This window comes from Andrographis paniculata, unplaced genomic scaffold, assembly GCF_009805555.1.
Source record: "Andrographis paniculata isolate CXL003 unplaced genomic scaffold, ASM980555v1 Contig87END, whole genome shotgun sequence".
NCBI lineage: Eukaryota > Viridiplantae > Streptophyta > Magnoliopsida > Lamiales > Acanthaceae > Andrographis > Andrographis paniculata.
The window spans coordinates 1,383,097-1,501,445 of record NW_026137625.1 but is presented as its reverse complement, the minus strand read 5'-3'; the positions used below and the strand labels follow the sequence as shown (position 1 = coordinate 1,501,445).

Below are 118,349 nucleotides of genomic sequence, written 5' to 3'. Positions count from 1 at the left end.
GTTAAGAATGAAGAATCATATCGATAATATAAAACATAATATTTTTTTTTTTTTTGAATTGTTGAATTTTTATGAGTGTGTAAAATATATATATTGGACGTGTTTGTTTGGGGGTTTGAATTTTTTTGTTTGAATTTAAATAATAAAATATATGAATTAAAATAGCGATATAATTTGATATAAATGAGTTTTGTTTTGAATGTAAATTAAATTTTAGTATAATATAAAAAATAAAAAGTATTAATTTATTATAAAAAAATATGTCATTTGATGGGGTATAACTAATCTAATACTAATAATAATAAACATTGGATGTGGAGCTAACACTTAATTATAACTATTATTATAATTTACTTTTTACGGTTGAAAGTACGATTAAAACTGGCTTTAATTATTACTATAATGTAATTTATTTATTTTAAACTATTGAAAAATATCTCTTTATTTTTTTTAGTAGATTAAATAATAATTATATTTTATTATTTAATGAAAGTGTATATTAAATATTGATAAAAAAAATAATAGAATAAATAGAAAATAGTGAAAATTGATTAAATAATTGATAAAAAAATAATTATATAAATAGAAAAAACAGCGAAAAATACATTATTGTGATATGTAATAGAATTTACACTTATTAAAAGAACATTTGTATTCAAATATTGGAATAATCGTAAAATTATTAATTTTCAAACCAATAAGATAAGTATGTTATTTGAAATGAACAATAAAAATAAATGATTACAAATAAAACAAACAAATATAATTTTGACACTTTGTCATTCACTTATTTATATCATTTAATTGGAAATTTAAAAAAATAAAACCATTATTATCAATTTTTTTTTTTTTTAATTGTACATATAAAATTTTCTTTTTATATATATATATATAATTTAGATAGATTATTTACAATTACATACATTATAAAATATAAAATACAAAGATATATTTATATACTTATCACACACACGTTCATATATATTATACTCATTATTATACTTACCAACTATATTATATTATTATATATTATATAACAAATATCAAATTTCTTTTTATATACAATTATTTATCAATAAAATATTATTATTTTAAATAATAAAATGGTACATATGATTAAGATTGTGGAAATAATATTTAAGCTATTATTTTAAAAATATATATATTAAATCAAAATTTTAAAAAATATCTAATTTTAAATCAAAACTAAACAAATTCAATTACACTTTTATATTACAAAATAAAATAAGTTTTATACTCTCTCCATCCCACGAACCATGTTTACGTTGTCGTTTTTGTCTGTCCCACATACCATGTCATTTTCCTTTTTTGGAAAATGATTATACACTTTAATCTCATTTTAATTTTATTTTTTTTAAATTTTAATTAAATTAATTAGTTATCTTAATTTTAATTTATAATTATTTATATTATAGGATAATTATTTTCACTAATATATTCTTAATTATCTACTAATTACACCCCTCCTAAAATACTGTGTCTACAGTGTAGCAGACACGGTACGTGGGACAGAGAAAGTATTATTTAAAAACAACTATAAATATATAAAAATGTGATTTTATTTATGTGTTCTTTTTTTTTTTTTTTTTTTTTTTAAGAGATATATACTATTAGAAAGATAAATATATTGAAAAATGATTAATCAAATTTTCGATACTAATATTTAAATTAACTGATATAAATATATATTGCTCAATATTGGATAAGAAAGTAGATTATGCATTATTTTTTACTTTATTTGTCGTGATATTTTTATGTCATATTATCCGCACATGAAAATAAAAGAATAAAAGTATTTTAATGAAAAAATAGAGTAGGTAAAAAATAAATTGACGATATTATAGTGCCGTAAGTAGAAAAATTGTGACAAATTTGATCATTATTTATTCAAATAATAATAATAAACTTGTGGGTGGATAATTTTTTTTATTATAAATAAATTATGCATAAGTCTAACAAATAAAAAATCTGGCATAATTATTTCGAACGGAGAAAATATTTTATAATTTAATTATATGAAAATGGAAATGACAACTTAATGAAATTTAATTTTGATTTTGTTCAGACATCTTAAATTTTTTATCGATACAATTTTCAACTAAATTATAATTTTAAAAATTGCTTATAAAAATATAAATAGATACCATTTAAAGATATCATTCTTGCAATATCTATATTTAATCAACCAAAATATATAATCTCCAATATTTAGAATATTAAATATTGATCGCGTGAAATATTTTAATTTTTTCAAATGATTTTCATGTTAAAACATTATATATTTAATAAAAATAATTAATTTTAACTATTCAATAGGATTTATAATTATCCGTGCATAACACGGCTCCCCTCTAGTGTAGACGAAAATGTGGTGCCACGTGTTGGCTTTATATATATATATATGTTAATTATTTTGTATTTTTTGTTCACTTATCCTCCTAATTTTTTTGAACGTGGGCCCGGCTCATTTAAGTTGTTTTATACTTCCTCCGTCTAATTTTTATTATCCTAAAGTATATTTACACCGTTTTTTAGGTGATTATTTTTTTGTTATGAATTGACAAATTTGTCCTTAATTATATAGTAGAGATGAAAGGTAATAAATGAATGAAGGGTAAAAATGTAAAATTTGTGTTTAAAAAAAGAAGAAATAGGACAATAGTTATTGAACGTCCCAAATAGAAAAATAGGACATTAGTTTATGGACGGAGATAGTATTTTGAATGTGGGATTCTCTTTCATTTCAATTGTCTTATGACGACATGTGGGAGGGTTTGTATATTTATGTACTGATTATATATTTCCGTTGTTGTCTAATGGTGTGTTTGTTTGTGAGATTGAATTTTAAATATATTATTCCTCCTTTTTTTTAAAAAAAAAATATCAAATTAAAAATCTATTTTTTATTTTTTATAAATATTATACTAAAAATCAATTTTACATTCAGAACATCACATCAATACTTATTTATATCACATCATACAACTATTCAAATTCAAAATTTTTACAATTTAAATCTCAACTCAAAATTGAAACCCCAAACAAACTCTTACACGTTTATTAAGATAAAGTGTATTATAAAATTAATAAAAATTTAAATTTAAATTATTTGTAATAAATTATTATATAATATCAAACTTTTTGTTATTTTATATTAATATCATACCAAAAAATCAGTATATTAAAATCTCGATAACAAATATATATCGTCCCATTATGATAATTGGGTATATCGAAAGTATAACTATATACTCCATCTGTCTCAAACACCTTGCAACAATTTTTCTTTTTATGTGTTCAAAACTCACCGCAATATTTTCAAATTTAAAAATAATTAATTACATTTATATATATAAATATATATTTCACTTTATTCAATTACATCACTCAAATAAAAATAAATAAATATACATTTATCTCTCCAATCACATTATCTAATCTCCAAATTATCTCAAATTATCATACTTAATACTACTCACTTAAATTCTCGTGTCAAACTCAAATATTGCGGTGTTTGGAACGGAGGGAGCACTATTTTGAAGTATCAAAATTAAAAATAATTTTATAATATAGGAAAAATAAAAAATAATTATTTTTGTATTAATATATTGAATTATCGATATATACCAATATATCGAATACCAATATATGAACACAATATATGATATTTTTGTTATATACCGAAATACTTTTGGTATTTTGTTATTTATTGATAATGTCAAACACTGAAATTATCAATATATATACCGATATATCGAATACTAAAATATGAACATAATATATGATATCTTTGTTGTATGCCAAACCAATTTTGGTATTTCACTATTGGTTGATAATGTCAAACTATATTCGGATACCATATTGAAAACATTCGGTACAAGATCATACCATACTGAAACTTTTAATACGCGGAAGTTTAGAATTTTTGATAATTTTGGGTATGATATGCATCATATTTACAAAATTCGAATTTCTTTACTTCCTCCGTCCACAAATTAATGTCCTACTTTTCTATTTGGGACGTCCAACAACTATTGTCCTATTTCCTTTTTTAAACATAAATTTTACGTTTTTACTCTTCATTCATTTATTACTTTTAATCTCTACCATAGGGCAAATTTGTTAATTCATAACAAAAAGACAATCACCTAAAAAACCGTGCAAATATACTTTAGTACAATAGAAATTGGATGGAAGGAGTATTTTTTTTTTCATCTATAATTAAAGTTATATTGTTGAAAAAATATAGGTAAAAAAATATGATGTGTTTACCCTAACTTTCAATACGTTTCACAATTAATATTATAATACACATTCACATAATATATAATGTATTTTTTACAAACCCATGAAAAGTCAATAATTCAATACAAAATATCACATATTTTATCAACACTTTCACATATTTAACATAAAAACACTTCAAACTAAAAATAAAACATAAAAATGCACCCAAATAGATTAATTTCATTTAGTTGAAATTTAATTTTTATTAGATTTGTTAACTTATTCATTTTATAGAAAATGATATAATTGGATGAGACTATAAAAAAAAAAAATTAAATAAAAAAAAATGTTTTAGCATAATTTAGTGGAACGAATGAAATATACTTATGTTGATAATGAAATTTTAACAAGAAAAAGTAAAATTCAAAAATATATTTCAAGCTTAATAGAAAATTGCAAGTCTTTAAGCAGTTCAAACAAACAAAGCTGAAAATGGAAATAAAATAACTGCAAATGTAAAAGAATGACTTAATGACATTTTTAGGATTCCTGTCTTATTGAAGATCCATAAATTCTTCCCCATCGAGTCGTTTATGTATGAACCAATCCGAACTATCTGAAACTGCCTTTAGTCGGTTATCAAGATCGTGTATCGAACTGTTCCTAGTTACCTTTTTCAAATCTTTTGCTGACATGTGGTCAATAACAACCGTAAATGACAAATTCGATAGTCCCATTTAGTTCCTTTAGAACCAACCGACCCCGCACTCATTTTCGGATGAGCCTCTCATCTGATGAACCAACCAATTAATTCTCATGATCTATTGGGCCCCGCCAGTCAACCCAACTGAAATTTACTCTGAGAAGCCACCTGGCCCACCGCTGAGCCTACACCATTTTTCTTTTTGGGCCTAAACCCTATTTTTCAATTTTTTTGAACTCAACAACTTGCCCCCTTCCCTTCTGACTTTCAAACGTCATACTTTGATCGCCGTGAGATATGACGGTTGTAAGTATGCGATTCGAAACAACAGTGTAATCATTACACCCTTTCGAGTCAAATCACAGGATTTTGCCAAAGCCTTTCTTTTCAAACAAATCATTTCTCCTTCAACATTCGCGAAAATCCCTTTGCATTTCGACTCTCGCGTCTTCTTCATTGCACATCCTTCCTTCAAACCTTCAGTCACATGGTTAAAAAATAGGGAATTGATTATGAGTTTATTGAGTGAAGTATGCATTATTGGCTATGATCAAATATATATAAAGAAGTGAAGTTGTAGACTCTTAATCGCATTATCACAATTTTTTTATACTAATTTTACTAGTGAGTTTCCAGGTCGAACACAAAGAGTTTAAGTTGTGAAATTTAAATCAAGAATTTCCTACAAGTTAAGCTCAACAGAAAAACAGTAAGTTGGCTCGCTTGTAAGCGAGTTAGAAAGTTAAATTAAGACAAAATTGAAACAAAGCGATTAATGTGAGCGATTGATGAGAGTTGGAATGAGAATGTTGCGTGTGAGGTGGATGCAGCGAAAGGGAGCGGGTGTACAGTGAGCCGATTATAGATATATGAGTGATACTACGTGAGCTGGAAGGGGGATCAAATAAGGTTGTGTGCGACTTGTGCGTTCTTTAATGGCTAGAAGTTCATAGATGAAATGAGCGAGTGATATTAGTGAGTAAACGAAACACATACATATATCACATAATGACATAAGAAATGAATGTAATTGCGCAGAATGATTAAAACAAAAACTGAGATCATTGGTACTTGACCTTAAGAAATTTACAACAAGACTTCAATGACGTCCAGAATCAAAACAGTATAAGCAATAAATGCTACTGTCACTAGACATTTCTGTGACCCAATAGACAAATGCCTATGCCCGATTAATTATTCTAATTTTTGTCTCATTATTGGCTCTACCCTTCTATTACCCCTCTTTAATCAGAATCGAATTTAGAACAATAGCTAATCAGGTCAATAAGGTTCCCGCGTACTTAACTACATTGAACTACCTAAATTATGTTAATGGATACGACGCGAATTTAGGGTTAGATGATCGATTCTTCTTTGTTCTTTCTCAGCGAATCATAATTTTTAGTTCATCATTTGAGACACAAATATGAAGCGGTGATGAAGATAAGTATGAAGAAATTATGAAATATCATTAAACTAAAGAAAACTATAAAGATCTACATTACAAAAGCAATAACAAAGCTGTAAATCAAAGTAGTAAACCATTCTAGAAAGCAGTAAGTTGAGCGGCCAGAGGGAAGAAGATCTCAACTCCTCTGACAATTTTTATCTAGAGAACTCCTTTCAGAGTTAGAGTTCTTGGAAAACACTAAAATCTGGAGAAAGTAAGAACTGTGTAGTGTATCAGTTGTTTTTTCACAAATAGAATATGTCCCTATTTATAAATCTATGGGATTGGCAGTTGCAGAGCAGTTGAGCGGCGGTTGAAACCGCTGGACAGTTAGGCGGTTGACGATGGTTAATCTGTTGAAACAGTTGTACCGGCCATATCTCTCCGATCGCCACTTCGCTTGCTTAGGAATGTAAGGGCACAAATCTTCCTCGTTTGCCTGGATGGCTGAAGAGCATCAAATCTTACTTCTGCAGCGACGGATGTCTGATCGCTGGCGCAAGCGGTAAGAACGTCGCTTGCCAAGCCAGAGCACCGTCACTTTACTTTCAACACTTAGCTTTTCTGAGTCAAAAACATCGTTTTAAAAGGCCAAAAATATTAATAATCTCAATCAAACGAACTCTGGATCATGTCAAACGAAACAAATCAATAAAATATGTCATAAATTAGATATTGTGATGATTTTCACATAAAATTCAAGTAATACACTGCTTTGTCAAGCGAAAGAGTTTCACATAAAAATTCAAGTAATACACTGCTTTGTCAAGCGAAAAAATATGTTGTTATTTGGAGTTATCAGTTAAACAGTATGTTTCCGCCCTTCCATTCAATGGTTATGATCCAGAAACTTCTTTTGTTTCTTCCAGGGTTTTAACCCCCATCATCCGTCCATATTGTACCTAGAGCCGTCAAAATGGATTTAGCCCGTCAGGTTGGCCCGCCCCGCCTCAGTTTTAAGGAGGGTTGGCTTGTAATTTTTTAAGTTCGTTAAAACGCAGACCTAAATGAGCCAACCCACGTGGGCCGTGGATTGAGAGTGGGTTAGCCCGTAGTAGGACGGGTTAGTCCGCGGACCAAATAAATATAATAATTAGTACTCATCCGTCTCAACTAAATGTATTTTTCACTATTCTTTACTGTCACATTAAAGAATTATAATAAAAGTAATCAAATATTAATATCATAATATATTTTAATTTTATATAAATTACAAATATACCATTATAAATACAATTAATTTATAAATAACGTACAAAGAGTAAAAAATATCAAAATTGAGTGGGTTTTAATGTTATCTAAAAGGCGAGTTGGATTGAATGCAGGACTCTTGATGGCTAACGGTGTTCCTTGTGTGATAATTTCAATGATACAATGGTACGTTGATGATGAATTCTTTGATTGCACCTCATTTTTTTTTACGTTTGATTAACAATTTGGTATCCGCTCCTCATGTTATAAACTTTGATTTTCTATGCTGTCACGTGATCATAAGTATGCAAATAACTATAATTAATTATTTAATTAGTATGTTTTGTATTGTATAATTTGTATACATAGGACGTAGGTCAAAGAATGACGGGCAATCAGACAAACAAATGAGCTCAGTCATACAGTGGAGAATGAGATGCAAGAATAATAAAAAAATTCTACAATAATAAAAGCAAGAAAAAGTACAAAGAATTTGCAGCAGATTGATAAATCAATGAATAAATAAATAAATAAAAAATTCCAGATATTTAAACTTGAATAGTACATACTTTGAATTATAAGAAGAATAGGGCTAAAAATTGAATCTTCTGTTACCTCTGGCCCATATAAAGAAGATCACTCGTCTTTTCCTCGTTATATTTAACATTAAAAATATTTTTATATTTGTATAATATAATATTTGTATTATAAGAGACTAATAAAAATACTTTTGTATTTTTTCTTAAATTTGCATTATATATTGAGATAATAATTAATATTAAAAAATCAACGCGCAAAAAATCTACGATACTTTTCTGATGGGATCAAAGTAGTATAAAAAATTATTTATAAAAATTTGAGTAGACTCCTTATTTTATATAGAGATCCAAAGAATATGTAAATAAATTATAATTTTAAAAAATAAATTAAAATGGTAGTGACAAGTTAGAATTTTAACTTTGACTTTGTTAGACATCTTAATAATTATACTTGAAATTTTAAAAATTATTTATAACAATATGAGTAGATATCATTAGTATTATACAAAGACATCATTTTTGTAATATATATATATATTTAATCGATAAAATCTAACGATTTTCAATATGTAAAATACTAAAAATTCATCGTATAAAATAGTTTAATTTACTTAAATAGTTTTCATATTTAAAAATTATATATTTAATAAAAATAACTAATTTTAACAATCTAATAAAATTTATACTAGTTTCCAAATATAAGCGGTTCACAAATATATCATTCAATGTGTCATATGATTTTAAAATTATACTTCCTCCGTCCCGTGAAATTAGTCTACTTTTTTTGGGCACGTAGTTAAAAAAATATTGAGTTATCTAATTAATTAGTTTGATTAGTTGATATAATAAAGTTTATTTTAAATATTTTTTATTTGATAAAAATTTTTTTAATAGTTTAAATATTTTTTATTTTAATTTTAAAATATTGAATTTTTTATTTACTGAAATTATTTTAAAATAATAATAATAATTGTATATATTGTAAATCAATACATGCAATTAGATAAAAAAAAATATAATTTAAATAATTTAAATGTAATTAATACAATAAAAATGTAATAATAGAAATTTTATATAAAAAATATATAAAATTTTTCGAAATTAATTTATTAGAAACAGTTCGGTATGACACATCAAATTTAATGGCACATTATATACGATATCAAAATTTTTGATATGATATTTTACTGTACTAATGTTGTATAAATATTTTGGTACAGCGAATTTACGAATAAAAAAATATTGAATTATGGAAATAACATACATATTCATACAAAAAAAATATTGAAAAAAATTTAAATTTTCGGTACGGTATATTTTATTTTGTATAATAATGATATACATTATATATTTAGTATATATAGATAATAAAAAAAAAATCGATATTTATGTATATACCGAATATTTGATACAATATCGATATCTTTTTAATAAATTAAAAAATTTGGTACGGTGTACAATATAGTTCGATATTTTCGATATACTTTTTCAAACCATGTCTAATTGAATTGTATATACAATATTAGAATATAATATTTTACATTGAAATAAAATTAAAAAAATAATTTTATAATTTTGTATAATAAATAAGTTTTCTTATTATTTTTTTGCATAAAGAAAAAAAATTGAAATCAAATTTCATTTTTAAATAATTTTTCGACAATAAATTTTAAAATTAAATATTAATTTTTTATATTATATTAAAAATTAATTTAAAAAAAATTTAAAATTAAATAAATACTTATTTATATTATATTAAATATTTATTTTATTTTTATTATTCAAAATTTTAATTCAAACAAAGAGTAAAATTAAATATATTAATAAGTTAATAGAATATAATTAAATTTTTTAATTATAAGTATTAATTATTAATTATTAGTATAATAAAAAAGTAAATTGATGGGACGGCTTAAAAAAAGAAAAGTGGAGTATTTTAATAAATATATATATTTTTAAAAAATGATGAATAATGTAAAATCTCACCAAATCTTCTTCAAACAAACACAGCCGAAGTAACGTGACAAACAATTTGAGAAATTGAACCCTGAAGCAGGCAGCAACAATGGCGTCCCAACAGTGCGATAAGCAAAGGGAAGAAATCTTTCGACTCTTTGATGAAAAACCTGGTTCTGGATTGGGCTTTCTTGGCTTCCCTGAACCATCCCTCCCGCCTCCACCGCCATGCCTTGAAGTTCTTCCATCCGAGGTAACTCTGCCTGCTCCGCTCTTTCAGTAATGAACGCCGTTAAATAAAAAAAACTTATTTTCGGTTCTTATTTGCTTAAAATCTAGACAGAAGTAAATTGTTTGCTTTTAATGTGAGTATAGGTTTCCCCAAATATAAGGAATAATAATACTGTCGAAACTGTCGATGTTGGCGGACTTACACTTCTCAAGGTACGTAGAAGCACTGATCGATGTATTTATTTATTTTTTCCCAAATTTGTGTATTTCTCAGTTTTTATGTTTACAATTGTATCTGTAAAGTCTCAGAATTAGAATTATTGATTTGTCACGCCCACACTTCTTCCACCAGAGGATTTAGGGTTTAGGGTTTAGGATAATTGTGTAAATGTTGTATTTGTAGAATTGTTGTGAATGTGGTAAGAGTCGTGGAGAAAGTTACATATGCATACATGTTCTTGGATGTCGGGGAATCTTAGGGCAAGTTTGGATTGAATCATTCGTGTAAATTGAATTTGGATTTAAAGTGAATTGAATTTGAAATGGGAAATTCTAGATACATTGTTTGAATCATGTTAGATTTGTTTTAAGCATTTGAAATTGGTATAGCTCAAATCTTTCGACGCAAAATGGCTGTTAGAGATTTCTAAAGTTACTATTGACAAAATTGGTGGTCGATTTGCACAAGTGAGGATGTGATGAGGCTCTTATATGCATGCACAAAAACATTATTCAATCATTGGAATGATAAGAGTATTACTCCAAGGATTCAAGCGTTCCTATATTGCTCGACTGATTTCCTTAATAATCCTTGTACACAGTTTGAGTTTCGAGGCTTTTTAGCTAAAGCTGTAGGGGACAGTTAAAGGCGTTGAGTATCTCATGGGAGGACTTGGGAGGGAAATGCCTGAGTATTCTGGGCGACTGTTATTTGCTTGGTTGTTTCTTTGTATTCTTTTGCGGATTTTATGTGGGTATTGCTTTCAAGGCGGACCTAGATTGACCTTATGTGTGTGTGTGCGTATTTTCATTCCTTATCTGCTCTTTATGTTTATTTTGTTCACGGTTTGACTAGTTGGTAGCAGGGAATAATTTAACGGTAATACTGAATGGATATTGTGATTATAATCTATTATTGAACCAAATGATTGTTATGTAGGGGAGGGCGAGCACTCAGGAGGTATTTTCTTTGGCCAATTCAGATTTGGTACCGGGAAAATATGAAGGTTTGTATACATTCAGTTTTTATCGATCGCTGTTCAGTCACCAACATGGTTTAAGCAATATGTAACGATTTGTGTTCGTGCATGAATGTGTGTTTAGTACTGTTCTTGTTTGCTTTTAAGCATATGCATATACTTGTTTTTAATTGTAATCAAGTCTATTCTATCAACACATGTGGTTTTGGGTGTTTTCGTATTTAGAACAGGAGGATTGAAACTGTGGGAAGGGTCGCTAGATTTAATCACATCACTTAAATCTGAGTTGCAACATGGGAAGCTATCATTTGATGGAAAGCGAGTTCTAGAGGTAAGAACTTATGCGATAATCAATTTGGGATTGACATCTCAATATAAAAAAAAAAAAGGACTTTGAATGCCACTGTCTCGGTTTTTTGCTTGTGGTAATTAATTTATTTTTATGCTCTATACTAACAATGTAACATTTGTAGAAGTTCAATTTCTTATCGATCTGCAATTTTTTGTACTCATATCTGAATTTTTTAATTATTAGAGAGATGTAACTCAAACAAATAAAACAAAACAAAATGATCTATGCTCGAAAGCTTGAAGATATTGACCACGATGTTCAGAATTTTGTAAGTTACCATTGAAAAATACATTGAAAATAAATAGAGTAGAGATTAGGAAAATGGTCTATGGGACGTACTAAATGCCTTTTTTCTTGACAAAGTGAATCCAATAGGAAGCTATTCACCACCTTTTATAGATATATCTATTAAGTCGGGGCTTATGGTATTTAGGAATCCAGAAAATGGAGTAAAGAGTCATTATCTAGGATTATAACTACTATAATTGTTTATTGGTTTGAATTTTGGATTTAGGTTTTTGAATAGTAAAATTTTGAATTGAAATCGTTGTTTAATGTGATATAAATAGGTGTTATGTGATATTTTTTCTTTTGGTGCCTTTGAAGTGAAAATACCAATTTGATGTGATATTTTTTTAGGAGAAAATTATTGAATAGTAAAAAGATAAGGAAAGAAATCACAAAAGAACACACCCATAGACTTTTATTTTCTTTATTATTTTGCTGGATATCTTCATCGGACATGCTGCTTTGGGTACTACTATTACGAAGATATTCATCTCTTTTGTCATTTTTGCTCGTGTCCTTTCGTATTTCAGCTTGGATGTGGTCATGGACTTCCTGGTATATTTGCTTGCCTAAAGGTAAATTAAAGCACCGTCATAATCTTATTATTGATTTTGCAATAATCTCACTTGGCATGATGCCATGATTATACAATTTTACTATTGTACTTATGGGTGCTGTAGGGTGCAGTGGCTGTGCATTTCCAAGATTTCAACGTAGAAGTTCTTCGGTGCCTAACAATTCCCAATGTTCTTGCCAATGTTCAAAGGAAACCTGTGGAGGGTGGTCAGATCAACACCAACACCCGTTTTTTTGCTGGTGACTGGAATGAAGTGCATAGTGTTATCACAAGTGGATCAAAAACCGAAAATGACGATAGAAATCCTGAGTCCAATCAGATCGATGGATATGACATCATTCTTATGGCAGAGACCGTTTACTCCATGTCTGCTTTGCCTAACTTATATAATCTTATAATGAAGGTTTGGTTTAGTTTTTTTATTTAATTTTTCCGTTGTGCCTGGCAATTTCTTTCACTTGGAAATTCTTTCGCTTCTTTGTAATCAGTGCCTGAGAAATCCTAAAGGAGCTGTGTATATGGCGGCAAAGAAGTATTATTTTGGGGTGGGAGGCGGATCGAGGCGATTTCTGTCACTGGTTGAAAAGGATGGTATGTTCTATATTGACTGCACTCTCATTATCTTATAAAATGTCTGTCCTTGGTTAATAAGGGAAAAAAAAAACAGGTTCACATTCTTTGCTCCTATGTTTTTGTGCATATTTTCTGTGCTGTTAATTTTTGTCGCCTGAAACAATTTGCGAGAGTAACTCTAATCCCCAAGAAGGAAGTCACTTACGCCTTGCTTGTAATGTTAATTGTATGAAATAATAAGCCTCTGTTTACTTATGTTTTCACACTTTTTTATCATCAGTTTTCTTTTAAAAAAATATTACAACAAATATCTATTTATATGACGGAAAACACCTATTTTCTATTCAATTTCTTACTGTTCTCAAACCAACTCAAAATTCTAAAACACTTTCAAAACACGTGGTAGGTTTGGATTTATATATATGTCTGTGTATAATGTTATATAATGATCGATCAATGTTATTGAATATGTGGATTCTCATTACTTATATGCGTATTCGACTGTGTGGTTATATTTGTGTGGTTTATATGCATATGTATTTGTATGTTCTTTGTGAAGGTGCTTTATATAGATATAAAAGGAGTTAAAATGTCATTTAAACATACTAATATTCGGATACAATTGGATCAATTCTGGGTTGACAATGAAATCATATATCAATAGAACTTAGGGTAAATTATATAACACTTTCTTGTGTTTTAGTAAAAATGCATAAAACACCCCGTGTTTTATTTATTGCGTGAAACCCCCTTGTGTTAATATAAAGTTTGCATGAAACACCCTCTTGTCCATATTTGGTTCTAATTAAACCTAAATGATGCAAATCTTTTTAATAAGTTTTGAATAAAATAAATAATAAATAATTGATTAAATCATTTATTTTTATAGTTTTTATAAAAATCAGATAACAATTTGTCTCCCAAAAATTATAAAATGAAGGATTAGTCAATTATTTATTTGTTTATTTATTTTATTCAAAAAAATTATTTAAAATATTTTATATTTTTTATTTGTATAAAATTTGTATAATTTAGATTTTTATTTAGAACCAAACACCAGCTTTGGATAAGGAGGATGTTTCATGCAAACTTTATATTAACACGAGAGGGTTTCACGCAATAAATAAAACACGAGGTGTTTTATGCATTTTTACTAAAACACAAGGGGTGCTATATAATTTACCCTAGAACTTATAACAATGTCAGAATGTCTTCACAATTTTGAGGTTTGCCTACAGGTTCGTGGCCTATTTATTATGTCGTATTTGCATTGCACAAGTCCTTATAGTCTCCTTTGTATAGTTCTAAGGCATCGAACTTTCCTTTTTATGTTGTGTAAAATATATATATATATATATATCTTTGATACTAACATGGAGCTTCTCTAGGCATTCTTGCCTATTCCCTCGTTGCAGAAGTTGCCGATGGTTCATCCAATGTTCGAGAGGTTTGGAAGCTTCATTTCAAATGATACTCTTGAATCAAGTCTTGAAGGGCTTTGAGTCTATTATGTGTCCCGAGGTAATACATCGTGGCCTTGTTATTTATGGTTCGCCCTCGATCGGATTGATCTCAACAAAAAGATTATTTATGTTTTGAGTTTGGAGCTCATGTTTTGTTTGATTTATTTTCGACAAATCTTTATTGCCGATTTTATTTTATTCAATTTGGTTATATCATTCTTACCAGAAAAGATTGTAGCAGGAGCTTAGATTCAACTGCAGATGACAAAGATTCAAATGTACGAAGTTAATTGACAGCAAAGACATTTAAATTTACTACTAAGAAGAGAACAAAGGGGGTTCTGTTTTTTTCTTATATTTGTTTGTGTGTAGATCCTAATGTTCTTGTGGTTGAGGTGAAATGCTTATGGAATATGATATTTTATATCAGAAATGAGCATCTTTGGAAAAAAAAACTGCAATATTTTATGGTAAATTTGGAAAAAAAAAAAAAAAAAAAAAAAAAAAAAAAAAAAAACCAAAAAAACCAAAAAAACCGATTCCAAAGAAGTAGGCTAATAAAAAATTATATGGAATGTGTGTTTGTTTGGGAGTTTAGATTTTGGGTTGAGATTTGAATAGTAAAATTTTTTAATTGGAATAGTTTGTATAATGAAATATAAATAAGTATTAATGTGATGTTTTGATATTAAAATTAATTTTAGTATAATATAAAAAATGAAAAAATAACTATTTGATTGGCTGATTTTGGGGCAAAAAATTTACAGGAATAGTATAAATTCACCAAAAAAATTATCCAAATCCGTGTGTTTATATCATTTGTTTTTCTGTTTTTTTTTTTATTACACCTTAATTCTAATTTATTAGTAATTTTTTAATTTTAATAAGATTAATTAATTATCTTATTTTTCATGAATAATTATTTATATTATAATACTCCATTCGTCCAATTGAAATGTTATCATTTTTCATTTGTTTCCGTCAAGGTTATCATTTTCTAATTCATTTTTAATTTAGTAATTGTACTATCCTAATAAATACCTTTTCAATGGTACATGTATTTGTTGTCATTACTTTTATATTATATAATACTCGTTATAATACTAATATTAAAAAATTTATGTGCAAAAAGTAAACAACATCCTTGCACGTGGACGAGTGAGTATAATTATTTTTAATATATTTTTAATTATTTACTAATTATTATTTTTTTCAATTTCTGTGTTTGATGGGGGGATTATTAATTTTAAAAAATAAAATAAAATTACATCAAATCATTTTCCTCTGCATGGAGCCTAAATTGTTTTTCCAAGAATTCCTGCTTGATTATTATCTACATTTTACCACAAATAGATTTTACATTATTTTTAAATATATTCTACTATCAAATCAAGATTAAAGCCGTGAGTTCAACCAATCAATGTTTTCTTGATCGAATATGTCACGTAAAACTCTGCCCCAAAAAAATTAAGAAAGATTTAAGGTTTTTATTTTCATAACACATTTTTATTCATCTGACACTATTTATTTTTTAAAACTTATCACATCAAACACATTTTTTGTCTCACAAATCATCAAATATTAAATACTAACTTTTTATGTTTTCCAAATTTTCAAAAACCTCCAAAAACCTCTATCTAACAAACAAAATCTAAAGTATCAAAAATAAATACACTATATATATATATATTGACAAATTTATAAAGCTATATTACATATGATATGGATATAAAACCAAACCATTACATCAAAACAAGACATTCATAATTCCCATCCAAATCAAGAAACACACGCACAAACAAACAAACACTTGTGTGTGTGCATATATATATATATATATGTTATGAATTTATGATGATAGAATTATAATTGAGATGATGAATGAATGATCTATGCATCAGACCTGCAACGATAGTATTTCTGGCAACCTCTGTTGTAGGGGCGCGAGGGCTGCGGCAGGCATCCGCTGCCTCTCGAGTAGGGTTCGCCTGCGCCTCCGCCGTTGCAGACGGGCTGGTCCCTTTTCAGGGCCCCCGGCGATATGTATCTCCTCTTCTCCTCCTCCATAAATCTGCGGCTCGTCTCCGATTCCATGCTCATCTCTTCCGACTCCAAGTCCAAGTCCAAGTCTTGGCTGCATTCTGCGATCGAGGATCCACCACGGCGGCACGGCGACATCGAATACAGATCTACAGATGCTGATGATGGCTGGTGAGCTTGTCGATTTGATGATGTATCATTAATGGCAGCTGCTGTAGTGATCAAATGACTTAAGATTAGGGATAGGGAAATTGTAATGGATGATGACTTGAGATCCATTCTTGATTTTTCTTCTATCTGTCTATCTATGTGGTGTCTATGATCTTTTTTTTTTTGTGGTAACATTCTTTAGGAATTTGTTATAATAATAATAATAATCCCTCCGTCCCGAAACTAAGTATTTATTTGTTTTTTGCACATAGTTTTAAAAATATTAGTATTATATTGGGATATAGTAGGAATAAAATAAAAATGACTAAAATAACCTTATTAGTATGTGTGATATAACGTAATGACATTTGTGTAATATATTGTAAGTTGTAAGAGTATTTGTAATGTTAGGTAGATAGTACAGTTACTTAAAAAAAAGAAATGGATACTTTGTTATGGGACGGACTAAAATGGAAAAATAGATATTTTGTTATGGGATAGAGGAACGAGTAATAATAATTTGTTGTTGCATGCTTTGCTTTTTTGGAGATGGTGGAGAAGCCACTCACTAAGCCATTAGAGGCACTTCACCTAACCTACTATCTTTTGTGTATTTTTATTTTTATTTTTTCATTTAAACAATTCCTTGAATTTGATCTTGTGTGGAAGAATAATATATGTTCAAATATTTACACACAAGTTATAACAAAATTAGATAATAATTATTACTCCCGTCCCGGCTGTCATCTTTATTGTAGGTACGCGAATTTAGGATTACAGAGTATAATTATTAAATAATTAAAAATTGTATTATGGAAAATAACTATTGTAATAATAAAAATAATTTTATATTAAGATTAAAATAACTAATTAGTATAATTAAAATTAAAAATAAAAATTTTAAAATGAGATCAAAGTGTATAATTATTTTTCAAATGACATAATAAATGAAACATACGAAAATAAAAAAGTGTACCGGAAAGTATTATTTTTTTGTATTTTATAGTAAAGAAAATGATAATTTTTTGCTTAAAAAAAGAAAATATTTTTTTCAAAAAAAATAAACGTAGATTTAAACAACTGATGAAATATATTTTATAGTCAAAAGTGGGACTTACATAATATATTTTTTTTTTTTGTTAAAAAATATATATTAAAAAAAAAAGAACAAAAAAGACTATAGGAACCACATACCATCCATCATGGGTGCTTGTTATGTGGGCGGCGAATGCTGAACTTGATTTAGAATTGTGTTGTTAACAGATCAGCATGTTTGAATACAAAATTAATTTTTAATATAATATAAAATAAAAAATAAGTGTTTGATTTAATATTTTTTAAGAAACAAAATTGATTTTTAATATAATATAAAACATAAAAAATAGGTGTTTGATTTGATATTTTTTAAGAAACAAAATTGATTTTTAATATAATATAAAACATAAAAAATAGATGTTTGATTTGATATTTTTTAAAAAATAAAATTAATTTTTAATATAATATAAAACATAAAAAATAGGTGTTTGATTTGATTTTTTTAAGAAAGAAAAAAAAGATAAATAGTGTATTTAAAATCCAATCCCCCAGACAAACATATACTCATAATTAAGTATAAATTGAGATATAAATCTTCTCAATCACAACATAACATCATTAAATTATGGTATAAATTTATTGAACCATACAAGAAAAGAAAAATATTGAAATGTAGTATAGATTTCTAAAGTTTATATGACAGGCAACAAAAAATCTAAAAACCAGCAACATTTGGAAGTTTTTAGAGTTTTGAAAATTTAAAAATAATATTTAATGTGATTCTATAAAATATATACATATTTGATGTAATATTCTTCCAAAAATACAACAGCCCATATTATCCTTCACGTATAATAAAGATAGACAATATATATATATATATATATTTATAACAAATATATACTGACAGGATCAAATATCAGTCCGTCCCTAGTTGATTTTGGGGATAAAATTTAAATAAAAAATGCAAGACCAGATGCAAACTTAAAAACAAACATGGCCTAAATGCTAATAAGGTCATCGACATTCAAAACATATTTTAAATTGCACAAAATCTATATGTGGTTTCACGAAATTAGGTTTCAAACTCCCTCGTGAGTTCATAAACTCTGCGTCTAACCCCCTCGACGGTCTTTATTTAACAGTATTTGACTTAAATGCGCTCAAAATGCGAATAAATTTTAGTACTCAATTGCTAAATCTCTAAAATTACAAATATATTTATTTTTCTTATATTTAGCTTAAAAAAAACAGTAAAAATAAACTCTTAAAACCTGAGAAAAATAACTATTTTTAAATATATTTACTATTTTTTTAGACTAGATATAAAATTTTTTTTATATATTTGTAATTTTAGAGATTTAAAAATTGAAATTTTAAAATTTATTCGCAGGTCAAATACCTGCGAATAAGAACCATCGAGGGGGTTAACGCTGAGTTTATGAAACTACGAGAAAGTTTATCGCAGTTTTAGAAGTATAAAGAATTTGGCCGCAATTTCATAAAATTACAAGCAGGTTTTCTGCGATTTAGCTTTCAAATTTAAAACATAAAGTTCCCGCCTATTTTAAAAACTTGGAATCCAACACATAACAGACTGAAATGATTTGAGAGTGGAGAAGTAATTCCCAGCTTCATTTAGAAGGAAATGTAATGTGATAGAGCTGTCAGAATGGAAATTTACGGAGAATAGTGGCAGAAGAAAACAGAATAAATTGCATGTTCCTATGTAATGAAGGTCGAGGAAGATCGTTCATACCTTTGTAAACACAGAAGATGGTTTGGTTCTCGAAAACATTAGGGATCAGAGGACTCCGAAGAAGGGATTATTGATGGCGTTGTTTAATTCAGTTCCTGCGGAGTGAAGGACAGCAATGTCGACTTTCTCTCTTGGTAGATACAGGAACTCTCCGCCTTCGATTTTCTCAAATCCGCAGAGCTCCAGAAATTCGATGCCTCCCTGCAGTTTTCCAACTCGATCCTGTGGATCGGAAGGGAAGCACGATCACATAGAATGAACTTTTTGAGTATATTATGTGCGTATCAGAACTCGATGCATAAATGTAATTCATGTGTTGGTTAGATAAATGAGGGCCGTGTCAGAAATATATCATTTCTTATCTTCAATTGATTGCGTGGAACCGTCACATTAAAATATCGGATACAAGTAATATGCTATAAACAGAGTTGGGAGTTCGACTAAAGCTATGCTTGAAAATCTAATCTAATCTAATCTAATCTAATCTAAACAAATAGAATGGCGGATCACATTCCGAAAATAGTTTAGACATAAATTCTAGCACCATCTCAAAAGCACAATGCATTTTTCTTGATGACATATTTTCCTATGATGCCCACATTGAGTGCTTACGGACTTTTCTTATTACAATACAATTCAAAAAGATTTGTATTATTTCGTAAAAGAATTATATATGACATCTTATAAAATGGTTTTATTCAGCAATAAATCACGATGAGTAGTAGCATGCCCAATTAGTAGCGCGTTACAATTTCAATACGAGAAGTCTAGAACTAGATAGCACGATTAGAAATAATCCTAAGCTCTATTTATTTAAACTTAACAGAAGCTAAACTGCCTTAAATTTCAGAATCGAAGTGCCACAATAGAAGGGAATGAAGTTTGCAAAGTCGTAACATGAAACATTGCCTGAAGGTCTTAAAATGAGTTATCTTTTAATCGAGAATTTTGAAAGTAGTTATACAAATACGAGAGCAGTGGGGGTGACAGCATCATAAGCATAAGAACGGAGGAAGTCATGGCTAACCAAATTAATAAAGAACTTAAGAAAAGTACCTGAAAATTTGCATTTGTGAGCCTAATTTTCCGGAATTTCTCTTCACTTGGATTTGTTGCAACATTCTTTGCAAAAGTTAAAAGAGTGTTGAAAGCAGTTTTCACTTTGCCATCATCATCCTAGTCAATCATAAAAATAAACTGCTTTACAAGAAGAAAACAGGATTAACACACATCATAATCGGCACAGTTATTCAGCAAGTTATCCACAAAATGAAAAAAAGAAGGGCTGCAGCTTGATCATATTTCAACTTTCAAAACCAGCACTTCATCAGCCCTGTGCTTTCTTTACCCACACCAAAAAAATACTTATCTTGCCTTCGACTACTTAGCTAAATCTGTTATTCCTTTCCCTCCATACACATATCACTCTCTTTCAATCTCCCATGTTTGTTTCAAATCATAGTCTCACCTTGTGATTCTGTTTAATAGATCTTAGGCACTCTCTCATTTGCTCTGCTTTGGTGGCTGGCCTGACGGGCAGGGAGCTCTGCAGATGGAATTTGATGAGAGTAGCTGAGAGCAGAAAACTAGAGGAAATAGAAAAAGTAGAGCAACTAAATAACTTAAGCATCACGTCTAAATACCTTTTTCTCCTCCACCGGTGGAGCAGAAGGTTTTGCAGCAGCTGGCTCTTCTGGAGGCAATCCAAGCTTTCTCCGTCTTTCTGCCTGTCATACCGAGAAAAACTGTTCTTTAATTTTTATTTTAATAAAGAAACGAAGTAGAGCTCATTAATTCCAATTAAAGTCAGCCAGCCAGGAGAATAGTTGGATGATCGAAGAAATGAGGACCTTATCTTCCTCCAACTTTTGACGAATTTTCTCCCTAGCTCTTTTCTCTTCCTCTTTCTCTGCTTTTCTCAAGGCCAGTAAACTACATGAGCATAAAGAATACATTCAGAATATCCACCAGCAATGCCTTATTTGATTTAGAAAGATATGCATGAAGCCAAACCGTTTTCTTTCATTTTCCTCTTCAATGCGCTTGGCTTCAAGTAGTTCCCTCCCCACACGAATTCTTTCCTGCCACATTATTTAGAATCATGCTACTGAATACTTGGCAACTGAAATCCAAAAACTATAGATGTAGAAAAAACTTTAAGGGTGTGTTTGTTTGGGGGATTGGATTAGATTTCCACTATTCATTTCATTTTTTCCCCAAAAAAATCAAATCAAACACCTATTTTTCATTTTTTATATTATACTAAAAATCAATTTTACATTCAAAACTTCACATCAACACCTATTTATATCACATCATACAACTATTCAAATTCAAAATTTTTACTATTCAAATCCCAACTCAAAATCCAAACCCCCAAACAAACACACCCTAAGTTGATCAAACAATTTCCAACAAAAAGGTTAAAAGTTGGTTGATCATAACACTCTTTAGGGAAAATAGATGTTAGGAGGTTCCATTGCTAAACATGGATCCCAATACCAGCAATTAATTTTTACCAAGTTTAAGTTAAAAGTAAATCGCATAAGCAGAGAGAATAGCATGACAATCTACCTTCTCTCTTTCTCTTTCCATTCGTTTTTCTTCCTCTTCTTTCTTTTTGCGAGCCCGTTCCCTACAAAGTTTGTAGTCAATGGAAATAAACACAGCTCACAAATATATATCCACACACACATATACGTATATATGATCTGCACAAAAAGGCGACATGAACAGGTACTTAGCATCATGACAATTAATGTTGACAAGCCATCCAAATAATGTTATTTGAGATAATATTTGGCTGCAAACAGTCAAGAACTGAATGGCCCAACTGTGAGTTAAATGTTGAAATATTGTCTTCATAAGTATAACTAGTTGTTACTTCATAGTTCATTTTCATGAATAATAAACATAATAAAACTTTACCAGTAATAAAAATATGCAAAAGAGGGGAAAAAAAAAAACAAAGCATCAAAAGATACCTTAGTTCTTGTTGTCTTTGCTTAATCTCTTCTGGTGTTAGGGGTTTCTTTGCAGTCTCATCTTTCTTGGAACTGACAGGCACCTAAAAAAATGAAAATGGAGACTTGTAATGATTTTTGAGCTAGAGCCAATTATAACCAAATACAATTATTTTATTTTTAAATAAAAGTACAAGAACTGTATACAAAATATAAAAACAAAAAATAAATGTATTACGTTTAATCTATGACCTACTAATAAATTAGATAAGAAAATGCCTACCCAAGTGTAAGGTCTTATGCCTTAATAACTCATGGTATCTTCAGTAACAATTGTTTTGATCCTTAAACATAAAATAATTAACTTACTTTATTAACACAAAGCCAATTAGTATTTCTGGCATAGTGGTCAAATAGTTTCTGTTAATTTTCAGCTTAAAAGAATTACATTTAAAACATTAATGATAATTGAAGAATTGCTCAACTATTTCGAAATGGCATATGAATAGGACAGGACCAATTATAAAACTCCAGGATGTAGATTCAATTTATATTATAATCCTAGCAAGCCATGATCTTCTTATCTACAGTGACCTCAAATAAAAAATACTTAATACATCAATTTATCAGGCTCAACTGTCAATTTCAAGTGTCTTGTTCGATAAAAAAATATGGGGAGTTATGCAAGCAAAACTGCATATATGTAAAACAGAGACTAAAATCGCTTCAAGCTATAAGCTGCACATCATGTCGATGGAAAATAAGTGTGAAAAACCCTATTTGGCACATACATAATCATTAGTCACATACAGGTATGTTCATGTGTGTGTGCTTCCAGGATAGGGGAGGCATGTAATCCAAATCAGGATGGAGGGAGGTCCCATGATATAACTATAAACCTTGAATAAAATGAACAGTTGATAAGGTATATTCTTTAAAATACAAACCAGTGGCATTTGGTCTATGTCTGGGTCATTCTCATGTTCAACAATCCAATTTGCAGCAGCCTCAAGGTTGACATTGCCTAAAAAAATTTCGAGCAGAATTCAGCCACCAGTTTTACTATTATAGAAAGAGATCAGACATTAAAATGAAGCAGCAATGCATGTGAAAGTGACACTGTCTGTGAATGTGTGTGTGAGAGAAAGGGGGGGGGGGGGGGTAAGACCATCAAAAACCTTGTTCTAGACCAGCAAGCATAATAATTGATGTATACTGAAAGTAAATGAAAGTGAAGTATCAAGATATTAGCAAGTGCATCAATTTGTACTGAAGTCCTGCATACCAGAAAAATGCAGTGCTCGAGTTGCCCTCTCTTTAGGAAATCCCATTTCCTCAAGTTCTCCCAACAACTGCTGATTGACTTCAGGAACCACCATTTCTAAACAGATGAAAGGCACCAGCCAGTTGTGTTAGGGGAGTGAGATGAGCAAACATTGCAGTTGAACATTCAGTAATTGTACAATTTTGGAGAATAAATTATTTAACATCAATATTCAGACTTCGTACTTCAAAGTTCAAATGTTAACCCTAAATGTTGAATGTTCTAAGTTAGTGAATGAAGTAATAGTAAAATGATATTAAAAAAAAAGAGAGAGAGAGAGAGAGAGAGAAAAGAAAAGAAAAAAGAAAGGTAAACGGATATGAACTTGACGAAATGGATTAGGAGGGGATTCTCTTCCCTGTGTGGAAATAAAACAACAATGCTTGTCCAATACATTCTTCTAATATCAAACAAGTACATAATTGACAGCTGAACTCCATACGTTATGATATAAGATATAATCAACTTATGATCAATGATAAATGTAACAGAAGACTTTAAGGATTGCTCCACACCATGCTTAGAGGAAATTACTTAGCATTCATAACTCACAAGAACAAAACAAGGACGATGAATAAAATAATCGAAAGAAAAACAACGATTACCTTCTTGTTGACTACTGCTACCATCACCAGCTTCCACCATCTCCACATCATCCTTGGCCTTTGGAGCCTCCAAACTTATTGGCTTTGCTGCTTCTGATGTCTTGTCAGCAAAGTCAGCATGTCCAGTCCTCTTAGTGTGCAAGTCACTTTCCTGAAAACAGCAAAAATTACAGATGAATCGGTTAACTACTTTGAAATCCCAAATCAGAAACATTTTCTACTTCAATCCAAGAATAACATAGAACAAACAAAACAAGATACGAACTGAAAACAAATACATCACAAAACTACAAACTGATGAGTAATATTGAATTATAATAGTTCAGGAAAGGTACAGTTTTTGAGCGGCAAGGTTTTCCGCAGGTGGAGCAGACTAAATTAAGGACAGCTTCGGTGGATTCGACGAAATTAGCGTGTTTGGTGAGCTCGGCGTGCTCCTGCGCCTCCTCCACCGACTTCAGAAGCGTGCCGCAGTCGCCGCACTTCAATGACACCCCGGCCATAATCGGAGAAACACACAGACACAAACCGATTTGGAAATGGTTCGATTGGTGGATTGATCGCCTGGGCTCGGAAGATCCGCGAGGATTTGTTCGTGGGGAAAATCAAATGGGTTGAAATTGGGTTCAATTGAGGTTTGGTGAAGAATCTGGAAACTGATGAGACGAGCGAGCAATCGGAGAGGCAAGCAAAGTACAAAGCAGGTAAGAGGGTATATTAGGGATTTTACAAATGAATCCACCTATTAATATTACATTTATTCTCATTTCAAGTCGAAATAAAAATATATTCCCTTCGTCCCAAAAGAATTGTCTTGTTTTTCTATTTCATTTCAAAATAATTGTCTTGTTTACTTGTTTAGTAACTGTAGTCCCACCATACAACAAAACTATCCCATACTTTTACATAATATTTACAAAAATGCCACTGCAATTACAAATTTTAAAATAACACACAAATTAATTAAATTTCATCCACCCAAATTAATATTCTACCCGCCCCACCTAATTATTACCCATCCACTCCCTAAATCCACCCACCTTCGTAACCCTAATCATTTAATACTCTTCTTTCTCACCGCGGCTCTCATTTTCCTTCGTCCTTGAAGTTCTTCTTCTAGGGTTTCTTTTCTATAAAAATCTCGCCGTTGCCGCTATTTTCGCTTGTGAATCGGCCGGAAAACTTCGGAAATGGCTTCTCCTCTTCAAGGCGAACAAGATGAGCTGACGGATTCAACATTTTCGTGTCCTCCGCCGTTGATCGAGATTTCCGATTTCGGCTTTGGTGACACCGTCGACGATGAAGTCGCCGCTGATTCGAAGTCCGACGGTGAAGAGCGATTGGGTGTGGGGGTGAAGGAACGAAAATATCTTTTTCGTAAACTCCAAAAGCCCTCCGTCGCTCGCGAGGTACTGTTGATGTTTATTCCAATCTTTTGTCCACTCGCTATGAAGTTGGAGAAGTACAAAAAAGGTAAGATTTGTAGTTAGTTGTTGTTTTAGAAAATGGTTTATCATTGTTTTCTTAAATCTACATTATTTGTGTATTATTCCTATTAATATGTGTAGTTATTGATTAAATTTTCTTTTGGTTGGAGGAATCATTTGAAGAAAGCTAAAAAATGGGAGTTCTGGACTTGTTCAAAGCACTGTTTGTTCTGTCGGTTACGATTCGGAGGTGAAATGGCTTGAACTTAAGCTTATATGTGCTCTACCGTGCTTATATGTGCTCCACCATGCTTATATGTGATGCTACGTGAAAATTATATGTTCGGTTGTTGGGAGTTTGAGTATATGGGACATTATGATGAGAAATATGCTACTAATTGGGTAAATAAAGCTGTCTTATAATCTACGAGGTTTTGGAGACAATTCCATAATGTTTTGTCACCCCTCGTGGATGCGTGTATGTTCCGTCTGTCCAACTAATCTGAGAGTGATTTGATCACACTCTGTGATGATTAATAATAGGTTAGCTCCTTTTTTTTTATCATGATGAATTTATTATATGAGAGTGATTCCCACACCCTAAACCAGCCTAACAATTGTTTCATAAGATGAAATTCTACTTGATGATGACTTTAAAGTTTGAAAGTGGACATGTAGCTCAATGATAATAAATGTGAGAGCTATATGAATAATGGTCCATATATTACACTATGTCCAAAAAGGATTACTAGTATTTAAAATCAACTTTTAGTGCGAAAACACCAATCCTAAGTCATACTCTCTAAGAGGGTGATGAGTTGCTCAATGTATGCGGCTTCATTACTCTCGAAAAGTTGTTCTAACGTGAACTTGACCAGTTCTTGGTCTACTTCCAAGTTGGTCGGGAGTAAATCTTTTCTTGCAAGTGCTGCTTTGCCCAATGGTATCTTGTAGTCGTCGCCACCTTGACAATTAAGAATCTCGGTTAGACACATTTGTAATGTGATGAAAATATTGTTAAGAGTTGAATTTGATAGCTCTTTGAAAGAATTGGCAACGGCTTTTAGTAGTTCTTCCACATTGTAGCTTACTTTTGATACTTGTAAGGACTTGCAATGATCTAAACCAAGGTTGTTACGGCGAGGATCTAGGAACGATGCCATCGGACTGCCATATCGCCTAGGCGACATGGCGCCCGAAATGGCGACAATATGGCGATACGGCGACCTGCTTAGTGCTTATTATAAGTTTATAATATTTAATTATATAACATAAAATTATAACATCAAATCATTAGATTTCAAATAAAATATCAAAATACCAAAATATCAAAATATCAAAATACTAAGCATAACCATCAAAACACTAAAGTATCAATATGTCAAAATATGAAAGTTTCAAAACATCAAGAGAAAAGTCCCTCAATTTCTCAAATTTCCATTAATCTTCAGTATTCATATCATCTTCATCGTTTTCTTCATCCTCATTTGTCAAACGTCTATTAGAAGGGCCATGGCGACGGTCATACACGATGGGGGGACCTGAGGATTCGCCAACACCTCTACTACGAAGATTGGAATTATTGAGATTACTTGAAGCACCTACGGCTTCATCAACATGATGCCACTCAAGATCTCCATCTTCATGAACCAAATCTCGAGAATCATCAACCCATTCATTGTCCCATTGAAATTCTTCAAGAATTAAGGGATTAAAATTGTTTCCTTCTTCCCGCCGCTTTTGAAAGCGATGTGCAATCTTCCGATTATATTGAACATACACCAAATCATTTAGTCTTTGGTGCTCTAGTCTATTTCTTTTCTTGGTATGAATCTAGAAATAAAACTTTATATCAAAATTTGAAAATTATTACTAAAATATTAATATAAGTAAATTTCGAACAAATTTACTTACAAATTCAAATGTGCTCCAATTGCGCTCACAACCGGCAGAAGAGCAACATATACTAATAGTTCGTATGGAAAGTGATCGAAGTTCTTCGTTGTCACCACTATATGCATCCCACCAATCAACTAAAATATATTTATAAAAAAAAAATTATAGTCAATATGTGAAATTAAGTTTCATATAAAATAAAAATATATATATGTTAAAAAAACTTACGATGACTCTTTTGCATTTGGTGCTTGATTGCCAATTGACGGTCAAAGCTTCCTCTCATTTTATCATAATCATCTGCTTGACCACTAATCTTATCCATCAACTATTCATCTTTAACCATCTTTTCTAGAACATCATTAAACAACTGACGTTGCTTACGAGCAAATACGGGATCACTCCTCTTCAATTCAAAATATTTTGAAGGATTTAGGAATAGTGCAGCCCCATATAACTTCACCTCCATTTGATCGCTCCATCGATCCTCAATAATTTCCATCAACTTGGCCAACAATCTTGTTTTGTTATTGCTCGTAAAAGATTCAGTTATTTTCTTCTTCGCATGATTCATACCCGAAGAAAGCTTAGGCATGGCTGGCTTTTCATCACCATCGACTATCCTCAAAACAATCAAAAGATGAAGGGTTGCTCGTAAACAATCTTCTACCTGATCCCAAAATTTCGATGAAAGAATGGTTTCCATCACCTTTTTTCCTTTTGACGTTTTTGACAACTTGTTATCGCTCCAATCATCACTCACAAATAACCGCCTCAATTCATTCCTATGTTTGTTTAAACTCTGCAAAGTGAGAAATGCGGTAGCAAATCGGGTAGTCGCCGGCCTCACCGGATCTCTGCCATTGGTCTTTTCCCTCATTGCACTGAGAATTCTCCCATGTCTATAAATAAAAGTGGTGACGTCCCTAGCCTTTTGAATGTAGGGTTTAAATTCATTCATTTTCCCAATGTCTTCTAGCATAAGATCGATACAATGAGCTGCACATGGTGTCCAAAAAAGACCGGGAATGCGCTGTTCTAATAATCTTCCCGCCGCTTTATAATTTGCTCCATTATCCGTCACAATTTGCACAACATACTCCTTGCCAATTTCTTCAACCTTTTTTTCAAGCAGGTCAGCCAATATTCTTGCATCATGTGACTCAGCTGATGCATCAATAGACTCCAAGAAAAAAGTCCCCTCTGGACTATTGACAAGAAAATTTATCAAGTGCCGCCCTCTTTTGTCTGTCCACCCATCTGACATAAGGGAACACCCATATTGTTTCCAAGCTTACATGTGCCTTTCTTTCAACTTATGTGTTACATTCACGGCATCTTCAAGAAATGGTTCTCGCAACTGATGATAACTAGTAGGTTTCAAACCGGAACCATATTGTCCGATAGCCTCAACCATAATCTCGTAACTTCTTGATTTGGAAGCATTGAATGGAATGACATTTTCATAGAAAAAATCGGCAATACGCCTTTGCACTTCTTTTGTTTCCTCTTTTCCTTTTGTAGAAGCTTCGATGGTTTTCTGAACATAACCGCTCATTTGTCTTTCTTCAACAATCTCTTCAATAGTCTTTCGAATCATTGCAGCAATTGACTTACTTTGTTTTCCAACTCTCGGAGGTTCAGAAAACTTTAAAGTTGATTGAGCGAACTTTCTTTTGCTACTTGTTCCTGAACTTGGATGCACTGGAGGCTTGGAAGATGAATTTGTAGCACCCGTAGATTGATTTTCTTCTAAATCCTTATTGTCTTCGGTATCCTCAAAATAATCAAATTCGGCAATACCCCGCGATGTTTTATTCATCACTTTTTTGCTCATAAATTGATGTATTTCCTTAGGAATTTCTTCTGTGGTATTAGGGCATTTAACAACATCGTCGTAGCTCCCAACTAAATGTTGTTTTAACCTCTTGACTCCAGAATGCATTTGTCTATGACAAAGAGAGCATTCAATCAAATCTTTGTTATTCAAATCCGGCCAAAATCCATACTTCCATCATTGATCTGATGATTTGGCCTTTCTTGCCGGATCATTTGATAAATCTTGGATATTTTCATTATCTGTCATTAAAGTAACTAGTACAAAAAAAATATATAAATAAAAAATGTATAAGTAATAGATCAATCATTAAAACATAAATAAATTAATATAAAAATCAAACATAATAAAAATAAAATAAATTAAAATTTATAAAATATATAAACAAACTATTCAGCATACACTAATATTATATAATATAACTTATACGATAGTACATACTTACATAAATTAACTATATAAATTATAATATTAAATAATTATGAAAAAAGTGGAAAACTGCAAAACCATTAATAACTGTCCCACTCTGCCCACCTTACTAGACAGAATAGTACATGAAAATATATATAATAGTATAAAGTAATTCTGCAAAACTCTGCACTCTGCACACTCAGTACTGCACTAATAATTATATTATATATATAATTATATATACACTCCACTCATACAAGTTACAACGTAGAAACATATTATTCTTCTTACCTACGCGGAAGATGGAAGACGACGATGGAAGACGAAATTGAAGAGGCGGATAGCGGCAGCAACGAAGGTATTAGGGCTGTGATTCAAGTTTTAAGGCTGGGTTTAAGAATGAGTTTAGGGGTGGGTTAATTTTAGAAAGAATTTAATCTAATTTAAACCTAAGATTTAGGCCCAAACTTCTTTTGGCGTCGTCTTGGCGGAATGGCATTTCCAAAGTAACGCCTGGACGCCATCCTCGCCAAACGGCGAGGCGACCAACTCCGGTGGTGTAGCATCATCGCCAGGACGCCTAGGCGACGCCGTGACAACCTTGATCTAAACCACCATAGATCATCTATATTTGTATCCGGGCTATTAGGCGGTTGAAATATCAAATGGATATCAAATCCATCACTGCTTGCCACTTCCCGGAATTCCGGATCATTGTCGTCGATGTAAGGCTTCGCATTTTCTTATTATATGTAAATTGTGTTAAAAGCATCAGTAGGCCATTTTTTCTTAATTGTCGGAATCACCTACAAGTACAATTCAATGATGATTAATAAATAATGGGTTATTGCTGAGAGTTGTACATCATTTAGCCAAAAAAGAATAAATAAGGTGCTTACATCATCTATCAATACTTCCTTGGTGACTTCTTTTGTAATTGAATCCAATGGTTTAATCTTCATTGTCTCGGCAGCCCTGTTCTTAGAATTATGCTTCGCAAGTTCTTTTTTTGTGAATGGAAAATGTTCAATTTTTCCATCAAATACATACTCTCCATTGGAACCATATAGGGGTCTTGATACGGCACGAAGGAACATTATCTTGGTAATGAACCTTTTGCTTTGACAAGTTCTATACGGTTCAATCTCATCGAATGCTAAATAGTACGTATCATTCTCTTTAGATAAGTTAAACCATTTATCGTCAATATGCACGATATTGAACATGTTTTTGTACCTTATGATGCTAGATTCCAATACAACCTCCAATGCTTGGAGGAAAGATCGTAGCCGACTTGTCTTGTTCTTCTCGGTTAAGCTTGGTTTGATTGCATTTGTGTGTTCTCTAAATATTCCATCTTTGTACCATCTCCCAACACTACTTTTGCTTACTTTTAACTCTTTGGAAATACTCCTATACGTACCTCGTTTGCTGCAATGGATTTCTTCCAAATTGTTGGCATCAAATAAGGCTGATTTTGGCCTTCCTTTGCCAATTTTTCTCTTTGTCAAAAGCTTTGTGTTACTTGCCTTATGTTGCGCGGTTTCCCTTTTCCAAATGTGGCTGATTGTTCTAGTTGAACATCCAAACTTTGTGGCAGCCTTGTTGATTTTGCCACGATGGGGCTGCCCGTTGGAAGAATTTTGCCACAAAAAAATTGCAATTTGATTGAGCTCTTCTACACTAAATTCTTTTTTTCTCATCTTTAAAATCGGAGAATTGATGGAATTTGTGTGTTACTTGATTACTTATAGAAAGTAATTGGGGGGGGGGGGGAATGATTTTACATTGGAGGGAAATGATTTATGGCTTTTTTTTTGGTTTGGAGGAAAATAATGATGATTATGTCACTTATCTAATTGAATTTTTTCTTATGAGTTTATCTTTCAAAAAATGATGCAAAAATAATTTTTTTGATGAATTTTCATGGAAGTTTGATGTTCATATAAAATCGGAACATATTTCGGATTTTTGTTATGACTAGCTTGGTACATTTTTTATGTTGCCTGCTGTGTTGTGCATATTTACACGAAATGCTATTGCTGCTACCTCCGGTGATATATTCTGCATTGCTGCCTTCCGTGACTACTTCTGCTGCTTTTGTAATGTAATTTTATTTTGATTTTTTCGTTAATAAAAAAATAAAAAATATGTAGCTGATTTTGCAGGATTAATTTTAATTTTTGTTAGTATTACATTTTCTTTATTTTGTTTGTACAAATTAAGTTGTAGTTATCACTTTAATCTCTTTCTTCAACCCTTCATAAAGTAAGGGCATTTTAGTCATTTCTATTCTACTTTATACCAACTCTCAATTAAATACTATTATTACTTAATTACCGTGCCAACTACCAATAAGACGCCTCTTCTAGGACGGAGGGAGTATTATTTTTTTTATAAAATATCACACTAAAATGCTACTGATTTTAATAAATATTTAACAACCAACAATCCTTTCGGTACATCTGAAATTATTTTTTCTATTTTTTTACCATTTTATATTATTGTAAGAAAAATTATTTATTAATATTTGTTATGTTTAAACGAGAAAGAAAACAAATAAAGAACACAGAGATTTTGCGTGGTTCGATGACAGTGTGTCAACCTACGTCCACGGGCAAGAACCGGAGAGATTTTATTATACTGATTCAGAGAGTTACAATTATGTCATACAACTAGGAATCATAGCTATCTATTTATAAGCACCCCAAAATACCCTAAACCCTAAGTCTATTTGTTATTAATTATGATAAGCCCAATGGGAACCCTGTCAATTGAAACAATCCTTTCGCTTTGGTTTTGGGTCAGGTAGACCGCTAAATCCAAGTCACTTTTCAACAATTCTCCACCTTGACTTGAAATTTCTCCAACGGCCAAAGGTTCGTCAGTATCTATCAATCGTCTCCTTCCTGCCAGATGCCCCGAGAGGACTTTACCTCCTGCGAATATTCACCAAATTCAAGCAGTGCTCGAACTTCTCCATTGGTAGCGTCTTTGTCAACATATCAATTGGATTATGTTCTGTAGCCATTTTCTGAATAGAAAACCTGTCTTCCTCCAGAACCTCACGGATAAAATTCAACCTTACATCAATATGTTTGGTTCTCTTATGATACAATCGATTTTTATCCAATCTCAAAGCACTCTGACTATCACAGAATAACACAAGTTTCTCCACCTTCAAACCCAAACTCTGCACCAGACTATGTAACCAGATACCCTCCTTAATACCTTCAGTCATTGACATGTATTCCGCCTCAGTCGTCGACAGTGCAACCGTAGGTTGTAAAGTAGACTTCCAACTGACTGCATATCCAAACAGAGTGAAGATAAAGCAAGTCAGTGATCTTCGTTTCACCAAGTCACCCCCGTAATCAGAGTCTGCATAGCCAACCAGACCATCAACATGTCCTTTATCATCATATACCAGACAAATATCAGACGTTCATTTCAAATATCGCAAGATCCACTTTACAACTCCCCAGTGAGCTTTACCAGGATTAACCATAAACATGCTCGCCAAACTAACCTCATAAGCAAGATCTAGTCTCGTACATACCATCGCATACATAAGACTTCCAACTATACTTGAATATGAAACCGTCTTCATGTAGCTAACCTCTTCATCTATAGCCGGTATAGTGCTTCGATCAAGTTTAAAGTGTTCCGCCAAAGGAAAAAGAATGCCAGCAAAAATTTTTCAATATACTTTTCTTGAGAAACCCATAGCCGTTCTACTTCTCTATCATGCAAGATCTCCATGCCCAGTATTTTCTTTGTTGCACCCAAATCCTTCATCTCAAACTCACCCTTTAGTAGAGCCTTCAAGTCATTAATTACAGCCATGTTTTTAGCTGCAATTAACATATCATCTATATACAACAGCAGATACACAAAGGAATCATTAGAAACTTTCTTCGAGTAAACACAATTATCAAACTGATCACGAGTATAACCATTAGACACCATGAAATAATCAAATCTTTTATACCACTGCCTCGGAGACTGCTTCAAGCCATACAGAGATTTCTTTAACAAGCATACCTACTCCCCTTTAGAACTGTTGAACCCCTCCGGTTGAGACATGTAAATATGTTCTTCTATATTACCACGAATGAATGTTATTTTTACATCAAGCTGCTCCAGCTCCAGATCAAAAGCACTCACCATTGCAAAAAGAACCCGGATGGTTTTGTGTTTCACCATAGGAGAAAAGACTTCATGGTAATCGACTCATTCCTTTTGTGAGAACCCTTTTGCCAACAGTCTCGCCTTAAACCTAGCAGGTTCAACACCAGGAATTCCCTCATTTCTTTAAAAGACTCACTTGCATCCCATTGGTTTCTCCCTTTTTGGTAGTGCAACAAGATCCCAAGTCTTGTTCTTTTCAAGAGACTGCATCTCTTCATTCATTGTTATAATCCAAGTTTCTGCATCTTTACTTGCCACAACTTCTTTATATGTTTTTGGCTTATCAGAACCAAGATCATCACCAACTGCCAATGGTAAGCCACATAATTCATGTCACATGTTTTGACACATCCTGCAAACCTAGCTGGTTTCTGAATATCTCCTTTTCCATTTCTTACTGTTATGGAATCTTCAACCCCAATACCAGCGTCATCAGCTTCCTCCTCAACCAATTTGCCTTAAGGTTTTTACTGATCTGGTTGATCGAATTGATCAATAGTATTATCCTGCTGCTCTTTCTCTAACACAACTCTGTCGGGAGTCTCAAACTGCACCCTCTGGTCACCACCACAATCTTTTGTACCTGCAATATTTTCACAATCTCTACTCTGATTAAGCATAGCAGATTCATCAAAGGTTACATCTCTTCTAATAAGAAATTTATTAGGATTTTTACCTTCTGTACACCACAGTCGATAACCTTTTACTCTTGTTGTATACCCTAGAAATATGCATTTTACCGCCCACGGCTCCAGCTTACCATCATTCACATGAGCGTATGTTGGGCATCCAAATATTCTTAGATTAGAGTAATAAGAGGATTTACCTGACCATACCTCTTGAGGAGTCTTTAAGTCAATTGCAGTTGATGGAGATCTATTAACCAGATAGCTAACAGTGTTAAGTGCTTCAGTCCAGAATTGCTTAGATAAGCCAGCAAATATGCACATACACCTAGGACTCGCCATGAGGGTTTGGTTCATTCGCTCTGCAACCCCATTTTGTTGTGGTGTGTGTCGTATAGTACGATGTCTCACTATACCTTCTTTCTTGCAAAAGTCATCAAATGGAGCATTGTAGAACTCCAACCTATTATCAGTTCCTAGAGTCTTGACGTATTTACCCATCCGTTTTTCAACCATAGTCTTCCACTCATTGAACTTCCCAATCACCTCATCTTTAGTGTTCAGAAAGTACAACCAGACTTTTCTTGAATAATCATCTATGAAAGTGACAAAGTAAGAACAACCGCCCTGTGATTTTACCGGAGAGGGACACCATAAATCTGAATGAACATACTCCATAATTTCTTTTGAAGTGTGATGAACGGTACTAAACATCACCCTGCGTTGCTTCCATTTTACACAAGTTTCACATAATTGAATTTTACCTATCACATCCCCACCAAATAAACCCTGCTTGCTAAACACAGACAACCCTTGCTCACTCATATGACCTAATCGACGGTGCCACAAATTTGTCATGTCATCATGTTATCCAAAGACTGGGATCCCGCCGCCGTTCCCATCACTGAACTACCCTATAGAAAATAAATTCCATGTTGCAGTTTTCCCTTCATCACCAGAGCACCTTTCAGGACTTTCACCCACTCACATTCACCATGATATTTTAAACCATTCTTGGCTAAGGTGCCAAGAGAAATCAAATTCTTTCTGAGTTCAGGAACATACCAACAGTCAAATTTCCTGACAGTACCGTCATGCAATTTTATCTGCACTATCCCATTCCCCTTTATGGCTAGAACTCCATCATCACCTAACTTCACCGTTCCATTCCACTCCTTAAAAGAAGTGAGTAGATCACGAGAGAACGTCATATGATGAGAAGCACCGGTATCCATAACCTAGGAATCAACAGTACTAGCACTACACGCTGTCAGAACTTCACCAAAGTCCCCATCATCATAATTGTCTCGTACCACAGCAGCGCTGCTGCCACTGTTACTAGAATCAACTATTGTATTTCTCTTCTTCTGTGGACAATCCTTTTTAATGTGTCCCTTCTTCTTGCAAAGATAATACTTAACTTTGTTAGAGGATTTTGATTTTGAACGCGGCCTCCCATTCCCGTTACCCCTCTCATGTGGTCTTCCCCTACCTACAAACAGACCTGAACCAGAACCCTCTTCCAGATAAACATTTCTTTTCAATTCTTTGGACATAAGGGCATCTTTCACATCATTAACATAAATTGTAGTTCTACCATATAACATAGTATCTAAAAAATTCTCATATGAACCAGGTAGTGAACACAGTAAAATTATGGCTTGATTTTCATCATCTAATTTAACCTCAACCTATTGAAGATCAAGAATGATAGGGTTAAAGGTATCAAGATGATCATTTACCTAAGTACTTTCGGACATCCGGAGGGTGTAATGACGTTGCTTCTTATATAGCCTATTCGTGAGAGAGTTATTCCGGTACTTCTCACACAGTTTATTCCATAGCCCAAAAGCCGCCGTCTGATCTACAACCTCCCGTAACACCTAATCAGTAACTGACAGCAAGATAGCGGAATGAGCCATTGCCAAAATCTCCTTATTTATCTCATCCTTCGTGTCGTTAGGAAATTTGTCTTCTCTCTCCAACGCAGCCGCACATCCTTGTTGAACTAGAAATGCCCTCAACTTGACCTTCCAGAGCGTGAAGTCATTCGACCCATTAAACTTCTCCAGATCAAACTTATACGAGGACATCTTCAATCAATCAGATATGGCTCTGATACCATTTTTTATGAGAAAACGAGAAAGAAAGCAAATAAAGAACACAAAGGTCTTACGTGGTTTGGTGACGATGTGTCAACCTACGTCCACGGGCAAGAACCGGAGAAATTTTATTATACTGATTCAGAGAGTTAAAATTATGTCATACGACTATGAACCATAGCTATTTATTTATAAGCACCCCAAAACACCCTAAACCCTAAGACTATTTGTTATTAATAATGATAAGCCCAAAAAGAACCCTGTTAATTGAAACAACCCTTTCGCTTTGGTTTCGGGTCGGGTAGACCGCTAAATCCAAGTCACTTTTCAACAATATTAAATATAAAAAAATATTCTTAATCTTTTCATAAATCAATACTATATTATTACTCCTATAATTATTTTATATATAAAATAAGAAAGTTAAAATTATTAATATTTACAGATAATTGGATAAAATCTCTGCCTCTTATTTTTTGTAATTAAGTCCCTTTTTTAAATTTCTTTTTTGCACTCTCTCTTTTACAAATAACTTTATATCTAATTTTCTTTCAAACGTTTAACCTACAATTTTGCTTTTGGTCATTTTTTTAGCACGATTTTTTGATTTCTCTTGCGGTTGGTTTCATCGCCCTCTTCTTCATTCAGGTGGACAAATGTGTTGTAGGTATCATCTCAAAAGATTTTTTTTATGTTTCCATTAGATCCCAATGAGTATTTTGATATCTCTGCATCTCATCTCCCTCACGCTCTAGCCTTCAAGTGGGTATACAATATTTTTTATTTTCGGAACAAAACATTATGCCTATAAGTGAAAGAAGTTATCTATTCTTTTGGATTCAGTAGTTTCTCTCAATTTAGATTCACAATTCATTTTTTTTTTTTCTTCTTATATGTTTTTTGGGGAATACACTATCAAATTTGATCTCTTTCCATATCTCACAAGCGGCAGCTAGTTCAGGACTCCCTGGACTATGGAATGTACTTTATCCACTGGGTGATGGGCGGGCATTTTACCAGAGGTTGAATATATTCTAATTCGATTCGCGAGTCCAGAAAGATCCTTCTTTATAGGCTCCAAGATAAAGAATTTTTTTTTCTTAGGAATTTGAATTTCAAGTAGATTTATTAGTTAATCAAAAAGACAATTTTCAAATTATGAATATTAGTAAGGTGAAAGTTGAAATGATGCACGTATATGTTTGTTAAAATATCCCAAAATTTTTTTGTCCTAATGTCAAAAAAATTGATTAGTTATTGTCAAAATATTAGTTGTTATTCTCTACTTCAAAGTTGTGTGTATCACACGAATGATAGGTATGCCAAAGAATTGTAATCGATCACAACAATCTTGCATGACTACATTGACAGCACGTCAAGCGTATATATTTTAAATGGGGGTATATACATGAGTATTAAGTCGGTATACATTTTTTTACTGGAAGTATATTACAAATATATATATTTGAATTAATAAAAAAAATTAAAGAAATAAATTTATATTTTTAATTTGGTTTTGGAGTATAATTAGTTACTTTGTGGGAAATTAAAATATTCTACTCGAGAATGTTTAGTCACAATAACAAACTATTTTTCATATGTTAACTAAGATCATGAGAGTTATCTTCAAGCAATATCTTATGTTGAATATGCCCGCTTGATTCAAGGTTCTTATCAATTTGTTTCTATATTGTTCCAATCCATGTACTAATTTTATTATTTAGCATATTAGTTTATTGTCTGTGGTAAATCAAGGGACATGACCCATAGCTAGCATCTCTGATTTGGTCGGCTATTATTGAGAATTTGAATGATAATGATCAAACATTTGTCTTGCTCAAACAGTTTGCATTTAAAGCAGAAGTAAGCAAATTTTCAGATATAGATATCTTTATCAATGCATTTCATTTTAATTGTCAAATTTTAAAACAAACTACTATTCAATTATCGAAACTTTTGAACTGAAATTGGCTTCATTTGCGGACCGCTCACCTTTCCTGCTTGTTTTCGCCGCTTGGCTGATGAAGGAATTTGGAGAATCGCGCAAGCGGCGACCCTATGGTTTCAACAGTGGTTTCCTACAGCTAGGAGAAGACATCAGCCTTCACATCTCTGGTAGCAGCAGTGTAGAGAAGGCTTCGAGTCACTACTTGCGTGCGGAGTTCACAAGAACAGACGTCCGCTTCAATTTTTATCATACAAGAGGGACGAGCGGATCATCGACTAAAATCCTGAATGAACAGAAAATTATTATTAATATTATTTATTATTACAGTTATTATTATTTTTACTAAAATTATTTATTTATTTATTATTATATATATAAGAGACATAACACAGAGCAGCGGCAAAGGCCGAGGCACAGCTGCAGATTTTTTTTTTTTTTCCGATAGATACATTGTCGTGCAGGTTTGATGCTTGAAGGATATCGCACTCTCGAAACCTACAAAGCATACCGCCGATGGATTAGAGGTTCAAAATAAAATAAAATAAAATTCAATATTAAAATTAAATTAGTATTAAACTCAATATTTTCCTATTAAAACAAAGATACTAGGCTTATTCCCCGCAACGGCGCCAAAATTTGATCGAAGATTTTTGGAGATTTAAAAATGTATTTTAAGATACAAAAAAAAGATATATGTATAAAATAAAAATAGTGTCGTGCGTGTTCGTGTAGTAACTACAAAAACTTCGTCAAAAATAAAAAATCTCTTTAACCGGTGAGTGTCCAGGTCGAACTCAGGGAATATGCGAATATCCTACATTTAATTAGAAAAAAAGTGCAATGAGTTAATGCAATCGAAGAAACCGAAAAGATAAATTGCAGAAATTAAATCTAACTAAAAAACGATAAAATATACGTATCTCGAAAAGGATGAAGCGAGGTGTTTGTGTATGACTTTTGCATTCCATAATGGCTCGATTTCCATGGATGAAATGAGCGGGATAACGATGGCTTGATAGCGAAAAATATATATATATATATAATTGTGGGGCGGCTCGAAGGAATGAACTTGATCGCATTTGCTCGCTTAAGCTGATTCTCGACTCGATTGGTACTCGACCTTAGGGGATTTACAAAGAGGCTTCAGCGACACCCGACGAAGAACATTATAAGCAAGAAACTCTACTGTCACTAGAAATTTCTGTGACCCAATAGACCACCGCCTATGCCCCATGAATTATTCTTCCAACCGTTCCGCTAGTGGCTCTACCCCTTTGATACCTCTATTTAATCGGAATCGAATTCAGAACATCAACTAAGCAGGTCGACAAGGCTCCCGCGTACTTAACTACGTTGAACTACCCGGAATCTGTTTGTGACACAAAACAGGGCTGAAATAATCGATTCTTCTATCGCCCTTCCCCAACCTTGTCGAAATCCAACTTGAACAATTCAAATCGAACATGGAATTTTTGGATGAAGGTGAGGTGGAGAAATATGATAGGAATTTTACTAGCAAAAATAATATGCAAGAATTAAAAGAAAAAAGGGAAAGAAAATCAGTTTGCTCGCGACACAAAACCGAAAATCTCGTATTATGAAACTCGATAAAAATATATGAGAAAAAAAAATGGAGAAAATAGAGTGTATAGAATATATATTATTGTGTATATATGGTTTATTTGGAGGGGATATTTATAGGGGGAAAAGCTTCTACAAGCTTCGTGGTTACAACCGCCCATAAATAACTACTTCTAAAAATAACTACTAACTACCTCTAAAAATAGCTATTAACTACCTCTAAAAATAGCTATTAACTACCTCTAAAAATAATCATAAATAACTATCTCTAAAAATAGCTACTAACTACCTCTAAAAATAACCATAGATAACTATCTCTAAAAATAACCATAAAAAACTATCTCTAAAAATAGTTACTAATATAACTACTAATAACTTACTAAAAACTTACTAATATAGCCAAAAATTAGCTAAGTCATGATGCAGGAATTAAATATGGGAGTTGGGAGAGTGCAGGAATAAATACAGGGTGACTGGAATAAATGCAGGAGCTGAGGGAGGTTAGACGGATTTAATGCAGCCGCCGCTTGTTTTCTGCATAGCCGCCATCACTCACTTTCATGCAGAGATTTCCGCTCCGCTCACATTTTCGTGCAGCCGCCGCTCACGGAGTCCGCGCCAGCCGCCATTTTCGCTTTTTAAAGCCAGTTTTGAACTCCAAAACAAGTTTTCAAACATTATCTCACATGTATAAATAATAAACACCTTATAAATATTTATTTAAATTAATAATAAATAAAATAATTTAGCCAAAATTAAATACTTAAATAGCACATAAATAATGCTTAAAAATATCATTCAAGAAACACATCACTTAATTTAAATTATACACCAAAATAATTATAAATTACACCTAAAAACTAATAAATTAATATTATACACACAAGATGAAATAAATACAATTATTAGAGTAAATTAGCATAAATAATACCAAAATTCGACATAAATAAATATAAGCTATAAAATATGACAAAATTAAGAGTTATCAGTTGCCTACATTGTCAATCACTCTCCAAATTCTGCTCTCAACTTCAAAACTTCTGAAGAAGTTTGGTCAGGTACTCCTGCTGATTATTCTAATTTAAAGATTTTTTGGTGTTCAACGTATATGCATGTAAATGAAGAAAAATTGGAGCCTAGGGCTAAGAAATGCATTTTCCTTGGTTATGCTTCCAGAGTAAAGGATATAGATTATGGTGTCCAGATCTCAAATCTCTAAAATTTGCAATTAGTAGAGATGTTACCTTTGATTAAATGGCTATATTGTCTAATAAGAAGTCTTTGAGTTCAGAAGAGAGTACACAGAAGCATGTGGAGTTTGAAATTGGTAGTTCTAGCAACTCCCAGTTAGATTCTTCTATTTAGCAGACATCAATTGATATTGAAATTTCAGAAGAAGGGCCATATTACATAGCCACTAGAAGAAAACGTAGAGACACTCGACCTCCATAGTGGTATACAGACTTTGTCGCATATGCACTGTCTGTTCCAAAAGAAATAACTGGAGACAGTGAGCCATCCACATATTCAAACACAATTTCGTGTGATGATTCTGTTAATTGGATAGCAGCGATGAATGAAGAAATTGAGTCTCTCCAAAAGAATAATACTTGGGTTCTTGTGAAACCACCACCCAATAAGAGAATTATTGGAAGCAAATGGGTCTTCAAGAAAAAAAGAAGACATTCCAGGGGATGATAAAGTAAGATATAAAACACAGTTGGTTGCAAAGGGTTATAGTCAGGTGCAATGTATTGATGTTTTCTCACCTGTTGTCAAACATAGCTCTATTTGTGTTTTGCTTGCTTTGGTTGCTATTGAAGATTTGAAGTTAAAACATATGGATGTTAAGACAACCTTTATGCATGGGGAACTTGAAGTGAATATATACATAAAGCAACCCCAGAGTTTTGAAATTAGAAAAAAGAAGACCATGTCTATTTGTTAAAGAAATCCTTATATGGATTAAAGCAGTCTCCGAGGCAGTGGTATAAAAGGTTTTGACTCTTTTATATTCAGTAGTGGATATTTGAGGAGTACTTATGATAGTTGTGTTTATTTTCGAAAGTTAGCTGACGGTACTCGCATCTATCTATTGTTGTATGTTGATAATATGCTTATTGTTGCCAATAATATGTTTGAAATTCACTCTCTAAAGTTTCAGGTTAGTAGTGAATTTGAAATTAAGGATTTGGGAACAGGGAAAAAAATTCTTTGCATGGATATCCAACAAAATCGTGGACAGAGAAGACTAGTCTTCACTCAAGAAAGCTATGTTAAGAAGGTCTTGGAGCGTTTTGGCATGAAGAATGCCAAACCAGTGAGTGTCCTTTTTGCTAATCACTTTTGATTATCAGCTGCTAAAGTCACCACAATCAGTTGAAGAGGAAGAAAAAATAACACGAGTTCCTTATTCAAATGCAGTCGGCAGTCTTATGTACGCAATAGTATGCACCCATCCAGATATTTCGCAGGCAGTCAGTTTTGTTAGCAGGTATATTTCTCGTCCTGGAAAAGCACATTGGCATGATGTGAAGTGGATTATAAGATACTCACAAGGTACTTCGAATGATTGTTTGGAGTTTGGAAGAAACACTAGCTCTCCGGTTGGATATATAGATTCTGATTATGCTGGCGATCTCAATAGTAGAAGATCTCTCTCAGGTTATATATCTTGCATTGAAGGTTATGCAATTAGCTGGAAACAACCAGTTGTGGCATTGTCCACTACAGAGACAAAACATATGGGAATGACAAAGGCAATTAAAGAAGCTTTATGGTTGAAAGGTCTTTTGGGCGAGCTCAATCGACATCAGAGTACTACTGTTATTCATCCGATATATCATTGCTCAAGAGAATGTCTACGTTCAGAAAATGGATACAAATGAGAATCATGTTGAATGCTGATATGTTCACAAAGTCTCTTCCAATCCTTACGTTCAAATAGTGGTTTAATTGGATTGGAGTTTAGTGTTGGTGATTTAGTCCGACGGGGCTTTTGTGAAGAAGGTGGAGATTTGTTATGTGGCTTTGTCCCACATTGGAGTATTTTAAATCGAATAAAAATATTGTCCTACATTGTTTGTGGTGACAAATTTTCCATAAATCCTTCCCTATAAATTGGTAGTCTTGGATTGGATTTTAGACACACCAAAAATTAGACAAGTAGTATTTCCATATATATTTGTGGGTACTTGTTTTGCCTTGAGGGTGTTTTAGGAAATTGAAAGTTGTGGGCTTTAGAATTATTATTCGAGTCTATTTTTTATTCTTTCTTGATAGTGAAAGTTTGCTCCGCCTTTGCCCGTGGATGTAGGTCATCTTGACCGAACCACGTATATTCTTGTGTCTTTAAGTTTCTCGTTCTTATTTTTGTCATTGTTAAGGTTCTGCAAATATTTTTTTTGGGTCATATTTTTAACAACATGGTATAGTATTATTGTTCTATCAAGGTTAATAAAGTCTCGAAAAGTAATAATCAAAATTTTATAAATTAATCAGAGCACATTGTGCTGCATCCGTTAAACCCATACACAATTGATTGTAATTAGTACACTAAGACAAACGGAAGAATGTACTAACATATATAGACAAAAACAACAGGTATGTGATAGTGCTCATTTTTCTATGATACTTTGAAGTCATAGGTTTCTGAAAATGTATCATAGCCACACAAATCATTTTATGGAGTATACTATTGATGTATCGAAGCACATTGGCGTGGTAACGTAAGTACCAACCTATCAAGGTCACTTTTGGTTATGTGCTCCTTACAAGTATTAATAGAAGTTATGAAGATACACAATTAGAAAACCCTGTTATGAGATTACGTTGTTCAGTTACATGAAAGATTGCAGTAAGTACACAACTAGTAGAATTTTGTACACGAAACCATGTTGAGGGTACAACACAGCTGCTCTAAAGTACTCACCTATTCGGCCGAGTCAGACCCTATGCTTAGATGTCCCTGACCGAAAGTTGTTCTGTGCGCTATGATATGAATTGTAATAGGTCTAAAAACTTTCAATTTGTGGCAGCAATCATATACTCTAACAACCAACATAATTCAACTTAGTTACTTATGACCTTGTTAGCATCCACAAGTGGAGGTTGGACTATAATAGTATATACATCATACACTTGTTTAATCATTCATAATAAATACATATTATTTTACCTTTTTTGATAATTCGGGATCTCGCAGGAAGACTACCATGATGAATGCAGCCTGGTTACTGTTATAAAGTGAATATTTCAAACTAAAAACGGCCGTTGTCCAACCACAAGTTATCGGGACATATATACTTTTTACGGAAGCATATGATAACATTATTATAGGTAGTTAAGATCCACCCTAGGGTATGTGGATACCTTTTGTAGGTACATAAGAATGTGATCTAGGTAAAAACACTGACATATGAGGTATAAATAATGATTTCTTAGGTATTATTTGTGTATTAACAAGTACCTTTGAATGTAGTTAATTGCAGTCATTCCCACACAGATGAACCAATTCGCGTACTCGGTAAGAGCACTTCATCTCTCAGCCTTGGTGGATTGAATATTGTGTGCGCTACAGTGTAAATTACTACGTAATAAGTCTAAAAAACAATCAATTTATGAGAATAGTGATGTATGAATAACAACCAACAAATTTAACCATGTCATTTCTGACTTGTCTAGTCCGTCATAGTAAACATGTGTTATTTTTCTTTACTTATGGTTCAGGGAGTCATGGGAACGCAATAATGATGATTTCATCCATGGTTACCAAAAGTAATTGAATATTTTGAATCAAACACAACCTATTTTCCAACCATAGATAACTAGGGCATAAATACGCGATAGCGGAGCATATGGCTTCATATTGCAAGTACATAAAAATTGTACTTAGGTATGTCTTTAGTGCAAATATGCAACAATATACTTGGTATGAACACTGATAATCAATGTATTATTGGTGGTTACTTAAGTGTTATATGTATAGCTACAAGTATCCTTAAATGTGATTTATCAGTCAATTTCTCGACGAATGAGACAATTAAGGCACTATGTGATAGCACTATTTCTATCAGTTGAGATATATGCATGAGTGTTAAACCGATATATATACGAGTATTTAGGATTTATGTTTGAATAATTTTATTTTTTATTTCTTTACTTTGTATGTGTGTTGTTGTATTTAAAATTGTTGAATAGGAAAAAAAAATGACTATTTATTTTTATTGATTCTTTAAAAAATTAAATCTAATTTTTTTAATAAAATTATATTTATATTTATATTTATATTTATTTTCATGTTTAAAAAAAATAGAAATAATAGTAAATACGGAAGAAAAAAAATATTATACAAAATTGTGTAAGTATCTATTTGTATATTTAATATAAATTTTTTTGTAGGAAAAATTATTACAATATAACAGCAAATATAAATGAACCTAACTAAATCATTATTTAAAATTTATTTAATTTTATTTTTTTTAAATTTTATTTTCTATAAAATAAAGGCTCGTTTGCTTTGTAAAAAATTTTCAACACATTTTTCTAAAAAAAATAATATATTACACAGTTATTATTTTTATATTATATACAAAAAGATTTATATTTTACGTAAACAAATTTCTTTTCAAACTAATATACAAAAAAAACAAAGTCTAGGATTTTTATATAATAAAACAAAGTCTAGGATTTTTATATAATAAGTATTTAAAATATATAGAATACTGTAAATAAATTTATTACTAGTATTAATAATAAAAAATTGTATATTATATATATGATTTTTAATATTTGATAGAATAATTTATATATAGAAAATTTTGTTAATATTATTATTGAATCCTATAATAAAGTTTATATTGTTTATAATATTTGTATAATGTTTACGTACTATTTTATATTACGCTAAATATAATTATAATAATAATTTTTTGAATAATAATATAAATTATTAATATCAAACTTTCTCATTTATTGGTAGAATTAGAATAGTAAATAAACAAAGATTGATATAATGATATATATAATTATGGTTGTATTTAAAATTCTATATATCTAATTTTCTATTGTAATTTTTTTTTTAATTTTCACTAATATTGATTGAATGAATATATATATATACATATATAGATACATACCATGATTTATTTAAATTCTATATACCTATTTTGGATTGTATTTCAATAAATTTGTCACATTGTAATTCTTATATTATATATATTGTTTTACAATTACACTCTCATAACACAATAATGTTAGTGCAAATTTAGAAATTTCAATTAATATGAATAAATTTGAGGGGAAATGAGAGTGATCGGTTGCACGGAGGAGGATAAATTTCAATGTATTGTGGTACATAAACGAGAATGACAGCTATAAGATTTTTTTTAGAGTTATGAGAAGCGTATAGGATTTGTTTGTTTAGCGTTTTGATTTGAATTTTTTATTTTGATGTGAGGTATAAGAAATCGTGTCGATAATATAAAAAATAATACTATTTTATATTAAATGTTGAATTTTGTAAAATTATAATATATATGTTGAAAATCGTGTCTGAGAAAAACTTTGGGTAAACAAACCCATAGTAGTTTTCTTCCTCACTGCCGCAATAAAACGTGACTATAATTATTATTTTTATTTTATTTTAATATTTAAATACACAAACAAAAGTACGTAGAAAATACGTAGAAGTATATTAGTGGAAGAATTTAAGTAGAACGAAACGTAGTATAAATAGAGCAAGATGTATTACAAATATATATAAAAAACATTAGAAGTATTTAAATATATTTTAGGGGTACATCATATTTATATTTCACTGCTTAATGAAAAAAAAAAAATAGGGATTGAATTTAAATAAACATTAAAAGTGAGGAGTGCGGATCAAACTTTTTAATAAGATGGATTGAATTTAAACCCAGATACCAACTTTCCTAAAATTTATCCCATTTGAAAAAATCTTTTTTATTATTTCACATTATTGTAAAAGTAATAATTTATTAATATTAAAATATTTTTTATTTTATAATTAATATATTATTATTCCTATTATTATTTTATACAGAGAATACATAAATTAAAAATAGCAAAATTAGTTTATACATTTTTATTAATTAATAAAATAATATTATTTAAATATCAAAATTATTTAAATATTTCTATTAACTAATAAAATAATATTATTTCGGTGGTCTCAAATGATCCGTTATTCTTTTTATATGTCCCAAAATATATAATTTGTTTCTATTTTTAGTAAATTTATTCGTCAAATATATTTAACAAATATAGATTAATTTAATTAATTTTGTAACATATTATAAGTAATCCATTTAGGACTATTTTATTTCAATCTCTTTATTCAATAAATAAATAATTTATCTACATTTAATACTCTATATTTTTCATAATTCTTTTTAATCATATATATTAATTCATATTTTTAAATATCAATAACATGTAAAAAATAATAAAAAAATATCATGCATTAACTAATTAATGTGCATTACTTAAATAATTGTACCCGAATCCGATAATTATTTGTTCCCGAGATGGCGATGGTATTATTAATAATATACTACAGAAAAAAAACAAAAAATAATTAAATTAGATTGAGGTGGATGGAATAGAGTATTTGAAATTGATAATATATAATTTTCTCCGTCCCCGTAATTAAGTATTCGTTTACTTTTTGCGTGTTGATATTTAAATATTAATTATTTTATTAAAATATTTATAAATCAAGAAAAATGACAAAAATACTTCTCTTATACTACTAATATAATGATATTAGTACAAAAATTATACAGATATAAATATATTTTTAATGTTAATACAATAACGTAAATAGTTATGAATGAATACCTTTATGGACGGACCAAATATAATTAATATAAATAGTGGAAAATATTTTTATTATAGTGAAAAATATTTTTATTATTATTTCATCGTACTCTTTTTTTTCAAAATCCAAAATAAATGAAATGGTGTAAAGTCTCCATAGTATTCTTTTTGTTCCGTAATTAAATATCTATTTGCTTTTTGCACGTAGTTTTAAAAATATTAGTATTATATTTGGATGTAGTAGGAATAAAGTAGAAATGACTAAAATAATCTTATTAGTTATTAGTACGTGTGATGATATAAAGGTAATGATATTTGTGTAATATATTGTAAGTTGTAAGGGTATTTGTAATGTTAGGTAGATAGTACGGTTACTAAAAAAGAAAATGGATACTTTGTTATGGGACGGACTAAAATGGAAAAATGGATACTTTGTTATGGGACGGACTAAAATGGAAAAATTGATACTTTGTTATGGGACGGGCTAAAATGAAAAAATAGATACTTTGTTATGAAACGGAGGGAGTATTATTATTCTTTACTGTACAACCTCAAAAAAAAAAAATTACTAAACAATTTGGAAAAAAAAAAAAGAGAATGAAATGATAGTGTTTTCGTACAATTTAGAAGTATATATTTATTTTTGTCGTAAAATTTAAAAAGATAACAGTATTCTAATTATAGTAGGCAGTGAGAGGTAGTGTAGAAATTTATACTTGCTTTTTAGTGTAAACCGATAGAAAAGTAGAGATATTTATAAAAAAAAATATGAGATATTTTTTGTGAGTGAACGAAAAATATATTATGTTACAAAAGCTAATTTGTTTTTAGCAAAATTCTCTCCATCCGTCAAAATTATTTCGCTATTTATTTTTAAATCGTCTATTAAATTTATGTGCAATTCATTTATAGTATTTATCAACTATTTTTTTACTTATTCCAAGAGAGTATAATTCAATTAGCTGATTTTAATATTTTAAATATATATAATAAAAGTATAAAAAAATACATTAGTAATATAAAAAATAATATTTTATATTAAATACTAATTTTTTATAAAAAAATAAAATATACTATCTCCATCCATCCTTATAAGAGTTTTTGATATTTTATTTAAATAAAAGTTAAAGAATATTTTGATATTAGTGTCCAATTAGAAGTGAAACAAATAAAAATAGTAAAAAAAATATTTTAAATTAAGACTAAATGAATATTATATATTGTAATCTCATCGGTAATAATTATTTAGGTGAACAAAATCTGCCTTTTCCCTACATACTTTAAAATAAATTCTAAGATAAATACCCGATGCAAAAACGGACCCTCTGTGCTCCGTTTACACACAAAATTTTAGGGTGTGTTTGTGTGTGGGTTTAGGTTTTTGGGTTTGAATTTTTGAATAGTAAAAAATTGAATTTGAATAGTTGTTTAATGTGATATAAATAGATGATAATGTAATATTTTGAATGTAAAATAAATTTGAAGTATAATATAAGAAAAGAAAAATAATTACTCGTTTACTATTTTTTTCTGTTCCAAAACAATAGTCTCATTTTCGTGAATAATCATATCATCGTAAAACTACCTTTACTTTTTCATTATTATTACACCATTGTCACTATTTTTTACACTAATACATTCACAAAGACAAAAAAGTCTTCTACCCGTGCTTTTTATCCACTACCAATATAATATCAATATTCTTTAAATCTCGTGTTAAACCCAACTCACACTATAGTTATAACTATAAGACGGATGGAATATTTGATTTGATATTTTTAAAGAAAAAAAAATAAAAATTGAATAGTAAAAACTTGATGTAATCCACAAAATAACAAAACCTTAAAGTTTTGAAAAATACTAATTTTTTAAAAAATAATCTGATGTAAATGAAACTTTTTATTTCTAACCCCCACATACACCCATCTCCATGATCGAGTCGAATCTTGCCCAATGTTGGGGATGCCACCTTTGGAAAATGCTATGTTAAAATTAAAATTTAAAAAGAAAATAAAAAATCATTCACATAAAAAATATCTTGCCCATGCAATGTAATGTAGCAACACTATCACGCCTCTATGCACAACAAATATAGGCTGTCCTCAGGTTCCTATGTGCACTTTCGGATAGCGACTGCGAATTCTCACATCATATAAAAATATATATATATATATATAGGGTGTCGTCTTTCAATTTTGTTTTCGCGCTATATAATTTCTACCAACATAAGTGTTACACTCTCTCACCCAAGATCTAATTTAATTCAAAAACTTTTTTTCCAAAAACAAAAAAAAAAAAACAAAAAAATCCAAATTCAAATTACCCAAAACATTGGAACCAGTTCAAAACACAAGACACATTCATGACATAGTGAAGCAAACGAAGCCACTTTTGAAGAACCAAATCAGAATCCCAATCTGAATCTGCCAAAACATGTCTCAAAAATTGAGTTGAAAGCCATGTAAATAAATAAAAATATTGCCACATAACCAAAAAAAATGCTAAATTTTACAGCTTTAACCACTTCCAACCAAAGTTACTCCCCAGCTATAACATCATTTTATATTACAATCTTCAATTAAAGAGCAACCAAAACAAAAAACAAAAAAACAGACAAAACTGAAGAATCATGACCAAGTCTGAAGTTTTTTTACCTTTGCCAACCTGCAAAAACATGTCTTCCTTCCTAGCATCTACTGTTTTTTGGGCTTTTGAATCTTCACATAAGGTAATAAACCAATCAAGTGCTTCACTTTCGGGTCCCACCCACGCTGTTGGGCGCGGCAGTACATGAGGAATGTGTTTGCAAAGTACGAGTTGAAACCCATGAGAACGTGCCACAAAGCGTGGCCCTGGGGATTGAAGTACCAGTTTGAGACCACATTGCAGAACAGGCGGTCGACTAGCCAACACAAACTAGCAAGCAAAAGAGTTGCCGCGTAGTACTTTGCGAGGCGTTTGGCAGATTTGTCTTCGGTGTGGATATAGTACTTGTACATTCTTGGAATGCAAAGGAGACAGAGCATAGCATAGTGCGCCTTGAACCCAATGTCGAAGCGAATTTGGGAGTGTGCAATGGCAAATAATGCTCCATAAAGGAACAGAAAAGTCGGCATTGTACTCTGATAATGCCAATCGGGGGAGTAGAGGATGTAGATATAAAGGAGCATCTCCCACACCATCGGCGTTTCATCCCATTGCTGTTGCCTGCGAAATATAACAACAAAAGCGACTCTATCAGGATACGGCTTGGAGCAGAATTCAGAATAAATGGTAACAGCTAGATTGCAAGATGAAAAAGTTTCATGTTGTAAGGGCAATAAATGCGAATCTACATACTAATTATATGCAGATAAGATATTTTTAGTCGTCGGCCAATCCATCTATAGTGGCACGTGGCATGTTAGACGCCAAAAAGTAAACCTCGAAATTAACAAACAGCAGATGCCCAAAGTTATAAATGACACATGGTAAGCCATCGCGCATGGAACACTATGAGGCTTGGCGTAGAATTATATATATACATATATATATAATGAATTTCATATGGCAAATAACAAGATCAATCATCAGCTTTATAATTATAAGAGAAAAGGTAATCGGAGCTCAACACGTGTATCATAACGATGTTTAATTAGAGTTGAGGTAAAGTATAAGAGTTGCATTGAATTAGAACCACAGTAAACGCAAATTGCAAATGAACCTTTCGTTGAGTCAATTTGCATCAAACCAGCCGACAGTTACAGTATTAAATCAACTTAACTGAGTGTGAAGGACAGATGAGACATGTAATGTATAAAAAGTAGTAATATAAAAAAATGGAACATATAGTTACAATACACTTCAGAGCACGTTAACCAGACTTCAATAATTCCAAAAAATTGTACTTTTTAACGTTCCATCTTAAATCTAAAACTGCTACACTCATGCACCTCCTAAAATTCACATACCATCATAAATTACACAATCGTAGCAGCTCTTATGTAAAGAAAACAAAATTTTCTGACATAAAGCGAACGAAGCTACTTTCACAAAATAGCCCACTTGAGACCAAAAATAGATGTTTTATTCACAGATAAAGTGTTCAAAATAGCCCACTTGAACCAAAAAAGAGGCAGAGTTAGTATGAACACAATTGAATTTGCTCAGGAACATTAAAATTGTGAATAGTGTTGTAATGATGCAAAAGAATTTAGGAATGGCATATGTTCTTAGGCAAACTAAGCTGTAAACAACATATCATCTTCTCTAAAGCAACTTAAAAAATTCCTTTAAAATAAACTGACTTTTCCATGAAATAATACATGCAGATAAGCCCTAGCAATGCACTTTGTTGGTATTAACGAGCTCTTCTATTAAATAATTCTAGCTAAATAAGCCAAGTACTACAATTTCTCAGTCCATTATTAGGCGTTTGTTGTGAAGAGTTACTGAAGGACATTTTGCATTTAATTGGCAGTTGCTTTTAGTTCCCATTTTTGGAATCTTGTGAGCTCCAAATCTGCAAATTATCTTAGGGTGTGTTTGTCTGGGGGATTTTACCCCAAATCCAATATTCATCCAATTTTTTTCCCCAAATCAAACACCTATTTTTCATTTTTTATATTATACTACAAATCAATTTTTCATTCAAAACATCACATCAACACCTATTTATATCACATCATACAACTATTCCAATTCAAATTTTTTACTATTCAAATCCTAACTCAAAATCCAAATTCCCAAACAAACACACCCTTAGTAAACTATGAAAACGTTCCAGATATATTAGTTACAACTCTTCCAAGAGGAAAGGTCAGCCAAAACAAGAGAAAAATGTGATTAAGAAGAATAAAAATGAGGATCCTTCAAATCCATAGGGACATTGCATGAACATATAAATAAGTAAACCTGCAATACTGGAAAGTGAAATAAATTTTAGTAACTTACATCCGCTGCAGTGTAGAGTGATACAGCACACTGCCAATGGCAAGTATCACATTTGACAGGTGAAGGACACTAAATCTTTTCTCAAACCGCTGCCTCAGTGCATTCACTAGACCAATTAGTGCTAGCACAATGCAGGGAACATTGGAGACAGTATTAAAAAATTCAGCAATATAGGGATAGAAGACATAATTTGCTTCACACCAATCATGTGTCGAGGTGACAGGGCCCCAGAAAGTTGGTACTCTATCTTCCATTTCTAAATACTTCGAGTTTAAGTGCTATCGACTTTTTCAGTTGTGTCAGAATGCAAATAACTTCACCAAACCTGCTACACAAAATGCATGTTAAAAATCTGCATTATATCATTCCACAACTATCAAATATGATTGTACTCATTTTAATTTAAAAGCACATAAATTAGAGTAAGATATTGATCTGTACGTTCTAGGAAATATTCAAGTAAAATTGTATTCCATGGCATGCACTGCAATTCTACAGGAAAAGTGCAACTCTTTATATCATAGAAAAGGCTGCCATATGGTCATTAGAATGAATGATTTATTAAGATTTTCTAATATATACTATATAATGGAAGAATTGTAAGTAATGCATCCGGCAAAGTTTCCTGATTCACAAATACAGGCTGTGTGGAGAAAAAACCTATTGGTAATCTACAATATTCAAGTTCTGAAACCACAACCTTTTAATCTTATCTATTTTCTTTAATTCGTATGACAGCCAAATTTATGGAGTACTGGTTTAGATGTCAGAAAAGTACATAAAAAGAACTTATATGTACTTATGAACATCTCAACCTTGCTCATCACCAGACACCAATAAAGATGGGGAGCATTTACCTAAAAACACCAATAGTAGAATAATTAACACTAAAATATAAGTAAATACACAGTCTTATATGTAAAAGCAAACATAGAGCTTCTAGGGATCTGCACCAACGGCGCTACAGCCGCTATTGTGTAAATACGGAATCACAGAGCGGAAGTAGCAAAAAACTGTCGCAACGCTGCTATTAGCGCACTATTGCGTGCTATTGAACTTTGGTTTTGTTTCAAATTGTTTTCACACAATTAAAACATTTCCCCCCCCTAAATATATAATTATATAACGAACAATTATTTTATATTTAAGACATCACATTTCAAAACTACTTTTACATTCAAAACATCAAAATCCAATACCTATTTCCATTAAGAATTTTACAAATCCAAAATAACCCAAAACACACCCCATATCACTAGAAAAACCAAGTGAAAAATGAGCAGATTTTTATCAGCAAGGCTCTCACCCCTCACCCATTTGAGCTAAAAAGGCAGAATCAGGAATCAATAAAGTCAAGATGTATATATCTTCTAAAACGGGTTGACATTAGCTGTAATTGAAAACCCCGCACCCCACCCCCCACCCACCCAAGCAGACACAGGTGCGAATGAGCGAAGACACACGTGGCATAGGTGCACAAATAACAAAGAACTTATGGCCAAAATTAGATTAAGCTCCTGCGATGTAGATGACTTACCATCGAATATTTGGCAAAAACCTCAATATCTTTGACTTCTAATAGTAGATACCTAATCTCCACAATTTATAAACTATTACCTACCACAGCTTCATTGAAGAGTTACACACAAGCATGTCTAAGGTGATTAAACAAATAAAATACAACTACATCAGCTGTCGTTATCTTTCTCCAAATTCTTCCTCAGAAATGAATTATCCACTTGTCAGAAATGCAGAAACTACACTTCAAAGTCAACAAGAACCTCATTATTCTATTACATTCGGGACGCCAAAAATATACTAAATTACTTCCATAATTTCCCTCAAAATGTTCCTTCAGTTTCCAAACGCATCAAAAAAATCTAACCCCAAAATCGTTCACAAAACCAAAAATACAGTGATTTTGCTTGCAATCGAACACCAACATTCCCCACGAAAACGAAATCCGATCCCTCAATAATTCAAAAAACAATACACAACCCTAATTATCAACTAAAACTACAAAATTGCCCATCAAACCCCACTATCATCCAGTGAATAATAAGCCCCCATTCCACAAAACATCCTAATTCCATTCACCCAACAAATCCCTTCAAGAATTCAACCAGATTAATAATTTCGCAAAACCGCGGACTGACCTGAGGAACCCAGATCTGAAACGGCGCCCGCAGCCGAGAATGAATCTCCTCCGCAGATGCTAGCGGCGTATGGGAGTCTCTGTACAGGGTCGCGACCGCAAGCGCAAGAACATGGGCCTGGTTTCTCCTCCCCTTTATTGCCTCGATGAATTTATTTGTTTAATCGCTCGCTCGCTCTTCCACACGGCACACAGACACAGAGGAATTCCGCTCTTTCGCTTTCCGAGTTTCAAAAAGACTGCTTGATTGAACCCACCCCCACACGTCACGTGCTTCGATTCTTCGACGCACGTGATCGCCCTTCCAGTGTCTAAAACGTGTTGCGTCTTTTACACGCCCGCACGACTTCTGATTGGAGCCTTCGTGTCGTTTTCTAATTGGTTCATTTATTTTAAAATAAATTTCGATAAATTTTTAAAATGAGGAGTTTGATATATTTTACAATATATTACTCGTTACTTTGTTAATTTAATTTTTTTTACTTTTATTTCTAATTTATTCAAATATAATATTAATATTTCTAAAATTCAAACTCAGATATGAAATAGGAATATAAATTAATTTACCCCTATTTTTTTTGTATTATATTAAAAATTAATTTTAAATTTGAAATATCTTGTCATATATATATAATATTTATGTCTCATTATAAAAATTTTTATATTCAAATTTTTTATTATTAAAATTCATAATCAAAGTTCAAATTTTTAACTGAACGTAGGTGTTAGTTTACTATGTGTTTGTAAATTTATATATGTATTTTCTATTCTTTTAGTAATATTTACGATAAATTACGTCATAAAAAAATTATTGGATAAAAATACACTTTAATTGAAAATCAAATTAAATATGTTACAGTCCATTCCTCATTTAAGATAGATGTCTTTTGTTTAGGCATGCAAATTTAGATAATATAGATTAATTATATAAATGTTGAAAATTAGTTATTTAATGATTGTAATAGAAGTATATTGTATATTGATTAAAAGAAATTTAAAATATGTATTTAAATATTTTTAATATTATATTTCAATAAAATATATATAATATAAATATCATTTTATAAAAAAATAAAATTTTATATAATACAAATAAACAAAACTATATATAGGTATATTTATAATTATTATAAATTAATTTTATAAAAAAAAAATTAAAAACTTTTAAAGATAGATATAAATATTTGTTAATTGAAAAGAGACACAAAGGTTTTGAATGAATCCTGCTCGAATTTATAAATTTAATTAAATTTATTTATATTTAGTATTTGTATTTAAGATTGATAAATTTAAAAAAATAAAAAAAAAAATTCATCTTTTATATGACTAAACAAAAAAACCTGTCATTTGCAATGAGATGGAGTATATAAACGAGTGTGTTTGTTTGGAGGCTTAAATTTTGAATAAATAGTAAAAATTTTAAATTAGAACAGATGTAATATAAATAAGTGTTGAAGTGAAATTTTGAAAGTAAAATTAATTTTTAATATAATATAAAAAATAAAAAATAAATACTTGCTTTAATATTTTTTGGAATTTTTTTTTTTTTATGAATAGCTTAAATCCTCAGAAATCCCGCAAACAAACACACCAAACATATAGTATGAAACAATCTTTGAAGAAAAGACAAGATGATAATAAACTAGAATTAAATGTAGCAAAGGCCTGCATGTCAATAATACACATAAGACTTAAAATTGACCAAATTGCCCTCACCTCACCCGGAAAGACTAATATCAATGATGTTCAAGATAGCAACATCTTATCTTCAACACCTCTTCTGAAGCTTCCCTTTCATTTCATTTTCATGTCTCTCTCCAGAACCTGATGGACCTGTCAGTCCCGCAGGTGGCGAAAGCCGCCTCCACGGGCGAATGCTCGATCCACCGTGGACTGCCCATGTGGTTCGAAGGCATTTTAGCCACTTTATCGGCCGTGAGGGCATCCCACACCACTACCTGCACCACAACCACAAACATGTCATCGAAACCAATTATCGCCACATAATGAGCTGAGATAGATTTGAGAAGCTAAGCGCACCTCGTTGCTTGATTCGTCAATGCTGAGTATGAATTCCTCGGTTTCATTGAAAACCGCCTGCAAAAAACACAACACAATAACAACAACATGCAAACTAAGAGTCCTATTCATTCACAACATCAAAAACTTTTGAAGTCTTAGCATATTAAGCACTAATGGATGCTTAGATGGAATTATGAAATTTAAGCTCTATTTACATAAAACCCAAACTCACTTTCACCAACATTAATCTACAATACTAAATTTTTTTTCTTTTTGTTTGTGTGCGTTTGTTTGGGGGATTTTTCCCAAATTTTACTATTTCTTCAAATTTTTTCTCCCAAAAACATCAAATCAAACACCTATTTTTTATTTTTTATATTATACTAAAAATCAATTTTACATTCAAAACATCACATCAACACCTATTTATATCACATCATACAACTATTCACATTCAAAATTTTTACTATTCAAATCCCAATCCAAAATCCAAGCCCCCAATCCAAAACCTCAACCAAATCAGATACTCCCTCTGTCCCAAAACAATAGGGATATTTAGATTGACACGATAATTAAGGAATAATAATATTATATTGATAATGGGTGTAAAAGTGTTTTTAAAAGACCAAAATGTTCTTATTTTATATAATTATTGTGAAAAAGCGGGAATAGTTTTGTGAAAAGGTGGGGAGCTTGTTACCAAAAATGAATATGGGACTATTATTTTGGGATGGGCGAAAATGGCAAAATGAGACTATTGTTTTGGGACGGAGGGAGTACATATTTCATCCCACAAACTATCATTTTAAATACTCAATTATATTATTCTTTCAAACTTAACAACTTTGAAACCATATCTAAATGGAGCCTAATTAAAAATACAAGTCCGTAACAATAACAATAATAATAATAATAGAAAAAAAAACAACGCCACAATTTTCTGTGCAAGAAACATGACATACCTGACTCCGTAGTTGTGCATGTGTGGCTCCAAGATATCGGTTGACGACTTTACCCGTCCCAATGTCCCATAGATTCACAGTAGAATCTTTTCCGGAAGAGAGAATGTATCTAAGAAAGGTTCAAGAGGCGAGAGGTTGGATGAAAAAAAATTAAGCATCATATATAAGATATGCGAAACTTCTACCTTTGATCTTTTGTGAAATATGCACTAGTAGCTTCAGCTGTTCCGTGGGCATTAGGAATTGAACGGATGCACTGTGAAGTTACTCCATCCCACAACCGAATAGCACCATCTTTTGAGGCTGTAACATACATGCCACCAGTCGACGAATATCTAACCTGCATTGGAAAGTGCCGTAGGATGCTCAGGAAACATAAAATGTGGTTTCTTTTCATACATTTTATTCGGAGGATGAGGTTATCATTGATAGTACCTGATTTATGGCTCCATTGCTGACCTCTTGCGCGTTTGCCGACAGATAACACTGAAAAGTGTTAACATCGTACAAGTGTACAACTGGGTGGTCGGTTCCTGTAATTATGTAAATATTTTTTTATCAAGTTTCAGGAATGATATTTGCATCATCATGATAGGAGCTATGTTCAACTATATATTTGCAACTAAAATCCACACAATAAAGATTCAAAAATTGAAATCATGTAAACAAACAAATCATCATACATGCTGAAACACAAATATGCACACACAAACAAACATATATATATATATGTACATATAGTTCAATATTGTTGTGCTAAGAAGCAAGTACGAGAACAGACATGAGAATTAAGTTCATAAATAAGTTACTGAGATGATTCGGTAATTTAAATTCGATGTTCTGCATCAGTTAATTAATACTTTTTTTTGCTTCGAATCTAGTTTATGGGAACAGAAATGTACTGACCTGCCAGAAGAAATTCTCCTGAGGGGTGAAACGATACAGACCTCACATTGTGAGTATCCTGTAACAAATTCAATGAGGAAACCGCACAAAACTCTCTTCATACAATTGGTAATTGAGTTCAAATCCAAGGGGATGAATTATAACCTGAATTATTCTGAAAGCTTTTCTAGCAACTATTTTAGAGAAATCGAAGAACCTGCCACACAAAAAGGCACATTTGAGTGTCGAATGACATGCCACCCATTTAAAGGATGCAATAAAGTTGCATAATATAATTTCCAATTTTTTTCTTCTACGGGGTGTGTTTGTTTGGGGGATTGGATTTTAAATCCACTATTCATCCAATTTTTTTCCCCCAAAAACATGAAATCAAACACCTATTTTTCATTTTTTATATTATACTAAAAATCAATTTTACATTCAAAACATCACATCAACTCCTATTTATATCACATCATACAACTATTCAAATTCAAAATTTTTACTATTCAAATTCCAACTCAAAATCCAAACTCCCAAACAAACACACCCAATATATATTAGGAAGTGTATTGAAGTCTAGCTGCATATATTTAATTTAAAAGCTACTTGGAAGGAACTCCAAACAAACACACCCAATATATATTAGGAAGTGTATTGAAGTCTAGCTGCATATATTTAATTTAAAAGCTACTTGGAAGGAACGTAGTATGTTTGAAGGACAGGAAGTAAAAATTCTAGAAGTATGACCATACTTTATTGTGCGATCTTTAGCCCCGGAAATCAAAATTGGGTTTTGAGGATGGAAATCCAAGTCATTTATAGGCTGCAGCAGCAAAATAAGGATTTTGATATAAGGTACATTTATGAAACACACTGGACAAATATGCAATCACACGTGCAAACATGTGTTCTTCAGTATGCCAAATATAGAGGGAAAATAAACACTGTGCACAAATTATTTCTTCTTGGGTAACTTACTTGTATATGGTCATAAAATGTCCGTATTACAGGCCGCACTGGGCCATCCCTCGCATCTGATAGAATCATCTGTTTGACTTTTGATATCTGTATATCAAAGAAAAAAACAATGAGATGGGAAATGCAGTTTCAATTGCTTATATTCAAGTAGGATCAAACCTCTAAGAGCTTTATTGATGTGTCGGCGCTTCCAGTTGCTAGAAACCTTCCATCCGGACTGAATTTCGCACATCTAGCAACATTCTACACAAATAAAATATGCAACAAAATTAACATGTTTCAGCGGCATATATATACTCATTCAAACAGCAGGTTTGTTAGCAAGATTTTCTTTTTCGCAGTTAGTACAAACCTTGTGTTCTGATGTATGCCGAGATTCATGCTTTGGAAAACTCTTTGATGATCCTTTAGCACCTTGCACAGCGCTGTTCAAAAAAAGGAGAATGGAACTTAAAACATTCATAATAATAATGTCAAGCATTCATCAAAGATTGAAAAGAACACACACCAAAAAAAAAAAAATCAAAAATCAAATGTTAGGTGCTAACTTGAATTTATAGAATGGGATGAAATATTCTGAGCAAATAAACATATCAAAACTGTCTTAGTCGATAGAAATCAATACAATCTGAAGACAGGGGATTGTTATCTCTGGTTTCTTGTCTACTTCATTCAATCCAGTAGCAAAGATCTATTATTGTCATTGTCATTGCATTAGACATTTAATTTTTTTTCTTTTCAGAGTGATATTCTGAAGATCCATGTTAACAGGCCAGTGAATTGTGAATCAAACTCAAAGTCAAACCCATAAAAAATATAAGATATTTGAAATGGAACTGCAGAGTAGATTTTGCTCACTTCACAGCCCATGTAACTATAAGAAATAGAAACATGCTCCACTAGGACTAAATCTATATCTATCCCTTTTCATTTGATTTCCGAATAATAGTCAAATATTAAAAGAAAAATGGGGGAGAGGACATCAAAGCTTTTGATAACTAAAACTGATTGTCATTTTATTTGTATATTCTAACCAACAATCTCAATCCCATCAAATATTTCAAAGAAATAGGTCCATATATCAGCATGGTTAAACTTGTGACAATGTATTAACTCCAGAGTATACGCACAATTGAATGATACCTGAAATCAACAGCAGAAGCTTGTGGAGGAGGTACCGAACCATATTTGGCCGGTGTGCTTGAATCAAATAATGCAGTTGATGATACCCCTTTGACTGCTTCATCTTTCTCCACTGCAAGACCCTGTTCACCACTTAGAAACCACCGGTATTGTTTTGTTTGTTTATTTAATAAATTTATTTTGATCCTTATTTTCAGTTGATGAAAAGTCTTCCCCCTATTTTGATCTCATTACTCGAGCACAATAAATGTTTGATAAAAAGCTAAAAATTAAAAGATGTAAACCTTGGCAACCAACTCAAGAAGCTTTTTTGGAGGCGCTTCAACATCTAAAGGCGTCTTCGTAGCCAAGGCAACAGCACTCGCTGCCTGCTCAAGAGGAAAACAATATTAACGACCTGATCTTTTCACATGATTTGCACAAAAGAAGGGTTCAAAATAAAAATGGCCTCGACCATAATGCTGCTAAATATGCCGTTGACGGCCACAGTTCACTTTTAAATGCCAGAAGTGTTGCACAAAAAATCAAAATTGATTTCTAATTCATCTAATATATGTAACCCCACTAAACAGTTTCTTTGGCAACTCTCCAGAATTACGAAATACTATTAAACGCGAGAGCATATAACAACTATTGTGATGATCCTTGTCCTCAACACCAAACACCATTAACACCATACATAAAAATGTAAGCTAATTCAGCACTGTTAGCATAAGGAGACTATACCTCTTTCAAAAGCCTAACATTATAAGTAAAACTAACTATGCCTGGCGACATAAATGCCTCTGGAAATATATCCCTCGACTGATTTTGTAGATGGTAACTTCAGAAATTCACTATGATAGTATCATTAACTCGAATAATTCTACATTTGAGAAATTGAAAACAATCCAACAAATCTTATGCTAAAATCATCACAGCTTAGAATCAGCATATAATTAATTGTGAAATTAGTTCGAATCTCAATTCAGCTCCACTCTATCACATCCATCAAGCAAGAGCATCACTACTTCAAGAAATTAATTCCAACATAAAATAACTTTACCTGACTCAGATTGTTGTCGCGGAGATGTGCAACAATTAGAGCATTGACATGGCGGTAAAGCTTGCCGTCCTTCAGCTTCTGTTCCAATCCAGTGGTGTTTGGGCCGCCGCTATCATCCATTAATTTTAGTCTTTTCTCTTTTTTCGTTAACTTCTACCTTAAACCCTAATTCTAAGATTTGGTGAAATAATCGAAACCAACTCTTTCGATTCGGACTTGCTGCAAAATTCCGAATCTTGCCAGCGCCAGCATGACCACGCTGTGCTTACTTCATTTCTCCGATTTGCATAATTAATTACTAGGGAAAAAATATAATTAATGATAATCTCTTTTATAACATATTGTTGTATAGATATAAATAGTGTGCAGTAAAGAACGTAACGATAACTTTTAGCTTATCGAACGAACGGCTTGACCTCATTTTTGAAATGTTGTATAATAGAATTTTAGAATACCTTTGTTTTTTTTGTAAAAAAACTTTTTACCCTTAAATATAATATTTATTATAGTACTATAATATAAATAATTATAAATTAAAATTAAGATAACTAATTAGTTTAATTAAAATTAAAAAAAAATTTAAAAATTTAAAATGAGATTAAAATGTATAATCATTTTTCAAAAGAACAGAAAAGTGAGTGAAACGGACATAAACGGCAACGTGGGCATGGTACGTGGGATGGAGGAAGTATTTATTTAATATTTATAATAATAATAGTTTAACAAAATATATACAATATAATATATATATATGTAATTTTGTAGAAAATAAATATTTTTATAATACAAATAAATTTAAATTTAAAAATATATATTGAATTCAATATAAATTCATAAATCAAATTATACTATTATTAACTTTTATCACACACAAATATCTCTTTACATTATTATGGTTGTTTTAGTATCGCTCGTTTACTCATTTTCATTATCATTCACCGCTCGCCTCACTTCGCTCATATATATATATATATATATCGCTCACTTGTTACACCTACCGTCAGGTTCATTAATTCAGTCACAGCACTCGCAGCTCATAAAACGTCACTCTGCTCATCCCTACTATCCGCTCATCTTCACTTTTTTATTTACAATTCTGCATTTCTTTACTACTTTCGGCTCGTTCGCCAGTAAGCCACCCTTTCCTATTTTTTCGATTTAGCCAGACTCAATAAATATTTTTTTATTTAATTTTATGACTGCGGTCTATAACAACTTCACTTTCACAAATTCTATATTTGATAATTTGTCATATGCCAAGATTCAATATTGTTTTAGTCCTAAGTGTTCATACGGAAAAAATGTATTCTTTTCGATTATCGACTATCAACGTAAAGAACATACTCAACCTCTAGCAAACCTATTATCAATTTTTATTATTTTTTACAAACAAGGTTGCATAATAATAAGTTTTAACATTATTTAATTTACAAACACATAAAATAAATACCAAAGTTCACATATGAGTAGTCATAATATATATATACCAACAAAACTAAGGTATTTTCAAACAAATACAAAATATTATATCAGACAACAAAGATATTAAAGTAATAAATATAGATATACTACATTGAAAAAAAAGTATCCCGTAAAAATGCTCACCCATAATACCAAAAAATCGCAACAACGCCTTCAAAAAACTTTTTTTATATACATACCGTCACCAACAAAAGGTAATACTAAAAATTCAATTAACAACTATTGCAATAATAATTTTTTTTAAAAAAAATATTAAATCAAATATTTATTTTTTATTTTTTATATTATACTTATAATTAATTTTACATTCAAAACATCACGTCAATACCTATTTATATCTTATCCAATAGTATAATTTTTACTATTCAAATCCCAATTCAAAATCAAAAATCCCAAACAAACACAAATATTTATTTCAAATTGGAAACAAAACAAAATTCCAAATCATCCCTGCCTTACAAATTAATTTTAAATACTATTGAACTCGAAATTGAAATTCCATTTGAAGTAAGGCCCGCCTCGAAGCTCTCACCTCACTTCCATGGCAGACGAAGAATCGCGGAGAGTGATCCCGTTCCAGCTTCAATTTGATAAGCCCACTGCTTCTCAGGTTCGCCTCCATTGTCGCTAAGACGTTGTCGTCTTTGTTTAACCATTTGTTTATTGTGCGCGAGTAATTTCGGCTTGCTTCCTCAGATTAAGATTGCTGAATGGAATCCAGAGAAGGATTTGCTGGCCATGGTCACCGAGGATTCAAAGCTGCTTCTTCATCGCTTCAATTGGCAAAGGCTTTGGACTACCACCCCTGGTAAGCATTTTTTTGGAAATAGAAAGTTCTGCTTTGGAGCACAAAATTTTACAGGCTGAGTAATTGGCGAAGCTGCGTTTTGTATCTCTTTTGTATTAGATGTAGGAATGATGTGACTGTGCGTTGAATTTGCTTTCTTTGATGTGTGGTTTCGAATTAAGTTAATGGTGTGTTCAGTTGATTTTAACTAGCTTCATTGTAATCCTGGGATAGATATTGCTCGCTGGTGGAGGTCGATTTTGCAGTTTAGTTAGTTAGGGTTTTGATATCCCAATGCAAAGGAAGAAAGAAAAAACAAAAAGGAAAAGGAAAAAGAAAAAGAAACGAGGCTTTTGTTTGGATGGATTTGGATTCAAGATTGGATTCTAAATGAAGGAAGTTGAATTACTTCAAATTTAATATACAATTACCCTCGAATCCATCATTTGGTGCTTTAGGAAATATTTGAAATGATATGGTATTAAAGAGAATGGGAACAACCACCATTGACCTTGTACATTTGAAATCCATCGCACACCCAAATGGAAGTAATTCGAATGTGTTTAGTGTTTTTAGTTTGAGGTGTTTTTTTCTGTTAGGTATTGAATTGTTGATTTTTGGTGAGTAGATAGAGTATATATACATTATATATATTGTGTGACTGTGTATATATATTGTACTTTTTAGTAATATTAATCAAGAAGTGTGTATATTTTTTGGTTGGGTGAACACTAGGAAAATGCATAACGTCCATATGTTGGCGCCCGGATGGTAAGGCGATTGCAGTGGGGCATGAGGACGGAACCATTGCATTGCATGATGTGGAAGTAAGTTATTTGTTGTACAGGGCTGATAAGAGTCTGGCTGTAAATGATGAAACTTACTTGAAGCCGATCTAACTTTTTTTGGTGCATTTTGGGAATGCAGAATGGAAAGCTGCTGAGAAGTATGAAGCTTCATAGTGCTTCTGTCGTATGTTTGACCTGGGAGGAAGATAGAAGAAAGATAATGGTATCATTTCTTGAATATAATTCTTACATCTGATTTTGTGTGAATGTCGTGTGAAAAACCTGAATTTGCTTGACTCATTTGCATTTTTGGTCCATCTTAGGTTTATTTGCCTATCTACACAATAATAGACTCATTTCATTGAATACATATATGGAGGTTGTGATTATTATCAACTATTAGACAAACATCTTGACGTCGTAGTGTTAATAGGGTTGCTCCCCAATATTTTGCATTTAATTGTAGAGGAATTTGTACACATTCAGATCTCTATGTAATTTTTTTGGTATTTAATTTAATAAAAGATGAATAATAATACAGTTTTGTTATGGAAAAAAAAAAAAAAAGAGAAACTAAGAAAGTGTTTATTTGTAGGGTTTTGGTTTTGAGTAGTAAAATTTGAATTGAAATAGTTGTTTGATGTGATGTTTTGAACGTAAAATTAAATTTTATTGTAATATAATAAATGAAAAATAGATGTTTGATTTGATATTTTTCATAAATTTTTTTTGAAATAGTAAAACCAAAACAAAAATCTCATAAGTAAACACATCCTAATGTTTGCAGTCTTCTTACTTGAGATCATGCACATTCACACATTTCATTTAGTATATCATCACATTTTATTGTAACTGGCTATATGATTTCTGTCCATGAGTATCCAGGATGAAAACAGTAACAATTTAAGATACGAAGATCGAACTGCTCGCTTTTTTCCGCCCGCTCCAAGAGTTCCTCGCGCACCTGGACTTGTCCCAGGAGATAATAGTGGTTTCACTGACGAAAGTGATAATTCGTTCCGGGAATTGTTCGATTCTTCGTATAAACAGTTGGACATTTTATGCAGTGGGGATAAAGAAGGAAATATTTGCTTTAATATTTTTGGTATTTTCCCCATAGGAAGAGTTGTAAGTTATTTCTTAATATATCAAATGAATTTTTACTTTTTTTTTTCATGCTTTTAATATCTATCTGACATATAATTTTGTTGCTGTTGCCTCTTTCTTTGCAAATGACTTTGTGTTCCAGAACATACACAATCTTGCAATTCACAGTTCACAATTGAAGAGCCATGTTTCCTACCAAGTCAGAGATGCTTCTATTTGCAAGGTACTCACTTCGTTTGCGTATAGTTGGCTCCTTTTGTTACCTACTTTGGGAATTTGGTACTTTCTAATTTAAATCTGTTATATGTCAACTATATATGCAATAAAAATAGATAGAGTAGTATTTGAGAGCGGCTGTGGGTTCCCACGTCATAAAAGAAAAATAAAAATAGATAGAGTAGCAATATTAAACCATGTTTAATAGCGGAATAGTGGTATCTGCATCATCTTTTATGTGATGCCTATATGTTAATTCCATTGCTATGTTATTATATAGCCAAGTATCCGATAATCACTTCTCAATTCCTGGGATAAAATGTCAGGATTATACCAATTAAGTAATGATAACCTATTTGTGTTAATCATTCTGATGCTTTTTTGTTTTTCTATGGTTCACTATCTACAAAACCATGTCTACATATGGACGATGAAGTACATGGGATTAATATGGATAGATAATTAGTTATTTTATCCACTCTAGTTCCGCATTTAGTTTGATTGACAAGTGACAACAGCCTTGTATATATTGACGTATTGTTATCATTGATCCTTTCAGATAAAATTGATGATCTAGTCCCAATCCAATCTACATGACATTTTCAAAGGAGGGTATTTTGCAAAAAAAAAAAAAAAAAAAAAAAAAAAAAAAACAAAGGATTGAATTATAAAATATATTAAGCATTATCCTAAATTGTTTTATTTTAAATGAGCAAACTAGTAGTTTTTGCATTATAATTTTATTCATGGTATTGAACATGTCCACGTGGAATGTTGGAACTGTATGTAATGACAACTTAACGTAGGTGAAGTGATTGCTGTATTAATTAATTTAGCATTTCGCTGTTTTTTTTTTTTCTCCATTTGGAAATATTTCTTAAAAAGCATGACATTTTACTGTCCATTATGACAATCTATCTAGATTTTACAAATGAACTTTCAATGAATTTGATTCTCATTCTATTTTGTATCAGGTGGCATTATCAAGTGATCTTTGTAATATTATTGTTCTGTCCTATGGTGGACTAGTTGAAATGGGATCAGAGGAAAGTGATGAAAAACTGCTTGGAAGTGATTTACATGGTTTCCATTGTTTCGTCCTCGAGAGTGAAATTTTTTCAAAAAGGTAACATAACAATGCTCATCCAAGGCTTTCACGAACGACTCCACAATCATTTTCTTAGGAGCTTTGTCGATATGCATCTTAAATGATACTTTAATATCTCAAATTGCACATTTGGAGATGGAAGGGATGGCGGGTGGGTGGTAGTCCTACAGTTAGGTCATTGTTTGAGTAGAAATTAATTTGAAATGCATGTACTTCTAGAGTTTCATAATTATTGCCAGATAAATTGGTGAGGCTTTAAAATAATTATCTGTGGTCATTACTATTATTTTCGCATGAAGCCGTTTGGCCCATTTGCTTCCTAATACATTGGTCAAACGGTGTAGTAACATCCTTGAAAATAATTTTGTTGCAATTGTTTGTATTTAGGGATGCTGTTATGAGCTGATTGTGATAACTGATTTTATTCCTCATCTTCTTTAGGAAAAATGAGCTACATCAGGTTGCTCAGCAAGCTTCGAATGTCGAGCATCTGATTGAAGTCATCCGTAGGTCATTTCAAGTCATGTCTAAGCAATGGGCAGATGCGATGCATGTATACCTTGAAAAATTCAATGCTCTAGTCTCCCTGCTTATTGACCACGGTGATTGTTTGGACAGAAAATGAATAAACCATCTACATTCTTTTCATTTAAAATTTTATGTTGTAAGTTCGAATTTTCGTTGGAATAAGTGCAGGTGTGGACTCCACTCCTCAAGAAGAATTTTTAAGCTTGTTGGGTGGCGCAAGAACAAGTCCACCAATTCATCAATTTTTAGTTAATACTCTCGGTGAAGCAGTACGTGTTATCTCATGCTGGGTGTGATTGTTTGGGGGTTTGAATTTTTGTTTGAGATTTGAAATGAAAAAATTTTGAATTTGAATAGTCGTATGATATTATATAAACATGTATTGATATAATGTTTTGAATGTAAAATTGATTTTTTAGTATAATATAAAAAATGAAAAATAAGTATTTGATTTGATATTTTTAAGAGAAAAAAATTGGTGAATAGTACAAATTTGATAAAAGAACACCCTGGCTGTGTTTGACCATATAATGTAGGATTTATTATTAATTTGAGTAAATTGAAACTTAGGGTATCAAACGGATGGCCAAGGCTGTTTGCGGGGCTGGGAAAGAACTTCAGGCAATCGTTATTGATCATCTACAGGTTCGTATGACTTCGCCAAACATGTTGACTTGTTAAGAAGACTTATATGAAACTGTGTTGGCTGCAAAATTTGTAACTCAGAGTGGATATGTAGATCCACTGATTGCCCTGCTCTTACAATATACTGAATGTCGCTAAATGTGGATGGATTATAATACAATGTGATGGAATATGGTTCAATTTGATAGTTTCTTTCATGACATTGTATGGCCCTCACCGATCTTCCCACCCATTTTTTATATTGTTCCTAATTATCTACTATTAATGGTTTCCAAAGACATCGTAAGCTAAACCAATTCTTTGCAGTTCAACTAATGCACCCACCCTTGATTTGGAGTATTGTTTCAGAGTAACAGTTTATTGTTGATAAATAAAGTTTTTGAACTTTTGATTCTCAGCCTGCTGCAGAAATGATTGGGTTTCGAATGGGAGAACTGAGAGGGCTTTCAAAATGGCGTGCACGTTACCAAGGTGTTGGTTTGGATGAGAAACTAATTGATAATGCAATGGAGAAGGCTGGAATGTTACTTGTACAGATTGAGCGCTTTAGTAGGATTCTGTCTTCAGCGATGCAACAGGTAAATGTTATTCTTAAGGAAGTTTTAAACTTTCCGTACTTGATCTGCCACTTTATCCAAATGTTCAAAGCACCAGGCCTCCCTCAATATATACGTATAGTAATACATTTATAAATTCCATACACATTAAATTGAATAAAACTTATGCACGGAAACACAAAATTCAAATAAAAAATATTTCCATTAGAACTTTCCCCCCTATCTTGATGTAATATTTTTCATTTGAAAATGGAATTTAAATTTTATGTGGTAATGAGAAAAACTAAAACTATCTTTTCATTAGATTTTTTCCCCTTGCTTGATATAATGTTTTATTTCAAAATGGAATTTAAATTTTATGTGGTAATGTAAAAAACTAAAATCATCTTTTCATTAGAATTTCTTTCCTAGCTATATCACAACACAATTTAGTAAATCATTTGTAAGTAAACACAGTTATATAAGGAGCTACTCCGACTATATTCAGAATCATGAGATCATATTTGTGTGCAGTTTCGGCAATGCTTTATACACATTTTGTTGCTTCCATGTATCTGCTTAAATTTCGATGCTAATGCGTATCTTCTTTTCAGTACTCCAATTTTTTCAACTGGCTTCTGAAATGTGTGAAAGTTCTAATGTCTGAACCAAGTGATCAGCTCCTTCCCTTCAGTAGGTTTGAACTATTAGCCGATCTATGTCCTTAAAAATTCGTTAATTATCTGAATTCAGCTGATTCTTCCTTGTTGGCAGTGAACTTGTCATCTTATTCCTGAAGTTTTTATACGCTCAGGATCCAGTTGGGACATTGCTGCACCGCACTGAGACTAATGACTTTATTGAAGTAGATTTGTGAGTTTTTTCAGAAAATTAAATGCTAACTTGTTATTAAATCTTGCTATAATTGCAAAAGGTTTGGTTGTTTTGGTGGAAAAAGATTACTTGATTGATCTGATTATTATTGATTTATATATTCCCAAGTCACCCCCAATCCCTCCATGTACTGAACTTCGAAAGTCTCTTCTTGGTAGTACTTTGGATTTCTTTTTCCAGCGGTACTATATGTGCATCTTCAGAAATTTGCAGTCTTTTAGATTTCAGAGTTTTTGAGTTTACTGAATGGTTCCACATTGGGCTGCAGTAAATGGTTATTCATGCGATGTACATGCATTTTTGCTTAGACATTGGAAAAATTGTTTTAGTTTTTCAAGGATTTAAATTCAGAACATTCAATTTAATGGGTAGGTTGGCGGGACAAATTTGAAAGGAAAAGGAGGGGTATAAATTCATATATTATTATTTCCTTGTTTAATGGAGGGAGTTAAAAGGAAAATAAAGAAAACAGGAGTTTTTTCTCCCTTCTTGTGTTACCATTTCTCTTACTCTACTTTACAACTCCTGAAATAGTGATTGTAGAATCAAGCAATCAATATGGCAGGATTCTTGTAATTTTTATAAGCAACATTGTGTGATTTATTTTTTTAACATTTTCTCACTTATTACATCAAGGGAAACAAAGCAACGTGTCAAGGAACTGGTTCATTTTGGAGGTTTTGCTGATTACAAGCACTTGGAAAGAACCTTATCTAAAGAATTTCGACAACTGGAATTTTGGTGTGCTTTTCTTTCTTTTCTTATTCTCATTTACATGACTTGCAATGTTATGTGTTAAATACTCAGGATAGTAGATTTTATGCTCGGTGAACTTGAGGATGTAGAAAGTATTGAATATGCACATTCTAATATCAACACCAGTGGTCAATCGTAGTTTATTCTGCTAATGTCATATATTGCATTGAAAGCTTTCTTTTTATTCATGCAAAATATAAAGTTTGTCTCTCGGTTCATAAAATGTACGTAGATAATGATACATGTACACAAGCAAGACCTGCGATCCATTGAGAAATCATACTATAGTTCATAATATATTTCACTGTGCCTGAATATAATCACTCCTGATTCCAGTTTCAAGAAGGCTTTGGGGATGCCACTAACCACAGTTTCTCAAAGGATACTATGTAAAGATGTGTTGCCGCTTTTCCCTGTTTCGCCATCACAGAAATCTAAGTTTTCTTATTTTCCAACTTCAGTGTCGTACTATCAGGTATATTAGATTTTGCAATAGTCTAATGATGCTTTCATGCTTGTGGTTATGAAATTTAAGTTGCTGCGCTTTATATCCATAGGTCGGGATATTTGTTCAGCACTGTCATTTAGCTACAATCGATTGACTACATTTATGATTCTAATTTATTATTGAAACGCCAAAAGTTCCCATGTACTAGTCAAATGTTATTTTTTTTTTATCTTTGTTAATACTTTTAATTGACACGTTGCTGATGAAAATTTTTCAGAAACGAATATTCAGGTTACTCTAGTTCATCATTAGCTGCTATTTCACGAAACATAATGAAAATTGCTCACTGGAATTGCTATGCTAGCTAATTCCTTGTTATTGTGAAAGAAAATTGACTTCAGTATCTAACATCAAATGCAGGGAGTTGACCTAATTATTTATTTAATCTTCTTATCGAATTCTGGTAGGATACTTCTCATGACGCTGCATATCACGGAACTGCCCGCCAGAAAATTGCTGGTTACACTTGTTTCCTGATACCCGATGAGACTTTACCGAACATCACAAATTGCTTTGGCATAGCTAGGGGCCTTATTAATGAGGTGGAAAACTCAGTCGAGGCTGCATTGATACGTATCCCTGATGGTTATCACTTAGTAGATCTGTCTCTGTATAAAGTACGCGCAAAATCAGTGACTATTCTAATCTCTTTCCGAACACAGCATGGTTTTTTTATTTTTGTTTGTCAGTTGCTCAGATTCTATCCATTATCTATTACAGGAAAAACAAATGGTGTTGCTTTTAAATGAAGCTACTGCAGCTTCCGAGGGCTCAGGGAATGCTTGTATGATGATTGTACAAGCAGACGACCTTCCATATGCGTCTATCTCGAGGTGCTCTGATTCCAACTCTTGGAATCTTGCCGAACTTCAGGTATGAACTTTCATTCGTAGCAAACCTCGACACATATGGCTGTCTTTTGCAAATCTGTTATTTAATCTAAATAGTTGAATTCTTGATGCATGTCTCTTTGATTTTCGAGATTCATTTTTAGAATGTAGTTAAACATGATGTTACCGCACTTCAGGACTCAATTATAAACCTCCATTTGGAGAATGAAAAGATTCGGGAGATTTCTCACTCTGTGGTTGCTCCTTTGGCAGTCAGCGGTAAGTTTTCTCCTCTACTATATCCCCCCATCGATATCTCCAGCTTACAAAATTGCTCCTAATTCACTATTACATTAAATCTTTTGGACATTCTGATTTCTGCAATACTGAATCTAAGTAGTTTAGAGTTTCCGTTCGTATAATCGCCTTACCTTATTTGAAATTCCTATTTCAGCGTCGAGAGGTGTGGCTTGTGTTTTTGCTGTTAGAAAACGCGCGTTGGTGTATATCCTAGAGGAGGATGAAGATGAGATGACGGATTCAGAATAGATTACACGACTCGTTTCTGCTCGAAATGGATCACCTACCGTCAAGGTTCATATATATCTTTTTGTTTAACAAGGCATCACTGCCGTCGAATATTTGATACATTCTGAGGTTTAGTGTCAGAATTTGACAACATATTTATGAACACTTGCAATAACATCTGCCCTTTTTTTCCCCTCAGATTCTTCCTTTTACCTGATCGTCATCTCGCATCCTAAATGTGTTGCTCGGGACTTTCACTATCCTGCTCGGTACCAACCCAGCTGATGAAGGAGTAGATGAATTCCTTGAAGCTAACTCGCCCGTTCCTGTCCCAATCCATTTCTTCTGCAAAAACAACGATTCCATTGTTAGCAGCCGAAAGCCTTCGTGTCGATTGAAACGGTAAGAAACTAAATACAGTTTTATAGCCCTCGAGTTTAGTTACTTTGAACTCGTCCAACGAGTTTAGCATCAAATTAAGATTTGGCTTGATAAGTTTAAACGACTAGGATTAGATTATGCTGTTGATCATTTAACATTTTCTTTGGGTAATATATAGCATTTGTGAATGTCAATAGAACTGAATTGATGGAAGAAGATGATAGTAGATTTATACTAACTGAATCGAGTTCGGGTGATGTGTGCGGGAGACTTCTCCTTAGGAGAAGCCTCGTTTAATGCCCTAACGACGTCTTTCCTCTTTAGCTTCCCATCGCCTCTTTTGTCGAGGAATAAGAACACTTGAACTATTGCATCGAATGTTCTTTTGATTAGCGGCCAGTTTGTTTTTGATGTCTCCTGGTAGACAACAATGGTATAACAAACACGGGCGTACTATGAGAACGAACGTTCGATCGAGTATATATAATATCGAAGTAGTTGTTGTAGTAATGTGTAGTGTATACTGCAGGAGTCGAGTCCATTAGGAGATACACGAGACATAGAAGAACTATGAACTCGTTGAATTGCATCCCTTTGTTCCCGTCCACGTTGCAATAGTCGAAAAGATTGTCGATCTCTGCCTCGTCGATGTCGTTGAGCTCTATCGAATGCAAGCATTTCTTGAGCTCCTCTATGTCGAGGATGCCGTCGGAGTCTTCATCTACAAGAAGATAAAGAAAATTTTAAATCTGTCTTTACACAAATTTTTATTATTTGGACTCTACGCTTTTCTTTTGTTTTTGTTGATTTGTTCTTTTTATTATGAAACAAAATATTATTACATCAAATACTATTTTCGTCCGGCTCTTTAAAGTTTCATTTATTTTTTGCATTTTGATATTTGAATATTAATTATTATATAAAAAATGTAATACAAATTTAAAAAAACTTACAAAAATACTCCAATAATACCAATAGAAGAATATTTTTAATGTTAAGTACAATGACGCAAAAGGTAAATGAGACCTTTAGAGACGGACGACGGAGGGAGTATTATTCAAATTAAAATTTTAAACTATCAAACTCAATTCTAAGTTGAAAAGAAATGTACCACAAGAGTTGAGTGCTTGACATACCGTATTGTTGAAATACATTTCGAATCTCTTGGAAACCCTCACGGAATTGTGGGAATTTTATTAACACGGAGTCGATGGTTTTGAAGTTGAGATGCTCCGGCACACGGACACTGGCTCGCTTCATCTCCATCATTTTCCTCTCGAGCATGGCATCGAGGGTCTTGTATTTGGTTGGATGTAGACAACACAGTATGCCTTGTAGCTTGTTGTGCAATAATTCGAGCACAGAGAGTCGTTGAACAGATGCACCTTAAAAAATATACAATGGATAGGATAAATCACTTCTAATGTACGTAGAGTTGTTTTTTTTTTTTTTTTTTTTTTATTTTATTTTATGATATGAGAATTCGCAATCGTTATTCGAAAGTGCGCACTGAGTAAACTTCTGCTGAACTTAATACCCTGCAAGCTAGGCCCGACAGACAGGTCACACTATGTATGTATGTATGTTCAACTATATTGATCAAAATATAAAATCACTAAATGATCCAACTTATCTTATTTATAGATTGAATAGAATCCAACAAGAAATTATTAGAGCTACTAAAATTTTGTTCTTTTCGACTTTCTCGGCATTTTTTATAATTAACAAATACATACTTTTTATTTAAAATATATTATATAACACAACAATTATTTCCAAAAACAAAATCACATAAAAACACAAAAAGAATTGTATTGAAGAATAAAAGCTATAATTGAATCACCATTTGCATCTTTCATGGCTTTGAGAGCAATTGATGAAGGAACCAAGGAAATAAATTATATGAAGAAGAAGAAGATGATGGCCATCCCATAAATACAAACATTTCATTACAAGTGTAGAGAATATAGGGTGCAAGAAAAGTAAAGTATTTAGATTCTTAATTTTAATTTAAATAGAATATTAATGTAACTACATAAAATAATATTCTTTTTGTCCCACCTCAATATATATTTTATTATTTTTTATAATAAATTAAAAAATAATATTATTTATTAGTTCACGAAAATATATAAAATAATTTTGTTATTATTTTTTGGTACAAACAAAATGAGTCCTTTTGTAAAAAAAATTTAAGCATTTTATATTTATATATGAATTAATTTTATTTATAATAAAAATTAATATTTTGAATGATAAAAAAAACTGATACAGTATTTTTAAATAAGACAAATAAAAATAATAAAATATACTCTATTCGTCCGGCTCTAAGGTACTTAACATTAAAAATATTTTTATATATGTATAATTATTTGCACAAATATCATTACAATGGTATTATAAGACATCAAAAGAAGTATTTTTGTCATTTTCCCTTAATTTGTACTACGTTTTTATATAATAATTAATACTCAACTATCAACACGTAAAAAGTAAATGAGACCTCTAGAGTCGGACAAATGTAGTATTAAATTGAAATATATAGAGTACATTTTTTATTTGCATATTTAATACTCCATCCGTCTCATGTAATATGAGTCAATTACTGTAAATATGAAAATTTAGCTTAAAATATAATTAGTAAATAATTAAAAAGTTTATTACTAAAAAATAATTATTGTATAATAAAATAATTATATATTAAGATTAAAATAACTAAGTAGTTTAATTAAAATTATAAAATATAAAATTTAAAATATGATTAAAGTGTATAATAATTTTTTTTAAAAAAAAAATGACAAATTATATGGGACAAGCGAAAATAGAAAATAGGAACAAATTACATGGGTACGTCAGAGTAACAAAATAAGAGTGATTTGAAATCAAATCAAATCAAAACAAAACAAAGGGTATGTTTGTTTTTTGAATTGTTTGAAGGAATATTTTCTTTTATGTGAAGGATAATAAATTAAGTAGGTAATATAAAAATAATAAATATGTATAATATATTAATTTTTTTAGAAAAATATGTATTTAATTTTTTACATAAATACCATATCCAAATTCATTCACATTAGTTATATTTTACTTTTTAGCTCATACTTCTAAGTTTAGTTTCAATATCTTTATTTTGCCAACAATCATACATTTGCATGTGGAATTATTCAGCACAGAATCAATTCATACATTTTCTTAGTTTGTAATCATAAATTTGACTAAAATTTTTTCTTGTCTCCACTTACTTGTAAACAACATAGTCCATAATTATTTGAAATTTAAAATTTATTGTAATATTTAATTATACTACATTTTGTTATACGTAATATATAACAATAAATACCAATTAAATATATTAATAAATATATGATAGTATAAGTATATTATAATAAAATTAAAACAAATCAAATATAATTCAATTGGTCTTGTGTTCTCTTTGCATACAAAGAAGTCTAAAGTTTGTTTTCGGGATTGGATTGTCAGTTCAATATTTTCTCGTTTTACACTGACCAAAAAATAGAAGTTACGGGTGTCAATTCGTATTTTTGGGTCGTGTTCGTGTCGTGTTGAGCTATGGGGTAACAAAAAAATTATCAACTCGAACCCGATCCGAACCCAAAATTTGACCTGAAACCCTAGACTCGAGCACAACACGAATTCTTTCAAGTCGGATTCAGGTTGACCTAATTTGATTTTAAGTCACCCGAAATTCGAACAAACCGATACACACCTGACACAAAACAGACCCGAAAACTTCAACAAATTAAATTAAATTCATTTTTATTTAATTTTTTATTATTTTCTATTTTAAATAATATAAATGTTATAAATTAAATTAATAATAATAAATAATTTCAAGTCAACCCGAAATACGAAACCTAACATGATTTTTATATTTCGCGTTATCAAGTCAACCCGAAATCCGATCCAAACACGACACGAAATTTGTTTGTTTTGGGTTTGGGCCGACCCGATTTTTCGCAAACCCGAAATACCCAAATCTGAACTTAAAAAATTTCAGGTCGAACGAGTTCGATTTTTTTGGATCAGGTTTAATTTTGACACTCATAATGAAAGTCTGATATGTGTATGTGTTGTTTACAATATTTTTCTTTTTCTTTTTAAATCATAAACTACAATCAATCATCGGTCCAATATTTTCTCAGCCCATTGTATCTAACAAATGGGAGTCTGGCACGTGGATGTATTGTTTACTATGATTTTCTTTTTTTGTTTAAAATCACAAATTACACCTATTTGCAAATCAGTTATCCTTTGATTTTCGTTCTCTCCCCTTGCCTGAACTCATACCCAAATCCTCCCCCAAATTTTCCTATTCGCCCTAGTTGCTCACCATCGACACCACTGCTGTTGATGCGCTCAGCAACAAGTTCAGTAAAATTTCCTCCCCTTTCGTAAATTTTCCCGCGGTGAAATCTTCCCTCAAAATTTTGCCTGACCGTGCACTCCAACCACCCCCGCCACCGCTGCTGCAGCTCTCACCCAGCAAGTTTAGTTTCTATCCAAGATGTTTTTTGTTCTTTTATTAGTTGAAATCTAATTATATCTTCAACTTCTTACTCATTGGTTCTTTTAGGTTAAGAACTTGTATTAGGTTCAGTTGTTGTTCTTAATATTTTTTAGTAGGTTAAGTTGCCTACTTTTTGTTCTTATCTTTGTTAGAAGAAGCTAATTATTTACTTTTTTGACCCGATTCTTGAAAAAGCTCCCACTAAAGGGTGAAAATGATCAAACTAAGCTTCCACCGAATTTCATTTACTTTTCATTGTCAATAGTGAGTTTATCTATGGAGAAACAATCTATTGCACCATCATTACTTATTTTTAGTATACTACAGTTGATTTAACTATAAATAAACATGAAGACACTACTACTTTTCAACATCACAACAAAATGTATTATAAACAACCGTATTGTCATTTTTTCCTATCGATTATAAAAGGCTAGATGTTTTTCTATCATTTAGGTATAACTTAGTCTTATTGGTAGAAGAATTTAATATTCAAGAAGAACCATGAATATCATCTTTGATCATTATTTAGTATAAGCATACTTACCATTCTGCGATCAATCAATATTTTTGTAATTCTTTCTTCTTAATTTTCTTTCGTTTTCACAGTATGACGCACTCATATACCTCATTCGTAAATCCGAAAGAGCTTTGTTCATGTCACTTCATGGTTAAAATTTGGATTTCACGTACCAAACGCAATCTTGGGAGAAAAATTTTCGGATGTCCGAATTGAGGTACACAAGATGATTGTAATTATTTCAAGTAGGAAAACGATCATGTAGAGATATTAAACTTAGTAAACAAAGTGAAAGAATTGGAGAAGAAATTGAATAAATCGAAGAAAGAAGTGAATGAATTGAAGAAATAAATGAAGAAGAAAGTGAACGAATCTAGTGGTGTCGAGAAGGAAGTGAAGCTCCAAGGAAAATTGTTAATATTGTGGGTGGTTATTTTTATTGTTGTTCGAATGTGGTTTTAATGTTATGTAGCTTATGTGTATATGTAGCTTCTTTAAGCTTGTCTTTGGCTTAGTTTATAAATTGAGAGATCGCAGTTCTCTATGTATGTAGTTAGATTTAATGTGTTATGCTATGTAGCGAAGGGAGTTCCTAATTTCGATTCAACTTAGGTGGAACTTGTTTGTTATGTTATGGTATGCTTATAAATTAGTATTTGCGAAGGTGTTATGTTGTGTCTTGTTATTGGGAGTGTATGTAGATGATTGTTTCTTTGCATAATTGAATATATTTTAAAATTGTTATGCTTGATTGGATGGTATGAAGAAATAAATTGGTTTGGTCAATATTATCCATCCAGACTTTTCATTATCCTAGAATTTTTACTTAGACTTGTATAGTAGAGCTATTTGATGCATCCAATTATTTTATTTCACAATTAGAGGGGTAGATTGAATGTGAAATTTTTTTACTACTCCTTCCATGGTTTAACTTAAGTTGGAATTTCAGACAATAGTGCTAAAAAATGATGCTTGAGCGTGAAATTTTCATTAAATAAAATTGAATACACATTAATTTGTTTGCTTGCATACATTAAAAAAATGTAGCAATGCATTAATATATTACTGGTAGCCGGTCTGCTTGCATACATTTAATTTGTTGTCAATACTTCAAATCTACCTAAATTAATACCTACCTATGATTTCTTATGTTTCAAAAAAAAATAAAAAAAATAAAAAAGTAATATATATTAACAATACCATCTACTATTATCAATAGTGTAAATCTAGCTAATTAAATTCATGATCAACTCTATAACATACAGACAAAACCATTATAATAATAAATCCCCCCAAAGAATCCATAATAATAATAATAATAATAATAACAACAACATTTGAAAATAAAGCAATCCATACTATAAAGTACTAATGAAACGGATACAACCAATTTCACACAATTTACTAAAAAAATATGTCCATAATGTAACAATACTAATGAAAAATATGCAACCATAAATAAGTCCCCGTCATCAAATGAATAGTTACTTATTCGTAAAATGCAATGCCGAAACATTTCAGAAGATACTGAACTGCGCATTTCTGTTGTTTTCACCACTTATACGCGATGATTAAACCTAAATTTATGTACAATACAAAAATTTAAAGTAAAAAGTAATAAAATAATTCATTTTAATGTAAACTCACATCACTGTGCAGAAAATACCTTAAGTAATTCTGTGAACTTCATAGAATAAGTCGGCTCGTTATGGTAATGAGATTGTATGCTTGGTAATGGATTCACTACTGCAATCTAGAATGCAGAAAAATAAAAATAATTCACGAAATTAATGAATATAAAAAAATTAAATCATAATTATTATAATTAAATTATGAGATTTTTTTTTTTTCAAATAATATGCTCTCGAGGAATGTGATAATATTGTGATGCAATGCTATGAGGTGTTAGATAAGTTTCATTAATGAATGACTGCATAGTAAATAAATTTATCGTAAATATTTTGAATAAATAAAGTAGTTTACAATGCCGTATCAGCTTCGCACCTGGATCTCAGCTAAATATTTATTTCCTCGAACTTGTTTTTTTCCCTTGAGTTTCTTTCTAATCCATTTTTTGGTCTTTTACCCGAACATACTTTGCCTATTCTTTATACATTTTACATGAACGTTGTCTTTTATGTTATACCAGCATTACCAACCCTCTTCATAAATGTTCCCTTATAATTCTCTTTTCGGAATTGTAATTGTTTGTTCACTCTTTCAACCGACCTCAACAATATATCTATAGAAAACTCATAAGATTGTTTACTTTATGAAACTCTCGTTACCAGTTTGTTGTATAAAACACTAAAATCTTACAGTACAAACTTAAATCATTTTTTGGACCATCTATACTTTGGTCTCCGCCATGCATATTACTGTGCAAATCACCCATCCTTGCATCTTTTGTCCACATCTTTAGTATATATTGATAAAAAAATCTTCAAAACATTATACTCTATGAGAATTTTCAGTCCATGAAAGCATAATATTTTAGAAAAATCAAATTTCTTGCAGCTACAATCAGTTATCTCATCTGATGAATCATATTTCACAATATGGTCTCTCGATTTCTTAAGATAGCTAATTTTGATATTCTAAAATGATTTCATATGTTCTAATAACATCTTCAACGCAATCATACATTTTTCTCAAGAGCTGAATTGGTAATGGGAGCATAGGCACACTAGTACTTGCTTTGAAATCGGTTTGCAATTGTTCATATTGGCGAGATTCAACCAAATTTCAAACTTTAAAAAAAACATCCACAAGTTGTTCTTCGAACTGGAATAGTTTTTACTTACACTATTAACACTCTCACTGCATTATGTCGTCGTAATATCAGTACAAAAGAATTGAGGAACATACACCAATGCCTATTTTACTTTCAAATTGAATAATCTTCTCAACCATTCATTTTCTACCAAATTATACTTTACCAGCATTTAATTCCATTCGTGAAAAAACTTGCTTTTTTTTTTTTTTATCTAAATCATAAACACATATCTCCCACAATCATGCACAAAGTTTTTATGTTCAACAAAAATACCACCAAAGGTATGACAATATTTTGATAAATATGTTAAATACGTAGCCTACACAATTTAATGATTTTATGGGTATAAATATCTACAAAAGTTATTCTATATTATAAAAAATTACAAATTTAGGGTGTGTTTGTTGGGGGGTTTGGCTTTTGAGTTGGGATAATTGTATAATGTGATATAAATAGGTGTTGATGTAATATTTTGAATGTAAAATTAATTTTTAGTATAATATAAAATATAGTTGTTTGATTTGATATTTTTTGAAAACAAAAAAATTGATGAATAGTAAATTTTTGAAAGAATCCCCCAAAGAAACACACCCTAATGTATTGAGCTATTTATGCCTAACATAAAGCTTGTGATAAGTCTCAAGCCATCTTAAAGCCAATTCATTTTCCATAGTTAGATCTTGATATGTCAATCGTAGTAAGCTTTCTTTCGTACATGGTGCTGACGAAAGTGTCAAGCAACCACTCAAACGAGAGAATAGTCTTGTTGTATAAAAGTACTGCACCAAAAACCATTGTTTGGTTGTGGTGATTAACATCAACAAACAAGGCCAAGAAATTATTTTCCTTATACGTAGTATTGAAAGAAACTACGTCTCCAAAATCAATATAGTCTGCTCTTATTTATCCATCAACCCAAAGCATGTTCGTAATTATATCATCTTCATCCACTTGAATGGAATACGAAGAATTTAAGTCTCTACTTTGCATTCCTTGTAAATATTCTAGCACACCTCAAATGTTCTCAACCTCCATGTATTTATTCCTCTTAAATCGCAAATAATTTTCAATGTCTTGCCTGATAAATTATAAACCTTTTTGGCCACCGACTTCCTTAATCATTAAATCATGTGAGATTTTTAGAGCAAGTTCCACATGTTTGGCCATATCAATCTGGGCAGCATGAACTTCATATATTCTTCTATGCGACGGGATAAAAATGAGTTTTTTTAGGACTGGTGAGCTGACGAGTGTGTTCAAACATAAACTAAAATACTTTGTATTTGTCATTCTCTTTCAACCGAATGTTCATATTTACCTTGCACCGGAATCTTTTTATTGCACGTAGAGCTCCCATATTGATATTTTTTATATCTTCTCCCCTGTACCTTCATCACTACTGTAATACATTCTTCATTTTATCTTTCCTGCTCAATTTTTATGTATTTTGTGTCTTTTCATGCCAAAACCTATTTTCTTAGCATAAGATAAGTACAATTGATACACTTCTTCTTCATTGTCAAACTTCATTCCAATTTGAGGTATTTTTTCAGGGGAAATGTGATGACCATTATTTTTCATATTCGTAAAGTCTAATCTACGTGAACATGAAAACTTATTTTTTTCCTCATCAATCTCCGTTACCTCTAATGTAGATACATTTCTAATAAAAGGAACAATAAAACAACAGAATAAAAAATGCAAAATTATGAAACAACAAATGAACTAAACCTACGATTACTGACTCTAGAAAATGTTCAACAATTGAACTTGGACCCAATACAAGAGTATTGGCTACAAAAGAGTAGAACGAACGGAATTGAACCCAATACAGGAGCTAGCCTAATATGCGATGAGTTGTAAAATTAGGATTTGAACAGTAAAAGAACATAAAATATTTTTTTGGTAGAACTCGGACTTGCTGGGTGAGCGTATCAGTGGTGGCGGAATTTGGGGGGGGCTGAAGTCGTAATATTGGCTGAAAAATTAAAGATAATATTTCAACCAATAAAAAAATGAGAAACATCTTGAATAGAAACTGAATATGCTGGGTGAGCGCATTGGCGGTAACAATGGTGGTTGGGGCGCTCGATCAAGCGAAATTTTGAGGGAAAATTTGATCGCGGAAAATTTTACAAAGGGATAGGAAACTGTACCGAACTTGCTCTTGAGCGCGTTGGCGGTAACATTAGCAGCAAACGGACAAATTTAGAGAAGGATTTGAGCATGAGTTCACACGAGGGGAGGGAACGAGAATCATAAGAGGACTTATTTGCAAATGAGTATGATTTATGATTTAAAATGAAGAGAAAAAAATTTAGTAAACAATACATATAACTCCTATTTGTTAAAAGAGTAGAATGAGAAAAGATTAGATTGAAGATCCGATCCCGTAAGACCATCTCGAACTAGAAATGCATTCCTCCAAATTAAAAGAAAAATGAGGCAAAATTGATCTCCAACTGACCTTGCAATTTAAGAGATTTCACCATCTCTGATGGGAAGGTGCATTTTATTTTATTTATAAAATTTGTATTCACATTTTAGTTTAAATTTATTATAAATTATATTTTTTTAGTTGAGATGGACAAAGTAAAAAATAGTATGTAAAATAGGATATAAAAAATATATGACCTTATAAAAAGAATAGAAATTACGGTTAAAAGTGAGTTAGCGTAACAATCATGCAATAATAGAGAAATATCACATATGATTCATGTAAAAATAGAATTATAGATTGAAAATTGTATGAAGACAAATATATATATATAAAAAAAAGGGCATAAATGTAGACTTGTCCAAACTGTTCAAACCGTCGGTTTCGATTTGTCAAAATATCAAACCGAAATCAAACCTTTCGAACAAGGGTTTCAATTCCGATTTGACGATTTCAATTATAGGTTTCAAATCGACAGTTCCGGTCGCTGATTTCGGTTTGAATTTCCGGTTTATACATATATATATATTCATTTTTAATAATTTTTTTTTTATTTTCTAGTTTTTCTAAATTTAAATTTTACTGAAAAATAATTTATTTTGATTTTGATTTTATTATGTATATTTATTATGTAAATAATAATTAATTAGATTGTTAGCATATATAAATAATTAGAATAATAAATTATTAAGTAATTAAATAAAATTTTAAATTAAAATAAATTATGAAAATATCTATATATTATGATATTAGATGATACTCCTCCGTCTGCCTCTAAGGATGACATTTAGTTTTTGTGTCATTATAATTAACATTAAAGATATTCTTATATTTATATATATATATATATTTTTTATAAATATCCTTCTATTAGTATTATAAGACACTAATTGAAGTATGTTTGTAATTTTTTCTTAATTTGTATTATATTTTGATATAATAATTAATATTCAAAGATCAACACACAAAAAGTAAATAATATTATTTTTTATCATTAATAATTATTTTTCTTTATTGATATTAATATTAATTTTGTTTTTATACCATAATTTAAGTTATAAATATATTATTTATATATTGTTGTTGTTGAAATTCGTCGATAATGGCCTAATAAAATTAAGCATGTCGAAATCGATAAAGAATTAGATTCCTGGCTTATTCAAGAAAGTATTCGGGCTAAGTCTCGCGATCAAAATAAATCGATGGAAAAAAAAAATATAGACGTTGCGTTGCTGAAGTATGAAGAAGACGAAGAAAATTCGTAAAAGGACAAAAAAATAATTAAGAAAGAACTTAAATTAAATTGAATTAAATCGGACAATTAAGGTTTAAAAAAAAAGAAAAAGAAAAATAATGCAAAAATAAAGAGCGTAGAGAAGAGAATTGAATTTGTTGTTGATGTGTTAGATAGGATGTATTGGGCTGCTGCCGCTGCTCATCTTTTGAGCTGACTTTTTGGATTTAGATTGTGATAATATAAATATTTTTTTATGAGAATATATTTATTTATGGTATGTTTGATTAATCCAATTAAATCAAATTTTACTATTTTAACGATGTGTTTTTCCAAAAAAAATACTCTATTCCTCTAAAAGATATAGTCTTATTGTGTTGGACATATTTAAAAAATATTGATATTATATTGGTAGTCGGTAAAAAGTAAGGATAAATTATTTTTTGCCCTGTACATTAGTGTAAAAAGTAGTGGTAGTTATGTAACAATAATGAAAAAATAGAGATAGTTTTACGATGATATGATTATTTATGAAAATGAAACTATTATTTTTGAACTGACAAAAATGATAAACAAGACTATTGTATTGGGATGGAGAAAATATATTTTTTTCTCTCGTAAAATATCATATCAAACGTTATTTTAATATCAAACTCAAACCAATTTTTGTGTGAGTGAGTCAAAAACACATCCTTATTTTCTTCCTCCTCCTCCTTCCACCCTGCATTCTCAGCTGCGCCTTGGTGACTATTAGACCGGTGAAGTGAGAACAAGAACAAGTTGGAACCGGCGGTTCGCGGTTTGGGAAAGACAAAAACGTTTCGGTTCGGTTTAAGTCCGGTTTGTCTTTGAACCGTAACCGATGCTCGATACTGGCGAACCGGCGGTTTGGAACCTTACGGACAAGTCTTCATATATGTATTCGCCGATGGGACAGTCGTACCGCCGATTCGGTTTCAGCTAAGCCCTAATCGCGAATTTCATCGCCGCCGTCGTTGATTCGCTGATCCGTACCTCTGTGTGGTTCTCTCGGCTGATCGGAAAGGTCAGCGCTCTTCTCCAGTGCTTTGGAATTTTCAATTTGCATTTTGTACTCTTATGTTTTTGTAGGTGAATTGGATTTCGATTGTTGTCAATTGTACCCGACGTAATGGATGCGTTTGGAAGATGTAGAGTCGGTATTTCCGATTTGATTTTTAGGAAATTGGTCTATGATTTCCTCATAAACCCTAATTTCACCCCTAAATCGAATAGTTACGCCGGAATTTAATTCGTCATCTTGAAGTATGCTGATTGTGGTAGAGATTGAGGAAAGCAACACATTGGTTTCTGGATTTCGTTTTTTTGGTATCTTCTTGCACGTCTGATTGATCTTAGATCGAAAGTTGAGCTATTTCTATAAATTGATGCATTGTAGTACTCTTTTCTGTTCATGTTCCCTATGTTGACAGTGCTAATGTTGTCTTCCTTGTATTTGGGGCCATATTCTTTTATTATGATCACCATATTCGTAAACGGTGCTGCACACCACGAAATCGAGTATTTGTATGAGTATAATGATATTTGTTGTTCAAATTGCTTGAACATGCTTTTGGTTTTGGAATAATGGCAGCAAATATTCAGGCTTTCTAAATAGTTGTTTTAGATTCTGATAGAGCCTTTGGTTTCTATTCACATCTTTGATCAATCGAGCATTTGTCAGCCTGTGTTACTCTATTCACAATTTGACCCCTGCAATGTTGTGTTAAGATTAGCCAAATTTGCTCCTGATTTTTTGTCCACCATTGGAGGCGATAGATTGAAAATGCATTAAGGAATAGGATTGTGCACTTGAATTCGAATGCTTTTCTTTTCTTTTCTTTTTTTCTCTTGTTTGAAAGTTTTTTGACATTACACTTATTCTCGACAGAAAAAAAAATGTCTGCATATGAAAATGTTGTCGGGGGGAAGTTGAAGCTGAAGGGAAAGGCTCTAGATGTCAAGGCTGGAGGGATGAAGAAAAAAAAGAAGCAAAAGAAGCAATATGAACAAATTTCTCAGGCTGTTGAAAGTGAGTTTTCTTCAATTTAGATTTTTTTTAGTTTTGGTTTGAAATTGAGTTTTTGAAGATTTGGTTTAAATAGTAATTTGATGTAATGTTTAGTGAGAGAAAACAGTATATTTTATTGGGTTTTTGGGTTACTAATTGGTTGAATACTGGTCAATCCGAATATTTTTTGAATGATATTCAATAAAAAAAGTATTTTAGGAAAGTTCATAGAATTAGAGGAAATTCTTATATTGGACGAAATGATCAAGGAATACTCGGAGACACATCCCCAAAAGCTTTCTATAGGTATCCACAAAGAAACGATCCAATTAGTCAAGTATCTACTCTCTGCAAATACAATATGTTATTCGCCTATGCTATTCTTTATTCTATGCATTTCTTTTATACTAATCAAATTTTGTAACTTTTATAGGACGAATGCTTCACTATTAAATTGCCATGCTGTGCTAATTTCACATTGTGTTCTGGACAGGCTTTCTGGGATTTTATTATAATGCCCTAATGTTTTACGATAGTTTGATGATTTGCCAACAAATGTTCGTCTCCTTTCCATTTCAATCTTCCTCCCCTCCCCTTTTTAATCGCTTAATTGTATACAGATGAGAATACGGAGCTGGTGACTGATTCCAACGAGACAGGGATAGCCGATGCAGAAAAACCATCTACTGAAGATGGGAGTTCGACCAATTGGGACGACCACCTGACTCCAGCCGAGAGACGTTACATCGAACAAAGAGAGAGAATAGATTCGCACAAGCTTGCTAAGACATCAAACAAATCGCACCGTGACCGTATTCAAGACTTCAACCAGTATCTCGCCAACATGAGCGAGCACTACGACATCCCCAAAGTCGGCCCGGGTTAACCAACAGATCGACGATCGAGAATTGCCTCTGGTATGATGCTATTCAAGGTTATGTATGTGTTCTTTTACTTTTCCATGACTTTGAGACAGCTCTATTGACAGATGGAAATCAAGATTTTATCTCATGATATGTAAAAATTGTAGTAATGTTTTTTTACCTGTGTTTTTTTTACTTTGTTTACCCAAAAGGGTCGTTCGAGTTTTTACTTGTACTCCCACCCTCCAGTAAAAATATTAGGTCGGCGCATCATTTAAGAAAAATAAATATTTTATTATTAGAAAAATGATAAGAATGTAATAAAATTAATGATATTTGTTGTAAATAAGTGTTGAATGAAGGATAATAATAAAATATTATTTGTTAATTTTGCCAAAATTAAGCAGATAGAACTAAAAAATAAAATGAGAATAATATAGCGGACAAAAAGAATTTATTGTAGAATTGTTGATATGTGCTTGTCTTTTTGTTTTTGTTTTTGTTTTTTTCTTTTTAATGAATAAAATTGAATTATAATTGGATTAAATGGCTATCATTTTTTAAGAAATTAAGGTTGCGTCGCTTTTGAGTGAGTTTGTAAAAATTTGTTAGATTTCGTATTAAAATAATGTTTGATAGGATATTTTTTTTTAAAAAATAGAATTCAAACACCAAAATTCGAAAAATATTACATAAGATTTGTACTATTTTCAATATATATAATACTTCCTCTATACAAAGAGTATGTACATTTCTGTTTTTAGCTTCAAAATAATTTATTTTTATTTTCTTATAATTTTTTTTTTTATTTTATTATCAAATTATTATTTTTATATAAAAAAAAGTGTTCTTACATTATTATTAATTATTTATTACTATTAATATATTATTTTTTAAAATAGGGTGTATATATATTCATTTTTTTTTTTTTTTATAAAAAGTCAATATGCAATTTAAAATACTCCCTCCGTCCCGCAAGAAGGTTGCCATTGGTTTTTGCGTCATTGTATTTAATATTAAAAAGATCCTTATATTTGAATAATTTACTCGAAAAATATCATTATATTTGTATTATAAGAAACTAATAAACATATTTTTACTTTTTTTTCTTGATTTCTACGGCGTATTGATATAATAATTAATATTCAAATATCAACATGCAAAAAGGTCATGACAACCTTCCTGTGGGATGAAGGGAGTATTAATTTTATATTATCGATTTTTTTATATTTGAAAAATCTTAGTATTATTATTATTATTATTATTATTATTATTGTTGTTGTTGTTGTTGTTGTTGTCGTCGTCGTCGTCGTCGTCCTCGTTATTGTTGTATTAGAGTAATGTTTTATTGAGTGTTAGAAAATTTTTGGGTACGTTTGACAATTAGCTGATAACTTTTAGATGTTAATTGATTCAATTAGATGTTAGCAGTTAGCTGATTTAATTCATTTGACTAGATGATTCAATTAGCGGTTTGTATTCAAATGTTTTGTTTGAAATTAGCTTTTTATACCTAAAATGATATATTATATTTTAAAATATTTAATTTTGTTCATTTTAGTTTGAAATTTATGAGAATTTTTATTATTAATTATTGAAAATTATTTTTATTAAAAAACAATAATAATTTTTTATTAAAATTATGTAAAATATAAAATAATAAATCTTTCGTATATATATTTTATTATATTAATTATTGTTTTAATATATATAAATAAATTAATAACCTTTGTGTTTTTTATTTGATTTAGTTTTAAAGATTTATATATAATAATTAATAATAATTATTATTTTAAATTAAAAAAATAAAAATATAATTTAATAAATTAAATATATTAAATATGATTAATAAATACTGCTATAAAAATATATTTATATATATAAAATAAATAATTAAGTTTTAAGGGTAATTAACTTTTCAAAAATTAGCTCTTTCAAAATTAAAATGAAAAATCTCTTCCAAAACGGTGGGTAGATTAGCTCTTTTGGATTAAAAAAACTCTTTCAAAATTAACTTTTTAACTTGTCAAACAGCTAAAAGCCTCTTTCACAAACACCTTCTTTATCATTTGGGTATGGATGTTGGATGGGATTGAGGAAGCCTGTATTAAATTAATTTTTTAACTTGTCAAACAGCTAAAAACCTCTTTCACAAACCTTTTTCACAAACACCCTCTTTATCATTTGGGTATGGATGTTGGATGGGATTGAGGAAGCCTTGTGATACAGGCTTTGTTTGGTTAGAGCTTTGTTTTAAATTTTATTTTTGATGGAGGGATAAAGAAATATGTTAATATAAAAAATAATATTTTATGTTAAACGTTGATTTTTTGTAAGAAGATAAAATATATATATTGGAAATCATGTTGGAAATAAAAGATTGAAAGTCATAATTTTTAAGTTTATATTTAATACTCCTTTGTCCCAGCTAAATTGTTGTCATATTTAGCTTAGGCGCGGAATTCTAGGTATGATATAATTAATAAGTAATTATTTTAGGTATTATGTAATTAATAAATAATTAAGAATTATACTAGTGAAAATAATTATGATTTAATAAAAATAATTATAAATTAAAATTAAGATGACTAAATAGTTTAATTAAAATAAAAAAAATTATGAATTTTAAAATATGATTAAAGTGTATAATTATATTTCTAAAAAAGAAAATGACAAATTAAGTGAATTCACGTACCTTTGTATTTTAAAATAATTAGTTTGAAATGATACATACCCCGACATAATAGTCTCAATGATATACAAGGGAATATAATATAATTTTCAAATCATTCAACAATGGTTTTGTACACATATTTACGTTCAATGTACAATATTCCAGAAATAAAAGAATTTTGGCCACAAGACGACAAACCAGAAATACCTATGAAAGAACATTTTTGTAACTTTGTCGGTTATGTCTTAGACGATCACAACGATCATATTTTTAAAACTAGTTCACCTTATGTGATTCAACCCGTTTTTTTTTTTTTTTTTTTGTTGGTCTGGTTGGACAAAAGACAATGACCTTACTGAGCGCATCTAATTATTCCACGACTTGACTATATTATTTTTTATTATCCTTCAACGAATTCCTTCGAATAGAGAATTCGGCCAACACTGGGCTGCGATTGTGCAATGAAGTTTTGGGCAAAATGGCATGGCCTTCGCAACATACATTATATGTTGCTCAAAATTCTTCCGTAAGGGAGAATAACCGACTTTGTTGAAAAGGGAAGTCTATCATTTCTTGTTGTACATCGGATATCTTTGCATTACCTATACGAAATATAATTACCTTTTTTTACATATTATAATTAATGACATATATTCTACACATACCTGAGTGCGAAAGTTGTCCACTAGGTATCAAAGATAATATGCACGGTGGATTTTGGGAGATATTGTAGGGATGAACTTTAAAAATCCCAAGTGTCTATAAAAAAATGTATTATTTCCAATTATATTGACCATCAACGTAAAGAACATACCTTAACCTCTAATAAAATTATTCTCAAAATTTTATCATTTTCGACGGACACTGCTGGAAAGCAATAAGATTTTAATATTATCTAATATATAAGCAAATGAAATTAATATCAAGGTTCATAGATCAGTAGTCATAGTAATATCAACAAAACAAAAGTATTTTCAAACAAATACACCATACAATATTAGATAACATGAGTATATAGTTAATAAATATAAGTATACTACACCAGAAAAAAGTTTCCCGTGAAAATACACACGCAAACTAGCCTGAAATCGCAACAACCTCCATAAAGTTTTTTCATATGCATACCATTCTATCATAATATTTTATTTCTGAAAAATCTCACTATTTTGTCTACACTTAAAAACAAACAAACAAAAAAACTCGAACAATCAAACAAGAACATTGATCGATCACAAAAATTATTTTCAAGAATACATATACTTATAATATCAAATAATTGTAAAGATGATCAATCATACCTCATTTCCAGTCTTCATCTTCAACAGAACGAGAACGGAATCGGATTTGGCAAAGAATAATCCTCTTCTGCGAACCTCCTGATAACACCATTGTAATCAATGCGCAAAATTATCACACCAAGAAAACATCGCAATCTAGAATCGAACATTCGTCGCTTTACCCGTTTCTCTCTCGCACTTGGGATTTGGATTCAGATCGTCTTCTCATTAATCTCAAGCAAAAAGACCGAACACACAAGAAATTGCATAACAAAATTGATTTTATTTTTAGACAAGGGTAATATTGAAAAGAATAAAAAGATATAGAGTTAATCGCAAAATTTTTAATAAAATGGAGAGTGCAGCGTTCATGGATAGAGACTAAACTTAAACTTAAAAATAGAGGCAGATATTTAAACCCAATTGTCTGTAAAAATAACACTCTCTCCGTCGATCCCTCTTATAAGAAGGATATCATTTTCTATTTTTGTCATTCTCAAAACAAAAGTATCATTTCATAATTTAGTAATTGTACTATCTACCTAAAATAAATAATATCATTACAACTTCCGACATATTACATAAATGTCATTACTTTTATATAATACAATCAAATAAGAAAATTTTTGTTGTCCCATAAGGGACGGCCTGGGGTCATGGGTTCAAACCTCCGACGCCTCATGTCACCTGCCACATATAGTTCACCTAGTGTGACTTGCCTGTCGGGCCTAGTTTGCAGGGTATTAGGTTTGGCCGAAGGTTTACCCAGTATGCACTAACATAGTATTATATTACTCGTTAAGTAGTCTAGATTATTAAATTATTAATAATAAATTATAATATTATTTTATTATTTTTATATGAATAGTATTATTTATATTTTAAATATTTTTAGATATTTATTTATTTTAAATTTTTAACACCTTACATGTACCCTTTATTTCTATAAAAACAAATATTTGATATCTTTTATTTGATATAATACTAAAAATAATTAAAATATCAATAATATTATTCATATAAAAAATAATAAAATAATATCGTAACTTATTAATCTACGTTACTTACAATATCATGTTCCTAAAAGGAGTAATATATAATTTAAATTATAAATATATTATTTTTATTGCATATAGATATTTTCTGAAGAAGGTGATCGGCATGCCTACGGCTGTTTCGGTGCGGATCGACAGAATCTGAAGCTGTTCGTTGAGAGGAGTCGCCGCTGGTTGCGTGCTGCCGGAGAAGATGACTGGAGGGACCCGCTGCTCGTCGCCGCCGCTGTCCAGCCACGCCTTGCCCCCTTCCGCCGTTGATCCGTCTGAGAATCTGTCGGAGCCGTCCATCGATGGCCGGAGCAGGCTGCCAGGAGGAACGCTGGAGGGACGCCGCAGGTGTTTGCTAGTTGTTGATGTTGGCTTGAGATAATTGACGGAAATCCGACGGATTTCAGCCATTTTCTTCTTTGCCTTTTTCTTTTCTCTTTCTTCTTGTACCCTACTCATCATGTGTGACATGATGACTGCTAGACCAGCAACGTGAGTAGAATTTTAAATTATTTTAAATTAAAAAAATACACATATAAAATGGCTAAATCGTCAGCTGTTTGAATCAGTGGTTCGTAGTTTGGCAAAAACACAAATCCGAAATCGAATCGTCAGAACGACGGTTTCGGTTCAATTCGAATCAGTTTCGGTTGAAACCGTAATGGTAGACTAAAAAGCGGTTCTAATCAAATGGGCAAGTCATTTCTAAGTATTATTTGTAGTATTATTTTATACCTTCAGTCCCACTTACTTACTTATTGTGTTTACTATAATTCCATTTTATAATAGTATATTTTAATTATATTAATCAATTGTCTTAATTTTAATTTAATTTTTTATTAAATAATAATTATTTTTAACTAGTACATTATTAGTTATTTATTAATTATATTTCTTTTAAATATGTGTCTGTTGTATTTATCCTCAATTTGCCGGTCTAAGGTAGTTCTACAGTAGTAAATCGTACACCCTATCCAGATGATGAAAGTATTGACAAAATTGTCCAATCACTCCCTTTACTGAATCATTTCTTTACTTTAAAATTGCATAGAACTCTTTATACTTTAAAAAATATAGTATGAAATCGTATGTAGTTTCGAAACTTGAGATAAATCTTCAATTTACTTAAATAACGCCCCGTTATACTTTAAAAAAAATATTGCATGAAACTCCTCGTCATATAAAATATATTTATATAGATAAAAAATTATCTTCCCATCACACAACAGTTTCATGGGGTGGAACATATTTGAAATATAAGAGAATTTTAAAACCATATACTCCCTCTATCCCAAAAGTATAATCTTATTATATTGGATACGAGATTCAAGAAATATTGATATTATATTGGTAGTTGGTAAAAAGTAAGGATACATGACTTTTTTGCCGTTGTGAGTATATTAGTGTAAAAAATAGTGGTAATTGTGTAATAATAATAAAAAAGTAGGAATGATTTTATGGTGATATGATTATTTATGAAAATGAGACTGTTGTTTTGAAACGGACAAAATAATAAATAAGACTATCATGGGAAGGAGTGAGTATAAGTTATGAACAATTTTACGGAAGATAATTAATTTGGTGCGCTGACATCTAGCAACTCTATGAAATCGTGTTCTGGTTTACAAAGATAGCGTGAAGTCGGGTTTATGTCAAGTCAATTAATTTTCAATCAGCTAATAAACCCTGCTGAGATTTAACGACGAAATAGGGAGCGGAGCAGGCAGAAATCAGGCTCCAGCTCTGCAACAATGGCCGCTCGAGCTGCCTCCCCCAAGCGCCTTTCTGCTTTCCTCTCATCTCCCAAAGGTGGTTTGGCTATCTACGTTTCTTCTTTGCGCGGCTTGAATTCGATTGTATTTGTTTTTTTTTTCAATTATAATCTAACTCCAATGAATTAAATTTTCCAGTGATCCCATTTTCTCCAGCTAATTATTGTACAAACATTCTCGGGGAATCACCAGTGCTAGTAATCTCTCTTTCTCTCTCTAGCTGTATATGTCACTGTATTGTACGCATGAGGCTGTGATATTGTACTGAAGATGGGATTTTTCTGTTGGAATTGACGGAAGTTTTATTATTATTATTTTTAAATTTTAACTTGTTGATTTTGTTTGTTTAAGGTAAGAGATTTTATTCATGCGGCTCTGTATCATCCAGAGCATGGTTATTTTTCTCAAAGATCGGGCTCAGTTGGAGTTCTTGATAGAAGCATTAAGTTCCATCAGCTTGAAGGTTGTTTGGTTCTTTGATGAATCAAAGCTGTGCTGTCATTTTGTTATTGTTTCTTAATTTTTAATATTTCATGCACTATTAGATTCAGGTATAATTCTTTGACCGATATGGGGCTATATACGGGTGTGTTTTGTTGGGTGTCCTGGAGTCACTCCATTCGATGACCTAACTTAAATCTTAGGATGCTTTTGGTCCAAAGGATATAAAGAATGGAATTGAAGAGAAACGGGAGAAGAGAATTGTAGGAAAAAAATTCTAACATAGAATGTGAGTTGATTTTTTTAGTGAAACAGAGAATTTAATTCAGAAATGTAAAAACATTCAGGAGGAGATAGGGTAAAAGAATATTTCTGTGAAATGGGAATCCATGAAGAAATATTGGTGTGTTTGATTTGTGATTTTGTTTTGATTTTTATTTGAATAATAATTTGAATGCAATGTTTTATGAAATTGAAATAGGATATATATGAAGGAAATTGTGAGAGTTAAATAGTACAAAACATGAAAAAGTAAATTGACAAAAAAACACCCACTTAATTTTTATTTATCTTTAATTTTTTCTGGATGTAGGAGAAATGAAAAATTATCCAGTCTTCAAATTTGAATTCCTTGACTCAAACAAACACTCCAATTCTCTACTCCCATTTCCCTATACCATACACACACCCTTATAGAAGTAACTGCTTTGAAACTTTTGCTTACCTATCTTTCCTGATTATGAAAGTGTTCTTTCGAGTTGTATTGGCTGCTTTGACGTACGTTCACTTTAGTTTAGTGTCAAACTGGTCACTGGTGAATGTTTGATCATTCGAAACGTATTTTTCTTGCATGGGGATTTAGATGGGAGGAGAAGAATGATGTAGAAGTTAAAGACTTGTGTTTTAATTTCACTTTGATATGCAGGATCTCAGAAACAGTACAAAGCCTCATGATTCACCTTGCCACAAAGTTTGTTTGAATATGTGTAATTAAACTTATTACTTTATTCAATCGATCAGGTAGGAAAGCTTACATGAAGCACTTGGATGCTATCTATAAGCAGAGTGATAGTTCATGGTTTACTCCAGTTGAGCTTTTTAAGGTATATCTTTAAAAGCTTGATATATAATAGTTACTAAGCATCTACATGCAATATTTTGATGAATAGTTATGCAGTGGAACCAAATTTGCTGCATGTTTGGTATGGAAATTAGGATTTGAAATGATTATTGCTTAACAACTGCCTTTGCTAAAACATTAAAATAGATGCCATTTTACATTTACTATTTAGTTCCTGCAAGATAATTGCTTGCATTCTGGGAGTGTGATTCATAAGAAGGCCTTGCAAAAACATGAGACATCCCACACTGTGTTGAATGAGCATCACAGACCACAATTTAAAAAAATTGATATTATATATGTATTTATATTCAATTCCTCCGTTAATTTCCTCATTTCATAAATGGTATGGCTTTGGAAATAAAGGCTGTGTTTGTTTGGGGTTTTGATTTGAATAGTAAAATTTTGAGTTTCAATAGTTGTTTGATGTAATATAAATAAGAACGGATGGATGGGTGGTTTGAATGCAGAATTGATTTTTAGTGTAATACAAAAAGTAACAAGTAGGTATTTGATTTGATGGTTGTGGGAGGGGAAAAATTTGTAAGTAGTAGAAATAAAGTAAAATAAGCCAAAAGAACACACCCATAATTTTTGGATCTATTAAGTAAATTGGAATAACAAAAGAAGAGGGTTTTGGATGTGGGATCATTCTAATTTTCTGATTTCCATTGCACAACACACTTTTCTTTAGTTTGTGGATTCTAGCACTAGAGCTATCCAGGGGAACAATATATTCTATGTATATATATATATGTGTGTGTGAGTGTGAGTGTTTGCGTGTATATATATTTATATATATGTTTTACTATAATTTGGTTTCACTTCCATAGAGCTGAAGTTTATGTTGCATATGATTTTTCCTTACTTAAATTTCCTTCTATCTGCAATGCATCATATACCACTTGCAGTGAGTCTATGGTTCACTTTGTCATAGCCTTATTTGTATATATTTACTGTTTCATCACACCTATTCTCCACCTACAGAATACCCGGACAAAAGATAATAAGTTTCTTCTCTTGTTTACTTGTCTCTCTTTTGTTAGTCTTTATTTTGTTTTATCACTCAATTTATCTATTCATTACTATTGTAGCCTTGGTACGCCCATGGAATAGCTGAGGCTATTTTACGCACGGCTAACCTCTCCATTCCACTTAAAGTAAGTTTTTGAGTTTTTGGTTTTGAACTATTATTATTTATTGTATGCGTGTTTCAATTCTTACTATTACTGATTGATCAAGTTTAGGTATATCTGTATCCATAAATCACGACGAGCAAACAGCCTTCTTTGGATAGAATATTTCACATGTGTATAGATCTGGATGTATTCAACATGAGGAAAAATAATCTTATAAATTTTCTTTGGTTTTGCAGTATTTGTTTTCGTTTAGAGTTTTGTATCACTTTGTTACCACATTTAATCATGACTAGAAGAGCTTGCCACCTCATGTTTTCACATTTGTTGATAGACTTATGTTGCTATTTAGTTGCTTATTTCAGTGCTAATCCAAAATTGTGGGTAAGTGTGTTAAATGAGTTTAATAAATTGGATTAAAATCTGCTCTTTCAATGTCTGATATTGATAGTCAGGCCTAGTTATTGCAATCTGATCACTTAGAGTGCTCATAGCCTTTAATGTTCTCTGATGGATCATTCATCATAGTTTGCCCAGTTGTAAGGTCCTCATGTACTCAGAAGTGGAAACAGTGATTTTACAGAAGTTATGATTTTGGAAAAGCATCATTCTTTTTCCCTGGATACCTATCCAGTAATACTAGTCAACTTGATATTTTATGCATTAAGTGTTAGCTTTTGTTTACAGAAAGTTATTATTCTTTATTTTCCCATTCACTATACTCTCTTTTTAAAATGCTTTACAACACCTAATTTCTCGTGCATATTATGTTATGACTTAGGGTTATCGAATAGAGAATTTATTCGAATCAATGGATATAGAGTACTATAGAGGAAAACCAATTCGCTTTGTAACCAAAACCAAAATAATGACTGCCCCACCTAACATGACCTAAATGCGCTCTATATATAGGCGGACTTATGGGCCAAACCCAAAACTCATAATCAACAAGTAAACAGTAAATAAAATAATAAGAGAAATAATAAAGAATAAAATAATAATTATCCTAAGTGAGTACGGTGCTTCTTCCTCTTATAATATAGACCTTGACTTTATCCGACTCATAACAACTCCATCCCTCTTGAAAACTGCCTTGTCCTCAAGGTGGAAGACAGGAAACTGGAAGTGCAATTCCTCTTAGTCAACCCAAGTCGAATCCTTGTACATTAGTCCGCGCCAATGTATCAAAACCTAAGGAAGAGCTTGTCGCCTTTACCTCCATCTGCTCGAGCTTCGTGGATCTGACCTCACTTTCTGTCCACCCTTCGACCTTGTCCTATCTTTTTAAGCTCGGCCACCCAATTTGTTTCTGGATTCACCACACAAGTTCGAAGGGACTTGTTTGCACACTTATGCAATGGTGTATAAGGCTCTTTACAGCGGTAACAAAGTCGCTTAGATTGAAATTTGCGAGACTTAATTTTCGAAAGGGAGCTCGCACGGAGGACTGGTCTGAAGCCACCGGGCGTCTGCCAGTGGAGCTGCTGTCCGTGCCGAGTCTACTGCTCTCGATGCCATTCCCAAGACTATAGGGACCTACCGGAGGTCCAATCTGCGCTCCACTGCTAAGGCGCGAACTCGCAAATTGATCAGGCGGTGTCCAGGCTGTTGATATGTCGTGGTAGAACCAACATTGAATTCCCACTCAATGCTATGGCTGATTTGGATAGCTGAGTCCAAATCTTTGGGGTCTAGTGTCCTCAGATGATTGCGGATGTTTTGTTGCAATCCTCCTATGAAGTATCCGAGGTAATGCTCATCCGTTAAGCCTGGCACCTATGTCGCCACTTGGATGAACTCGTTGATATGCTGATCAACTCCCTTTTTTTGCCGAAGTGTGGCAAGGCGCTCGTAAGAGCTCCTTACGTAACGATCATCAAAACGATGTATTAGGGCTCGGAAAAACTCCGCCCAAGTGGTGATTGGGTGGCGAAAATGTTGCCTTCGAGACCTGTGCAGTGCTGTACCCTCCATGGCGATGTACGCTAATGCTGACTTGAGTTTTGTTCGCATCTGGTGGAGTTCAAACTGTTGCTCGGTGCGAGCAACCCAATCAATAGGCTCTGTCCTGTTAAACGGTGGTAGTCTGACTTCTGAGAGGAGCGGGGTGGCGAAGCTACCTTGGTGGGGTTTCCCCCCTTAACGGTTGAGAATCCAGCGCTAGCGGATGCTGCGCCATGGGCGGCAAAGCTGAGGGCACAGTGAATTGAGTCGGTGGCTGACCCATTGATGCAGTGGCGTCAGCGGCAGTGCTGACGCTGCCGAGCGCTGCCTTGATTCATGCGAGCAACTCCTGCCACAGCGAAACTATTTGATTCATGTTTTGTTCTCCCAAAGTCTCAAGCTTGGCGAAAAGATCCTGGCGGATCTGGTTTACCTCCTCCTGTATTACTTCAACGGTTGCTTCTAATAGCTCGAATTGTTGTTGATTGGAGATGGGCATTAGATGGGCATGAATCTATCAGCAGAGGATCCGGCAGGTCGGACCAATTGTTATGACTTAGGGTTATCGAAGAGAGAATTTATTCGAATCAATAGAAATAGAGTGCTACAGAGGAAACCAATTCGCTTTGTAATCAAAACCAAAATAATGACTGCCCCCATCTAACATGACCTATGGGCAAAGTCCCAAGACTCATAATCAACAATTAAACAGTAAATATAATAATAAGAGAAATAATAAAGAATAAAATAATAATTATCCTAAGTGAGTACTGTACTTCTCCATTTTCTAATATAGACCTTTGATTTTACCCGACTCCATAACATATTAATACACGACCCACACTTGGATATGATGGTTGAGTGGGTAAATGAATTTTGAAACTGCATTTACTAACTTGAACATAGAGTTTTTGGTTTTCTGATAATTGTGGTAAGATTCCAGTACTACTCTCATTTACAGTTTGCTTTTTGTCTGGAATATTCTAAATAATAGTCTTTCTTGTAAAATCAATCTTGTATGTCCTTGATGAATATTTTTTCACTTTCTTTTCCAGATATATGAGATTGGAGGTGGATCAGGGACTTGTGCAAAGGGTGTGATGGATTATATAAAACTGAATGCACCCACAAGAGTTTATGATAATATGACTTACACGTATGTTGTCTCAATGCATTTCGTTTTTCACTGCACCACTCTTAGCTGTCTTTTTGATGTTGTAAATATCTTGTCTTCTTAATAAATCAAGACACCTGCAGAAGATGATAAATTGTGTTCTAATACATTTCAGTTCAGTGGAAATTAGTTCTTCACTTTCTAAAATACAACTGGAAACTGTTGGAGAAGTACACAGCCACTCAGCAAAGTTTAGGGTAGAATGCCGTGATGCTTCTGATCCAAATGGATGGGGTATGATGATGGTCTTTCTCTTGGTCTTTACTAATGTCTGTTGCATCTGTATTTTTTACTTCATTTACAACAAGTGTTTGTTCTTGTCAAATTCGTGAACTTACACTAGACAGTTTTGAGTATAAGTGTTTTTCTTGATCGATATTAAATCAGAAATTATGTTTTTGGTGCAGGTGTTGAGCAGCAACCTTGTTGGGTCATCATGTTAGAGGTATTGGGACGGTTGTTGGTTCCTTGATTTTCAATTTTTATTTCTCTCAAAATGTCTTATCTAACTTTGTCGGGCAATAAAAAATTGTATGGTGAATCAATGTGGAAGTTATATGGTGAATCAATGTGGAAGTTATGTCTATGTCCAAAATATTCACATGGAAAATGCTTTTCCTTTGGTGTAGCACTCAGTTTTTAATTTTAAATTCTAAATCAATGGCTTAACTTGTAGGTGCTTGATAATCTGCCTCATGATCTTATCTACTCAGAAAATCAAGTGTCACCTTGGATGGAAGTTTGGGTTCAGCAGAGACATGACACGTAAGCGATTCTGCAATGTCTTATGTACGTTTGCTTCTTAAGTTTCATGAATTTAACACTTCTAAGCGTACTGGCCTTACAAACCATGATAGACTGCTGCTTGTTCAATTTCTTGACTACCTCAGTTCAAGTGGTTGGAACCATCAAGTTTAAATTGGAACAACAGTGAAGAGTAAGCTACCATCAACTACAAGCTTAAGCAACTATGAACTCTAATAACTGAATCCAGTATAACCCAAATTTAAGATAGTCATATCACAAGTTGAGCCATTCTACTCTATTCAGGAAAAAGGTTCGATTTAAAAAAGGCATGTGTCTTCCTTAATGTCTGCTACAACTTCAATTTTGAAGTTTATAAAATGAACTAGGGTTCAACTAGTTGTAAATTTCAGAGATTAGCTTGGGAAATTGAAAAAACTTTTCCTGGACAAACGTGGCATGTACTTTGGTTTCCTGCCTACAATTATGCTGTCTTCATTTAAAACTTTCCTGTCTACAGTTATCCTAAATAAAAATTTTGTTTCCCTTTTACTTAGTTTAGTTATGCCAATAAAATGGCATGTACTTCACACAATCATGCATGATTGGGGATTATTAAAATTTCTGCAGTTATGTTTTTCCAAAAAGAAAAAAAAAGGAAAAACAAAAGAAGATTTCAAAAATTTTATGGTGTTAGCCATGATTTATTATAAGACTGCTTTATTATTAAATGCATATTCCAGTGCATAGCGTCAGGGTTCTTTCTGTGTTGCTCCTAATTCAAATTTGTATTGTTCAGTTTGCTAGCATCTCCATTATCAATAGATGGGAAGTGGTTTCTAGTACCTATCTCTACAAATATATTGGTACTTTTGGCTTGTCTGAGGCAAGTGATTCAATCCCAATGAATCCTGATAAAACAATCCACAAAATCTCACTTAATCTAGCACCTCAATCTAGTTATACAATGTTACAATATTCATACATAACCATCTTCATTGAAATCTTCCATATTTGGTTACTAACTGGTTTTTCTTGGAACTGATTATAGATATGAAACACAAACCTGAAACTTAATCTGCTTTCTCTACCTTAGTTGACGAAAATCTAGGTTTTATTTGGAATATGTATCTGTTATTGAGTTTATTTCTTTTATAATATTATATTTCCTCTCATTTATATTATCTATATGTTTTTGTTTGGTTTGTAATTTTGACAGATCAGACTTCTCTGAGCTATATAAGCCGCTGCACGATCCATTGATTGGAAGCTGTATGGAGATCTTGGATTTGGCAAAAGATGGTACTACACGTGGAACCATGGCAGGTTCAGTGGCCAAAAGTATTTGGTCCAAAATTTTTCCAAGGCCACGAAGATGCTGGCTACCAACCGGTTGTTTAGTAAGACAACATTGAGTAAAATGTACCAATATTTTCTGATGTTTTGAATGCATTTATTTATGAAGTAATACCTTGTGAAAATGTGCAGAAACTTCTACGAGTTCTACATGGTGCTTTACCAAAGATGTCTTTAATTGCCTCTGATTTTAGCTACCTTCCTGATGTAAGAATACCTGGTGAGCGAGCTCCGCTGGTTGCAAGTAAGGTAGCATAGACAAGCTGGATACCTTCATTTTTTCATTCATTCTTTTGCCCTCTTGTATGAAGGAGAATATTTCTGTGTGCAATGTGTTTAGTTTACTTTGAATATGTAGAATGAGAAAAGCCTATTTATTGCATTTCCTTGTTGATTTGTGCTTTTATTTAAGTAAAATGTCATTACCCCCCTGACACCTAATAATGCTAGCATGGATTATCTGGCACAAAGTTAAATTCCGAGAGATTGTTTAATCGTCATGTTCTATCAAGGAATTCTCCTTTCTATACTTCAAAGTTGTAACTAAGGATATCAGCCTTTATAAGCTCTTTGATTCAGTTATTAGGGCAGTCCTCTTGTGTCTTGATATTGGTTTAGATAACCTGCTTGTTGCTAGATCTAGGTGCCCGTTCGACTATAAACTTGTTGTTTCTACAGGTGTCTATGTTAAAATTATATGGATTTTCTTTCAATCAAGAAAATCGTACAATGAATTGATTCTATTTAATCCTTTTTATAAGTCTTGCGTTTTTTTTTCTTCTTTTCCTAAGGGTGTGTTTGTTTGGGGGTTTGGATTTTGAGTTGGGATTTGAATAGTAAAAATTTTGAATTGGAATAGTTGTATGATGTGATATAAATAACTATTGATGTGATTTTTAGTATAATATAAAAATGAAAAATAGATGTTTGATTTGATGTTTTTGGGGGAAAAAATTGGATGAATAGTAAAATTGAGGGAGAATCCTCCAAACAAACACACCAACTTATTTTTGGTGATAAATCATTTACTAGTTCTTCTATATGTTGATCCTTCTGTAATATAAAAGCACATTTAGATGCTTGTTTCTTTTGTATCTGAATCTTATTAAGTTTAACTACTAGGATGTTGAAAACAGTTTGTACAGTTCATTTGCAATTTGGCCTTTTCAGGAACATGGGAAGAGCTCAGATCTCAACAGTTATCTGGATGCTAAGGTATGGTTTCATTACACTCTCTTCTCTCACTCATTCTCTCTTCCTGGTTTTCTGCTCCGATCATAAAACCTCTCGTGTTCCTGCTGCATATTTCTTCTGCAACTGAAACCATGCATTGGAGCTATTGTATTATCTTCAAACTAAAAGATAATTTTTTGGAAAACAACAAGACAAAGTGTTAACTTGTTGGACTTACCCAGCATTTCTTTGGGAGAACTTCCGTCGCTTCATTTATTTCTTTTTTGAAGCAGAAGTAATTTTAATTGATAGAAGAATAGATGCATATAGGCGGACAGAAGACTATCCATATGAGAGAGAAATCGAAAAAACTACAACCAGCTAGATAACTAAGGATATGCTGAAAGATAATGTGGGAGAGCTTTTCAATAGAAAGATGATACTTATTTATCTCAAAAGTTTCGATTCCAGGTGGGTGTAAAATCAAGGATCCAACCAAGATAATGTGGGTGAACTTCTGTTGCTTTTTATTTTTTTCAGGAAATCAGGAAACTAATCGTAGATATATAATACCATCCAAAAATGATTACCTCCATGAGACATCTATAATTTGAATAAAGAGCTTACCATTGGATATCCTTTATTTTCAACAACGCTTGTATGCAAACTCCAGAAAAATAAACACAGTCAATTAGATCTTGTGTACCCTTTAGGCAAACAGGAAGTGGAGGAATATCACTTTTATGTGACTTAAGCCATATCAAATGCACTCTAGAATTCATTTCATGTGCTTTGAAAGTTAATTCCTGTACCGGAGAATCACTTTTGTGATCCTTATCATTTATTATGGCGTTTATACTTTTTAACAGGGTGATGCTGATATATTTTTCCCAACGGATTTTCGGCTTCTTGAACGTATTGACCATTACTGCTCTGGATGGTGGAAGCCACAAGAAGATAATTCTTCCAAGAAGGGAAGGAAGAGACGGACACTTGCGGTAATTTCTAACCATGCATTTTAGTACCTGAGATAGTTGTGTTAATTACCATGCACTTTAGTACCTGAGATAGTCGTTTATCTTATAACAGAGGATTACATGAACATTACACTGCAGGATAGTCGGCAGATGATTGAACATGGGAAATGACAAATATACTATGTCCTTCCAAAAATGGTTCTATTGAAATTATGTGCGTCAATACACCTAGTTTCCTATAAGCGGTGTGATCTTGAATCGATTTAGTCCCTTAGTTCAAAATGCCTCACAATGTTGGTAACAAATGCCTATTTTTTATTTTTTATATTATAGTAAAAATCAATTTTACTTTCAAAAAATCACATCAACACCTATTTATATCACATCATCCAACTATTTCAATTCAAAATTTTTACTACTCAAATTCTAACTCAAAATCCAAACCACCAAACAAACACACCTCTAGTAAATCTTTCTATGAAATTTAGTGTACAATGATCACCTGTAGCGAAGTTTTTAACTAATTGTATGCTTAGTTCAGTAGTATTCTGCGAAGGCTGTGAAGTGTAGTTGAAAGCAAACCCCAAAGTATTACTTAGAGAAAGAAAACACCACTGGGAAGAACATTTATATTCTCCTGCATCACGATTTTATTCATTTTGCATTTTAGCCTTGACTTACTTTCACATTTACACTTATTGTCATCTTGCATGATATAACTCAGACTTTTCTGTTCAGTTACGCATATGCTGATGTTCTTTCTTAAAACTATGTTTTTACATACTTCCTTGGATGACCAATATTTTTAGTCGACTACCTGATACTAACTGTGGTATTTCCGTTTCAGCTCGACACAGCATCCTTTATGGAAGAATTTGGACTTCCCTCCAAGACGAGAACCCGAGATGGTTACAATCCGATGCTGGATGACTTCAAGAACACTAAATTTTACCTCAGTGTTCCCACACACAATATCAAGTAGGCATTTGGATTCAAAAACCATATTTATTTCGTGGAACAGCTGATGTTGGGATGAGGCATTTCTTCAATGGATGCTGAATCCATGAGGATCATTCAAGCCTACGAGTCCTGAAGTTCTGCTTCTTTTCCACTAAATTGCAGACTCAGGTAACGCATTTTTTTAACATGGATGCTCGCTTATATTTATTTCTTTGTTGTTTTGACTGTAAAATTAGGTATATCTATGATGGCTTACAGTTTATTTATGCATATTGAAAAGCTATATTTATTTATTTAGCATAATTGATTTTTCAAATTAGTTATAAATAGAAAACTATAGTAGTAATAGCTACATATTGTATATAGTTAATTTTGTATTTTTTGAAATCAACAAATAATCCTTATAGGGGCTATTTCATTTGACTTCGAAGTATTTGGTTGCATAATATTATTTTATCTGATCTCCTTTAATCTATATGAGTCCGAGATAATTACAGGTTTGATACACTGATACCAATTTATAGAATTATTAATCTAATTCAACATCTGAATATTATTTAATATAATTTAATAAAATTACTAAATTATCTTTATTTTTAATCATATAACATATTTAAGTGTATGAAAATATCATTGACTTTCACTTTAGTAATATGAGTTTCTTGAAGTCAAATGACAAAAATGTTAAAAATTTTTTTTTACATATTTTCATTAATTAATAAAATACTATTTATTTCTTAATTTACTGGAAAATTTCAAAAAGTCCTTCTGAATCGGGACAGAGGGAGTAATTGATAAAAATTATAGTAAAAAAATATTAGAATTATTTTATATGAATATAATAATGCTTTTGTTTAATATTTATTTATATTTTATTTTGATTTCATTTGAAAAAAATAGTAATATATATATTTTTATTTTGATCAACGAAATATAATAAAGTGATAAAATAATGAGATATACTCCCTCAATCCCTTAACAATCTAATTATTTTTTTATTTTCGTATGTCTTATAAGAAATATTAATTTTTTTTTAGTAACTGTGCTATTTACCTAACATTATAAATACCCTTCAAATTTACAATATATTACACAAATACCATTATTTTTATATCATACAATACTTAAGGGCAATTTAGTCTTTTCACCTTTATTTCTATTCCAATATATAACTAATATTTCTAAAACTTTTTGCAAAAAGTAAATGAATATATAAATATGGGACGGAGGAAGTATTATATTACTAAAATCTAAGGTGTGTTTCTTTAGAGGTTTTGGAGAAATTTGAATTTGCATTTTATTTTTATTTGAATTTTGAAGTGAGTTTGAATTTATGTGTTTTTTTTTTTTTATAATTTGTATAATTTGATATAAATTTATTTTATACCTACATATATATTTATAATTTATTTATTTATTTATATTATAAAAAAATTTATTTTATATAAAATTACATATATATATTGTATATATTTTATTCAATTATAATTATTATAATATATTTTTATTTATAATTTTTTTTTTTAAAAAAAAAAGAAGAGAGAAACACAGCCTTTTCAGACTGTCCCTCCAACCTAAACAGCCCAAGTTTGCACAATGAATTTGCCCAAACTGGGCTAAAGACACCATTAATTTATAATTTTGAAAATAAAATAAAATATATTTAATTTATAATAAAAAATTATTATATCAAATTATATACATAATGATATCACAATTAAATTTTAATGGATTATTATATATTATATTACTATACTTTGAAAGGAAAAAATGTATAAAACAAATTATATAATTTATAAAACTTCCTCCGTCCCATAACAAAGTATTTATTTTTTCATTTTAGTCTGTCCCATAACAAAATATCAATTTTTTTTTTTTAGTAACTGTACTTTCTACCTAACATTACAAATACCCTTACAACTTACAATATATTGCATAAATGTCATTACCTTTATATCACACATACTAATAAAGTTATTTTAATCATTTATACTTTATTCCTACTATATCCCAATATAATACTAATATTTCAAAAACTACGTGCAAAAAGCGAATGAATACTTAGTTTCGGGACGAAAGGAGTATGATTATTAAGGGTATTTTGGATAAAAAACATAATCATTTTATATAATCTAATAAAGTAAACATAATATTATTTTATTTATTGTTTAATCAAAGTAAATAATACTTCCTCCTTCCCACAACTATAGTCTGGGTATTTCGCACGGGATGATATTATATTGATAGTAGGTAAAAAGTACGGGTAAATAATTTTTTTGTCCTTGTAAGTGTATTAGTGTAAAAATTAGTGGTAATAATAATAAAAAAGTAAGAGTAATTTTATAATGATATGATTATTTATGTAAATGAGACTATTGTTTTGAGACAGACAAAAATGATAAACATGACTATTGTATTGGGACGGAGAAAGTATATTAATGAATCCTTTAATTATATAATCTATTGAAAACGCCCCCATAGTTAATTTGGATGGTCTGAAATCAACAAATAATACTGTGTTTTTTAATGGATTTTATCGTAAATTTTTGCTATTTATAATTTTTTTTCATTAAAAATATCATATCAAATAATTATTTTTATCTTTTTATATTATACTATAAATTTATTTTATATTTAAAACATAGGGTCAACATCAAATTCAAACTAAAAAAAATTCAAATTCAGTATTTTACTATTAGAAAATTCAAACCCAAAAATTCAAACACAAACACACCCGCTTGTTCTTTGGTAAAAATAAATAAAATTCACTTAAAAAAATTACTTTTGTTGCAATACTAAAAACAAAATAAATAAAAAATTGTGTTTTACCGACAGAATTACGAGCATAATTTAATTACGTTAGTATTATCGACGAAATTAATGATGAATTTAATTCTTCTAATTCCAAAATCAATTAGAATCAAAATCCCTAGCTCTCTCCCATTTTCACTCACTTCAATTCTATCCGGTGGTTAAGGTCATTGGACGAGCAGACTTTGCGTATAAAAGTGATGAGTTTTGGGAATATATAAAATATATTTTTTCCAGATATATATACAAACACAATAACACAAATTTCTACATTTTTTGTAATAAATTTATTCAATATATTTTTTACTACTATTTTTTATTTATAAGTATCTATAATTATGAAAAAATATGATGATATATTTTTAATATTTATATAAATTTTAAAAATATTACGATAATGAAATTAAATTTTATGATACTAAATTTGGAAAATATTATATTCAGTTAAATAATGTATGTTTATTTGTAAGATTTTGATTTTGGGTGATGGTTTTAAATAGTAAAATTTTGAATTGAAATAGTTATTTGATGTGATATAAATATGTATTGATGTAATGTTTTGAATGTAACATAAAATTTTTGTGTAATATAATAAATAAATAATAAGTGTTTGATTTGGTTTTTTTAGGAGGGAAAAAAATTGGAATAGTAAAATTAGGATAAAAACTTTACAAGTAAACAAATATTTAATTAGTTAATAATAATTAGTTATAATGGAGTATTATTTTATTATTTTTATATAATTAATAATATTTTTAGTTTTAAAATAAATTTAATATATATGAATAAAAAATTAGAATATGTATTTTAAATATTTTAAAATTTATATCGCAATAAAAAAATATGCAATATATATTTATTTATAATACAAGTAAATAAAAAAATATATTTTTTTTATTTATAATTAACATAAACTAATTTTATAAAAGATCTGAAGTTTCAAATATAGATAAAAATATTTGTTTTTTTTTAAAGAGTGATAAAAATAAAAGGGTTTTGATTTATTAAGTTTTACCCAAAATAAAAATATATTAATTGTTATAGGTGTTGAAGGAGTTTTGGTGCAACATCTATTCCCCAACCTACTCACATAATTTATTTTGCCGCAAACAATAATATCAAACATTGAGTTGACCTTTTGTGAAGGGAAATTTCGTGAGTAATTTTGCAACGAAATAACTAGAGCTGACAAAAATAGGCAAGGTCCAAAAACTTGATCCGAATCTAGCACGAAAAACTGTGCTTGGGCTTTCAAAAATAGGCCCGATTTTTTTGGGCTGTTCCTGGCCCGACACACAATTTAACCGGCCCATGCCCGACCTGATTTATTAAAATTAATGTTTAATTTTAATATCTTTTTATATACAATAACTAAAGAACTAATGACAAAATTTAAGGTGTAGTTTGATGGTAAAGTTTTTTTTTTTTTTTTTTTTTTTTTTTTTTTTTTTTTTAACGTGGGAACCTGCAATCGCTACTCTTTGGGTGCACTCTGGGTAAACCCTGAACCGAACCTAATAGTATGCAAACTAGGTCTGACAAGGCAAGTCACACTAGACAAACTATGTATGACAGAAAAGACCTGAAGGCATCATGGTTTAAACCTATGACCTCACGGTCCTGAGTCCATCCCACACCACCAGGTCATCCCTTGCTGTACTTAGATGGTAAAGTTCTTGATTCTTTTAATTTGATTTTGGGTTCAATTTCCACTTATAACACTTACTAAAAATTTTATTAAATTACTTTAAAAACAAAAAACAAATAGTTTTAAATAAAAATTAGGCCGGCCCGATTTCATAGAATTTTTTTCGTCACAAACAAGTACTTTTTTTTTTCGATGAGTAATTTTTTCATAGAAAATTATGTGAGTAATTCCGTCACAAAATTACTCAGGGAATTTTCATCGCTTAATTTTAGCGTAGATATTTTTACAGATGGAATATCCTTTTGTGAGTAATTCTATCATAAATCGATTTACTCACGGAAAAATTCCGTGAGTAATTCTTACTTTTATTTTGTAGTGCAACTAAGAATGTGTTTGTTTAGTATTATTAGGGATTCTCTGGATTGATTTAAAAAAAACAAGCATAAATACAGAAGTAGAATAGCTTAAAAACTAAGCAAATGCTAATAAGGAATAAATACAATTAAGGTGAAAAAACTTTCTAAAATGCTGGCTATATTAACTTTTCAGAAATTAGTTTTTTTGGGTTCAAGCTAATAACGTTTTAACTAATCAAACAACTAAAAACTGTTTAATAAGTTAAAAACTCTTAAAAAAATTCTTTCCGTTACCCTTAATGTTTTTCCATTTATGATAATAATGCTAATACCATTATTAATTTCTAAGATTTTTTTTCTTTAATATTATTCTTTGAAAATAATGCTTACACCATTTAATATGTTTATATTAATACCATAATGATTTCTAACTGTCAATCTTTTTTCTTTTTTTTAATCTATAAATAATTCACCAAAAAAATTAATTTTCATTATTTTCTAGAAAGTGGATTGTATATGTTTTTGGATTTTGATTGATGTTGTTTGTAAATGGTCCGATCAACGGACGAATAGTGATGGACAGATACGTCCTAATTTGTCTTTAGCCTAATCAAACAAGAAAATAACTCAAAATTTATCAATCTAATGAAGACCCATACGAATTGATCGAGAAAGTTCGTTGGTCTCCCCAATCCATGTGTGGGATAACAAAAAGTTGGTTGTAACAAACTTTGTGGAGGTAGGGAAAGATAGTGGGGGAAAAGATTTCATTCTTGTTGAATTTGTTAAAGTGAATATACTATGTTTGGAGATTGTGCTTTATATAGAATATAAAGTGAAGCAAAATAATTTTGGGGGAGTACAGAAAAATTTGAATGTAATTCCTTTTAAGGAAGAATGTGATAGTTTGTAGGGCTCTTGTGTAGAAAGGGAGAGATACACTAGTTCATCGAGTTGGTGGTGGTGAGGAGGATAGATTTGGGTGGGGTATCTTCAAGAAAGAGTGAGATAAATTTATTGAGAGGTGTGACTCTAATTGTATCCATGAAACATCATGCTTCGACTGTTTTGATAGTGAAACTCGCTTAGGTTGGAACCCCCCATATGTAGGTCGTTGATGACCGAACTGGGTTATCAATTATTTTGTATTTTCTGTTCTCGTTGTCACCAGTATGTTCATTCGCAGTTCAATCGTCCAACAAACAATCAGTCCAAATTTACAGTCTGATCGTGGAAGCTGTCTTTGTTGCTCTTGTGCGTGTTCTTGTTGTTGAGATATTGCTGCTTTAAAGTTTGAAGCGAATTTGAAGCCATCTTAAAAAAGTAATAATATATATATATATTGTAGGCATTAAAAATTAAATGCCTAAATTAAATTAAATATCATATATTTTGGAAGAAAATAAAATTTCAATAATATAAATATATGGTATTTAATTATGCACATGTGTTAAATTTTGTATAATAAATATCAACCATCAATGTAAAAATTTGCTTAAAATAGAAGATATTATACAAATATTACGTGCATAAATAGAGCCATAATAAATTTGGCAGCAAAATAAATTAATCTTGTCAACAAAGGAAGTATGTAAATTAATATCTTTCGAAAAAGGCAATGATATAAAGATTTTGGCGAGAAAGGAAGGTGCACAATCAAATCCGTCAAGAATGGAAAAGCGCTTCTGATGGAAAAGGAAAGATTATAAAATCTTCTTATTGGCCAATTAAAACGCGCCACGTGGCACCATTAAAAAAGGAAGCCGAAGCCACCCATCCCCTATAAATAGGAGCCATTGTCAGTTCATTTGACACACCGAAGTTGCATTGAGGATTCAAGCAAATGGGTAAGTCTCTCGACTCTCTCTGTATTGTTCTTCGTGTCCTTCGAAGCGTTCTTCATCGAAAGTCACTGATTTGGACAAATAATCCAATATTGGTTGACGAATCGATGGAGTTAACGTTCTTTGTCGTATGCCCACGCCGGAGGAAGGATCAAAGCTCTCAAAGCCGTTGAGGAATTCGTCAAAGCCAAGGGAATGTCTCCAAAGTTCCTCTCAAAGCTTCAAGATGTTCTTTGCGTTCTTCAACAAAGCATCAACTCGGCCTCTTTGATCCAAATGTTAAAGGGACACGCCGCCAATCGAATCGCCCATGTGGAGACCAAAGTCCTCCAAAGGCAGCAAAGTCAAATCAAAGATCAAAGCCTCGGATCGTCCAAAGAAGACACCAAATCCAAAGCCGATGATCAAATCACCTATACGGAGACCAAAGCTCTCCAAAAGGCAGCAAAGCCAAATCAAAGATCAAAGCCTCGGATCGTCCAAAGAGGACATCAAATCCAAAGCCGACGATCAAATCGCCTGCACGGAGACCAAAGCTCTCCAAAGTTCGGCAAAATCAAACTGAAGACCAAATCTCTTTGGATCAAAAAGAAGCCATAGAAAACTAAGTTGGAAAATAAATCGACCCGGAAGGGAAATCAAAGGACCCATTTAGAGAATAGGACCCACTTTAAATTCAAATAAGATATAATTTGTACAAATTTTGTGTTTATTAAAAATAACACAATTTTTTGTCTACAGATTTTTGGCACGCCCAGTGGGACCTCTCTACCTTTCATCTCTCTTTCCGACGAACTTTCAACAACCAATGGCTTCCTACAAGATCAAGACTTCCAATGTTGCATCGCAAGCTGCTGCTCAAAACACCGCCGCCAAAGAAGTCGTTGGATCCATCGCATAAAAAAACTTAAGCGCTTCAACAAATGTTGGAATGACAACACAAAGCATGACCAAAAGAGCATTGCCATTCTCTGAAGACACTCATCCAATTATCACAGAGCAAAGTCCACTCTACGAAGAAGACGACAACTTCAAGAGTACTGTCGCATTATTCACTCCTAAAAAAACTGCAAGTCATTCAACCGCATCAAACTCTGCTCCGTTGATGACTACCAATGTTTCAAATATTGAGGACCCAAAGATTGTGGATCAAAGTCTTCTCTGCGAGGAAGATCAAAGCTTCAAAGACACTCTCATGCCACCTACTCATCGGCCAATTTCAAGTTATTCAACCGCATCAAGCTTTGCTCCGGTAATAACTATCAATGCTTCAAATATACAATAGCTTACCGCACTGGTCAAAATCGTCGAAGGAATGTCTCAACATATGCAACAACAAGATGCCCTACTCGAAAAACTTCTCACAAAGCTGGCCAAGCCTGAAGAAGCCGACCATGCAACCAAAAAACAACCATCTTCCCCAGTGGCCCAAAATAAAGCGGTAACAATTGTGGAGCAACGTCATGAAAAAGAAAAGGTGGCGGAATCAAATCCATTTCAAGGATCATCCCAACTCCTTTATCCATATATCCCAACTTGACAAATACATCAAGGGGACAATCAAAAGAGAATTCGAAGGGAGTTCAAGGCCGACGCACACTTATGCCAAGCCTTACACTGCAAGGATTGACACCCTCAAAATGCCAACGGGCTATCAACCACCAAAGTTTCAACAATTTTACGGCAAAGGCAACCGAAAGTAACATATAGCGCACTTTGTCGAGACATGCAACGATGTTTCGACTTAGAGGTTGGTTCCATCGACAATGCTTCGACTTAGAGGTTGGTTCCATCGACAATTGGGAACGACTAAAGTACGAGTTCTTGAATCGGTTCTACAGTACAAAGAGAACCGTCAGCATGACCGAACTCGCCAACAGCCGCCAATGGAAAGATGAATCAGTAATTGACTACATCAACCGCTGGAGAAGTCTAAGCCTCAACTGCAAAGACTGTCTGTCCGAGGCTTCCGGCATAGAAATGTGCATTCAAGGGATGCAATGGGGCTTGAAATACATCCTACAACCCCATACTTTTGAAGAACTCGCCACTCACGCTCATGATATGAAATTGAGCATAATGTGCAATCTCCTGAAAACGAGGATAAACTTTCTTCAATTTCCTGGAAAATTTTATATATTAAGTGTGAGAATTGAACTCATGACCTCATATTTACTTATACACAAATTAAACTATACTTCCATTTTTAACATAATTTCATTTGCTAATATATTTATATAATTGTTTTTTAAAATGATATTTAGTATGAAGTTTGGGTCGGCCTGGCCTGACCCGACAATGATGAGCCCGGACATGTCCCGATTCGTACTCGTGCTGGGCTAGGCACTGCTCGAAATTTCGGGCCTATATTTTTAGGCCCAAACACAATATTTTCGTACTCAATTCAGGTCGAATTTTTTGGCCGTGCCTATTTTTGCCAGCTCTAGGTCTGATCAAGGTATGGACATGGTAGACAGTTGTGGCTCATTAAACATGAAACAAATGATTCATTCCATTGTTGTCTAAATTAATGGATCTGACGTGTCTCTAAAGGAAACTTTGATTCTAATGATATGTTTGAGATGAATAAGCACATTCTAGAAGATTTAATTGAGATCAAATATGAAAGTCAATCATTTGGTGATCTTACTTTGTTGAGAATGTTGGGGGTAAAGAAGTAACTATAGTACACAGAAAAACAAAAATGGGTGAAAGAAAGGAAAGAGTGAATTGAGAGGGGAACAAAGAGATTGAGTTTGTAGAGGTTGTAGGGTGAATGCCTGTGTGAGCGATAGAGTGAGATTTCCGAGGGCAATGATTCATACAACAATTTTATAAGCTTGATTCGTTCTTCCATGAGTATTAATCTTCTTGGGTTGGTACCCCCAGATGTAGGTCTTCGATGACCAAATTGGATTAACAATTGTTTTGTAATTTGAGTGCATACACTGTTTGATCTATCTACGAACTATTTGTGTGCAATCAAATTTATCTGAAAATATTTTGGTGTTTTTTTTTGTTCGTTGAATTTAAAAGGGTTGAGACCAACAAGACAAAACTATCTCGAAGGGTTGTGGAGATAAACTTGTGATTGTATATGCCACATAGAGTTTGTTGGTAATTTGCATCTATTGCATTATAATAGTATTTTTCATGAAGTTTTTTGTTTACAATCATATCATTATAAATAATCATTATAATTTTCTAATTATGATTATTCATGAAAAAATCTTCCGATTTGTTTAATTTTTATTTTAAATAAAAAATTACTATTCAACTTTCATAATTTTCAATAAAAATATATATTTCGATAAAATATCATATTAAAATATTATTCTAAAAAAATTTAAATATATATATTTTATTTCAAAACAATTTTAAATTACAATTATATAAATTTAGCCTATTAGCCTATTTATACCAATTGTCATTATAACTGTTAGTTTTTCTTTTTTTTTTTTTAAATAACAATTATACAAAAAAACATTTCAAGTTAATTATTCTTTAATAATGCTTATATGGCAATAATTTTTTTCAATATATAAAATATTATATAGTAAATATAAACTTAACAATGTATAATTTATTTAAATGAACAAAAATCTTTAACTAATGAAACGAATGCTAAAATATAATCTCAACATTTTTACTAGTTAGATGATTTTATTTCTTTAATTTGCAAAAAAAAAAAAAACAAAAAAAAAAACTAGCAAATAACTTTAATAGATATATATATAGTTGGCCGACTCCGTACTAAGTAAATAATATGTATCCTTTTAAGCTTAATCTTTTTAAGTGAGATGATAAGTTAATATGATATCAAAGTTGGGAGTTGAGTCCCACCTCTACTCATTTGTCATCGTTCACGTGTGCAACTTCATACGAAATTATCAAATTGGCATTTTAATTTTAATAGTACATGGTTAATTAAATATTTTATATGTGGTTATTTATATATTATATTTTTTAAATATTATTTATTAATATTTATGTGATATTTTTGTAAAATTAAATTAATTCAACACAAATAATATTGTGTTACATATGATTGATTAAATAATATTATTATATACTGAAAATAATTTGTTGAATCATATATATTTAAATTTGTTAACAAAATCTCCACATGATTGATTATACTTGCAGGATAACATATGTAATTATTAGTAAATGAAACTCCCACCGTCCCAAACACGTTGCAACATTTTTTTTTTTGGTATGTCCAAACATCTTGCAAGATTTCCAAAATAAGAAATAATTAATTATATTTAATTTATATCCCACACTTTATCCCCTCACATCATCCAAATAAAAAAAATATATATATATATTTCTCTCTCCATCACATCACCTACTTTCTAAATTATCGTACTTAATGCTATCTACCTAAAAACTCGTGTCAAAAGCAAATATTGCACATTGTTTAGGACAGAGGGAGTATATTATTGCAATCAGATAGTGAAAATAATACTATTATTAAAGATGATTGATTAAGTAGTACTATTATATACTGAAAATAATTAGTTAAATTATATATATTTAAATTTATTAAGAAAATCTCCACATAATTGATTATATTCACTACAAGAAAAAATCATTTTTGTAACAAAATTTTATTGTCTCTAAATCTACTTTTTCCGTTACTAATGATATTAGAGACGGAATTAGGAACGGAATTACGTTAGCTACGCGAACTTTAGGGACGGAATTCCGTTACAAATATATTATTTTTTTTTTTGTAGTGATACCAATTATTAGTAAATGATATATTATTGAAATGTATGTAGTTAATATTTGAAATCGCAAGAAAATCAACCTTCTTTAATTTTTATTTATTTCCCTTTTTACGAAGATAATGATAATTCCATGATTATTTCCAAGATTTTATATTTAATGTTTTAGAATCTATAAATGTCTCATCAACTGTTTTCTTCTCACAAAAACACTCAAAAAATGAAGATATCAGCATTAGCTTTTCTTTTATTTCTTATTGTGCTTGCTAAAGGTAATTTTTGTTTTAGTTCAAAATTATTTATTATATTGTAAAATTCTTTTTATTTCTCAATAACATTGCAGTGTTGATTTGAAGGAAAAAGATAATATTAAGTTTGATTCAATATATTTTGTAGAAATTTTTTTCTAGGGAGAAGTATTTGGGTCAAATAATACTTCATGTTAATTTTACCAAAAAATTGTTTATGCATTTTGTTTATTATTTAAAGTAATTGTGAAATTTATATAACAAATTTACGGCTTTGTTAATTTTATTGCAGGTGAATCTGAAATTAATAAGATATGTAAAGATCAGTTTGATCTCGGATTTACTATTTGTAGCCAAGCAGGATGCACTCAATTGTGTGTGCAAAAGTTTAATGAAAAATCCGTTGGAGGCCGTTGCTTTGGATCCGATACATGCGAATGCTATCATCGTTGCTAGTAATAATCTTGAGCATGTATTGCTACAATCTTAATAAAGAAGAAAACTAAGCTTGTAATAATCAAATATGGCTTGTTTTGTTTGCGCTTACAAGTTTGTATTTTTTATTTAAGCTTTGATTTAAATATTTTTTGACGTGATATTTTATAGTAGAATATAATTCTAATTAGTATAAATAAAATAAAATAAAAAGGTTTGAAATCAAAACCAAACAAAATATTTTATTTTACATTCATTCTATTACAAAAATTGATTTATTATTATTATTTTATTTTTTTATCAGTATTATTATTATTATTATTATTACTAAAGACAATTACTATTTTTATTTGAAAAGGAAATAAAATTT

The 118,349-nt window shown here is 31.3% G+C and overlaps 11 protein-coding genes and 1 long non-coding RNA gene across 16 annotated transcripts; 5 read left to right on the top strand and 7 right to left on the bottom strand.

Moving 5' to 3' along the window:
- The first annotated feature begins 10,124 nt into the window (after positions 1–10,124).
- LOC127242768 (uncharacterized) lies at positions 10,125–14,828 on the top strand. Its single transcript, XM_051262457.1, has 8 exons — positions 10,125–10,340; positions 10,463–10,531; positions 11,478–11,544; positions 11,748–11,848; positions 12,688–12,732; positions 12,838–13,137; positions 13,223–13,325; positions 14,696–14,828. The coding sequence occupies exons 1-8, from the start codon at positions 10,197–10,199 to the stop codon at positions 14,776–14,778; spliced, it is 912 nt and encodes a 303-aa protein (XP_051118414.1). The 5' UTR covers positions 10,125–10,196; the 3' UTR covers positions 14,779–14,828.
- Positions 14,829–16,422: 1,594 nt separating this feature from the next.
- Positions 16,423–17,166, bottom strand: LOC127242671 (protein RALF-like 32). The gene has a single exon (XM_051262309.1). The coding sequence runs from the start codon at positions 17,153–17,155 to the stop codon at positions 16,661–16,663; it is 495 nt and encodes a 164-aa protein (XP_051118266.1). The 5' UTR covers positions 17,156–17,166; the 3' UTR covers positions 16,423–16,660.
- A 2,443-nt stretch (positions 17,167–19,609) lies between these two features.
- Positions 19,610–25,329, bottom strand: LOC127242717 (eukaryotic translation initiation factor 3 subunit A). Its single transcript, XM_051262386.1, has 12 exons — positions 24,982–25,329; positions 24,647–24,797; positions 24,003–24,098; positions 23,665–23,741; positions 22,739–22,821; positions 22,329–22,389; positions 21,768–21,835; positions 21,605–21,686; positions 21,398–21,481; positions 21,223–21,300; positions 20,811–20,930; positions 19,610–19,976 (listed from the first exon to the last, which is right to left on the bottom strand). The coding sequence occupies exons 1-12, from the start codon at positions 25,147–25,149 to the stop codon at positions 19,800–19,802; spliced, it is 1,245 nt and encodes a 414-aa protein (XP_051118343.1). The 5' UTR covers positions 25,150–25,329; the 3' UTR covers positions 19,610–19,799.
- A 2,184-nt stretch (positions 25,330–27,513) lies between these two features.
- On the bottom strand, positions 27,514–29,236 carry LOC127242576 (uncharacterized). The gene is made up of 2 exons (XM_051262156.1): positions 28,313–29,236; positions 27,514–27,831 (listed from the first exon to the last, which is right to left on the bottom strand). The coding sequence occupies exons 1-2, from the start codon at positions 29,234–29,236 to the stop codon at positions 27,514–27,516; spliced, it is 1,242 nt and encodes a 413-aa protein (XP_051118113.1).
- A 1,437-nt stretch (positions 29,237–30,673) lies between these two features.
- Positions 30,674–31,920, bottom strand: LOC127242575 (uncharacterized). Its single transcript, XM_051262155.1, has 2 exons — positions 31,117–31,920; positions 30,674–30,823 (listed from the first exon to the last, which is right to left on the bottom strand). Exons 1-2 carry the CDS (start codon positions 31,918–31,920, stop codon positions 30,674–30,676), a joined length of 954 nt encoding a protein of 317 aa, XP_051118112.1.
- A 19,020-nt stretch (positions 31,921–50,940) lies between these two features.
- On the bottom strand, positions 50,941–55,808 carry LOC127242718 (alkaline ceramidase-like). Its single transcript, XM_051262387.1, has 3 exons — positions 55,593–55,808; positions 53,437–53,761; positions 50,941–51,711 (listed from the first exon to the last, which is right to left on the bottom strand). Exons 2-3 carry the CDS (start codon positions 53,688–53,690, stop codon positions 51,198–51,200), a joined length of 768 nt encoding a protein of 255 aa, XP_051118344.1. The 5' UTR covers positions 53,691–53,761; positions 55,593–55,808; the 3' UTR covers positions 50,941–51,197.
- Positions 55,809–57,190: 1,382 nt separating this feature from the next.
- Positions 57,191–62,946, bottom strand: LOC127242716 (cleavage stimulation factor subunit 50). Its single transcript, XM_051262385.1, has 14 exons — positions 62,630–62,946; positions 61,869–61,952; positions 61,585–61,706; positions 60,794–60,866; positions 60,601–60,684; positions 60,442–60,528; positions 60,216–60,286; positions 59,626–59,677; positions 59,482–59,539; positions 59,011–59,108; positions 58,761–58,915; positions 58,576–58,684; positions 57,632–57,688; positions 57,191–57,549 (listed from the first exon to the last, which is right to left on the bottom strand). The coding sequence occupies exons 1-14, from the start codon at positions 62,747–62,749 to the stop codon at positions 57,397–57,399; spliced, it is 1,323 nt and encodes a 440-aa protein (XP_051118342.1). The 5' UTR covers positions 62,750–62,946; the 3' UTR covers positions 57,191–57,396.
- A 1,665-nt stretch (positions 62,947–64,611) lies between these two features.
- On the top strand, positions 64,612–73,408 carry LOC127242736 (anaphase-promoting complex subunit 4). 2 transcript variants are annotated; one of them, XM_051262412.1, is made up of 19 exons: positions 64,612–64,721; positions 64,808–64,919; positions 65,634–65,725; positions 65,826–65,909; positions 66,572–66,814; positions 66,936–67,016; positions 67,984–68,135; positions 68,559–68,719; positions 68,814–68,893; positions 69,216–69,290; positions 69,689–69,868; positions 70,441–70,523; positions 70,601–70,699; positions 71,357–71,461; positions 71,813–71,951; positions 72,392–72,601; positions 72,705–72,857; positions 73,012–73,093; positions 73,269–73,408. In XM_051262412.1, exons 1-19 carry the CDS (start codon positions 64,653–64,655, stop codon positions 73,361–73,363), a joined length of 2,295 nt encoding a protein of 764 aa, XP_051118369.1. In that variant the 5' UTR covers positions 64,612–64,652; the 3' UTR covers positions 73,364–73,408. The 2 variants fall into 2 exon arrangements, with proteins under 2 accessions (XP_051118369.1, XP_051118368.1); XM_051262411.1 differs by having other exon boundaries at positions 68,814–68,914.
- A 130-nt stretch (positions 73,409–73,538) lies between these two features.
- LOC127242737 (probable calcium-binding protein CML22) lies at positions 73,539–75,605 on the bottom strand. The gene is made up of 5 exons (XM_051262414.1): positions 75,567–75,605; positions 74,860–75,108; positions 74,248–74,444; positions 73,963–74,140; positions 73,539–73,687 (listed from the first exon to the last, which is right to left on the bottom strand). Exons 1-5 carry the CDS (start codon positions 75,580–75,582, stop codon positions 73,575–73,577), a joined length of 753 nt encoding a protein of 250 aa, XP_051118371.1. The 5' UTR covers positions 75,583–75,605; the 3' UTR covers positions 73,539–73,574.
- A 2,387-nt stretch (positions 75,606–77,992) lies between these two features.
- On the top strand, positions 77,993–79,315 carry LOC127242658 (uncharacterized). Its single transcript, XR_007836847.1, has 2 exons — positions 77,993–78,230; positions 78,861–79,315. It is a non-coding gene; the product is annotated as an uncharacterized LOC127242658 (long non-coding RNA).
- Positions 79,316–86,112: 6,797 nt separating this feature from the next.
- Positions 86,113–88,290, top strand: LOC127242775 (uncharacterized). Its single transcript, XM_051262468.1, has 3 exons — positions 86,113–86,263; positions 87,128–87,268; positions 87,868–88,290. Exons 2-3 carry the CDS (start codon positions 87,136–87,138, stop codon positions 88,131–88,133), a joined length of 399 nt encoding a protein of 132 aa, XP_051118425.1. The 5' UTR covers positions 86,113–86,263; positions 87,128–87,135; the 3' UTR covers positions 88,134–88,290.
- A 6,501-nt stretch (positions 88,291–94,791) lies between these two features.
- LOC127242518 (protein arginine methyltransferase NDUFAF7 homolog, mitochondrial) lies at positions 94,792–106,319 on the top strand. Of its 4 annotated transcripts, XM_051262065.1 has the most exons (15): positions 94,792–94,916; positions 95,018–95,076; positions 95,231–95,342; positions 96,341–96,423; positions 97,535–97,600; positions 100,576–100,676; positions 100,810–100,928; positions 101,102–101,139; positions 101,371–101,459; positions 102,238–102,324; positions 102,658–102,838; positions 102,927–103,043; positions 103,965–104,009; positions 104,837–104,965; positions 105,792–106,319. In XM_051262065.1, exons 1-15 carry the CDS (start codon positions 94,859–94,861, stop codon positions 105,924–105,926), a joined length of 1,419 nt encoding a protein of 472 aa, XP_051118022.1. In that variant the 5' UTR covers positions 94,792–94,858; the 3' UTR covers positions 105,927–106,319. The 4 variants fall into 4 exon arrangements, with proteins under 4 accessions (XP_051118022.1, XP_051118024.1, XP_051118026.1 ...); XM_051262067.1 differs by lacking the exon at positions 102,238–102,324; XM_051262069.1 differs by lacking the exon at positions 105,792–106,319 and having other exon boundaries at positions 102,927–103,038.
- Positions 106,320–118,349: the final 12,030 nt, after the last annotated feature.

Coding starts and splice junctions, on each gene's coding strand:
- LOC127242736 (XM_051262411.1), top strand. CDS start 64,653: ATGGCAGACGAAGAATCGCGGAGAGTGATCCCGTTCCAGCTTCAATTT. Junction 71,462..71,812: donor TTTCGACAACTGGAATTTTG/GTGTGCTTTTCT, acceptor TCCTGATTCCAG/TTTCAAGAAGGCTTTGGGGA. Junction 71,952..72,391: donor CTTCAGTGTCGTACTATCAG/GTATATTAGATT, acceptor GAATTCTGGTAG/GATACTTCTCATGACGCTGC.
- LOC127242575 (XM_051262155.1), bottom strand. CDS start 31,920: ATGAGAAAAAAAGAATTTAGTGTAGAAGAGCTCAATCAAATTGCAATT. Junction 30,824..31,116: donor AGGAAGTATTGATAGATGAT/GTAAGCACCTTA, acceptor ATGGTGGTTTAG/ATCAAGGTTGTCACGGCGTC.
- LOC127242576 (XM_051262156.1), bottom strand. CDS start 29,236: ATGTCAGATGGGTGGACAGACAAAAGAGGGCGGCACTTGATAAATTTT. Junction 27,832..28,312: donor ATGATGTTCTAGAAAAGATG/GTTAAAGATGAA, acceptor TATAATCGGAAG/ATTGCACATCGCTTTCAAAA.
- LOC127242717 (XM_051262386.1), bottom strand. CDS start 25,149: ATGGCCGGGGTGTCATTGAAGTGCGGCGACTGCGGCACGCTTCTGAAG. Junction 24,798..24,981: donor AACCTTGCCGCTCAAAAACT/GTACCTTTCCTG, acceptor TGCTGTTTTCAG/GAAAGTGACTTGCACACTAA. Junction 22,822..23,664: donor ACATAGACCAAATGCCACTG/GTTTGTATTTTA, acceptor TCATTTTTTTAG/GTGCCTGTCAGTTCCAAGAA.
- LOC127242716 (XM_051262385.1), bottom strand. CDS start 62,749: ATGGATGATAGCGGCGGCCCAAACACCACTGGATTGGAACAGAAGCTG. Junction 60,287..60,441: donor CATTTTATGACCATATACAA/GTAAGTTACCCA, acceptor TTGCTGCTGCAG/CCTATAAATGACTTGGATTT. Junction 57,689..58,575: donor ATGCACAACTACGGAGTCAG/GTATGTCATGTT, acceptor TGTTTTTTGCAG/GCGGTTTTCAATGAAACCGA.
- LOC127242718 (XM_051262387.1), bottom strand. CDS start 53,690: ATGGAAGATAGAGTACCAACTTTCTGGGGCCCTGTCACCTCGACACAT. Junction 51,712..53,436: donor CACTCTACACTGCAGCGGAT/GTAAGTTACTAA, acceptor TATATTTCGCAG/GCAACAGCAATGGGATGAAA.
- LOC127242768 (XM_051262457.1), top strand. CDS start 10,197: ATGGCGTCCCAACAGTGCGATAAGCAAAGGGAAGAAATCTTTCGACTC. Junction 10,341..10,462: donor TTGAAGTTCTTCCATCCGAG/GTAACTCTGCCT, acceptor ATGTGAGTATAG/GTTTCCCCAAATATAAGGAA. Junction 11,545..11,747: donor GGTACCGGGAAAATATGAAG/GTTTGTATACAT, acceptor TATTTAGAACAG/GAGGATTGAAACTGTGGGAA.
- LOC127242737 (XM_051262414.1), bottom strand. Junction 74,445..74,859: donor AAATGTATTTCAACAATACG/GTATGTCAAGCA, acceptor ATCTTCTTGTAG/ATGAAGACTCCGACGGCATC. Junction 73,688..73,962: donor CATCACCCGAACTCGATTCA/GTTAGTATAAAT, acceptor TTGTTTTTGCAG/AAGAAATGGATTGGGACAGG.
- LOC127242671 (XM_051262309.1), bottom strand. CDS start 17,155: ATGTTACCACAAAAAAAAAAAGATCATAGACACCACATAGATAGACAG.
- LOC127242775 (XM_051262468.1), top strand. CDS start 87,136: ATGTCTGCATATGAAAATGTTGTCGGGGGGAAGTTGAAGCTGAAGGGA. Junction 87,269..87,867: donor AATTTCTCAGGCTGTTGAAA/GTGAGTTTTCTT, acceptor AATTGTATACAG/ATGAGAATACGGAGCTGGTG.
- LOC127242518 (XM_051262065.1), top strand. CDS start 94,859: ATGGCCGCTCGAGCTGCCTCCCCCAAGCGCCTTTCTGCTTTCCTCTCA. Junction 103,044..103,964: donor CTCCGCTGGTTGCAAGTAAG/GTAGCATAGACA, acceptor TGGCCTTTTCAG/GAACATGGGAAGAGCTCAGA. Junction 104,966..105,791: donor GGAAGAGACGGACACTTGCG/GTAATTTCTAAC, acceptor TTTCCGTTTCAG/CTCGACACAGCATCCTTTAT.